Consider the following 121896-nt stretch of genomic DNA (forward strand, 5'->3'; position numbering starts at 1 on the left):
GAGACGTGTTAAAAAAAAAATATTTAAAAAGAGAGTGGAATATGAAAAGATATGCCTGTCTTACATCTCATTCAAGATTCAAAGGTTGATTGTCGTAACATATACAAAACTACGGTGTAATAATATAATGTGTGAAAAACTTAAACATAAAAAATAAAAATAAAATAAATATTTTTAAAAAACACAATAAAAATAAAAATATTGCAAGCTCAGGTGTTTAATAGTCTTGTGGGATAAAACCGTCCCTGAGTCTGGTGGTTTTTGTCCTGATGCTGCGGTACCGCCGGCCAGACGGCAGCAGACTGAACAGTTTGTGGCTGGGGTGATGGGGGTCTTTGATAATCCTGTGGGCTTTCTTCCTGAGCCGCTGGGAGGTCCTCCATGGATGGCAGCTCCGTCCTGGTGATGTTCTGTACAGTTTTCACCACCCTCTCAGAGTCTTACGGTTTAGGGCGGTGCCGGTGCAGCTGCCGTACCAGGCCGTGAAGATGCCAGTCAGGATCTTCTCTATGGTGTACCTGTAGAAGGTCAGGATACTCTCTATGGTGCACCTGTAGAAGGTCAGGATGCTCTCTATGTTGCACCTGTAGTAGGTCAGGATGCTCTCTATGGTGCACCTGTAGAAGGTCAGGATGCTCTCTATGGTGCACCTGTAGAAGGTCAGGACACTCTCTATGGTGCACCTGTAGAAGGTCAGGACACTCTCTATGGTGCACCTGTAGAAGGTCAGGATACTCTCTATGGTGCACCTGTAGAAGGTCAGGACACTCTCTATGGTCCACCTGTAGAAGGTCAGGACACTTTCTATGGTGCACCTGTAGAAGGTCAGGATACTCTCTATTGTGCACCTGTAGAAGGTCAGGATGCTCTCTATGGTGCACCTGTAGAAGTTCAGGATCCTCTCTATGGTGCACCTGTAGAAGGTCAGGATGCTCTCTATGGTGCACCTGTAGAAGGTCAGGATACTCTCTTTGGTCCACCTGTAGAAGGTCAGGATGCTCTCTATGGTGCACCTGTAGAAGGTCAGGATCCTCTCTATGGAGCACCTGTAGAAGGTCAGGATCCTCTCTATGGTGCACCTGTAGAAGGTCAGGATGCTCTCTATGGTGCACCTGTAGAAGGTCAGGATGCTCTCTATGGTGCACCTGTAGAAGGTCAGGATACTCTCTATGGTGCACCTGTAGAAGGTCAGGATGATCTCTATTGTGCACCTGTAGAAGGTCAGGATGCTCTCTATGGTCCACCTGTAGAAGGTCAGGATGCTCTCTATTGTGCACCTGTAGAAGGTCAGGATGCTCTCTATGGTGCACCTGTAGAAGGTCAGGATGCTCTCTATGGTGCACCTGTAGAGGGTCAGTATGCTCTCTATGGTGCACCTGTAGAAGATCAGGATGCTCTCTATGGTGCACCTGTAGAAGGTCAGGACACTCTCTATGGTGCACCTGTAGAAGGTCAGGACACTCTCTATGGTGCACCTGTAGAAGGTCAGGATACTCTCTATTGTGCACCTGTAGAAGGTCAGGACACTCTCTATGGTCCACCTGTAGAAGGTCAGGACACTCTCTATGGTGCACCTGTAGAAGGTCAGGATACTCTCTATTGTGCACCTGTAGAAGGTCAGGACACTCTCTATGGTCCACCTGTAGAAGGTCAGGACACTCTCTATGGTGCACCTGTAGAAGGTCAGGATACTCTCTATGGTGCACCTGTAGAAGGTCAGGATGCTCTCTATGGTGCACCTGTAGAAGTTCAGGATCCTCTCTATGGAGCACCTGTAGAAGGTCAGGATGCTCTCTATGGTGCACCTGTAGAAGGTCAGGATACTCTCTTTGGTCCACCTGTAGAAGGTCAGGATGCTCTCTATGGTGCACCTGTAGAAGGTCAGGATACTCTCTATGGTGCACCTGTAGAAGGTCAGGATGCTCTCTATGGTCCACCTGTAGAAGGTCAGCATGCTCTCTATGGTGCACCTGTAGAAGGCCAGGATACTCTCTATGGTACACCTGTAGAAGGTCAGGATGCTCTCTATGGTGCACCTGTAGAAGGTCAGGATACTCTCTATGGTGCACCTGTAGAAGGTCAGGATACTCTGTATGGTGCACCTGTAGAAGGTCAGGATACTCTCTATGGTGCACCTGTAGAAGGTCAGGATACTCTCTATGGTGCACCTGTAGAAGGTCAGGATACTCTGTATGGTGCACCTGTAGAAGGTCAGGATACTCTCTATGGTACACCTGTAGAAGGTCAGGATGCTCTCTATGGTGCACCTGTAGAAGGTCAGGATGCTCTCTATTGTGCACCTGTAGAAGGTCAGGATACTCTCTATGGTGCACCTGTAGAAGGTCAGGATACTCTGTATGGTGCACCTGTAGAAGGTCAGGATGCTCTCTATGGTGCACCTGTAGAAGGTCAGGATGCTCTCTATGGTGCACCTGTAGAGGGTCAGTATGCTCTCTATGGTCCACCTGTAGAAGGTCAGGATGCTCTCTATGGTGCACCTGTAGAAGGTCAGGATACTCTCTATGGTCCACCTGTAGAAGGTCAGGATACTCTCTATGGTGCACCTGTAGAAGGTCAGGATGCTCTCTTTGGTCCACCTGTAGAAGGTCAGGATACTCTCTATGGTGCACCTGTTGAAGAGTATCCTGGAGTCCATGTTTGACATCCGAAGCCTGCGGATTAAAGTAACTTGGTAGCTGGAGCTAGCAGGATGAAAGCAAGAGTCATTGCTGTTGAGTTTTTTTATTTCTTTTTTTGGGCAATTTAAGCAACAAAACAGCATGCCATCTAGCTCTATTATATGAAGTTTCTACCAAAAATAGAGGAATTATTCCTTTACAGAAATCAGCAACACAACATCTCTTATTTTGATTGTCATCAACTATTCAGTGACCTCTTGTGCCCTGTATGAAAACATCTGGAGATAAAGGGCTAAAGGGCACATGTGGTTCAAGGGGTAAATGGGCATCTACTAATCAGAGTGTCAATAGTTTGATCCCAGACAACTGCAGTAACCATTTCATAGTGTCCTAGGGCAGGATACTTTACCCCATATTTCTGCCGTAAGCTTGTGTACTACTGTATTTTGAGTCGCTTTGGATCAAAGCTAATTCACAAAACAATCTAGATGAATATAAAGGGAAAACATTTATATTATATGTATTATGGGTTGAACTGTCCCTTTAATGACAACGTTTTTCCTATACAAACCGAGCTTGCTCACATTTTGTAGAAATCCCTAAAGTCAGCTCCACCTAAGCCTTAGGAAAATAATAACATCTTCAAGTTGACTTCGATAATAACCTGCAGTCTGACTTTGGAGACGGTGTCTGCGCAGATTTCTGATCCTCGAGGGAAAAACATGTTTGCTGTTGAGGGCCGCAGCCCAGACATAAACAGTGGTGTGTCCGGGTGGAGGAAGCTGCCAGGCTGGTGTGGCAGGTGGCAGCTGGCAGGGAAACACGTCTGCAGTGACACCCAGGTGTAAATACTACCAGGTCTAGCTCCATAGGAAAAAATAGAAACCGGTTTGAGATCCAGCATTTCACAAAACAGAATTCAAGGAATTATTCCACACTGCGTGAAGGGGGATTTCACATCAAAGACTCTTCACTTCCACCCCCAGCTCACCCCTGCCAAAAAATATATATCCCCCATTAGACCATGAACCATTTTAATTAGATTATAAAAATGATCCTTTGGAAGCACATCTGAGAAGGCTGTTGCTGTTTAATATAACTTGGTTCCAAATTATATAACTGTAAGCTAATGCCAGCAGAGTGAAGATCAAAACCTACACACAGAATACATTTAAAGTACATATTGTGCTGATAATTAGGGAGCAAACACGATCGATGACATTCAAACCCTGAGCAAGAGTGTACGAGAGTTTTTGCAAATCCAGGATTACAATTTTTGTAGTATGACACAAATAAGTAACTTTGTGGCAGTCCCGGTTTGCAGATTTTTTTATAGGAGCACTATTATACACATTTTCAGGTTCATATTTGTATTTAGTGCATTTACTGTGTCTACATGAGGCTCTGTTGTGATTGGTCATCCGCTTAGAGATGTCCTGCACCTTAGCCTATCACGTACAAAGTGTTTGCCAATGCAGGTCTCCCTTGAAAAAGAGATCTATGATCTCAATGGGACCAATCTGGTTAAATAAAGGTTTGAAATTAAATTAAATAGAAATATGAGTGTAACCAAGTGATGTCATTATGTTACAGAAGTAAAAAGGAGACCAACGGAGGCGTTTCAGGAAGGAGGGACATTTGGGATTTTAGTCTTTGCAGACCAAAAACAACCCTAAACATAATAGTGCCCCTTTAACATTTTGGCAGAGCCAGGCAAGCTGTTTCATTGAATCCAGCTTTTATGCTATGCTAAGCAAACCAGCTGCTCTCATGCAAACAGGAGAGTGGTATTGTTATCGAATACTGAGGGTTTTCCCCAAAATGATGAACTTCCTGTAGATAAACAGGAAAAATGACAAATCTTATCTATTGGGTGCTTTAAACACACCGTGATAATCTAAGACACACACACAGACACATCACACACACACACACACACACACACACACACACACACACACACACACACACACACACACACACACACACACACACACACACACACACACACACACACACACACACACACACTTAACACTTAACTAGCCCTCACAAACAAGTCTTTCTTTGCTTCCATCCATCTTGATAACATTACTATGTCAGACAGACCATTAACAAACAGCTGATTCATTCTGGGTCAGTCAATGCTGATAAAGTGGTCTTGTTTGAATAAAGTGTGTACAGCACACAGCCAAAAAGATACTATGTGTGTGTGTGACTGAGATAGAGACCCAGTGACCCAGCTTGTTACCAACAAGGCGATAGACAGAGACACACAGACACACGGAGAACCAGACAGACAGGTCCTTGTGCACAGAGAGTCCTTTTCCATGTCGCAGGGTGTGTAAGACAGGGAGTGCCTGACACACACACACACACACACACACACACACACACACACGCACACACACACACACACACACACACACACACACACACACACACACACACCAGACAAAAACAAATGTGAAAGTACAGGCTTAGAGTTAGTACAATAAACACTGAGTGAAGTCACAAGTGTGTTTACTCACTTATAAGAGCATGTTGGATCATATTATTGCCTTGTTGTTAACAGTGTGTCTGAGTGTGTATTTCACTCAACCATCACATGTTAATAAATATTGTTGCGGTCATATTAATGATTTATTTGATATGGGGGAGTGTATGAATGTGACTACTGATTTAACTGTGTGTAAGTTATTCTTTTTTGTTGCTAAGTGACATTTCTTTACTTGCAGCCATGTTTTATTTTTGTATTTAATGGAGCTGTATTGTATTTTTAAAATGTTCTCGGGACTATATCTGTTAGTTGGTACACATTTTAGTGTAGTTTGGCCACCCAGTGATTGTTTCTAATACATATTTGTATCTTTCTAGTGACCAACCTCTACATCATAAACATCTCAGAAAAACAGTGTATGGCTATTTTCTTGTATTTTATCCAGGAAGCTTGACATTGAGATTATGTATAACACGTAGACTTTTTTAATTGGGTCATTGAGCCTACAAAATGTCTATTTAAATTATTGTTTCATACAACAATGTTGTATTTCCAAATATTGGTTCTCAATGGTAATGAGACTTTTTTTGAAAAAAGTCAACAATTTTCACCTGACAAACTGCCAGATGACCAGACATTATTTAAAACAAACCCCTCAGGTTAGTGACCTAGACAAAGACAAGTAGTAAAATGTAATGCCCACACCTGTCTGTTGTAATCCACCTCAGTTTAAAGTCCAACTTCCCTGATTAACTCTGACGTGGTGTATTTACTGTAAACCATGTGACTTTTTCAAGAAAAGGATCCCTTACCTGAAAGACGGGCCCACAGCCTACTAAAATGTTGGTTCATACAAAACTGGGCCTAAAATAACATGAAATGCATCATGTACATTCATTGTCATGTATTAAAAAAACATTTTATACAATACTAAGTAATTTAAATAATGATACGTAGCCAGGGAGTTCACTGTTGCGGATAGGTACTCTATGGGGTTAATCTTAGATAAGCTAGCTATGATTATTGCAAGGATTCATGAAACAGTGACAGGATACACACTATGAATGATATCTGTGTTGTGTAAATTCAATTAGTTGGATTTTTATTTGACAAAATAGTAAGATTAAAAAACTTTAATTTGGGGGGCCCCCTGTAGTAATTCCGAAGAGCCCCTAAGGGTCACGGACTAATGTTGAAAACTGTAGCAGTTGAGAGTTTTACGGTACAATAGAGGTTTATTACGGACATTTCAGCTGAACCAACTGTCACTTTAACCATCATGAAACGTTTGCTTCATAAAACAAGTCACAACCTGTCTGCTTGTTGTAGCGAGGTTGCCATGTTCCTAGATATTTATTTTTGTGAGAACAATGTTACCATAACTGATAAAAATGATGGTCATAAATTAAAAGAACAAGATAAGGTGAAATGTTCCTTTTGTTTTGCCAGATTTATACATATGAGCTGATTATTTTCAAATCTACCTTGCAGCAAGCTTGATTCATGTGATGAGCTGATGCAGGGAAACTGATTGTGATGAGGCAGAAATCTTTAGGAAACTACATCTGCGGCACTGCAGCTCAGAAGGAGTAGGAGGAAGCTTTCACAACAGATGTTCAGGCCCTGCAAGCTAACAGGAATCTGCAGTGCGTTGTAGGTCTCCTGTGGCCTTGTGATATGCTTCTCTTTCATAACAGAGTGAACATTCATATGTGAGGCAGATTCCACGAAACTTGTCTGTGAAAGTTTCTTATCTTCCCTCTTTTTTTGTTTTGTGTTTTTTTTCTTGTTGTATGTATTTTCCGTTTCAGGAGCTCATTTCTTTTCCACAGAATCCCACAAACTGATAGCACACTCAGCAGAAAAGCAGAAAAGGTGTTTGATATGTGCAAACACACGTTCCTGTGTGGTAAATATGGTGAGATTGTTTGTTCATTGGTGATGAGCGGCAGAGACGAAGTTCAGTCTTAAATTAGACAGTTTCAGTAAGCCTGCCTGCTCCTGGTTCCAGAGAAACTGACACACACAAACACAGTTCTTTGAAAACCCTCCCCCACACTTGTGTTTTCACACTTAATGACAAAAACATAAACCACATTTCCCCTGAAGCCAACACAAAGACAGGAATGGGTTGACCTTTTTTTTTTTCAAACTGACTTTGGGAGACATGAAATAGAGACACACTCGTACTCGCCACCAGTAGCCAGACATGTTTTCTGTGGCTTGATCTCTCCTGATATGCTGAAACTGCTTGTCTTTGATGCTGGTCAAGTAATAATTAGGGGAACTACAGCATTTCTGGGTTACTGAAACAAGTTATGACGCAGTTAAACAGACAGACAAACATGCCCACTAACTCATGGATCGGTGTGAAAACAGTTAAGTGTGAAATGACGCAAGAATACAAAATAATCTTTTGTAATCTCTTGTAAATCAGGTTATGATTTATAATATGATTCCGAGATTCAAAACGTAACATGTTAAATTTCAACATATTGTCTAGTTAATTGCATATTGTTATGGTGATCATTTACTAATCTCCAGCCTGCTGAACGACTGTCTGAAAGCGAATGTGCGCGGGTCAGCAGGATGGCGTCTTTGACTGTGGCGAGGAGCCAGAGCGTTTAAGCCTGCAGCACCTCTCCATATTGTTCTGTCAGCCACACAACAAAACCAGGGCCTCCGCTGCAAAATACAGCCAAGAGCAGCACCGAGCAGCAGACAAACTGAGCAGGTCAGGGGGCCGTTGGTGTACCAGTCGGTCAGTCATACACGCATTTCTCTGTTTGAATTCGGGTTGGTGTTTGGTGATATGTCTCAAAGAATGGCCAGCAACAAGGAGGCCGGACCTTTGGATATCACGACAGCAGCCCCAGAGGTGAGTTTTGGTCCATCCAGATTTCTAATAACTACTTTTTTGTGATGTTAGGCATCTTAATATATTTTGTTAACTATTCAAATGTGAATGCTACAGGACACTTAGGGTGATGGTATAAAGTCCAGACAGGACCAGGAGGAGAAACGGATCCTGACCGCCTGGCAAAGCATGGTGAGTACACAAGGAAAGACATTGCTTGTAAATGTATACATTTCAATCTGACCTACATGAACATTTATAACATTTACATGGAGTGTAGCGATATGTGTGTTCAATGAAACGCACGTGCTAAAGAACAGTGAATCTAACAGTTGGAGCTGAATGAAACAATATTTTTTATTTTATCTTTTTAACTTGATCTTTCGCATGCCTTTTTTTCTTTTGGTAAGTAGACTTGGTAAATGCACTTTTGCCCTTTTATCTATGGGTAGGACTTGGACAGCCAAGTGCTTTCTCTGATATAAGAAGTACCATTATACATCAATGGCTTCCCACAAGTCAGACACTCGACGCTGCCTGACTTTCTGTAATGTAGCTGTTTGCAGCTTTTGATGTTTGTAGTGTGACCATAGCCTTAAAAGGATTGAGTCATGGCCTTGATTTATGCATGCAGTCGAGTCATATATAGAAAAATGCCAATATGGCTCCAAGGCATGTGTAAGTAATATTCTACACATTCATTGGTATAGTAGTAGATGTAGCAGCAGCATTCATCATTAATGAAAGCATGTGTCAGTCCTGACTAGCTGACAGGTGTTTGGCCTCTTGCAGTCCTCAGCTCTGCAGCAGAACAGTGTGTTTAAGGACTACAAAGCTCCAGGGCCAGCTCAGTCTTTCCTGGCCAAACAGAGACAGTCCACCCAGGCCAGGAGGGCGCTCTCCCTCCGGCTGCAGCCCATCCACCTGGGAGGAGAAACGGAGGCATGCAGCCCACAACTGGGCATGATGGAAAGCAAGATTGTGGAATGAGGGTGAATTTGTTTTATTAAAGGTCCCACGTCATGGCCATTTCTACTGATCATAATTCCATTGTTGAGGTATACTAAAATAGATTTATATTGTGCAATTTTTCAAACTCACATTGGTTTCTCATATCATCTCTGTATAGTATGTGTATTCACTCTCTGTCCTAAACGGCTTGTTGGAGCTCCTTGGAACTTCCTTTATAACCTCCTTTAGCTTAGGAACCACTGGACCTCCCTTTACTAAAGGAGAGGATAACATGCTGCCCCACAATGCCTTGCGGCCGCAGCATTTTCCATCACACAACAGCCGGCCGTTCACGGAAACCACCGATTATGACCGAGAAATGATATCATGAAAGTTACGGTGCTTATTAAGCATTTTAAAACGGTAACTTGCCAAAGTGCTTTGTTTTGATCAGTATTCATCAGTATTATAATCAAAAAGAGAAATATGAACATTAGTTTTTACTGAAATTATCAAATAAAGTCAACATTTCACAGTCTTTACTGAGCTGTGTGGGGTTTGTTAAACTTTTAAAAGATGTTTGAATGGTGATATACACTGACGTTTATAATAAATACATCTGTATTGATTTTAAGATCTTTTCATAGTTCATACAATCATACATATTGGGATCATTTGTATTAATGTGGACCGGAGGGAGAGGGTGACGAGCATAAGTTTCACTTTCCTTTTTTATTTCGATTCCAACTTTGGTCATGAAGAATATGTTTCTCTGTTGTCCACGTTCATAAAGCATAAAACCACATCCATTTGGACGTAACGGCTCCGCGGGCGTAACGTAACAGTACGTCACTATACCCAAATACGTCACTGTACCCAGAAAGAAAAAGAGAAATCTCCAACGAGGCGTTCTGGGGCAGCATAGACAGGTCTTTTCTGTGTTAGAGTTTTACAGGGTGTACTTTGAGGGTTTGTGACTCTGCAGACCGTTTACATGCATAAAAAGCTACATAACACACAAGGGGACCGGTAATAACCATTGACTGTATATAACCAGAAAAGCATGACATGGGACCTTTAAGTCACTGCTGTGCTCTATTTGGCTTGCTGCTATCACCCTCTGCTGGTCAATGTTGGAACTGGAGTGATATTTGGCACTTATTAGAATGTGTCATAATAAAGTATTGTTTTTGTCTGTTTTATACATAAATGTGTGTTAATAATCACCACATTGTCTGCTCCATTCAGTGTTGTATAGTTTTTTACATTTATTTTTGCAGGTAGGATACATTTTAATTTAGAAATTATGCAAAACCTTAATTATAACTTTTCATGTGGTCATTAGTGTAAAAAAGTCAGGTAATCTCATTCTCTTCATTCAATATTTGTTTAAATTAAGTAACAGACATGCATTAGTAATCATTCTATTTACAGTCAAACAATCCAAAAAAGTAAGCAAAGAAAACTGTAACCCATTTGTCATTTCAGCAGCATTTTTTCAGTCCAAATTTTGATTAATGCTAAATATAACAACAGACTTCTGATGTTACAGGCAATAAATTGTTATACTACAATATTATGTGCAGATAACCAGAATATTTTACTTTACACACACATAAGACTTGTATTTGAAGCCCGTTTTTCTCCTATTTATCTTCTTTTTACACATGTAGCTTCAACCTGTTTAGCACAAATGTTCCTTACAGCAACTCCAACAATCACATGTTGTTGTTATTTTCTGTATCTGACAACAGATATAAGGAGCAACTAGGTAAATTAGCCTACTATAAGCTAGCTTTTTGAACAAACTATCTTAATTATTAAGCTATCATGATTATCAGGCTAGCTTATTACATCTCTAAAGTCCTGTCTCACAGTGAGGTTGTTGACTCTCGCAGCTAAACCTAGGTGACAATTGAATGCATTGGTGTGTAACATGCTAGCTGCTTAGACACCGAGTAAAATTGTAAGGGATTGCTTCCTCCTTTTTTGATGGAGTCCAATCAGAAAACCCCTGTCTCTAGTTTAAGTTCTAAGCTAGGCTAAACTAGAATACAACTCGTCTAGCCTAGCTTAACACAAACTTGTAATGTCTGTATTGAATGAACAGAAATGTTTGTTTTCATACAGACTCAGTAAGACATGATTCCTCCTATGTCAACGTTTTCCTATGAAATTGGAAAAACTGATAACTCTGGTCCAAACGTTTATAGATTCAAAGTAAACGTGCAAGCTCATTTTTGTATATATTACACATTTTATCCATAAAAACGTGCAATGGATCGATCATTATGGTTTCAAACAGCCAAAAGTTAATGGGAACATCACCACCCCATGTCCATCTAAGACCCAGTGAGCTCTGATCCCATACTCACACTGCGAAACCGCTGAGGTTCGTTGTGAGATGGCACGGTGAGGAAAGACTTTTTGTTTCCACCAAGAGGAGGTTTGGGGATAGTGGGCACAGCTCTATTGTGGTTGATGGCCGGCTGGGAGCTGCTGTGCACCAGACCGGAGTCGGCAGCCGGGTGAAACGTGAAGGCAGAGCGGTGACTTGAAGTGAAGGGAATTGCTGATGCTGAACGAGTGGACGTCTCTCTGGAGGACTGGGGGGGACGTAGAAGCCGTGATGAAGGAGCTTGAATCTCCCCAACTGTACTTTCTACTTCCTCTCTTTCCTCCCTTATGTACAACTCTTCATCGCTCTTCTCCTCGACTTCACTCATCTCTTTCTTCTCATTGAAGACAGAATGACGTTGCCTCTCGCTGTTCGCACCAAAATGAACCTCCAGCAGCGGTGTCCTCAGGCCTTTCTCGTCCCTGACACTGCACACGGTGCTCTGGGTTTCCTGCCCCAGACCTGACGGCAGCGACCCACCTTTACCTATTTTAACACTTTCGTCGTCGTCATCATCATCATCGCTGGTGCATTGGTCGATGCTGGGGGAGTGGCGTAGCCTCTGGAGTTGTGCTGAGGTGCGACGAAGAGCCCCTCCCATGAGTCCAGTGGGGGAAGGGGCGGCGTTGAGTAGGCGGTTGAAGAGGGCCATGTTGGGGTGATAACTGCCTGACTCCTCCATGTTCTCAGCGATGTCCTCCAGAGGCTGGAAGTGCATCTCCTCCTTAGGGATCCTGTCAAGAGATGTAGTGACATTTTACCTTTCAATTGCATGGATATACCTTAACAGTTTATTTCTAAGATTGGTTATTTTCACCTTCTCAGCCCGGATAACTTCCAACCACCTCTTGAATTGAGGCTGAATACTTTCACTTTCATCACCCACATTTTCCCAAACATTGGGGAGGATTACAATCAAAAGTATTACTGTCACAAGTCAGGCACACACACGAAAAAGGTAAAACCCAGAGACTTACGCCATGTCGAAAGTGGACCCTTGGAAGGAAGGTTTGCGGAGGACAAAGAGAGTGGCGGCAGTGTAGGGAGGTCTGGGGTTGGAGTCGTTCCAGTATCGATCTCTCTCCATCATCGGCAGATCTCCGTACATCTCGTCCACCGCCATCATGGACACCTGCAGAGAAAATGCAAACAGATAATTGTGTGTGTAACTTACTAACACTAGGGTTATCTCAAAACAGTAACATAAGTTGGAGTTTGGTGGCGGTGTCTTCACCACCACTGGTGTCATTGCAATCAGCTTGTCCCGGTTAGGATTCCTTTATTGATCATTGTGCAGTAGGGTTTTAACGGGCAGCCAAATTCTCCTTTGAGATCTCTCCCTCTTCAAAACTGGTGAGTAAAACCGGTTAAGAACACACAAAAAACGCAGTTTCACGTTAAAAATCCAAATGCCCCAGCAAACATAGGATGGAACATAAGCTAACTGCTAACATCAGCTCAGCCTGTCTCTCTGATAACTTAACATTCAGACATCCAATGACTTCAATCCTTCACCCGGTTTTAAAATCTAAGAGTGCATTGTGAAGATAGGACTTGAAACTGGATAAATAGTCAACTATGAAGCCAATCGACCCCAAAGCAAACACATGGGGACACAAGGTGTGGGCAGAAATCTCCTTTGAAGGCGACCAAATTAAAACAAGATAAATAATAAAAAAGATATGGATTCCTCTTGAAAACTCTAGTGTATTGTATAAAATATATAACATAGGGCAAGTTATTCTTTGGAAATTTGAATCTGGAAATGTTATATAATGTATTTAATATATTTTTAAGTAAAGGCATGATTGAGCCGGTGAGGACACTACCTACTGACTCAGCAATCACTGTAAGTTATATTCTTGTTTAAATAGACTTCTCTGTTTCATTTATTCTACTCTGTATAATTGTTCTGTTGTTATTGTAGCTAAAACGGCGATTTCTGAGAGATTTTAAATCTCAGATCTGCTCAACTCAACCTGTAACACAGAATAATAATAATAATAATAATAATAATAATAACAGAATATATAGGTAAGGTGTAACAATAGAAAAAGAAAGAAAAGGCAGCAGTAACATCAAACAAACCTGGAAATTTCTGTCTATCAACCAGTTGGTCTCAAAGTCATCATCATCTTCTCCAAAAGGGTTGATCAGCTGCTCTGCGACCTACAGGACAAAACATGACGTGTTACAAGCTAACTACATGGATTATTGATGTGATCCTGGTCTTGTGCACAGATAATAAAATATATGACATGTGACCCTCTCTCTGACCTTGAGCCATCCAGCGTAAAAGAAGAACTGCAGCAGGGTGAAGATGGGCACATAGAGGTCGAGGTCATGGCCCGGATAGCCTTGATTTGGGTCCAAGAACTGTCGACCAATCAGACACACCAGGAAAAAACTGTACACCGCTAAAGTCACCACCTGTGGGAGAGACGATAACATGGTATTAGTTTTTAAGTCCACAAAGCAGACACAAACAACAATATGTTATTAGATGTTTTGTAGCCTATTGAAAAAAGTCTGTAAAGAACAGCTTTGTAATAAAGCCCACTGTTTTCAAAGTAAATTATTTTATGGAGATCAGTTTCTGTATCTTACAAAAGCTAAAGCAGTGGAAAGTTTGTCTCAAAACTCTGTGTGTTTAAAAGCCAATCCAAACTGAAAATTGAGATCCACAAATTAGATTAACAAATGCCTGATCAAAAGTTGTGATATCCACAAATGCTTTTTGTTTATTAGCGTACAGACTTCAACAGGTTCCACATATTTTATACATTATTGGTGACGTATGGTTTTAGTCAAAAAGTTTGCAGTCAAAATATTCTGCTGCTTTCCCAAGCCTTTTTACTTTCTTTTCTCTTCTTAATACACATTCATTCACTACTACTTACATCTGATATTTAACTCCTTCAGCCTATTTTCAGCTGCAGAAACCATTCAACTCTTACATTATTCAGCTATTTCAGGACATTGAGGCTATACATGTTGTTGTTTATACCCTTTTTAAACCTTTTCTTTTAAATATTAAGCTTCTTCACTATTTTTCCTACTCTTCCAGTTTAACATTTCACTTTCAAGTTTTCAACAAAGTCTTTGCAATGCATTTGAGCTGTAACAATTTTGATTTAAATCATTTCACTTTTCTGCCTTTCTCTGTTAAGTTCAGCACACACTTGTTTTTTGTAGCTGAAAGCAGCTACAGAGACCATTCAACTAATAACATATTCAGCTTTTTCTGCATTTTCAGCCTAATCCAGCCACAAATGTTCACAGTTTAAAGCATTCACACGCATTTTCTGCAGGAAATGCATTTTCTAGTTTCTTCTTAGTTTGCATATTAGCAGATCATTTTTCAGATTTTTTGTGAGTTCATAAATCTGTTTTTGCCTTGACTACACATTCACACACAGATTATTTACCTTCTCACACGAATAATATTAAGATAAATCAGCCTCCATAAAGAAACCTTTCCAATGTAGTGCTCAAGCTCTCTCACTTTTCGTCCTGCCCAACATAGGTGCAGCTAATAACCTTAATTGGGCGTCCAGGTGTTGTGCATGCTGGCTCTTTACTGGGACAGTTAAACTGAGCGCTCGTCAAAGTTATTAGTTACACCATGGTCTTATCCGGCTAAGTCAAACGCCTGCTGGGATAAAGGCCTATACGAGTGAATTTCAGCTAATATATAGAGTTGATCTGTCAGAGAGGGTTTATATTTATTTTCTTCATAAACACAAAGTGAGTTGGATGGGCATTACATTTTCTTCTCATTAGTATATTAAAATAGCATCTGTTTAAAAAAAAAGAAAGGGAATTTTAAATAGGAAGTCAAAATTACAAGAACATTTAGATTAAAAAAGTTCACCAAGGACCACTGCGCAACAAAACCTCCAAGGGACTTCTTCACTGCAGACATGTTGACTTCTTCTGGCGCCTCAGCTTCTCATTATGGAATAAAGGTAAGATGCTTGAATCATTAAACCTTTGAACTAATTATGTGATTTACTTTTATGGTGGTAGCTTTACTTGAGCAATTGTCACTAAAAGCTGTAGTGTTTAGAACCAGTGAAATTGTCCAAATAATGTTTGAGTCGAGAAATGCCATAAATCTTTCCTGTGGTTTAGTGACCCAGAACCGAAGTAAAGAAGTGATCATGTATCCTCAAATTCAAACCAGCAGCTTCACCCATTTTAAAGTCCAGCAAATATCTCCATTGCCACATTTATTGTATTGTTAACAATTTTACTTAAAAAATATGGTTAAACATAGCAACACACGTAAACTATCGGCCACTTCCACACAGGAAGATTATCGGATAGCATTTTTATTTTGACCGGCTTCAACCTTTTGGTAGAATTGTGCGGGTACTAGCCCTCCTGTTTAAAAAAAAAAGATATACATCTGGTGACTGTCAGCTTAGATAGTTTGACCCAGTAGAAGTAAAACGCTGCCCCTTATTCCTGTGCAGGCTAGTACCAGACATTACACATTAGCCCTCGGATAAAACAAATGTCAGTGTAAAAATCATGCACAAAGCCTCCCAAGCAACTCACCTGAGTGTAGACGAGGGGAACGCTGATCATGTCGTAGTGAAACAGCATGCTGCACTTCCCTCTGAACCCATTCAGCTCCTGTTCACACACAAACACAGAGACATCCTTAGGTCACTTTACAGCCTTTATTCAGCTCTTCCGTCTGTGTGGATCTCAAAATCAAAACACAAGGACTGTATCTCCTCATCATCAGTGTGTGTGGGTGTGATTCTGCACCTCCAGCAGTAGTGTGAGTGTGTGATCGTCTTTGATCCGGCCCTCGCAGCGGGCCACTGCTGCCAGGTTGGTGAACCACACGCAGGGGATCCAGAATTTGTTGTAAGGAGAGTGGAGGCTCTCGAACTTCTTCCGTTCCTCTCTTGACATGAATCCTGAACAAAAGGAAGAGGAAAAAACCCCAGATTGATTGTATCCTAATTAAATAATGTGGCTAACAGAGAGGGACGAGTGAGGAATTAATAGTCAGTATGAACATTTCTTGGAGTCTGATTTCCAAATATTTATTGATGTAGTGAGTAAATGTTAAACTTTATAGCGCTTTTACATTTACAAGACAGCATTCACACACATTCATACTGAAGCAGAGGCTACAAAGTGCCAGCTGCTCAGGGAGACTGATGTTCTCACGCGCACACACATACACACACCATGACATGGGGAAATTAAGGTTAACTATTTTATCCAAGGGCACAGCAACATGTTAAATGCTGAGGATAGAAACCCCCACCTTTTTGTATTGGAGGACAACAAGCGAACTCCTGAGCCACTGAAGCTCTAACGACTAGAACAAAATATGTATCAGGAAAACGCATTAAAGCTCTCCCAGCTAAAATATACTTTTAGTGTTCAAGTTGAACCAAAGTTTATTTAGAAAACAGTGAGAAGACGATTGCTTCACCAGTGTTAATGACGTATGATAAGCTTTTTTTATCACCACTGAATTCCAAGATGTGCTTGTCCTTGTGATTTCTCCTGCCCACTGGTGTAGAAAATGTACAGTAGAAGAAACAACACACACTGATGACACACACTGATGCTACAGCGTGAGAAAAGATTATCACACGTGTAAACTCTGTGCAGATACTAACTGATTATAGAGAAGTGTACTGGCTAAAATTGTGCATTGACCGCTACGCTGCTATGGACAGTCATTGTACTACCTTAGATATTTTTACTATTGTAATATATTCATCCATTTTGAAGTGACTGTTATTTTGTATATATTTGTGTGCCTTTTTATTTATGCCTCTTAATGTGTGCATACTGTATGTATGTATGTATGTGTGTGTGTATATATATATATATATATATATGTATATCTTTTTTTATATAGTTTTATTCTTACTCCTTTGGATTGTAAGAAACAGCATTTCGATCTCCCTGTCTGTATCACACAAACAGAAGATTGACAATAAAGTTGAGTTTGACTAATTATTAAGTTGTATCCATTTAAAATGTTTTGGATAGCTGTATGATATGGACCCCAGCACCTCCACCCCCCGGTCCTGGCAGCTACTCACCAGCCTCCACCACATGGTCCATGGTGGGGAACCGTTTGAACACGGCGGTGCTGACGGAGCGGAGGATGAGCAGGGCCGACAGACTGGCATAACGCATCATGGTGCGTCTCAGCAGGCGCCCCCGCTCGTCGCTGCCCTGGAGCCCCCCCGACAGGACGCACATGAGCCGGTCAGGGAGTGGGATGCTGGTGTATTGGCTCCACCAGCGGTTCACCACCAGGGTCACATAGAAACCTGCACACAGCGATGGAGAAGAGACACAGGGGTTTATTCTGAATAATTCTAGAAATACTTTGTTAAGAGGACAGTTCTCCAGGGGCCTCAGGGGCCCCAAGCAATATATAGGAAATGTGTGCTTGACTGTTACATAATTTCTGCTATGGAGCCCAACCGATACATGATACTGATTCTCATTATATACTTTACACTAGGGCTGCAAATAAAGATACTTTCCACAATTTAGTAATCAGCCAATTATTTTCTAGACTAATTCATTGTTGGTCTACAAAATGTCAATACAGTCAACATGTACATCCCTCTCAAAGTCCAAGGTGGGGTTTATCAATGTCTTACTTTGATTTTCACTTTGATATGATATAATATTCCCATTCAGATTATTGCCCATTATGTGGAAATGTGTCTTTCTTACAAAATACAAAGACACTCAGTTTACAGACAACATACAGCTCACACACAATACACAATACACAATAAACATTTTGTATCTACAGTAGTCTAAAAGTGGCTCATTTGCAGTCAGTTAAAGTGCTGAGTGTATTGTTATTCCACTGGCTTGTAGTCCAATACATTTATTCCATGAAAAGTCACTTAATACTATTTGAATAGCTTAATACTAAAGATTAATCTATGAGAAAAATAGTTTTTTTTTAGTAATTTTTTTCTGACAAATTAATCAGTCGACCACTCAACAAAACTCTACTGTATGTAAGCCTTAGGAAGTATTTTAGTATATATATTAAAGAAACGCTTAAAGTACAGAGCAGAAAATCCACTTTCAATTCCGTAAAAGTGGTGGTTGAAATGTTGCAAAGGATATTTTAATAGATTTTCTTTGCTCTCCATAGTTAAACTATTCACAATCCTTTAAAGCTCAAAATGAGTCAGATAATCAATATTTTTGTTATTTGGCTGTATTTATACCTCCATTGCAATAACTCAACATATATTCTGAGGTCTACAGCTGAAAGTCCTTAACATAGAAACCAAAAAAAAGTTGTTGTGTACATTTCTGACCCCATCCTGTTTTATTTAGCAAAAATACTTCTGAGTCAAACATCAAAGACGCGGACAACACACAGAACAAAGGTCTGGGACATCCAGATAAATACTGTCCCATCTATTGTTATCCCAAAGTGGATAAGAACATGACAAGTACTCACCCAGAACAAAGGACATGGGGATGAGGCTGGCGTAGTGGTTGCAATAAATTGCCAGCTTCTCAAAGTACCTCTTCTGATCATCATACAGGACAAATCTAAAAGAGTAACAATGATACAAAGTCATTTTAAATCAAAGCAGTGATGTTCCCTTAAGTTGTTCTCGCTCTGTCTCACCTGTATGTGATGCTGATGGCGGTGTACATGGCAAAGAAAGCCAGGAACTCTTTATACAACACCTTGTAGATGCTGCCCTTCCAGGCCAGCAGCAGCTTGGAGAAGCCACAGAAACGGGCATTTGCAACTCTGGCTGTGTATGTGACAGTCATTGGTGGCAGCAAATGTCAAGGTCTTCAATAAAAGAGCTGCATGGAAGAAAAGACTCCTGCTATGAGGCCAAGGACAGATCAAACCTAAACAACTCTCTTAGTCATTTCACAGATTAAGTGAATTCCAATAGGATACAAAATACCCATATTTCTATTTGGTCTTGGAAGAATATCTCCTTACCTTGTGAAGTGTTATTCTTGATGAATGTGTCCAATTGCTCAGCGCATCTCTGTGCGTAATTGGCACCGGTGGAGAAGTGAATTCACATGTTCACTTAACGGTATAGTGTTCTCTGCGCTCGCCAGTGGAGTTTTTTTCCCCGAAGAGCTCATAACCCTGATGTCCCCTGGCGTCAGCTCGGTTAACTCGCGGCTCGGTCGGCTGCATGGCAGTAATCCCCGAGCCTCCTCGGTGCGCCCAGTGGTCAGTGCGCCCCGGGGTAAATCCCCCAAACCAGGAGGAGGAGGAGCTCGTTAGCACGGCCCCCGACCGGGACGCGCGGCTCGGTGATGGACCGCAAGCGACAGGCCGCAGCGCCGGGGCCACGGAGCGGACAGCACCGGGGAGTTATGAAACAGCAGCCAGTGGACCGCATAACTGTCGTGTGAAGTGATATGAAAACAACAAGCAATTTCAATGGCTACAGGTTTATCATTATGGTTGAATATCCAGACAAAGTGTATACATTTCTTACAGTAAACAAGTTGTGTAAAAAAAAAGAAGTCTTCCTGCCTTTAAACTTCTTTGTTTTCATGCTGGAAAAATAATCCACGTGGGGTTTAATAATCCCACTTGTTAGCAATCCAATTTCCCACCAGGACATGTTTTTCAAAAGGAAATCATTTATTATGACTCCTAATGACTTTGGGTGTTTGGAACAGAGCTGTGCCTGTGGTGCTCGTTGCCTTATGTGTGTGACATATTGGACTCTATTGTTTGTTTATTTGGATTTATTTTATGTAAAGTGACTTTGAACCCCTCAGGCGCCATTCAAATATGTATAGTTAATGCTTATAAGGGATATTTTGTATCCTTCTCATAGAAGGAGGTCTCTCCTGATTTGCTGTGTTATCTGAGGCGTCATGCTGCCATTAAATAAGCACTGTGCAGGTCTAAATGAATGACAAAAGGCTCTCGTCTGATGCAAGTTAGTTTTAATTAACACTCGCAGTATAATTTAAAGAAAAGAATCTTTAGAAAACAGATTGACTCAAAAGCATTCAGTGACAGAAAGAGGGCCATTTCCTTTAGGAACTTGTTGGAAGTATCGGGCGAGCCAATCACAGTCCAGGAGCCAATCACAGGGCAGAGGTGCTTTGATTCTTCTTAAACTACTCGCCATTCATCTGTTCCACAACTGATCAAGCAACATTCAATATATTTATATTAACAATGCACTAATAAGGCTACTAATGTAATAGTGTTCCCATAAAGTCCATGGACACAAAATGTTTGATGAGCATTGTATGGGGTGATGCTGTGACACACTTTTTGGCTTCCAGTCAAATAAACATCAAGAGTCTTTTCACATTTAGAATTTAAATCTCATAAGATCTGGTGCTGCTCCAACAACAGAGGCCTCAAATATGTAACATTAAGACTGTCGAGTTCAAACAATGTCATGGCCATATATGGATACTGATCTCCAAACTTGACTTGATTAAAAATCCCATCAACATTAGGTTACAGCAAGGTCTAATGATTTGACACATGGTAAAATAAACACTTCGGATTGCTCTGCCTTTCTTTATTACAATAACATTTTTTTTAAGGAGATAGAATATTTTTTCATTATAGAGTGGTGCAGAAATTAGTCCTAAATCCCAGAAATTTGTTTGCATATTAGAATTACCGGTTCTCTCGTCTCTAAGTCAAGTGGGTTAGATGTCTACATCGGTTAGAGGTCTGTGGTTAATACCAGCCAAAGAAATGTTTACTTTTTTTAAGACGTTAAATACGTCAGTAGAAACCCCACTTGTGGATGTTTAAATCTTCTATTTGTCATGAAAAAGTGACAGTGACCACATAAGACTACTAAATGTCATCACGCTGAACATTAGCCCCCCCTTGGCGTAGCATTTGTGAGAGGAAATCATGTGAACTAAATGCAGTTCATTCATAGCAACATTAGCTTTTTACTTCTGCTGATTGCACTTCCACTTCAAAAACCATAAAGTAGTGTTAATATGGGGTGATTATCCTGCTTAACAAAACGTGTTAAGTACCAAAAACTTGTGTTTGTCAAAGATCTCATTTCTAGAATATTCCGAAAAAGAAAATATAAAAACCCCTTTGCTTTTTGTCGAGGGACCACCTTTAATTCTTACTTCTGGGTTGTCCTAAACAAAGACGTCATCACTGAACCACTCTACTGTCCTGCTACACACCCTGAATCTTTAGATATTTTGATGTAAATTCCAGAAGAATTTGCATGAAATTTGAGTCCAAAGTCAAACTGGGGAACACACACAGCCACCGAAACCACACAGAATAAACAAGGCATAAACATTGAGCGCCTGAAAGCTGTTTTATCCTGGAACAAAGGGCACCATCACTGGGAACACTCAAGGTGATGGAGGAGGAAGGGAAGTTTTAGAGAGAAAGTTAAATGCTTTAAGTAAGAATGCCACAAGGCAGATATGAAGGAAGGAGAAGTGAGAGGTAAGGCAGCACAAAGGCCGTCTTACCTCTCCAACAATATTTCAGGTTATGTGTGTTTGTGATTTTGTGAGCGCGAGTGTCCTGCTGTAGCAGTGATTTGCTTTTGGTTGACAGACTTTGAGGGGATCAATTGGTGGCTGTTGCTGCAGGGTTTGAGGCTGGATAGGTGTGGTCTTTAAAGGTGTGGTCTGTGGGTGGGGTGGGGTGGGGGTGGGGGGGGGGGCAGCAGAGAGGAGGTCCTGCAGAGAAGGAGATCACTTGTTCGGGGGTTTGTAGGGATCCAGAAGTTGTTGAGAGAACGTGTTGACCTTCTCGGCTCCTCTGACTTCGTGTGGCAGCAGCGGTAACTTGATTATGTGGAAATCTTCGTAAAGATCCTCCATCTGTAGGGGGAGGGAACACCGTTAACAAACCTTTAAGCCGTAGAGTCACAACCCCCAAAATCATTCTGCTTACACGTACCTGGTCTAAATACTTGGACTGTATTTTATGACGGGCTTCACACATTTTGCACGGCCTCTCTGCTTCGGGGAAAACAAGTTGGTTGACGATGATGTTGTGCGTGTCGATGCGGCATTTGGCCAGCTCCTGGATCAGCCGCTCCGTCTCATACAGGGAGAGGAATTCAGCGATACACACACAGATGAAGGTGGTCTGTTCCTGATGGATGTGGGGAAGAAAAAAAGGGTGACGAAACATACACAGAATGCTTAAACTAACCCTAGTTCTATTTTTTTTTCATAATTAGGATGTTTGTATAACGCCTAAAGCAGACACCACTTCTGGTTCTCTTGTCTAACTGTTTTCGGTTAGATGCCTGGAATAGAGTGGTGCAGGAACGAGTCCTAAAACCCGGAACTGAGTTAGCATTTTACCACTACCGGTTCCCTCGTCTCAGAGTCGATGGGATTTCTCCATAGGATTCTGGAAAATAGCTCGAAATAAGGTCTGCGGTTGACACAAATTCTACGACAAAATGTTCTACGACATTAAATACATCAGCAGTGACCCCACTGGTGATTTTTGAAGAGTTTACGTGTCTGAAAAACGATGGTTGTTAACAAGTGGCTGAATAGGACTACAGAAGTTGTCAAGGACGTTGTACGTCATTACACCGAACACGTAAACACTCCCGCTAAGTTTGTTTGCGGCTGTTCTGCTTGAAAGCAAATACCTGTGCTCTTGCACAGTTTGTACCTTATTTTATATAGTCTAAAATCCTATGGAGAAATCCCATTGCTTTTTTGTCGAGGGAACCCATGCGCAGCTTACTTCCGGGTCGGCCTACAAAAATACGTCATCCCTGCACCACTCTATAGGAACACACCATTTCCACTTTATGTTTTACGACAGTGACTAAATGAGACTACTAAATGTCATCACACGCGTTACTAGCCACCTTTAGCTTAGGTGTGGTGGTATCGTAGCGTTAGCTTTTTACTTCTGGCAATTCCATTTTCGTGAAAATTATAAAACTGGTTTTACTGGTGGTGATTATTCTGCTCAACAAAATGTGTAAGTACCATGTGTGTGCCAAAGATCTTATTTTATGAGTTTTTCAAAATCCAATAAATAAATTCTCATTGGCTTTTTGCCCACGGCCCCTAAGAATGCTAACTTCCGGGTCAGTCAATAAAAAACATACAGCCTTGTTAGAAATTAAGAGACCACAGCAGAATTATCAGTTTATCTGGTTTTACTATTTATAGGTGTTTTTATTTTTATTCTTTAACCCGTTAAGACCCAAAGACCCCGCCGGCAGGGTCTTAACAGGTTTTTTACACGCCACTGTGTCTCAGGGCTTCTTAATATTTCTAAAACTATGAATGTGTCATACCCTCCTAACGGAAAGAAACTCAGCTAACTGATGATACGAACCATTTTTACCGAAACAAAACACAAGTCTCACAAGAAGGGTCTAAATGAGCCCTGAGCGAAAACATGCTAACGCACTTAGCACAAAACTCTAGGTATAAATCGATCGATATACTTATCGGATCTGCACAAACAAGCTTAGCTAACATGCTGAGATTCCACATATTGGAGAAATATAAGTATCATCACTGAGCGATCAGAATTCGAGACAGGACAGGGGAAGCAAATACAGACAACACGTAGCTTTAGGTAGCAAAACACGGAGATATGCTCACCTTTAGCTGTTATTCTGATCAAAAGTTGTGTTCAATGGCATTAAAACGAGAAAAACGCGGCTTTTTTTCCTAAATCTCTCTAAAAAAGGTCAAATTTCACTTGTTTTGCATCAATCTTGATACAGGGTACTTATAAGGGATGGGAATTTGAAAGCAAATGTATATTCGAATATTCGACCCCCCAAAAAATGGTTAACCGAAATGTACATATCCTATAAAGAAAAAATTGGGTAAAAAAAAAGATGATTTTTTTTTTCAATAACTTTTGGAAATAAATAAATACATGTCCAAATAAGTATAGAAAGAAACCAAGTCGAATTTGTCAAATGTATTGAACAGGTTATCACAGTTTGACAGCTATAGGCCTACAGCTTTAATGTGCGGAGGCGATTCACAAGCAGGCCAGCTGCAGAGAAGACCCTCTCAGCTGGAACGGAGGTTGCGGGTATAGCAAGGTATAGCATGTACAGTGGGGCAAAAAAGTATTTAGTCAGCCACAAATTGTGCAAGTTCTCCCACTTAAAAAGATGAGAGGCCTGTAATTTACATCCTAGGTATACCTCAACTATGAGAGACAGAATGAGAAAGAAAAAAAAATCCAGAAAATCACATTGTCTGATTTTTAAAGAATTTATTTGCAAATTATGGTGGAAAATAAGTATTTGTCACCTACAAACAAACAAGATTTCTGGCTCTCACAGACCTGTAACTTCTTCTTTAAGAGCCTCTTCTGTCTTCCACTTGTTAACTGTATTAATGGCACTTGTTTGAACTCGTTATCAGTATAAAAGACACCTTTCCACAACCTCAAACAGTCACACTCCAAACTCCACTATGGCCAAGACCAAAGAGCTGTCAAAGGATACCAGAAACAAAACTGTAGACCTGCACCAGGCTGGGAAGACTGAATCTGCAATAGGTAAGCAGCTTGGTGTGAAGAAATCAACTGTGGGAGCAATTATTAGAAAATGGAAGACATACAAGACCACTGATAATCTCCCTCGATCTGGGGCTCCACGCAAGATCTCACCCCGTGGGGTCAAAATGATCACAAGAACGGTGAGCAAAAATCCTAGAACCACACGGGGGGACCTAATCAATGACCTGCAGAGAGCTGGGACCAAAGTAACAAAGGCTACCATCAGTAACACACTACGTCGCCAGGAACTCAATTCCTGCAGTGCCAGACGTGTCCGCCTGCTTAAGCCAGTACATGTCCAGGCCCGTCTGAAGTTTGCTAGAGAGCATTTAGATGATCCAGAAGAGGATTGGGAGAATGTCATATGGTCAGATGAAACCAAAATATAACTTTTTGGTAAAAACTCAACTAGACGTGTTTGGAGGAGAAAGAATGCTGAGTTGCATCCAAAGAACACCATACCTACTGTGAAACATGGGGGTGGAAACTTCATGCTTTGGGGCTGTTTTTCTGCAAAGGGACCAGGACGACTGATCCGTGTAAAGGAAAGAATTAATGGGGCCATGTATCGTGAGATTTTGAGTGACAACCTCCTTCCATCAGCAAGGGCATTGAAGATGAAACGTGGCTGGGTCTTTCAGCATGACCATGATCCCAAACACACCGCCCGGGCAACGAAGGAGTTGCTTCGTAAGAAGCATTTCAAGGTCCTGGAGTGGCCTAGCCAGTCTCCAGATCTCAACCCCATAGAAAATCTTTGGAGGGAGTTGAAAGTCTGTGTTGCCCAGCGACAGCCCCAAAACATCACTGCTCTAGAGGAGATCTGCATGGAGGAATGGGCCAAAATACCATCAACAGTGTGTGAAAACCTTGTGAAGACTTACAGAAAACGTTTGACCTCTGTCATTGCCAACAAAGGGTATATAACAAAGTATTGAGATTAACTTTTGTTATTGACCAAATACTTATTTTCCACCATAATTTGCAAATAAATTCTTTAAAAATCAGGCAATGTGATTTTCTGGATTTTTTTTCTCATTCTGTCTCTCATAGTTGAGGTATACCTAGGATGAAAATTACAGGCCTCTCATCTTTTTAAGTGGGAGAACTTGCACAATTGGTGGCTGACTAAATACTTTTTTGCCCCACTGTATATATATGTTTAATTTGGCATAGTTTGCACCCTGCACCGCACTCACTAACCTGGTCGAAATATTTCCACATTACTCCTTTTTGACGCCATGTCAGTTGTGTAGGACTCTTCTTAGAGAGCAAATAGTTACCGGACTATGACTGGTAAAATATGTTGAATACCGGCAAAACTAAATCTCTCCTGTCAAAATGTCTATGTACTTTGCCGCCACACACGGTTGCCAAGCAGCGCTTATTGTCGTTTAGGCTGGCCACTCATGTGTCGCGAGTGTTGACAGGGGGCGGGGGAGCATGCTCATGAACTGTTAGCGCCGGAACCTTTGGGCATAAGATGAGTTTTGAGTCTGCGTGATCTGCGTGTAGGGAGGGGCAGCAGCCATATCATTAGCTAGAACTAGCTAGATCTTATGGATTTGGATATAAATGCGAGTGAAGTATAACTTGACGCGAGAGAGAGAGATCAGCACCTGCAGCTCTGTCCGCTGTGAGGGACCGGTGAGCGGAGCAAAACACACCTTAGACGTCACCTAACACATTTAGCTATGGCACTGTCGTATACATTGAATTATTCAATTTGATAATATTTGATCAACTAAAGGCATCACTCCCAAAAAATAAAAGAAGATTAATAAAAATATGAATAACTCATTCGAATACTTGAAGAATTATTCAAAAACCTGAATAATTTCGAATATTCGATTAATCGTTCCCATCCCTAGTATTTATATCTTATAATTTGGATTCCTAAAGCTTTTAGTCTACCATCATCATTCAAGGGTGGTTTTCACTATAAGTAATGTTTTTTTTGGGACGGACACAATCATTTAACATTTTTTACTATGTTCAATCTGAATTTACCGTAATTTTCGGACTATAAGCCGCGCCTTTTCCCCTATTTTTCGACGCTGCGGCTTATATAACGGTGCGGCTAATCTATGGATTTTTACAGCTAACGGCCAACACCTTTAACTCTATGGGCTCTATGGCCGGCCCGCGGACCCCCACCTTTAAGCGGCGGGCTCCAGCAGGAAAAGCTGGAGGTCAGAAAAGAGTGAGACAGGTAGCGCGCAAAAGTAAAAGTGGAACCGAGAGTTGTATGCCGCTGCTGCGGCTTATATTCAGGTGCGGCTTATAGTCCGAAAATTACGGTACTTTAAAATAAAAAAAAATCTCTATTGATTCTGACTTTTCTACATCCAACTGAGAGGTGTAACCTTGCTTTGAGAAAAAAGATTATTAATTTACCCCTTTTAGAAGTGTAGTTATGGTCATTTGGTCTGGGAGTGTCATTTTCGAGCCTGAGACCTGGAAAACAGGCTCTGGGCTTAACAGGTTAAACTATTCACAACATTTCTCTGTGTTGGAATTCAATGGCTGCTATACATGTGGAGATTGAAGAAAGATAAGGGGTGGTCTCCTAAGTTTTTCCAGAGCTGTGCATCAATATTGCACCGCTATATTGGGTTCAGTAGGATTAGAGTTTAGTTTCTTTTTTGAATGGTATATCGAAGTTTTAATCTGTGTTGTTAACCTGTTAAGCCCTGAGCCTGTTTTTCAAGTCTCAGGCTCGAAAATGACATTCCCAGAACAAATGACCATATCTTCCCTTCTAAAAAGGGTTAAATTAATAATCTTTTTTCTCTAAGTAATGGAAAACCTTTGAGTTGGATATAGAAAAGTCAGAATCAATATAGATGTTTTTTATTTTAAAGAAAATTCAGATTGAACATAGTAAAACTGTAAATTATAGTGTCCGTCCAAAAATTACTTTTTACTTACAGTGAAAACTACCCTTAGATGATGGTAAGGTAGACTAAAAGCTTTATAAATCCAAAGTACAACATATAATAAGTACCCTGTATCAAGATTGATGCAAAACAAGTGACATTTGAGCTTTTTAGAGCAGTTTAGCAAAAAAAACTCCACCTCTGAGGTGATTTTGGTGGAAACGGGGGTTTTACCGTTTCTCTGGAACCCATTGGTCGATTTTGGTGATTGACATCTCTTTCTGACCGTTAGAGCCAATAGAATCGAAGGGGAATCTCCCCAAACACACACATAGTAAAAGAAAAGGTGGGGGCTTCGCGCACGCAGTTTTGCTCCAGATTGAAGCTGTCTCTAGGTCTGACATCACAAAACCGAAAAGCAGGTTTATTGCTCATGGATTATCAGAAATCATTCAAAGTGACACAGACACATTGGATTAACCTATGGATTAACTTCAGCAGCGTTTTTATCTTTTTAATGCCATTGAAGACCACTTTTGACCAGGTTACCACACAGGTGAGCCATTTTGCAGTTTTTAGCGAACTATCTCCATATGTTTTGATGTGTGTTCTTGTTATTATCTCAGATAATTCGTATAATTGAGTGATAATGAGGGCAACCCTCGATTCTGTGTTTCCTCACGATGTGAAACGATGGGTTGGATGTGCAGCAAAGATAAATAATAATGTTTTGTGAGTGAATTTCGGTGCAGTCATCTGTTAGCATTTTTCGCTCGTTGCTAATTCAGAGGTTCAGCGTTAGCATTGTGGGTTTTAAAAAAAAAAAAAATGCAAATGATCAGTTTGATGAGTTTCTTTCCGTTACATGGATATCAAACATTCATAGTTTATTAAATGAACATGCCCTCAGACACCGTTTCCTGCAAGATGTTGCAGGAGGCCCCCGTTACCGGGGTCTCTCGGGCTTAACAGGTTAATACTCCTACTGGTGTCTTGTAATCCCGTGTGAGATGGGACAAATGTTTGGCATGACATAGAAATAAAAAATAAATGAAAGTAACATATAGGGATGTGCTTATGTTAAAACGGCAAGACACTTACAGGGTCTTTGAACTGCTCACTGACTGAGCGGATGACGGGCAGGGTCTCCTCCAGCTTAGAGGCCAGCTGATCAGCGTTCATGTCACCCAGACCGAGCATGGTACACATCTACAACACGGAGAGAGAAACAGAGAAGATGTATATCAATGGGATTGAATCATAGGTCATATTTCATGTATATAACAAATAAACCATTCTGCATTACTTTAAATATTTGCTCTAACGGCCCGTCTACACTACAGGCATCAAAAAATCTTGAAGCTGGGCATGTCTGAAGCTTGGCGATTTTTTGCGAGCAACGCGACCAACAACCAATCACATGAATCTCCCGCCCCCGACATACAAAGCAATAGCAATGTTAAAACGACGTAAACTGGATATAAACTCTCCAAACAGGCGAAGAACCTACCAGTTTCACCCACTGTCTCTGCCACCTCCCTCCATGCTTGGTTCCTCCGGTTTGTATCCCGGTAAATAGTTCTGGTCGTAAAGAACCGGGTGATTTGCTATCGTAATATCTCGTTTGGAATATGAGGAAATGAACTGCGGTCTGGCTCTCCCAGCTTGCACGCGGTTTGATTGGCTAGCGCTTGCACTGACGGGATTTGCATAAAGAAGTTTGCATAAACGGGATTTGATTGGCTGATGCCAAGCATCGAGCCTCAAAAGTTGAACATTGTCATGGCATGGCATTGTTCAACTTTTGATGCCGATAGATGCTCGTGATGCTTGCAAAGCCATGCCATGCTCTCCACAATGCAGTTCGGCGAAGATTAAAAATCTTCTACGTCACCCCATTCAAGTGAATGGGCAAAGCGTTGAAAGCATTTTTCGATGCCTGTAGTGTAGACAGGCCGTAAGGCCCGGAAGGCAAAAACGTCACCATTTCAATACTGCCGTAAATGCAAATGAAAAGCGTTCTTAAATGTTACTTGATAAAAGTTCAGTACTGTTCCCAACCTGATTATGTATAATTTGGAAACAGGTGGTAGTGGGATTAGCACAACGGAGAGGGCACATGTTTTTTTACCAGGGGAAAGACACAAGGTGGCCACAAAAAAGACACAATAGTAAAAAACTGTTGTCATTGTACCGTATGATATTGGAAAATTGGGATTAACTGCACATAAACAGCCGTCTTGCTTGAACTTTGGACATTTTCCCCTACATAAGATTCGCTAGCTGGTGCCTCAGAGACAGTTGTATTTTTGAGAGAATTTTCAGTTTCATTTCTTTATAATTTTGCAGCTACGGCATTTAAACTTAAAAAAAAGAATCTGTAAATAACCACAACCAATGACCGACTCACCTGGGAGATGAAGGGGCTGATCTGGTTCTTTATCTGCATGAGGCGGCCCAGACCACGCTCCACAATGGTGGGGAAGTTTAGCAGCCGCAGTGTGTGACCGGTGGGTGCCGTGTCGAACACAACCACTGAGAAGTTCATTCCTTTCACTAACCTGGGAGACAGGAAGACGTGAGTTAGTTAAACATTTTTCGACCAGTTTTTTTATTAGCTCACTGTGAAAAGTTATTCCAGAAAACTACTAACAAAAAGAGAACAGGCTTTCCAGTGAGCATGTGACTTACCTCATGACCTCAGCATAGCTCATGGCCTCGTCGATGCCGGGGAAGGCGCTCATGGCCTCCTGCATCATTTTCTTACCCATGCTGAGCATGTTGTCCTCCTCAAAGAACTCGTCTGGCAGCTCTGCAACACCCAGGCTCGGGTCAATCTCCTACACTCACACAAAACAAATGAAAAAAATAAATCAGCATATTACACACCGAGGGGCTGGGAAACTGCAAATTATTTCAGGGCTTCAGGGCAATTCTGTTTTTTTACACAATCAGGGTTTGTTTCCCAGATGTGGAATAAGCCTTGTGACACTATAAAAATAGTTAAGTCATGCTCTTGTTTTTATTTTTACATAAACAGCCTAAATTGAGTTTTGATCCTTTATACTTGTCAAACTTTTGTTGAGAGTTTTGAGATTATGCACAAAAAAAGAAAGAAGAACTATACATTTTCACATGTCATGGCAATTAAACCACAGGTGTAAATAATACAATTAATGATGGCTAAATTGAATTTAGCTGCTTTAGACCCCGTTTACACAAGAATAAAACGGGTTGGATCCGCATAGTTTCTCTTGCGTATAGCCCTTTTCATTCACAAGGCCGTAACAAAACGATCGAAACGGACCCCACAAACGATAACGGGTCCCAAGGTGGATAGATTTGCAAACAAAACGCTCTGGGGGGTCAAACGGCTCCGTGTAATCGCCTCTATAAGATCATTTCCCGATAGATGAAGCCATAGCCCCGCCTCTCCCCACCTCTGCTGCTCACTGCTGTAGCATGGTCAGTAGCTACTGCTAGTGCTACAGCTACTGACCATGCTACAGATGTTAGTACAACATCTACAGCTCGACCATGCATGCTACAGATGTTAGTGCAAAATCTACAGCTCCTCTACCACAACCATCAGCAACATGTGGACATGGAGAATTACATGAACTACTACATGTTGCTAAATCATCTGCAGGGCATAAACAGAAGGGCAACCATGGCAACCTTGCTTGGGATCTTCTTCGCTGCTTTTGGTGTATTTTGTGGCGGAAGTTACAGCGGCAGTTACAGGCCCGGCATATGTACTACAGTGTGTCCAGCGCTTTCGAGCGGTCTCGTGTGGAAGTAATAATAATAAATGGGATTTATATAGCGCTTTTCTAGACCCAAAGACGCTTTACATTACGAGTAAGGTCGACAAACAAAACAAGAACAAAAACACAAACAAAAACAAAACCAAAACAGAAAAGCAGTCAGGAGGATGTTGGTTCAGAGGGGGGAGGGGCGGGTTTAAGGATAAGCAGAGTTGAAGAGGTGGGTTTTGAGACTGGACTGGAACAGGGTGAGGGAATCAGACTCACGGAGGTCTTGGGGGAGGGAGTTCCAGAGCTTCGGGGCTGCCACAGAGAAGGCTCTGTCCCCGAAGCTCCGGAGTTTGGCCTTGGGGATTGAAAGCAAACCGCCTGAGGTGGATCTGAGGGACAGGGGTGGTTGGTAGAGGATGAGGAGGTCAGTGAGGTAGGGGGGGGCCAGATGGTGGAGTGCTTTAATCGGTGAGGACCAGGAGTTTGTAGTGAATGCGGTGTGAGACGGGGAGCCAGTGGAGTTCTTTGAGGACCGGGGTGATGTGATGCCATGATTTGGTGTGGGTGAGGAGTCTGGCGGCTGCGTTCTGGACACGCTGGAGTCTGTTGAGGGATGTTGTGCTGATGCCGAAGAGGAGTGAGTTGCAATAGTCAAGGCGGGAGGAGATGAAGGCGTGAATGAGTCGCTCAGTTGCGGGGCGGGTGAGAGAGGGACGGAGTTTGGCGATATTGCGGAGGTGGAAAAATGAGGTTTTTACAACTTGTGGGGGTCGGGGGAGAGGGTGGGGTCGAATATCACCCCAAGGTTGCGTGCCTGGGTGGAGGGGGGAACAGGGGTACTATCGATGGTGAGTGTCAGGTTGGGGGTTTTGCTGAGGGTGGATTTGGAGCCGATGAGGAGGAGTTCAGTTTTATTGCTGTTGAGTTTGAGGAAGTTGTGTTGCATCCAGGATTTTATTGCAGTCAGACAGGATTTCATGTGTGTGAGAGGGGGGTTGTGGGGGGATTTGGTGCTGAGGTAGATCTGTGTGTCGTCAGCATAGCAGTGAAAGTCCAGGTTGTGATGGCGGAGAATCTGACCAAGGGGGAGGATATAGATGATGAAGAGGAGGGGGCCGAGCACTGAACCTTGGGTGACTGAAGCTGTGGTAGAGGAGTGATTGTTGAGGGAGATGAAGTGGGATCTGTCGGAGAGGTAGGACTGGAGCCACCTGAGTGCAGTACCTTCGATACCGATATCCCGGAGTCGGGTAAGCAGGATGGTGTGGCTCACGGTATCGAAGGCTGCACTCAGGTCAAGGAGGATGAGGATGTTGAGGGAACCGGTGTCAGCAGAGGTGAGGAGGGAATTGAGGACTTTGATGAGTGCCGTTTCTGTGCTGTGGTGAGGAAGAAAACCAGACTGAAGGGGTTCAAAAAGGTCATTTGTTTGGAGATGGCGGTGGAGTTGTTTGGAGATGATGCGTTCTATTGTTTTAGAGAGAAAGGGGAGGTTGGAGATGGGGCGGTAATTACTGAGGGAGGAGGGATCCAGATCGGGTTTCTTGAGGATGGGAGTGACAGCAGCAGTTTTGAAGGCAGAGGGAACGGTTCCTTGGGACAGGGAGGAGTTGAAAAGGCTGACAAGGTAGGGGCAGAGGACGGGGAGGCAGGACTTCAGAAGAGGGGTGGGTAGAGAGTCAAGCGAGCAGGTTGTGGGTTTGGAGGAGCTGATCAGTTGGAGTATTTCAGGGGGGGTAACCAGAGTGAACTGGGAGAGAATGCCGTGGGAGGAGGGCTCGGGAGGTCAAGGGAGATGGAGGGAGGAATTGTGGCGGTGGATGTTGGGGGAGATGTTTGTGTGTCAGATGCAGCGGATAGGGAGTGATTAATGGCAGTGATTTTGTCAGAGAAAAACTGGAGGAATTAATTGCATGGAGTGGAAGTGGAGGAAGAGAGGGTGTCAGCACGGGGTTTGAGTAGCTTGTTGACGGTGGAGAAGAGGGTCCTGGGGTTACGGGAGGGGTCGATGAAGATGGTGGAGAGGTAAGCAGATTTTGCGGCAGTGAGGGCGTCTCTGTAGGTAGTGAAATGGAGTTTGTAGGATTCATGGTGAACTGTGAGGGATGATTTCATGGTTAGGCGTTCGAGCTGGCGGCCGGTTTGCTTCAGTTTACGGAGTGCAGGGGTGAACCAGGGTGAGGAGGTTTTAAAAGTGACATTTTTCCTTTTGAGGGGGGCCAAGCTATTGAGGGAGGCGAGTAGGGTTGAATTAAGGTGGTTGAGTTGATCATCGGGTGAGCTGAGGTTTGAGTCCAGGGGGAAAGTAGAGGATAGCAGGTCGGAGAGGTGCTGGGGATCGACAGAGCGTAAATTACGGAAAGTGATTACAGAAAGTTACAGCGGCAGTTACAGGCCCGGCATATGTACTACAGCGTGTCCAGCGCTTTTGAGCGGTCTCGTGTGGAAGTACAGCGCCACTTACAGTCCCGGCATATGTACTACAGCGTTTGAATACGTGTGAACGGAAGACTTTTTTGAAAACGCAGACTGTGCATAAATGCAAACGCTCCCGTGTGAGCAGTACCTTAGACACTGGTGCTGTGTTTTCATGCCCTTGTTAATGTTATTACTAACACCTGTGCCATTTGAGTGACTCCAATATGATGTTTTCAGCTTTAAAATGTATTATGTTGGCATCCTGTTGTATTATTAAAACGCAATGTTAAGAGTTTTCTCACATTAACTAGCATCCGACAGGTGAATGTTCACGAACATGCATGTTGTTAAGCTTACAGACAATTAAAATGTAACAACTACTAATTAATGTAATTAGTTACACCTGTGCTTTTTCGTCTTTGATAAATTAAACTGCCTCGTGCTTTTGGAACAGGTGAAACCAATTTAAGCTTGTCTGTAGCGTGTTCATGTGCCACTTACCATTGCAAAGAGGTTTTCATAGCCCATGACCTTAGTGGGCACCTTTGAAAACTTCTGGTCAAAAGCATCAGAGATGTTATGAGCAGGATCGGTGGAGATGATGAGGACACTTTCCCTGACAGCAGCGAGCTGGACCGCCAAGCTGCAGCTGAAAAAACGACCCAGGAGAGAGGTAAGTATGCTGTTTGTTCCCATATCTGAAAAGATGCAGTGAACATGTAACAACAAAATATTGATATGTTTGTATTCGAGGCCATAACCGAACACTTGCGTCTTGTATTTATTTTTTGTAATGCTACACCATTTTTAAAGCCTCACCCAATGACTCCAATGTTAAAAATATGCGTAATGGTGGAGCTGCCCTGACGGCTAACGCCAGATAGCCAGTGTAAGCATTAGCTAAGTTGCACCATAACCAAGGTAAACCGTTGAAAAAACACCAGGCAGAAGATATCAAACAGGCTGTAGGTGTCATCTTACGAATCCAAAGGTAAACGATGTAAAGAAGTGATGAGTAAATGTGTCAGTTGGCTAATGTTAGCTGGTGACAGTGCTAGACAGCGTTCCACTAACGTCACCCGGCTAATTGACAACTAGCTTGGCCTAACCGTCTTAATGTTACGGCAATGACATATGCTATTACATCTATATCCGGTATTGTATCTATTATTAAAGTGGTGTTGTTATAAAAAGCTTCTTAATCATTCACTAAGAGTTAGCCACGTCAAATTATGGTTGCGGCTAATCTCAGCTAGCTAGCTATGTTAGCATACGACGTAGCGTGAGTTAATATCAGCAGGCGGAATTAGCATTTTCCTTCAACTGACCTGCATGTCGTTTTACCCACACCACCCTTTCCACCCACAAATATCCATTTTAAAGACTTCTGCTCGATGATGTTCTTCAGTGTCGGCTCCAACGGCTCGACATCAGGCGCATCTTCAAACTCGTCTTCCAATGAAGCTGCCATCTTGTCTGTGTACACTGTAGCGAACAGTGACATCGAGGGGGGATGTACCACACTGCTGCCTTCGCGGCTCCTCGGACAAACGCCGTGCAACAAAAGGTCTACAATGGAGAGCTAGTAGGTTACAATTAGTAACCTACTAGCAACTGTGGAACATATTTTCTTCCAGTCGGACCTGTTCAACAAATGTGGCTTCCAAAAGGGTTGGCATCAATTCACCCTATTCATTTAATATCAATAAAAGCTGGAGTATTCTTTTTAAAGAAATACAAATGCGGAATTTCTGTTTCATGTTTTGATCTGGTTAAGCCCCACTTCACTGGATGGAGAACGAACTAACATGTTTTGCTCTCTCTCTCTCGCTATCAAATTAGTAGGACTGTACTATTTTAGTTATTTGTTTTTGTTCAAAGCTTCTGTTTTCCAAATGATGTCTCTCATATTTGATAATGTCAGAACCCTAATAATAAAAAATGTCATCAAAGTGATTCATCAGAATAAATGAATTGGTCTTTTTTATTTTATTTATTCAAATCAATTGGAGTAGTGAATCTTTAATCGAATCTTTAGCCACAACTACTGTGCCTAAATATGGGTTTTAAAAAAGATATATTGTTGTGATGCATATTAATATTTTAAATGATGCTGTAAAACCCTACACAACAGAAATGTGTTACAGCTTTTCATATCCTAAATAGCCTGGTGTTAATTGTGGGGGTTTTTTCTCGCCTAGGTGACGCTGGACCTTCACAATAGTCAACAGAAGTTTGGACGATTTCTGCGTTCAGCTCTAGATGTTCTCTCTCAGCTGAGGGATGTCTAAAAAGCATGATCTGTTTGTTATTTTGAGCAAAACACATCACAGAGGTTTTTTATATATCTGACACCCATAAATATGCCTAAAAATAGCATGATAGGAGATATTCAATGACATCAGCAAGGTAAAGATATTTTAAAACAGCTCTGTTGCAAATCAGACGTTGTTAGTGTTCATTAGAAGAAGCAATAAGGATATGCATTTGTTTTATCCATAAAAGCCAATGTTTCAACACTGTTGTTGTTAATAAAATGGTGTGTGTGTGTGTGTGTGTCAACATTGAGCAGTGTGCTGCGACCGCTACGACTCCACACCTGCTCCACACAGAGGCCCTGTCTCAGGTCGACTATTTTCATTTCCTCGGTCCTCGGTCTCACCGGAAGTTGATTTGTCTGCGCCATCTTGAGTACCGTCCCATGGCTCTTATTTCTGCTGGAGGAGCGAGGAGCGATAATCGAGGAACCACCAGTCCATCCTCCGATTAAATCCTCAGATACTCGCCCCGCCCCCTTACTGTGTATCGCTCACTGATTGGACGATGCAGTGCATGCACTGATCTCATGCTTCTTGTTCTTGACATGAGAGCAGTACCCCAGCGGAGTGAAGAAAATAAATGAAACTCACGAGAGTAACTCCTCAGTTTAAAATGTGTTTTGTTTCAATCCATGTATCATTTAGTTACAAATATGTGATATATCTGAACAACAAAGTGCTCAAAAATCATTGTATTCATTTATTGGAAACATGTTGATGACCGCTTTTTTCGTTTTATATTTTCATTTACTGTCATTTCCATTCAGTCAGTCATTAAGTGCTATTAAAATGTTAATGTGCTATCCACACAAACAAAGTGTGCAATCCAATGAATGTTAATCTAACTGGGTTTTGATAGATAATATATATATTTTTCTTCTCTCAATTATTTTATTTCTATTGTGCACTCTAATCAATATTAATCAAACTATTGTTCGTTTATACATTTTAAGAATGGCGTTTATCTTTTTTGAGAATGAGTTCTTATTTGATTTTATTTATTGGGGTCTACAACAGATGATACACATGTTTGTGTCAGTAAATGTGTGGCAGGGGTGTTTGTGAAAATAACGGGGACAGAGCTGCTGTCAGACGAACAGCTGTGCGGCGTAATCACAAACGGACGTCGCTTCACGTGACGCTCCGGAGGAAAGGACGTCCCATTGCTCTTAAAATTCATTTCCCTGCTTCTCGTGGTTTCCTTGCGTCCCTCGATGCTTCCCTGGAGGGAGGGACTAAACACAGGGAAACGACGCAAGTGAGGGAAGCAAGGATTTAATTTAACCGACCTGAGACGGGGCCAGAGTGAAGTGGTACTTTACGACAGGGCCCGTAAAGGAGCTGGTTTCCCTGAGCGATGGTTCCATACATCTTTTATACACACAGACACTCACTACCAGCTGGATGTTGCCTGCACCTTTTATTGACACAAAACTGTTAGAAATACAAGATAAAGGATGATGTAATTGTGAATACATTTGGAAAACAACGAACAGGGTATACAATTTCCCAAAAGTGCTGTATAAACCTAAGGAAATAAACCAGTAAACACAAGACATTTACTAAAATACTTCAAGTTTTAGCCACTAACATGAAAGATATGTTGTGCTTATTTAGAGGAATGTAAGCTATACCTTTATCTCTTTTTAGACGTTTTTATGCATACCCTTCATTATATTCTGTCTAAACACACTTTTCTTCCCTCCTTGTACTCCTTGGTGGCGTGGCGTCTGCTCCAGAACCAGCTGCCCCTCAGTGTGGACCTGCCCGCAGTGGGCTCTGTCCTGCCTGTGCCTGGCCCTGCAGCAGCCCTGAGTCTGGAACAAACTCTCAACCGCGGAGTACGCCACGCACACTTGCTCCCTCATCTACTTCCTACGCCTTACCATCATTGCAGGTGAGGGGGGTTTCAAGAAAATGTTCAAGTCAAATGTCCCTTGTAGCGGACTGACATAAGTGGGGTGCCAGTCAGGTCGGGGACTGATCATTTTAATAGTCAGCGTCTGGTCAAACTATACAAATATACATGCGTATACATATGACATGAACCCTTTAAAAAATGCTATATTTCACACAAACCTAGTTAATTTCCAGACTCATAAAGAACTCATAAACCACTTCTCTTTAAATTCAACACAACATTTATATAAAATGATATGATAATCCCTAGTGTGTGAATGTGTAAATGAATTCAGGTTTCCCAACAGTAACAGTAAAGAGTCTAATCACGAACAAAAAACAATGATTCACATTTCTTTCAGTTCAACCCAAAGCATCTTCATTCAGACATGTGTGTGTTTCTAAAATAGAGAAACAGACATCAGCATTAAGTAACATTAAATCTACAACTCTCTATAATTAAAAGTACAATTACTTATACACACACAAAAGGTTACCACACAATTATAAACTTACTTTTAAACTGATAAAAAGCTGGTAAACCTATAATTTAACTGTACAAATTACTAATAGAAAACTACCAAACACATTACTTGTTGTCAAGGATGCCCACAAAATAAAACTTAATTGAGAAGCTGAACTGCCACCTGAGGGGGAACTACGAAGCCAGATTAGTGGTTATAGCGAGGTGTGTGGAGCGTAAAGGCAGAGTTTTCGGTTAAGGTGGCTAATACAAATCGGATTATGAAATCGATTATTCTATTGGTATGTGTCTCAGACTAAATTAAATCCATTCATTTCATTATACTTTGATTTAATTTGGACAAAATGTAATAGTTTTTCTCCGTATCCTAATCTAACGGGGAAAGGGGTCGACCTAAATGCAGTTTAAAAAAAATAAATAAAAAATAGAATAATCAAGTCAGGAAACTTATTTTGTGATTTAAGCTATCCTCTGCATAGCAGTGGAATGCAATGGTGTGCTTTCCAAGTATGTACTGTAGCAAGTAAAGGGAGAATAACAGGGGGCCTAAAACTGAGCCCTGTGGGAACCCACACTGGAGTGGAGAAGAGTATATTGTGCTCCTCCAGTAGGCAACAATAGTTATGTTATGTATAATTATTTTTGATGTTCTACTAATTAAATCTTCTATATTTATTTCTTCATACTGTCAGAAAATGGCAAAACCATAACCTTAACCCTCATTTATCCTTTACGATACAATCTCACCTTTATTTTTTAAATAGAATTGTGTTTAAATATTTTAGTAGCTCTGAGAGCTTTTGACCATATCACTTGGTCCTCATCGACAGATTGATTTTGCTTAGTTCTCATTGGACCACACTTGTTCAAACCTCGAAGACTTTGATCCTCAATTATAAATCATGATTTTGTTTGTTCACTTTATGTTTTGATGTTCAAACAATACAAAGAACAATGGTGTTACGTCCTCTTTTTCCCCGGTAAAAAAACATAAGCCTCAAACTAACTAAAATAATGGCACTAATATAAGAATCCCATTTCTTAGTACGAAACAGCAATACAATACCTATAACAATATACAGTATATGTATACTTATAAATAACAATAAATAGGACCAGAAGTATTTCTCTTCTATAAGTTCACCACACATCACACAAGCTTTTTTAAAAGTTGAAGTCAATATATTTACTGAGAAATAAACCAAAAACATTTTAAAACAATAGAATAAATGAAGACCAGGCAATTGGGTGGTTCAGTTGCTGTCACAGCGGACACAGGAGAAGAGAGCGTTTCTGATGCTCTTCAAGAATCTCCTGACTCTGCTTTTTCTTTCGCCGCTGGTCACTTTGATAACCCCTGAACAACCACAAAGAAGTTAGTGCGATCAAAACACACATGAGACTGTGAGGGCTTTAGACATGTGACTTACCAGGTTCCATGTGAGCAGCTTCGTCTTCAAGCTTAAAATAAACTGTTTCTGGATGAGCAGAGACTATTTGCTCGGGAAGAGTCACAGCCTTGAACGCAACACTTTGGACGTTCTTTGATAGCTGCAGAGTGACACTTGTTTCAGAGTCTCTGCTATCAAAGATTACGTTTTCAATGCTTTGGAAGCTCTTAGTCAGTGAAGGCTGTGGTGTGAGACTCTGTTGACATGAGAGAGGCTGAGCAATCACGGTTTCAATGCTTTGGCTGACTTCAGGGTCTTGCTCCACAGCGAAGAACGGATGCTCCAGGACTGCGAGGGGAATAATCCGTCCGCACTTGTCCGGCACTAGCATCTTTTTCAAGAGGTCCACAAAGTTCAGCAACTCCTCTCTCTTGGCAATGTGTCTGTAAGGTATTACCTGCAAGAAATTGAAGGTAAAACATGTCTAAGTAATCCTTTTGAAACACAGCAATGCAGTCAATAAATACAGTGGGGCAAAAACGAATTTAGTCAGCCACCAATTGTGCAAGTTCTCCCACTTAAAAAGATGCGAGAGGCCTGTAATTGTCACCCTAGGTATACCTCAACTATGAGAGACAAAATGAGAAAAAGAAATCCAGAAAATCACTGTCTGATTTTTAAAGAATTTATTTGCAAATTATGGTGTAAAATAAGTATTTGGTCACCTACAAACAAACAAGATTTCTGGCTCTCACAGAACTGTAACTTCTTCTTTAAGAGCCTCCTCTGTCCTCCACTTGTTAACTGTATTAATGGCACCTGTTTGAACTCGTTATCAGTATAAAAGACATCTGTCCACAACCTCAAACAGTCACACTCCAAACTCCACTATGGCCAAGACCAAAGAGCTGTCAAAGGACACCAGAAACAAAATTGTAGACCTGCACCAGGCTGGGAAAACTGAATCTGCAATAGGTAAGCAGCTTGGTGTGAAGAAATCAACTGTGGGCGCAATTATTAGAAAATGGAAGACATACAAGACCACTGATAATCTCCCTCGATCTGGGGCTCCACGCAAGATCTCACCCGTGGGGTCAAAATGATCACAAGAACGGTGAGCAAAAATCCCAGAACCACACGGGGGGACCTAATCAATGACCTGCAGAGAGCTGGGACCAAAGTAACAAAGGCTACCATCAGTAACAAACTACGCCACCAGGGACTCAAATCCTGCAGTGCCAGACGTGTCCCCCTGCTTAAGCCAGTACATGTCCAGGCCCGTCTGAAGTTTGCTTGAGAGCATTTAGATGATCCAGAAGAGGATTGGGAGAATGTCATATGGTCAGATGAAACCAAAATAGAACTTTTTGGTAAAAACTCAACTAAACGTGTTTGGAGGAGAAAGAATGATGATTTGCATCCAAAGAACACCATACCTACTGTGAAACATGGGGGTGGAAACATCATGCTTTGGGGCTGTTTCTCTGCAAAGGGACCAGGACGACTGATCCGTGTAAAGGAAAGAATGAATGGGGCCATGTATCGTGAGATTTTGAGTGACAACCTCCTTCCATCAGCAAGGGCATTGAAGATGAAACGTGGCTGGGTCTTTCAGCATGACAATGATCCCAAACACACCGCCCGGGCAACGAAGGAGTTGCTTCGTAAGAAGCATTTCAAGGTCCTGGAGTGGCCTAGCCAGTCTCCAGATCTCAACCCCATAGAAAATCTTTGGAGGGAGTTGAAAGTCCGTGTTGCCCAGCAACAGCCCCAAAACATCACTGCTCTAGAGGAGATCTGCATGGAGGAATGGGCCAAAATACCAGCAACAGTGTGTGAAAACCTTTTGAAGACTTACAGAAAACGTTTGACCTCTGTCATTGCCAACAAAGGGTATATAACAAAGTATTGAGATTAACTTTTGTTATTGACCAAATACTTATTTTCCACCTTAATTTGCAAATAAATTCTTTAAAAATCTCACAATGTGATTTTCTGGATTTTCTTTTTTTCTCATTTTGTCTCTCATAGTTGAGGTATACATAGGATGAAAATTACAGGCCTCTCTCATCTTTTTAAGTGGGAGAACTTGCACAATTGGTGGCTGACTAAATACTTTTTTGCCCCACTGTACATTGTAGAAATACTTGTAATGACATTATTATCTAAAAAAAGACAACCTACCTCAACCAGGTCATCAAGAGACCTCAGGTGGAAACATTGGTTTCCTCTGAAGTGATGCCCAGTCTGTAATGCAAACTTCCATGGAGTCTACAGAGAGACAACCTTTTGGTTACTTGTTTATCCTGAGAGACGGACGGACGGACACACACACCTACCTTAAGTGTCCAGATTTGCTGGTTGTAGCTCCCCTCGATGTTAAAGTAGAAGCTGCTTTTTTGTCCACAGTTCAATAGAACATCTGGAGGCTGACCCACCAAGTCCACAATTTTTTTCAGTGTGTCATATTCGTGGTCCGCGGGGAACAGTCCAAAGCCTGCTGCTATTTCCGCAATCACAGCACCGAGAGACCACATGTCAATCTGTTCACTGAAGTCCATGCCCAGGAGGACCTCTGGTGCCCTGAAAGGAGAGGAAAACTTATTTTTAAGCTCACTTTTGTTTATTTTCCTTTACAGAAACAGACTTTTAATGTTTGCATCAAAGCCGCAGCCTCTGTGCCACATGTTTTATTATTCCTACCTGTACCACAGACTCTGAACAGTGGTCCCTGGAACGGCCTCGGACACGTGGCGAGCCAGGCCGAAGTCAATGAGTTTGACCTGAAGCGGATGCTGCCAGCGGTTCACCACCATAATATTCTCAGGCTTTATATCAGCGTGGATTATTTCCAGGGCCTCAAGGTGGAGCAGTGCTGTTGTCAGCTGAAGAAACACAAAGATTGAGATGCTTTAGGATCACAACAATGTACATTTTTAGGTCTGATTTCTCATTAAATCTCAAGTAATTAAATGATGCTCCTAAAGAAAGGAATGATTCCACATACTTGATGTAAAACTGGATGGATCTCAGCTATGGGCAGAGCGTTGTGTTTCCTCTGCAGCATGTACTCATAGAGACTCAGGTCCAGCAGCTCAAACTCCAAACAAATTAACTTTTCATGGTAGAACGAGCCATACCATTTCACCAGACTGCATTTATCGGAATCGAGAGTCTGCAGCTTCTGGAGAATTTTAATCTGTGGAAGAAATACAAAATGTGATTATTGCCATTTTTTTTTCACCTTCAATACGAGGTTGTAGGTTTCTAATTTCAAAATATCTCATAATGCAGCTTCAGATTTTATAATAAGAGTTTGTAACCTACCTCTTCCATAGCTCGCTCAGAGAAAAGGGGCCTATCCTTGGATATTTTAACGGCCTTCTTTGTGTTGGTTACATTGTCCATACACATGGCCACCTTACCAAAGCTGCCCTCCCCGAGAAAGGCCTGCACCTCGTAGCCGGAGGACAGCAGGGTCCCCTCGTGGATCGGGAAATCGTCTGTGGAGGAGAGTATGGACACAAAATGAAGTTACATTTCACAGTCCACAGAACAGCACATCACATTCAGTCAGTGCTGTCACTGATTTCTAATGCAAGATCAAATATCCTATTTGTTCTTTCTTTTGTGCCTGCACATATAAACGTGTTCAAGAAACAACGCCCTCAACATAGGTTTTGTCAATTCCAGATGTATAGTACATGTTTCTGGAAAAATTGAAAAAACTATTCATGTAATGGCTGAGAAATAAATAGGCAAAATACAAATACTGAAAAACATTGCTTATGAGAAATGTTAGGATATTTCTGTAGTGGTTGAGAAATGAACTAGTCAAAGTATTAAACATTACGTAATTACATTATTAAACTTGTTTGAGCACACTGTTCCCCCTAAATAAAGTACACATTTTGTACTATCAGGAAATACAATTGCTACGGATATTATTGCAGCATTTTATCTACAGAGATATACCCAATTACAAGATTTAAGATTCAAAAAATGATATTTCTAACATGTTACATGTTACTATCATTAGTTTATTTAAATGAGAAACATGTATTTGATCACTTAGTACTAAGCCTGTTCCTTATTTTGTAACCACAAACTAAAACAACTGTGTATTTATACATAAACTTAAGTCTGTTTTTCCGGACTTGACTTTACTGACTGTTGTTTACTACTCTCTGCTTACCTGTGACTGACATGTCACTTATTGTCTCTGATAGTTCTGAATCAAATCGTACTTGTGTTGAAAAGGCGGTGAGGAGCAACAGATGTGTGTGTGTGTGTCTCAATTTCAGGTGAATAACTGAACAGTTGGCCTGGAAGCCGGTCCATATGTTTCTAAAACCTTCCAGTGTTCCATTCTGGAGTTCCATCCACTCTGATGGAACATTCCAAAATGGAAGGCATGCAATTGAGGAAACATGTAAAATGTATTTTAAGAAAACATGGAAGTCACATAAATGTAAGTCCTTTAATGGGCTGAGATGTTAAAAAGTGAAAAGAGAAGCTTTTTTACACACTCTGATCTACATGTGAATACAAATCACAGATCCATTTAGATTTTTTCGTCATTTTGTCAATAAAACTGCTAGTTGAGTGCATGCATGAGCATCAACCTACTAACAGCAGCAGAAACCAGTCAGCTGCAGGCTGTTTATAAGAGCCACTCAGTAGGTCACTACTGCTATAGTGGTGATACAGAATATGCATGACCATATGATATATACAATTCTCAGCATCTTATTTATTTAGAAAAGTTGGCTTTAATTAACTTTAATTTTTAGGAAGCTATATTTTAAGCACATGGCAGGTTATAAATTGTTTAACCTGCATCTTTTGAAAAATGTGGTTAAAATCCAGAAGTACTGTAGCATTACTACAGTGTAAAAATACTCAGTTGCAAGTGAAAGTCCTACATTTAAAATTTTACTTTAGAAAAAGTATAAGCATTAAAAAATACTTTAAGTACCAAAGGTCCTCATTATGCAAAATGCCTATTTTAAACACCAGATATTGTTTTATTATTTATTCAAATGATTGATCAATTCACGTGTTCATCACTTCAGCGTTGCTCTTGGTAAAGGTGGGGTTTATTTTAGTTACTTTTTACACTTATGGGTAGCTTAAACTAGAATATTATATTATGTGTGTTGATTTATATTTGTTATTAATAACCCAGATCTGCAAAGTTTCTAACTAAATATATAAAATAAATGTAGTGGAGTCAATGGTACAATGTTGGCTAACAAACTAGTTGAGTAAAAGTACAAAGAGCACAATGTGAAAATACTCAAAAAGAAATTGAGGTTGTTGTACTTTACTTAAGTAAAGTACTTGAAAGTAATACATTATGTTGTCGACAAGGGCTGTCAGATTTAAATACTTTAAATGTATGGTTAAAGATTTCACAGCCTCCCACAAATATTCTTCATATCCTTAAACGTGCTGCTTATTAGTGAATCTGATATGTCTACAGAACCCCATCAATCCTATAACTCAATCGAGTGGTGCAGGAATGAGTCTTAAATCCAGGAATTAGTTTTATCATTTGAGGCAAAGTTTTTCTTTGGAAACTTATTTTTACTTTTTCTTTAAAAACATAGCAACTTTGAAATACATTCAGTATCAAAAACATAATTCAGGAGTGTTTATGTTGTCCATTTATTTATTTGTATTTTCTTTAATACATGAAATTAAGTGCTGGAAAAAGAAACTGACAGAAAAACAACTCAATAACTGATCAGGAGGAAGACATTTCTTAATCAATTCTGCTTAAATCCACTAAAACGCAATCAATGTCTTATTGAATGCTTTGGGAAATGACTTACAACTCAATGACATTTAAAATAAACGCATGCACATAGAAGCCCAGTTGGAATGACAATTAGAAATCATTGGCCCTGAAGAGATAAACAATTTCATTTACATGAACATGAACATGCTGAGACCACAGGATAGGGCATTTGCCTCCATAAACACCTTTTCCTGGCCTGGCCTGTCCTCATCTCAGTGCCGCCGTCAGACCCGTGTGCTTCAAGCCTTCTCCACCCATCGTCTCCCTTTTTGTTTTCCAAGCAGTGCCAAGCCAGAATCTTAATGAGAGCGGTTTCAGCTCGCACACACTCCATCCCAGCCGGAAAGGAGCAACTTGGCTCTCCACCTGATTTTTGGCAGTCTGTCTGCCTCATCCAGCGTGGCCAGAAGGCCGGACCCAGATCCACCCATTGGTAAGTTAATCCACAAGTGGCAGAGCGCACCAACCAGTCTCTAACTGAGCTGGCAACATGCTTTGGGAGAGAACCAAGGTCCAGATCTGCTGCATACTTCACCAGCTTCTGCCGACTGTTTGCTGCAGCCTCGCTCAGCTCTGGAGAAGCACCCGGGTTCAACTTCTTCCTGGTAGTAGTGGGGAATTCCCCAGGAAGTGAGAAATTGCCCAAAAGCTGACTCCTAGATGCTTCAGACGGCTGCTCTATGGACATCCAAATCAGGTCAAAGGAGGATCCCAGAAGACGCAGGAGGCGAGAAGGCCGGAGATGTCTGGGTCTGGGCATGTGGTGGTAGTCTTCAGCGTTTGTCAGCAGGGTGTACGGGCGGATCGGCTGCGAGTAGGACTGCAGACGTTCTCTCAGATTAAGAAATGGAGCATCCCAAATTGTGTCCTCCTTGATTTTAACAACAGTCAAATTCTGGTTTTGTGTTGAAACGTTAGAAGCTCCATGTAGAAGGACAGAAATCCAGCAGAAACAGACTCCACAGTCGAACAGCTCAGGCATGGTTATTAAGGTTCGGATGGGACAACAAACTGATGAGAAATTGCTCCTAGTTCTCCTTACTACCCGTTTAGTTATGGGTGCTTCAGGGACTCTGTGTACCTACACCAGAAAATCCTTGAGCTTGAGAACAATAACATGGTGAAATCAGTGTATCATACCACAAAGGGCAGACATAATATTGAGTATGGCCAAAGCACAGCTAAGCTCCTGCTTCTTCTTCTTCTTCACGGCTCTGATGTTTTGGCTTGTTTCAAAGCAAACAAATCCGAGAAGCTATAGATTAGTCTAACAATTTACCAGAATTCATTACCAGATGTCACAGATATTTCTATGAGATATAAAAATAGGTCCACATATTTCACAGCTAGCATCAAACAAGAAAGAAGAGTAATCATTTGACCTTGATTTGGCAGAGCAAGACAAACAACAGCTCTCTCACGCAAAGACTTGATGAGTTATGCAGACAAGCTTCAGGGTAAATTCCCTTCATGGAAGCTTGGATAATGACATATCACTCAGGGTTTTTAAAGAAAGAGGACAGATGCTAAAGGTTAGTAGGACAATAACCCCATTTATTCTCATCTAAGGAAAATCAGCTGTCAAAGGCACGTCATGGCGTAATATCAAATACATTCAACATATACTGTAAACACTTCTAATTTAAGTTTTCTTTACATCAACATCACAATAATACACCTTATAAATACAGTTGCATATAGTTACATTAAGACGCAAACAGCAGGCATGAACTAAGAAATATTGCATTTTTAGTTGATTAGGCGTCAGGTCTGAAATATGTGTGTGTGCGCGCTTTTTTAAGAAAACCAGACTTAACGCAGCATGTGTGTGATTATATTTCAATAAAATGTTGCGTTTAGGTTGACCTTCACATCCACCCGTCTCTTTTTTTGTCCTCGCACTCAAAGTGAGAAAAGCTGGTCTGATTTTTCCTGTTGCCGGGCAGATTGTGGAGGAGGTCTCGATGTGGAGGCGGGTACGCTGCGAATCGTCGGGGCGCTGTGGTCTGATTCCTTGGCTCGATCTTCCAGGAACTTATCAAACTCTGGTAAGGACAGTTAAGTTAAGGGTAAGTTTGTGCACGTTCAATTAAGCAAGAATTATTATACATAATTTTTACACTAAAATTCAAAACATACCTTCACTGGACACCCCCTCGCTAACTGAAGAGTGTTCTTCCTGCATTACAAACACAATAAAACATTAAGAGTAAAGATCATATATATATATATATATATATATATATATATATATATATATATACAGTGAGGCAAAAAAGTATTTAGTCAGCCACCAATTGTGCAAGTTCTCCCACTTAAAAAGATGAGAGGCCTGTAATTTTCATCCTATGTATGCCTCAACTATGAGAGACAGAATGAGAAAAAAAAATCCAGAAAATCACTCTCTGATTTTTAAAGATTATTTGCAAATTATGGTGGAAAATAAGTATTTGGTCACCTACAAACAAACAAGATTTCTGGCTCTCACAGACCTGTAACTTCTTCTTTAAGAGCCTCCTCTGTCCTCCACTTGTTAACTGTATTAATGGCACCTGTTTGAACTCGTTATCAGTATAAAAGACACCTGTCCACAACCTCAAACAGTCACACTCCAAACTCCACTATGGCCAAGAAAGAGCTGTCAAAGGACACCAGAAAGAAAATTGTAGACCTGCACCAGGCTGGGAAGACTGAATCTGCAATAGGTAAGCAGCTTGGTGTGAAGAAATCAACTGTGTGAGCAATTATTAGAAAATGGAAGACATACAAGACCACTGATAATCTCCCTCGATCTGGGGCTCCACGCAAGATCTCACCCCGTGGGGTCAAAATGATCACAAGAACGGTGAGCAAAAATCCCAGAACCACACGGGGGGACCTAGTCGATGACCTGCAGAGAGCTGGGACCAAAGTAACAAAGGCTACCATCGGTAACACACTACGCCGCCAGGGACTCAAATCCTGCAGTGCCAGACGTGTCCCCCTGCTTAAGCCAGTACATGTCCAGGCCCGTCTGAAGTTTGCTAGAGAGCATTTAGATGATCCAGAAGAGGATTGGGAGAATGTCATATGGTCAGATGAAACCAACATTTTGGTAAAAACTCAACTAGACGTGTTTGGAGGAGAAAGAATGCTGAGTTGCATCCAAAGAACACCATACCTACTGTGAAAGATGGGGGTGGAAACATCATGCTTTGGGGCTGTTTTTCTGCAAAGGGACCAGGACGACTGATCCGTGTAAAGGAAAGAATGAATGGGGCCATGTATCGTGAGATTTTGAGTGACAACCTCCTTCCATCAGCAAGGGCATTGAAGATGAAACGTGGCTGGGTCTTTCAGCATGACAATGATCCCAAACACACCGCCCGGGCAACGAAGGAGTGGCTTTGTAAGAAGCATTTCAAGGTCCTGGAGTGGCCTAGCCAGTTTCCAGATTGAGACCCCATAGAAAATCTTTGGAGGGAGTTGAAAGTCTGTGTTGCCCAGCGACAGCCCCAAAACATCACTGCTCTAGAGGAGATCTGCATGGAGGAATGGGCCAAAATACCAGCAACAGTGTGTGAAAACCTTGTGAAGACTTACAGAAAACGTTTGACCTCTGTCATTGCCAACAAAGGGTATATAACCAAGTATTGAGATGAACTTTTGTTATTGACCAAATACTTATTTTCCACCATAATTTGCAAATAAATTCTTTAAAAATCTCACAATGTGATTTTCTGGAATTTTTTTTTACTCATTTTGTCTCTCATAGTTGAGGTATACCTAGGATGAAAATTACAGGCCTCTCATCTTTTTAAGTGGGAGAACTTGCACAATTGGTGGCTGACTAAATACTTTTTTGCCTCACTGTATATATATATACCACATCACATTGACCCTCAATTACCATGTGTTCTTTAGTAAAGTCGAGAACAGATTAAAAATGTGATTTGGCTAAATTATATTTGTACCAGTGTTGCTCTAATTCCTGGTACATTAAAGTGTGTGCCTGTTGATCCTCATTGAAAAAAGCTAACTAAGTTGAGAGAATTTGGACAATAATTCCCAAATGAAAGCCTGAAGAAAGTTGAACAACGGAATCCAAATGTTAAAATAGTGAAAATAAATTAATAAATTCACAATTATATTATCATTTGTAAATCTTTTGTTACACAACAGTAGAAGTGAATACGTATATCTTAGTCCTGTTTGTGAACCAACCACTCTCTTGCAAAAGGCTTTAATCTAACTCTAAATGTGTTTTTTTCTTTTTTTTAAATATATATTTGTCTTGTTTTATTTATACTGTATGCAAAAACATGGGTTTGTATTTTTCTAAAGTACATGTATTGACAAACTCGGTCAATTCCTAAACATTTTTTTTAAAAGTACTAACGAGACAAAGAAAAAATCCCAAATAAAGCAGGAATATCTTCTGACATTCTTCTGACTGTGACATGTTTCCTCTTACCATATCATTAGATCTGTCAACATCGCTCTGCATGGAGTTTTTTGCTGGCACCACCTACAAGGAAAATAATCAAGAGAGGGATAAAGTGACACTGTTTTAGCCATATCTACACAATTAGCAATATACTTTTATTTCAATTGAGATATTTTGTTCAGATCCATGTCTGTGTAGCTTGGTATATATACACACCCCTCCTGTAACCTGCAACCTGGTGTCCAGAGCTCCAGCGAGGCCCTCCACAGCACCTGGGTCCTCATACCTGACACTGGGAAGAGGATGTGTTGTAATGCAGGCTGTCGAGTGGAGCAGTGATGATGTGTTTTTGTGGGCCAACCCGGAGGCTAGCATCGCAACGGCTCTATCTCAATAATATTTGTGGCAAACACACGTTTTGTTCGGCAGGATGATCTCTACATATTTAATGAATTATTAAGGGTTGAAAAGTAAAAAGCTAACATTAGGCTAGTGTTCGGTGTTATGACGTTTAGTAGTCTCATTCAGCCACTTGTTGGCAACCATGTGGAGATTATCCTGCTAAACATAATCGGTGTGTATAATTAACGCTTGTTTTAGAGCCTTTTTTATAGTGTTGTTGAGGGAGCCCTTGAGAAGCTTGATTCCAGTTTGGCGTACAAATAGTCCTGTCAACTCACAACAACTCATATTGATAGATAGCCCTACGTAAGTAATAGGGAGAATGTGTATTGATTTGTTTTGTGGTGAACCGTCCTTTTTAAAGTCACAACAAGTGAAAAGGCACTTGATTCCGTAGTTTTAGTCACGGTTGCACGCAAATAAAAATCTGTAGTGAGAGCAAGTGTACTCTGTCGTCAGAGAGCTCCACTCACCTTTTCCTCTGGTCAGCCAGGGAGCTTCCTCTTGTATGTGCAAACATGTCAAACTCCTCCTCCTCTTCTACAACACACATGGATAAATCATTAGGTCACAAAAAAACAAACAATGTTGTCCATCTTGGTAACTAAACATTTAAAATAATAAAACCAAAACATTTGTGAAATACTTATGTTTGCTTTTTTTTTATCAAAATGTCATTGTTTGTTATTCATGGTAAGAGCATTAGTCCATCATAATTCTGATAATGAATCAGAAATCCTTTATTGGTCCCACAGCCAGAGCGTTGATATCAGTAAGTTACAGCAAAGAACACAATACAGATTTAAAAAACAAACAAACATATATTATAAATAAAACGGGCACATAAAATACAAATCAAAATAGTACATAAAACAAGTAGCAGCATAATACAATTAAAGAAGCAAAGGTTTTTAAATAAGTATAAAAGTATTCAAGCAGCAGCCAGTAGTAAGAATATTAAATTGTAAAAAGTAATAATTTATTGCATATAATTGGTGTTGGAGAACATGATGTGTCCATAGACATAGTATCCTGCAACCTTTCAGAACATCATATTCTCCAGCAGCGTATCTTTTCATGTTGTCATTTTCATAAGTAATCCTGTTTTCTAACAGAAATATGCCAACCCAAGAAGGATGACCTGATCCATACCAGAGCATATGTATGCCATTTGGGTTACAAAAGAGGGCACATGTGAATTTTACTCACTTTGGTTGGCTGATTGATGTTGATTGTCAGGAGCGCTGTCTGCTGATTGGCTGGTTGTTGTGATGACATCAGGTTGGCTGAGAGAGGGGGATTCAGGGCTGAGGTCCAGGAGGTTAGTGGTGGTGCTAGAGCTCTGCTACGAGAGAGGATACGACTTAGTGTGTGTATTGTTATAGAGGCAAACAAAAGAGGAGGAGTGAGACATCTTCTTACCTGTGGGGTATTTGACACTTGAACCTTGTTCAGTCTGTCAAACCTAACAATACAAATAGAAAATAATTACAATCCAGTGAATATAAATTAAAGGTCCCATGTCATGGCCATTTCCACTGATCGTAATTCCATTGTTGAGGTCTACTAGAATAGATGTATATTGTGCAATTTTTCAAACTCACATTGGTTTCTCATACAGCATCTCTGTAAACTACGTGTATTCACTGAATTTCACTCTCTGCCTTTAACGGCTCGTTGTAGCTCCAGTAGCTCCAGCCCCCACCCTCCCTGTGAGCACAGTGTGCTCTAATTGGTCGGGACGTTGTGAATCGCGCTAAGCTCCGTGGAGGTGTTGTTCCCTTGTTTTGCGATACACAGCAAAACACAGTCAAACTCACCCTGAGCACACACAAAGTCACAGCCGAAGTAAAAACAATAAGTGTGGCTTGATATTGAGTAAGAAAAAGGTTGATAAACACTGAGAATTGGTCTGCAGAGAGAATTTCGCCACAATCCCAACTGTCTGTTATCAACCTGCAGCCAGGGAGGAGAGATCAGCAGAGCTGCCTGCACTAGTGTGTGTGTGAGGAAGTCTGTGGATTGGTCAATTTGGACCAATCAGCGGGGGCTTAACGTAACGGCTCCGCGGATGTAACGTAACGGCTCCACGGATTGGTCCATTTCGTTCTGGGTACGGTTGACATCATGCGTACCCGGAAGAATCAATGGACAATGACGTATCTCCAACGAGGCGTTTTGGGGAGGTATTTTCTGTGTTAGAGTTTTACTCGCTACAAGGTGTACTTTGAGGGTTTGTGACTCTGCAGACCGTTTACATGCATACAAACCTTCATAACACAGAAGGGGACGGGTAATAACCAGAAAAGCATGACATGGGACCTTTAAGTACAGAAGCCCTCAGAAAACATTTCTGGTGATTTTGATTTTCTTATTTTGATTTAAATTGATTCTCTGCTTGATTTTCAGACTTGAGAATGCTGAAAGAAAAGGTTTTGCTTGAAGCAATTTAAAGGTGGGGTAGGTAAGTTTGAGAAACCGGCTCAAGATACATTTTTTGTTATATTCCATGGCATGCTCTTAACATCCCAATGCCAATGAATATCTTAAGTGCTTTGACAAAAAATCCATAAAAAAGTCATCTGTGGAAGCCGTAGTACTGTAAAAAACACGACCAATAATTTTAGCCGGCGCGGCTAAAATAACTGGATGGCCTACCTGCCTGTAAGCCTTCCATCTGTGCACAAACTTATCTCATGCCCTCATTGGTCATGTGCCCGTTTGTGTGTGTTGGAGGAGGGGCTCTGTAAGGAACTGGCAGATTTTCTCCGTTTGTGTATTTTCAAATTCTAGCGCACTCGAGCTGGTTTCTCCCAAATGACCTACCCCACCTTTAAGTTCTTTAAAAAAAAATGTTTTAATATCTTGTTATTCTCCTCTACCCACAAGAGCCTAAGATTTACCAGCATTCAGGGTTTACTTCAGCCTTGTTTATAACAAAAAATTGTTTAAAAAAATAAAAAAACTCCTGTGGATCCTGAGAAAAAGAAATCGCCTGCTAAAATGCAAGGAACTTAGAAAGACTATCCTGTCAAAATCTGTTCCTATTAAGTGATTAACACAGAGAGAGACATCTTCCAAATGGATCACCAACTTTTTGTTTCCTCATCGTGTTGTAATTGATCTTTAATACATCCTTAAAACATATAAATATAATCCAAGGCTAACACAAACCTCTCGTAGCGGATGAAGGCGTTGTTGAGGTCATCGTTGATCACTAGCAGCTCTCCAATGAACCCTTCATCCAGCAGCTGGGGGATGAGCTCCACCACTCGACTCTGCATGTTCTTACACACCGAGTACAGCTGCTGCTCAGGGGGAGGGGAGGGGGGATCATACAATGATTCAACTACTTTTACAAGTATCACTAGGTAACTACATTTCACACACACACACACACACACACACACACACACACACACACACACACACACACACACACACACACACACACACACACACACACACACACACACACACACACACACACACACACACACACACACACACACACACACACCTGTAGCAGCTCTCTGTCATCTTGCTTGCACTGCCCAGGCGAGATCTCATTCAGCATCTCTGACATCACAGTGAGGTTCCCCTTCACCAGCGCCAGCTCACTTCGTAGCTTCTGTTCCTGGATTACAATATATACAAATAATAAACATCAGTCAAAAGCCACAACACTGTTACATTTATTCTATTGTAATTGTGTTTCTGCTTAAATATGAAGAAGGCTGTATTACTCATAGATCTTCTATAATGCATGGAAATGCTAGTTATATTTTCACATGACAAAAGCACAGGTTAAGTTAACATCATTAACAATGGCCCTGCTCTACGGAGTCACAGTAGTGCCATACGTCAAGAGATATATATATACATATATAAAGATGAACACATCAGTAAGAAGATGTAGAACTATAAAGAGCTATAAATAAAATAATATAAAGGTGGAAATATAAAGATATATTCAGATATAAAATAATAATAAGCATTTTCCTTCATTTATTGGTTTATTTCTGCATATGTATTTGTTTGTATACATTTCAAATATATATATTTAATGATTTCCTTTTGGCATTTTTATCTTCCATTTATTCATTATTTGTAATCTTTTTCAGGTTGCTTTTTTTCCTCCACATTCTGACCAAGTGTTCAAAGTACTTGCGGGACACATATCGTGATGTTTCTTCCCCCGATACAAGTGAAAGTATGCTGAATATAAGCATTAAGCACAACATATCATACCTACAAAGATATATCAGTGATTACAAAAACTACTAAATGACCTTTTTTCTTTTATGCATACAGAAAAGTTGAACATAAAGAATGGAGCAAACATAGATGTAATAAGAGGAGAATTGACAATAGTGCCTCCAAATGAATCATTAACTTCTTTATCATAAAGCAGGGATAACTGCACTGTACAAAGGGAACCAAGGTTTCAAAATAGAATTGCCCCTTGGACCTTTTCAGGATTTTCGCAACACTAAATCACATTGCATCTTCCAAGGATTTTAGACACTGAAAATAAATCGATTCTTCAATGTCAAAGTGAAAGCAAATTAATCTGGATCAGATATCCCTTCATTGAATGAGTCTGTCATCAATCAGTCATTGTGTTATTAGCCGCGTTCACACCGGAGTACTTTTCCCCGTAATTTTCCCCTTTAGTTCCGTTAGTACCCCTAACTGGTACTGGTACGGTAACTGCACGGTCAAGGACAATAAATCACTGCAGAGGGTGGTGAAGATCGCACAACGAAACATCCTCAGAGAATCTTCCCACCCCAACCATACACTGTTTATCCCCCTACGTGGCACCCGCTCTGGGACACGCTACCGCAGCATCCCGGGTAGAACAAACAGGACTACGCACAGCTTCTTCCCTTCAGCAGTCAGACTGCTGACAATGAACCCCACGCTGTCCCATACTGCCTAGTTTTTGTCGTGTGCTGTGCTGAAGCACAATTCTGTATTCACTGTATTTATTATTATCTGTGTATTTATTCTTATTTATACATTTCCCATCTATTTACCTTTATTTTCGTATCATTTATTTTTTACATACTTCTGATAATTGTGTATATAACTGACTGTTTTGCACTCTGGTTAGACCCTCCTTAATTTCGTTACACTGTGCTTGCATTTTTGTAATGACAATAAAGTAATCTAATCTAATCTAATCTAATGTTGCATTCACACCAAAAAGAGTACTTAGTACCAGGAACCTTTACCCCCATTTTTAGTGCCTGCTACAGAGGTGGTACTATCCTGGCGGGAAAAAGTACCCCAGTTCTGATTGGCTGGGCGAATTGCAAACCACGCCCCGTAAAACTCTGAAAGGTTTTTTGAAGCCGCCATTGTATTTGTGGAATTAGCATTATTAGCATCAGCATTAGTCAGCGGCTCATTTGCGTAATCTTCCCTCAGAGAAAAGTACTCCGGTGTGAACGCTATTGGTACTTAGTGCCCTGGGGTAATAAGTGCCGGCACTAAGTACTGCAAAGTACGCGGTGTGAACGCGGCTATTGACCTGTTCCATGCAAACATTGACTGACAGGGTTTTTAAATGTAGTTGTACCTGTTGTGCAGAGAGGGAGCCCGGCTCCTCACCCCTCTGGTCCGGGGGGGAAGTAATCTGAGGGGGGACACTGGAAGCTGTCTGTGGTTCGGACTGAGATGTGGGAACGGCAGCGGGGGCTGTTTCAGGAGTCTCATTTTCTGGGGTACTCTGAAGATAAAGAACCAGTGTAAAGACAGATATCTGTATATTTATTGTGGGTGTTATTTTCACTTTGCCGACCGTCTCACCCTATTGGGAGTATGTATGGGGGACAGAGCATCCAGATCTGTCATGGGGAACTCCAGACCGCGCCTTCTCAGGTCGTCATATACGTACACCACCCCCGCCAGGGAGGGAGAGCTTCGAAACGCATCCGCCCACGACTGAAGAGGGGAGGAAAAACATGAAGAAAGAATGAAAATGTCTGACTGTTGAATCACTGTTCAAAAACACCGTATACTGGCCAAAACAAAGACTATATGGGAAAAGAAGAATAAAAGGACAGAAATGGAATGCTCCTTCAGTATTAACAAGCCCGACTGTATCTAATGTTATCATTCCTGCCGGTCTGTGATTACACAACACAACTGGCCTTGGCGAAGTAAAATAGGAAAGTGTGAAGGTAGTTAAATCACAAAAAACAATAAAAAGATAAAACTATAAGTCTGTAGCCATAATATAGTCAGCGTGTGGGGTTTCAACACATACCACTGAAATATCTCACAGTACAAGTGAGGACAAACATCTTAAAAACGCAAAAGAAAAAATATTTCCAACTAAATAAAATGCTATTGCAGACAAAAGCTAAAATGGTTTGCTGATTTACTAATGTTCTATGATATGAATAGCTTTGAGTTTAGAACAACTGGTCAGACAAAACAGTTATTTTAAGAAAGTGTATTAGGGCCATTGAAGGTAAAAAATGCTACCTGACAAATGACAAAGCTGGGGGAAGTAGATATTATTATTTCTATAACTCCTCGTCCACACAGCAGCTTTGAAAAAATCTTGAAAATCTTGGAGGTGGGTGTGTCTGAAAGCTTGGGGATTTTTTGCGAGCAACGCGACCAACAACCAATCACATGAATCTCCCGCCCCGACATACAAAGCAATAGCAATGTTAAAACGAAGTAAACTGGACATAAACTCCCCAAACAGGCAAAAACCTACCACTTACCTACCACCACTACAACCACTACCACTGTCTCTGCCACCTCCCTCCATGCCTGGTTCCTCCGGTTTGTATCCCGGTAAATAGTTCTGGTCGTAAAGAACCGGGTGATTTGCTACCGTAATTTCTCGTTTGGAATATGAGGAAAAGAACTGCGGTCTGGCTCTCCCAGCTTGGACGCGGTTTGATTGGCTAGCGCTTGTACTGTCAGATTTGCATAAACGGGATTTGATTGGCTGACGCTTCCACCTCAGCTTCAAAAGTTGAACATTGCTCCACTTTTGAATCCTGAAAATCCTGGAAATCCTGGAAATCTTCGCTTTGCTTCCCCACAATGCATTTCGGCGAAAAGCGAGGCAAAGTGACGTCACTCCCATTCAAAGTCAATGGGCAGAGAAGCGTTGGAAGATTTTTTTAAAGCTGCTGTGTTTTTAAAGAGATTTAAGTTCTAATTTAGAAGAAGAAACTCACACATTTACGAACCCTCACCCCCCTTTTTTCAAAGGAACACATTGCTTTACTTGTTCTAATCTGATCACACCATAGACGCCAGCGGTAAACAGGGAATTCCTCATGCAACCGTTAATGAGGAGGTGAAACAGTACTGAACATGATATTGCAATAATACATTTTGCAAGACTTTTTATTCTCAGAATATTGATTTTCTTCTCACAACAACAAAGTACCTGTTTCTCCTTCCATTTACCCCTACAATTTCAGAGAATATAAAAAAATGGTTTTGTATTTTTTTCGTTATATTGCCATTTTATAGACAACAAATAGATGTCAATATATAATCAATATGGGAAATAATCATCAGTTACAGCTCTTGTGCAGACAGTTTATATCCTCTTTCCCTCTATAGAAGCATCTGCATACATACCTGTATGAGGCTCAGCACACGGTCATGCAGGGCAATGGGGGGGTTATATTTGGGCAGAATGGATCGCACCAAAACTCCTTCAATAAACTCCTGTGACGACACAAGAATGTGGAAGCGCTGGCCGCAGTTCTTCACACAGGCCTCGAGAACCTGCAGTGATACAGTTCACAAAATGAAAAAAAAGTCCAGTCCAAAATGAAGCGTTTTCTCACGTTGCCTCAATGTGTACACTAAGACTTCAATATTGATTTAGCAACTTCTTTAAGCAGACACACTTCCTTCTTTTATAATCCTTTCACATTATTTTTGTTTAAAATGATACTCTCGCAACCTATAATCCTTATGAACAAATGATTGCACATGTACATGGAATCCCCTACAGATACTCACAGTGAGGGCCAACATGATCTCTCTGAAATTCTTGTTTCCTACGATTCTCTTCTTGATAGCTTTGACTGCATCTTTGGGCCTGAGAAAAACAACATCAGATATTTATAGATAAGAAAATAAATAAATAAGTCGAAGCAAGTTGCTATTGCAGAAGAAAACTGTGTATTAAGTTGTTTGTGACTCATCTCTATAAGAAGAGAGGGCTGGAAATAAAGTCACTTGAATCGTTTTTATATATACGTCAGCAACAAAACCATAGGAAGTGAAACAGTGATATTCAAAACGAGGACACCTACATACAGTAGAGAAAGGTCGGGCAATATGCACCACATAATGAAACCATGTGACTTGTGTGAGCACCCTACCCCTCGTCCGTCTCGTTGATGATGTCACAGATCTCCATGTTGATCCCCCAGTCCTCCGACTGCAGACAGACGCTGGTCGCTCGCTCTGTCAACACACAGGGAATAGGCATTAGTACAGTCATATTGTTAAAGGATTAGAAAAATATCATAATAATCAGAAGACTTTCCTCTGATATTAAGATGTTTGCCAGAACATAAGAAGTCACACAGGTCATTACAATCGGTTCTGTATGTATTTCAGATATCAGCCTGGGGGAAATGTTTCAATTGGTGTGAAAAGTTGTTGCTTTATTAGCATGGAAGAAAAACAACATCAACAAATCAAAATGTCATACAATATTTAAGATATGCTGCCTTTAATTGTTACATTCATACAGGAAAGAAGATCACCATATGATCATCTCTATGTCTACCTCTTAAAGTAAGGAGTCGAAAGAGGAGCTCTGAAAGCCTTAGTGAGATAAAATGCAGATCTTTCTTAAATCGAAAATGAAATCTATGTGACTACACACACGACAATAAACATTACAATCTTAAAAAACATCCACACTCAAATCAACTGGAACTTTTTGGTGTGTTTTTGGCACTACAAGCTGTAAACAAAATCAATCTTTTAAAGTTGTTGAGTTAACATTTTAGAAAACACTTTCCTGTTGAATCATCCAACAGATATGGAGTGCAGTCCTTAACTCCTTTTTTGGAGTTGTTTTTCTAGCGATCAAACCAATGTTAATACAATACTCAAGGATCAAGGTTTAAGATGTTTTATTCTCATTCTACAACACAGCGTTGCACAACCAAATGTAGCCCTTTAATGAAGTTCAGGGTGGTCCAAAACCCCACAAATAAACTGTTTAGCTGTTAAATGCTTTATCATGTTGATTTGTATATTTGCCGTCTGTATGTGTCTGCCGTTTGTTGCTGAGCAGCTACAACTTTAAAGCTTTTTCGCTCCAAACAGCAGCCTGCTGTGGTGAAAAACAAGGCTCTGGAAGCAGTGCGTGTGAACCAAAATTGTAAAGTTTTGCACCAGAAAAAACAAATAATGAGCTGAAAGATGCTAAAACGGTGTGTAGAGCTAAAGGGAACTGAAGAGTCTGGTGATAATTCTCTTTCTGTCATCACAACAAGAGAAACCTTTCATATTACACATAGTTGTTGGATCCATTATTCATAGGCTACAAAGCAGGCTGTTGTAAGGAAATCATCATGTCCTCTGACGTTATAGAGCTCACTCCAGAGCCACATAAGACATTACACAACAGTTTTCTGAGGAAGGCTGAGTAACACTGTGTGTAACCACAATCTTCAAGTGTAAAATGGCAATTTAATCAAATCAGCTTTTGGGAACTGTGTTGACATTTTGTTTTTACCGACAGTATGATCAAACAAGCCACATTTCCTCATATAACAATTCTTAGTAATTGGTGAAAATATTTGTCATCAGCTATCCAACAGGCACTTTAAACCATTATGAGCATAGGCAAACAAAGAAAATATATCTCATGAGAAGACAGCAAAGGTTATTGTGTTTTTTTTAAAATTGTAACTCTATAGATCAGCTACGTTTTTTAGCTTTCATATTATTTCCGTCCATACTATTTGGCAATCAAAGCCGGCTTTCTTTGCACTCCTCCACCCCTCACTTGTTCCTCATAAGTCTCTAAATCTCCTTCATTCCTTTCCACCAACACCCCCCTATATTTCCAAACCCTCACTGCCTTTCTCAATCCCTTTCTCAATCCCATTCTACTCCCTCCCTCCTCTCTCCTTCCTCGCTCGCTCCACTTCATGTGACTGTCAGCTGCTTCTGTTCTCATCCGCCTCAGAAGTAGCTGGAGCCTCTCTGACATTCATGTTTGGGGAAAGTGAGTGGATTAGATAAGAGGAAGAGAGGCTTGAGATGGGTGTGTAAGCTTTTCTGACCACTCATAACTGTCTTGATTACTCATCTCTGCAGGCTGTTTGTGGATGTGTTGGCTTTACATTTTCAAGCAAAACAAGCAACATGTTGCATTAAAAGATGTGTAACATGACATAATACGCTTGCTGAGAGTATAAGTGAAACTTGTACACAAGGTGTGAAACTGTATTTTTGTAGAACACATCAGGGATTGAGGAAGTGAGAGAAAACACATTTGGTGTCATTGATTCGCTAAATGTGTTGTCACTTAACTTCAGCAACAAATCATATGAAAGATCGAGGCAAGTAAGTACCGCCTCTGACGCGTCATTGGCTTTAAAGACATCGATTGATGTTTCTGTCAAATTCGGACTTCATTTTGAACATTTTATAAAAGTAAACAAGCATTAAAAGTGTTATAAAGTTGTTTTCCATGCCTATGAGCGTGGCAAATCTAACTGGTTGTATACATTAAATAATCCAAAATTGAATGCAAAGGTGAACAACTCCTAGCATAAAGTTCAAAAGCAGCAGCTACTTACCGATTCTCTGACCAACAGGCGTCGAAAAGGGGTTTCCTATGAAAAACTCAATTTTCTCCCCGAGTGAAAACATCTTTGGAACAATGAGCAGCGACCACTCCACCAAAGTGAAAGTTATTCAGCAGTTACTGAGCTCAAACTGCTGTGTTTCCTTTGCTTCCAGAGTCGGCTGCTGCTTCAGAGGCGTACGGGCTCTCTGAGTGGTCACGTGAAAACACACACACACACACACACACACACACACACACACACACACACACACACACACACACACACACACACACGCACACACACACGCACACACACACGCACACGCACACGCACACGCACACACACACGCACGGTCAGGAAGCAGCAGACAACAACACAGAACACAGCCGCTGATTTCATCACATTATTGACAATGGACGTAACTTAATTATATTAAAAATAAAGACGCTTTATTTGCAGTTACAAGTCACTACAGTATAAAATGCAACACAGCAGCCTGTGATATAGCTGTTTGATATCAGTGCAAGTAGCCCTTTTCAACCTGTCAGTATTGGTAGAACTAAAGGAGTGTCCAAGTATTATACACAAGTATTACAAATAATACATTTTAGAATAACTAAAATAATCGACATACTGTTAATGCAGACACATTACATCTTTACTATTGGGAGTGGTGGAATACTTTTGAGATATTTTACATTATTTATAGTATTAAAATATACTAAATACTAAAGTCGTGCATACAAAATGTAGTGTGAGCCTACCTTTCCAAAACCAACATCTGAGACCATAAGTCAACTAGAAACTGTTATGTCAGCAGCACCACCTATACTATGTACAGTGAAAGACCTGAATGAACATTTGATTCAGATTTTTTTTGACAGTAGTTTATTTTATTGTCTAGTTTAAAAAAAAATCTTGCATCATATATTGAACAGGTGCTTACAGAAAAAAAGTTATTGTATGTCACAAACTACTGACTTATGGTTTGTGACTCCTATTGACTGAGCAGTTTGTTTCTCTAATGTACTCCACACATACTGGCCTATACAATGTTTAGGTTCATCTGGTCTGGTGTATCTGAGTCTACAAGGACATGCCAAGAAGAAACAGTTTCTAATCATTACTTGTGATAAAAAACAGAGCTGTTTATCTGCAACAATATTCTGCAAGTGATTGTTCAAGGAAACAGGACTCACATCAACATTTATTATAATTTTTTGGGGAAAATGTTATGCCTTTAGCTATATGAAGACAATAGAGAGGTGACAGGAAAGAGAGGACAGAAGGATGGAGATTGACATGAAACAAACCATGTGTGTGTTTTAAAGTTATACAAGTAAAAGTGCTTAATTTTCTTTTTAAATGGACACTGCATGTAGATGGTTTATCTAATTATGTATGGTATTATATGATGACTTTAAATGTTGTAAGTCATGCATGCAATAATGTGTGTGTAGCATTTTAAATGCACTATAACAGTATACTGATTTTGGTAATAATAGAACATGCTTTAGCCTATTTTTAAAGTAGGCCTACTTTAATTCTTAACAATACTAGAATATATCTTAGTAACTCTCCACACTGAACCATTTTTTCCCCTCCAGTGTGGTTATGCCACTGATAGCACAACACTGAATTTGATATATTTTTTATTATTTGTGCAGAAAACCAAGAAAGTAGCATGTTTTTGCGCAATAAGGGAAACATGGGAAAATTGATAAATCTGTTTAAAAATGTGTAAAACTTCAATTGTTAAACCAGAAATTAACATTAAAAGCCTTATACACTAGAATTCCTGATTTTTTTTTCTGTCATGGCTATTGGATAAAAAATAAAATAGCATCACTTTCTGCGAACCTGCATTTTAGCAAGTTATTATTAGGAACATGTGAGAAACAAAAACAGCAAAAAAATCACACCCTTGCTAAATACATTCTATGCGTTCACGCAGTGCTAAAACATTAAAAGCCAAATATTTCCCTAAAGAGGGTTAAGATAAGGGCCTTCTGCAGGCATTGCATGTCCGTTCTGTAGTTATGCTTTATCACCACTAGGTGGCAGCATTGAATCTACATGGACTATGTGATAACAACTGTCTAGTGGTGTAGGTTAATCTTATTCTACACAAGTAAACATGTACTCATACAACATAGACAATCAGGTTTAATTTTTTTCATCAGGTTTATATACAGTCTCTCTCTTTCAATGGGAGATTCCACTGATATTATCCTGACAGAATGGTCATAGTTAGATTAAAAGCATCTTTGTCTAAGATGAATCCATGACTTGTGCTTCTGATGAGGAAAATACCTGAGCTAAAAATAAATTTGTCATAGACACATGATATCATGGCTTCTAAGGCATTCAATTAAATATCCAGCCTATGATAAGGTCTCCTTGCGCATCCCATATAATCTAATAAATTGTTATGTTTAGGCCCTTAGTTTTTGTATCGGTCCCACAACCAGCATCCTTTTATTATTATAGGAACTGATTATAGTGATAATATCTGCGAGAACAATCATACTCATTTCAAGTGTGAGCAGACACCTCAGTTCACAAACAGCTCTTTGTATTTAAAGCATTTCTTAAAAGTAATTCTTCCTGCTTTAAATACCTATTTCTAAAAAAAGTGTGATGGTCGATCCAGTAACTTGATACATTCTGTGTTAATAAAATCAGTGAGGGTGTTAAGACGAAAGTCTGTGATCTTACACCTTTTAATTATTTTATTCCCTGCTCCACAGATACCCTCGGGCCTTGCTGTTATGTCTTCAGGACCCTAGTATTCAAATGAAAAGTGAAACTACTTATTCTGTTTTTATTCTCAAGGATCACATGTATGCATTGCTAAACCTTTTCGAAAACAAATCTCATCATTAGGTTACACACCGTATTCTCTTTTTGAGACACACAGCTTTTTGCAGAGCATTGCGGGTAGAGATGATCCCAATGTCAGATAAGAAAGCCCAGAGGGATGCTGGGTCAGAAAACCGGTGTGTTATCTCTTTTCTCCAGACCTAGCATTATGTCACAACTTAAAACCCTCACACCATTGTTCACACAATAAGAGGTCTGTATCAGGTCAAAGGCGTTCATGTTTCCTAACAATACAATAGCCAGCAGCACATGAAACAGCTGTAAATCAAGTAAATGACAATTTAACTTTATAAACATATTCAATCATTTTAAGATTCATCATTTATTATTTAAAGGAAGCTTCTCTTTTTCAAGATGTTTCCAGTAGACTCCTGTGGTCTGGATCTGGATCTGGATTAATACTGAGCAAAACCCAGAGGTATCATGCTCAGTGGGGGATGAATATTCCCTGCTAAATGTCTATTAAAATGTGCCAGAAGCACTCCACAGACACTGCGATGACAGCTTCTTCTTGTAGCATGTTCCACTCTCTGATTGTTCTGGGAAAGAATGAATATTTCAGAGTGTCACTAGTAGCGGATATTCTAACACCTGAGGGAACTTGCAACAAAAAACATGCTTATGTAAGAAAACGTGTATTATTAATAAGTCCAATTACTGTGTTCAATAAGTGTGTTTTGATATATTTAAAAAAATAATTATTTAAAGGAAAACTTCAAATGTTTTACTTTTTTCCAGTAGGCTCCTGTGTTTGAGTAGACTATTATCCCTGAGAAAAACTTCTAGAACATTATTTTATCTAAAACTGCCAAGCAATAAATGGCACAAGCATCGATAATAAGGCAAACAAAATAGCATGTGTGTATGAATGTATGATCTTGTCAAAGGTATTCATGTTTCCTAACCATAGCCAGCATCAAATGAAACAATAGCAGGACATTATGGAAACGAAACGTTTCCTTATTAGTTTGTGCAATCATGTTTAAAAAATGTTATTTTGGTGATTATTAATTGGAAACTTTTCTATGTTTCATGCAGGCTCCTGAGAATGAGGATACTATTGAATTGTAAGCGAAACAGCACACGTAACACTTTGTAATCCAAAACTGCCAAACAATAAATGCCATAACCATCGACAATTTCAGGAGCCTAGGAAATGGCATGCATATATGTATGCACTATCAAAGGTCTTAATGTTCCCTTACATAACAAAAGCTAGAAGCTCATGAAATAGCTGTATAGCAGGAAATCAAGGAAAGGAAAAGTTTCCTTATTAGTTTGTTCTGTCAAGTTTGGATAAAAAGTCATTTAAAAATGATTATTTAAAGGAAACATCTCCTTTTTTTCTAGATGTTTCCAGTAGTGGTTGGGACTATTATACCCGAGGGGAAATTGTAAAAACGTTTTAATCTAAAACTGCGACACAATAAATGACATAACCATCCATAATTTCACGAGCCTAGGAAATTGCATGCATGTATGTATGAATCATATGAATGTGTGTGTGGTTGCACTGGTTGTAAATTGATCCCTCCTACTCTCGCTGGTCCGTTGTGCAGAGGAGGGGCGAGGAGGAGGAGGGAGCCAAAGCAGGAAGGAAGGCAGGCAGAGAGGGAAGGGAGGCAGGCTGTGAATGCTAACAAGCCCCGTCGTAATCATACAGTTCCGTAGGTAGGGTTTGATTACAAACGTCTTGCAATGGAGAGGAACGACGACAAATATTAAACACCTACTATGCACCAGTGCCACCTTCGTCCTGTGCGTGTGCAGCAGTCTCACCGTCGTCGGCACGTCTGATCTGAATAACCGTCTTTTTCCGCTGAGTGAAATGTATCGCGACTGCTTGGGACTCACATTCTGACAATGGAGATTGAAAATATCGTGGCCAACACGGTTCTCCTGAAGGCGAGGGAAGGTAAGCACCGCTGAATTTCAAAAATAAATAATGAAAATGTACCCCCCACACACACACATACACACCACCACCTCAAAGATAGGACCATGAACGCATCCCGAGCTTTTCGGCTGTCCTACTAGGGGTTTTATGCTTTCTCTGTTTCTGCGCAGCGCTTTGTCTCCGGCAACCATATACCGTTGAAATCAGCTGTTTGTACGCTGACAACACACACAGTTCCCGGGCAGGTTAAGAGAAGGCCCAGCAGCGAGCAGGCTCGGGATGAACAACGCAGGGAGTGTTTGCAGCATCGCGCTTACGGCGGCGGTGCACTAGGCTGTCGAGCAATTTGTTTCACACTAGCACAACCGCTGGTTTTGTGGGTTTTTATACCATTTACGATGACGTAGCGGGCATTTAATGGTATTTATGTATGATATTGAGTGTGGACTGATAGCTGCGCAGTGGGGCTCCGTGCCCCCAGGACAGCCTCTTCTTACCTGTCATTTTAGGTTTAAAGCCCAATTAGGGACTTTACAATTATGGTTTTATTTGACGCAGAAATATTTAAATGCATTGTCGTTTGGTTGTTGATAGGAACTACGGGGAGGAATATATAACGTCAAAAAGGAGGTTTTAGTTGTTAGAGAATGAAAGAAGGCCCACCATGTACCCTGGCGGCCCAGGCGCTTTAGCCCCGGGTGTTGACGCTGCTCAGTGGGCCGGTGATCCCACAGCAGCCGCTCACCCGGAGGTGGGAAAGAGGCGAATATCCCTCTGTTTTCCGTGAGATGGCTGAGAAGAGAGGCTGCGTGTGGGCGCAGGGTGGGTGTACGACACTCTATCAGCTGCCAGAGGAGGGTAACAAATGTGTTATTACTGCTCAAAGGTTTCCACTACTGGACACCAGCATAAGGCTATCGCGTCCTATATGATATATCCAAGTTGATGCATTTCGTTCGACAGCAAAATTGCCATGCACGGCTCTGGATGCAGAGAGGCCTCCCTTGCTTCTGGTTTGCATTATATTCGGACTGCGTTTCAGATCAGGACTAAACGCCAACACTGCTGTGAAATGGATTGTTCACAGCAGCAGTGAATGCATTTCATAGCAGCAGCTGCTCCTGACGAGGCATCAGGCTTTCCTTTACCTGCCGTTAAATAGTGCTTGGCATTGTCGTGAGGTGTACCCCGGGAGGGTATTGTAGACTGATCGGATCTACAGGCTCAGTATGTCAGTGTCCTCAGCCAAGGGCCCCCGAAAGGCCCTCAGGGATCAGTGTGAGAAGCGAGTAGAAGGTGCCTGGCACTTCTCCATTTGCCAACCAGCTACTTGTTCTTAAAACTATGAAAACTTTAGGATGGCCCACTCTTAGTCGATTAATTGTCAATTGTCAATGTTTATGACTAAGATTTCTAGGTACGCACATCTATGGCAAACACAAGATAAAAAGTCGTTCTTTGTGTAGAAACCCAGTTTAACAGGTGTTTCACATTTTTATCCAATGCAGACACACACTACAATACCGTAGACGTGCATCTAATACATTAGTCGAAAAAATCAAGAGTGTTAGTTTACTAAGTATTTCTTTAGTCGAAGGTTACCCTTGCAAACGGTCTGTACTTGCAGTTTCAATAATGATGTTGTTTGTATAGCATGGACACTTCTCCGCCACATCAAACATGTTGATTATACAGCCTGTGTTGTTTTTTATATTTTCCTCTGCTATACCTTTCAGTGTGTTAATTAGCACTAAGATTAAAACAGCTAATGGCTCCCAATGTAACCCTTTAAGGTGCACGGGAGACTAATTTGATTTTAATTATGCTTTCCAGAGGTGGTTGTTTGCAGCTGTCAAAGTGTTTCAGTGTGTCACAGTGACAGGTGTCAACACTGGCACTGTCACGAGTTGTATAGCCTATTACTCGCCTTTTGAACACACCAATCCAGACAGAAAGCGGCTCCTGTGTATTCAGAGGTCAGCGCCTTCTTTAATTCCCTCCTCGATCATCTATATGCCACACAGCATCAAGGCCTAGCGACTAGCAGAGAGTTGCAGACGGGCCGTCTTCCAGCTGCAGGGTCCAAGCTGTTGTTGAGTCAGCAACAGTTTGCCCTGCTGATGTGTCCTTGAGGAAGACGTTAAATCAGTTGTTCTGTAACTCTGTGACCTCATTGTGGAGCCGGAAAGTGACAAACAGTTTCTCAGCGTACTAAGTATGCATAAACAATCATTTGTTTGCAGATATGCAGCTTTTTCCAAAATAAACTCCTGATTAGTGCCGTCTTATTTGTCTTTTTGTGCCTGGAAAACCTTCGATCACAAGATTCTCACAAGTCAACTTTTACACACCTGTTGATGTGAAACTGGGTGGCGAGAGTAAGAAGTGTTACGACAGGGTGTGTCCAGTCTGCCACTGCTGAAATGACACGTCAAGGGAAGTGGTTTTGGTGTTGAAGAGATGACACCGCTCCCATCACTCCCCACCCCAGCCTCTCGGAAACTTATACATGCATTTGCCTCAGGAAATCCCAACACATTTTCAGGATCTTTCTTTTGCCTTAGGGCCTCTCAGACTGCAGGAGGTGACAGTACATGAAGTCAGAGGAAAACATTGCTATAGCTCCTCAGAGAATTTGTTAGAAAGTTTTGGCAAATGTTGTTTTGCTGGAAATACCAAGATGAACACTTTTGGCTTAGATTCAGTAGTGAATGTAAAACCTCAGCCAAGTTATTAGAGATTCATTGCAACAGTAGGATTCCACATACTTACTGTTTACCATCAGAAATACAAGTGTGTTGACAGTCTGAACCCTTTTGTTAAGGATCCAAATTCAATATTTACCTAACATTTGTTAAATCTGGAGGATATAGGGTCTGTTTTGGTGGCTAACACTGTTTCAACACAAACTGTATTGGTGCATATATTGGCTTATTTCATTACACTAAACGTATACTACATATTGCAGTTTAAAGCACTTGAGATAATTTACAAACAGTGTACTCGTAGTTTCTCCCGCAGACTCCACTGTTTACAATACTTTGCAGCAAGCACCTGAGTACCCTATCATAGCGGAGCAGATGGCGGTGTGAAGTCAGCTGATGAAATTCTGTTTACTCTTCAGCTGCAAAATATCCTGCCTCATTACATTTATTTGCCAGAGCTCTTTAACAACCACACCGGAGGTTCCTTTTGATACATTTCACATAAAATGCTGTTTTTAAACAAATGTTGATGTTAGTTGATAGGTTTTTTGCCTGAGAGCTTCTGAAAACTCACATTTTTTACTTATTCAGACCTAAAAGGTTAACTGATGCCCACCCGAAATGTATATGATTAAAACATCAAGTCGGCCATTTCTTTAAAGGGGCCCTATTATGCAAATGTTCACATTTCATTATTGTAATTTGTAGGGATGCGCCAATCGCCAATTTTGGGGCTTGTCGCCGGTTGCCGGAATCAGTATCGGCCGATCCGATGGAGTGGGCGGGGCCTATGGGGATCTTCCATTTAAAGTGATGTTTAAAACTCAGTTAATGGGGCTCATTCACTGGCGCTTCCACAAACAACAACCAACATAATTATTACATCCAAATGAAGACATTATTCAAGTTTACATTAACTTTGGATAATAACACGGGAGAAATGAGCGGAAGCACTCTCTTTTCCTCTCTCCCTCTCTCTTTTCCTCTCTCCTGACAGCCCGTCATTATCTCATGCAGCTCACTGATCCAGTAATGAGTGACCCGACATTGAAGAATAAATATATTTATAACTAGCTTGTTCCAGAGGTAGATAAAATAGCTAAGTGTGTTAGGTCTAACTCTTAGTGTGTGTGTTGCTCCGCTCACCGGTCCGTCACAGCGGGCGGAGCTGCAGGATTTCTGCTTCACACACGTTGCAAACTGCTATTTTATTGTCTTTTTCGGACACCTCAAAATACTGCCAGACTGGTGGAGCCATTTTGGCGAGCTTGTTTTGCCGCGCACAGAGAAAAGTGTCATGTATTTTACGTCATGAGATTTGCTCTCACGATCGGCCTTTATAGAGAGCACCGATCGATCGGCAGAGAATGAGTATCTGCCGATATCGATCGGAGCATCCCTAGTAATTTGTAACCTCTTTTCACCCTCTGTCTAAAACCAGAGCCCAGTCTACTCTGATTAGTTAGCTGGCCGTCTCTGTTGTGATGGGTCAATCGCTTAGAGTTGTCCCGGCCCTTAGCCTATCACTTACAGTGTGTTGGAGCTCAAACCCAAGCGCGAGTGTTACATAGTGATGTCACTGTGTAACAGAAGTAAACAAACGAGTCCAATGGAGGAGTTTCAGGCAGGGGGGAGTGTGTGGGAGAGAAACTCCCTCTTGAGGGAACTTTGGGAATGTAGCCTTTGCACACCATTTACATGAACAAAACCCCCTGAAGGCAGAAGAGGCCCCTTTAAGACATATCGATCACTATGCATCAGGTCAGTTGCTGAGCCCTAAATATTGATAAATGTGAATTTGTTTGTTGAAGGGCTTTAACTTCAGTATACTGCATTTCCCATAGTGTCGATGTTGACTTGTTGCATTCAGCTGTGAATTATAAATATTGTTGGTGTAGAGAGAATTGGATGTTGCATGGTTAGTTGTAACACTTATTCAAATAAAATGTGTTAGATGTCAGCATATTTGTCTATAGACTCTCCAGAAAAACGCGATTCTGCGATCGCAGAATTTACCGCATAATCAGCAAAATGGCGCAGATTTTTAAAAGGCCGCATATTTATCAAAAGGCCGCATAATCCCCGCATTTTTCCACACAAAGTTGAGAAAAGAAAAAGTTAACTTGTCTTGACGTGAGGTAGTGATGATGATGATGACGCGACGTCATCAGCTCGCGCATCACAGAAGGTAAACAACACCGTAGAGTGAACGTGTGGAACTCACACGAGAGATAAATGACCAGGATGTGGGGGGAAACTATTCTGCACCCTGTGCAACTGTCTGTTGGAGCATAAGTTAGAGAAAATCGACGGTGACGACCCACTTTGACTCATTCAAACATTCAAAAATGCTTTCTGCTACTGCGGACAAGAAAGCCAAACAACTCACATTCACCGAAGCATCAACCTCCAAAACCCTGTCGAGGGCTACAAGAAACGAAGTGAGTAGCCTACAAGATTGAAGCTGGTCAGATAGTGTGTGTGTGTGTGTGTGTGTGTGTGTGTGTGTGTGTGTGTGTGTGTGTGTGTGTGTGTGTGTGTGTGTGTGTGTGTGTGTGTGTGTGTGTGTGTGTGTGTGTGTGTGTGTGTGTGTGTGTGTGTGTGTGTGTGTGTGTGTGTGTGTGTGTGTGTGTGTGTGTGTGTGTGTGTGTGTGTGTGTGTGTGTGTGTGTGTGTGTGTGTGTGTGTGTGTGTGTGTGTGTGTGTGTGTGTGTGTGTGTTTTCTGTCTGTGTGTGTGTGGCAGCAGGTTGTGTGTGAGAGAGAATAAGTAAGACAGCACAATATTTAAAAAAAAAAATCTATTCTTTTTCGCAACTTTCCGCATATTTTGCAATTTCACCGCATAAAATTACATGAAAACCCTGCATGTTTAATCGCATAATCAAGGATTTCAGCCTGCATAATCAAGGATTTTTGCCCGCGTTTTTCTGGAGGGTCTAATAGACGTCTGTAATTCAAGTACCTGATTTTTTTGCAGTTTGTAATGGCAAACTTTATTTTAGATATTCTATCTTACTTGTCTGTCACCTAAAGAATAAGCAAAAATTATATTTAGTTCAAATACAGCTGCACTGGGGCATGTCTTAAAGTGAATGTATGTTTTATTTTACAGGCAGACATTTTTCTAAGAAGTAAGACATATATCCAAGGGGCAGAGCGGAACAGGTTTACGTTGTGGTACTTTTTCATTCAAACCTGTTGGCAACATGGACCTGAAAATATGTTTAACACATCTTACACTTCCACACATATTTTCATATTCGAATGTAAAGATTGACTGGACATGAACACCTCTTCCTGGAATCAAATTTCATTTGATCTTTTTCTGCTGTTTCTTTCATCTTCATAAAAAGGAAGGAAAGTGGACAGTCCAGTGCTCACATTCCAGTTGAAACTAATCCAGTTTATATAACTCATTTCCACCTTACAAGTTGTAAGCTTTGATTTCTTTTTTTTTGCCGTAGAACATCACAGCTGTAAGAGGATACACCTCCCTCTCTAAGCTCTCTCTGCCCCCTCTCCACCACCCTTTTTCAAATTGTAGGCTAGCAGGACCACTTGTGTTGGTTTTTCTGTGACGTTAGCCGGCGTAGCTTTATTAGTTTGGCGGTCATAGCTGGGCTAACACTTGTTGTCATCACTCTGGGGTGTTTCCTCCAGCTGAGGCTCATAAAACACATTGCTTTGTGACTGTCCCTTGATGTGGCACTCATTTTACAGTTATTACACCCACAAATGGGCTGTGCAGAGAGCGAGACGCAGTATGTTGCGTACGCACCGCTATGCTGCATGACACCATGCTTAGCTGGGTGGCTACTGGGATGTTCATTTAGCATGATTTCTTAGCAAGCTGACTAAGCATGAAGAGGCACTTTTTGAGGCACTATGTGAACATCATAGGGACGCTGTTTCTGGCTGCCTTATAAATGTTAAATGGCTATTTTTACTATGGGAACCCAGCTGTTTGCCTGATGTTTACTATGTGTACGGTTTAGTGTATTACATTTTATTTAGCTGACACTTTTCTACATACACTTCAAACTGGTAGAAATTACTACGGGAGAAATGTTTTCTTTTAGGGTTAGGTGTCTTGCGCAAGAACATTTAAAAAATATGGACTATGCTGTTATCAAATCATAATTGGTAGATTAAACCCCTGAGCCATAGCCCAACAACTTCTTATAGTTCAAAAAAGATTTGGTTTCTCTAAAAATAGTTTTTATGTCCATATACTGGGGTTCAGTCCCTGGTGCAAAAGATCCTGGTTTGAATCCATCTAGCGAACCTTTATTTCCCTCCGTATCCCCCTTTCAAACTTCCAAAAAAGGCCCTTGTGTTTCAACTGTTTTTACATGTCTGTCAGGGTTTAGTAGCAAGTGTGTTTAAATCAAAGGTCCTTCATGCTTTGAAGGTTTACTGAAACAGTCCTAGATGCAAAATGTAGCTGTCTGCCCTTGGCTAATTTTACGTCAGTCCTGCCTTTTTAAATATGTCTTGAAGATGTTTTCTTATCACCGATCATCCTCAAATACCTCATTCACACCAACGGTGTTTCAGGGCCTGTTCGGAGCTGGAACTTTCGTGTTCACACAGCAGCCGAGCAGCCTCTTAGCTCCGGAATCCGGTTTGTTTCAAGCACCAAAAAATTGTCCGACCAGAGCAAAAGCACCGCATACGTCACGCTTACGTCAAGGCGGGGGCGGGATCAACTCCTGAACAACAACAAAAAGCCAGCGTTTTATCCAGTTTGTACACAACGATGGAGAAACTTAACAAGAGTTTCAGTGTTTCTGCTGTAGACTGTATATATAAAGGTTTCTGCTGATGGTGAAGCAACGTGTCTGCGTGTTAAGGTGGAACCTGAGCATTCACGTTGATCACCTCTCATTATAACTCATTATAAATATATTAAACTTTACTTCACGTTTTCATTTGAGAACAGCTGTTGCATAACTGGGTGAAGGTTACAGTTCATTTAAATGAAAGATACAACTTTGCTCCACACTCATGGTTCAGTCCACCTTAAGAAATAAGACCGACCTCGGAAGCAGTTGTGTTTTTAAAAAAACCTTTATTGACACGAGTACACTTTTTTATAAGAATATAGTCTAAACCAGTGGTTCTCAACTGGTCAGGCCTCGGGACCCACTTTTGACTTGGTCAATATATCGCTACCCAACATTTTGAAGCACTCAAATCTATTCAACAAAAAAACGTGCTGTAATATATATATATACGCTTTTCAGCATACAATATTAATAAAATGGAAGTACAGTGCATATATCCCTTATATCCCTTCACAGAACTAAAGTATGCTTTTAAAAAAGGTTTAATGAGATGATGGAATCAAAGTTGAAATATATAAAAAGGCACACCTGCTGAAAACCCAACCCCAGCAGGGGGGTCTGGGGGGATTCTCCCCCAGGAGATTTTTAGAAATACTAACATAAACTATGCATTCTGGTACACTCTGAGAAGAAAATAAATAAATCTATTACTACCCGACATATTAATAATATTTTATGCCATTGTTTGTTTTTCACTTTGTTCTGACATCTTGCATCTTGACATCTTGAAGATTAAAGAGGAGATAGTCTGTGTGACTTACTTTAAATTGTGGGTAAGGGTAGATAGCTCCCATTGTTCTGTGACCTGTCAATCATCAAACCGGGGGTCATATTTCATTATGTGTTCATTTTTATCTGAAGTTGTACCCATGGATATATAAAGAAGAGTTCTACCGCAAAGTTATTCTCCGTGGGGACTTCCGGCAAAAATCTTGATTCTGATTGGCCAGAAGACTCGAAAAACCATCAGCAAAGATATTTTATTGAGAAGATGATCACTACGTGACAGAAGTTTTCAAAACAGTTTATGGTCTCCGGTACTTCCAGTCCAACGCCGACTGCATGCACAGCGTTAGAAAATCGGGCCTTCAAAATAAAAGTTTGACTTTTCCCCCCCCCAAAAAAATCCAATTTTTTCTTTCTTCACTCACACATCCGCGACCCACTCGAAACGGGTCCGCGACCCACTTTTGGGTCGCAACCCACCAGTTGAGAACCACTGTTCTAAACCACAGAAATGACTCCGGAAAAGCTGCGGATAGAGCCATAAGAAATGAATGCAACTGATTTCATCCGCCCGGTTTAGCTTTATGAAGCAGGAATGCAAACGGTTACGTCATGGTCATGACGCAAACGATGACGCAATGACGCATTACCAGTCGGACTGTGGGTGGTGTGAAAAGAGCCAGAGCTAAACTGAAGAACCGGTTCTGAACCTGAAAATCTCTAACATGGAGCTTGAACCGGAGTTGCGTTGGTGTGAATGAGGTAAAAGTGTAATAGGTGCTACGCTATCCGCACACAAGGGCTCAGTCGAAGCTGGAGAGGCTGCTTTTGTGCGCTCATGCTCCCCCGGCACGGCCATGAAATTAGCCAGCGGGCCATTCGTCTGAGAGATGGCTGCAGATAACATACAGATTATGAACCTTTCAGTCCGTCCTCTCCCTGCGAATCGGCGCGTCTCGCTCAAGTTTAGTCTTGCTCAAGTTGAGTCTCGCCATGTTCCCTTCCCTCCCCCTTCTCCCTCAAGACGCTGTGAAAACACGGGTCAGTTTTCAAGCACGTCTCGGCTCCATTTAATGGAATATCTTGAGGGACGGGGCAGAGGAAGAAAAGGTCTTGCAAAACACGACCACAGCTGGAACGAGCAAGAGGGCATGTGCAGCATGTGCTTTCTGCTCATCTGAAAAACTGCATGTCCTACCTCGTGTAAGATCGCCTGCCTTTTTGTTGATGTTGTCATGTCCTGGAATTCACTCGGGTGTTGTAGTGTTGTTCACATGTTATGCTTGTGACCCTCGCATTCTTGCAGCGCCATATAGACAGAGTGGGGAAATCTGGCCATAAAGAATGAACTAAGGCATAACAAGAGGAGAACACTGTTTATATGGGGGGGGGAGGGGAACCAGAAATCAGTGAGGGAGGAGAAAATGGGGAAGGGGGCATGTGAGAGACGTGAGGATTTAGAGGATGGCAGTGCTGCCTGATATGCACATGTTTCTCTTGTCCTCTCTCTCTCTCAGCTGATGTGTGTCTTGCAGTGCGGGTATACAGATGGATTACCTTATGCAAACACCGGGCCGTTGCTTTGAATAGGCAACACAGATACTAGCAGCTAATGTTTTCCTTATCAGAGGATACTCCAGCCAATCATACACTGTAAGGGGAAGCAACATGCCATTCATTTATCATGGCCAGGCTCCATTGTGCCTGTGTGCATGCTCTTATTACAATGGGGCCTAACTATGCGTGATGTTTCCTACCATGATTTTAGGAGAGGACCATAGCCCTATGATCTGAAACCTCTACCACAAACTTCATTAATCCCAAAGGAATCGTTCAACTTTTTCCTTCTGATGTTGTACATTACATCACATACATCTGCCCGGAATAAAAACAAACGGGACCGAAAAATGAAGAAGTAGCTAGTAGTGTGCGCCATGGAGCATTTGGGGGTTTGGTGCTTAGCTAAGAGAAACCTTGTCAGTGTCCAGGAGGCCAACTTGCACCAGGCATACCAGTGAACTCTCTGTAATTTGTTCCAATTGGGTCTTGAACCAGCAACCATGCGCTTCCAAAGCCTGGTCCCTACATTCAGATTTCCTGCTGCTCTAAATCCGTTCTGCTCGGTTACTGCTTTAACCGCTTTAATGAACAGCTAAGCGATATGAACAAAATCAAACATCACAATATTTTGGACCAGCTTAATTGATATTGTGACAATATTGTAGGTGTGACCATTGAAGCTTTCAAAAAAACATCTAAACCAAGGAGAATTTGAATAAGTAATCATCAGTAATGTATAGACCAAGTATTATAGAAAGGTTACAAGCCTGTTGAATTCAGAAACTGATATCACTTTAGTGTGACGCAGCTTTAAAACCAGATTAACAAAACACTTATGATATCAGAATATTTACATTTTAAGCTTATATGTAGTGTCACATAATATTATTATATTTCCCAGCCTTACTGCAGGGTGGGGGTCAGATCTGAAGAGGCATAGGCTGGTACCAAGTATTCAGGATATGATAAGGCTGGACCAAAATATCTTTGTAAACAGTCTTATCAGCGCATGGAGAAAAGCTAGTGGTGCCAAATTGAGTGGAGTTATTTAACTGTGAGTTCATGTTGGACATTTGTGTTCCATGCTACCTCTAAAAGAGAAAAATAATGTCTCTTCACTTTACACTCAGATTTATCAAAGCTCACACCGATCCTGAGTTTCACATTCATGCTTTTTTTTGTACGTCAGGCTTAAAGGAATGAAAAACGTCATGCGTTCATCATAAGTGGCTGAAGTGGCGAGGCAGGTTGAGTGAAGATGTAAATACTGGCTGCTCTCTGCCGCGGTCGTCTGTCGCTGTCAGAGGCGTGCTGGATTCTATGGCCTTGTGGCTGTTATTCCCATGTCAGCATGTGACATGTGTTCATCAGATGGGTGAGCCGCTTCTCCCATGTGGTGATGCGAAATGAAGACGGGTTGTGAAGCAACGCTAACATCTGAAAAAGCTGGGAATCACAGAAGCAGAAGTTGCCAGTGATGCTGATTTCCACTTCAGAGTATTTATATGTCGCTTTCTTTTTACCGAAGGACTATTTGTTATCGGATTATGGAAGCAAATACTCGCTTTGTGTATTCATATACACTATGTGCCACATAAAAGTGAGTGATTATTATTATTTTTGGATAAAAAAACAAAATAATAGGATGTGACTAATGACTATTCAATTGATTAATCTGTTAATTACTTGGCTTTTCAAATGCCGAACAATTGTGAAAGATGTCCTTCACATGTGCCCAGAGCTTATTGAGGCTTTATTAAAAAGTCTTGTTTGGTCGGATGGTCCAAAACCGGAATTTATTTAGTTTATTTTTGTAGTATTATACAAAACATTTTTTTTTTACTAGACAAAGATCTTATTGAGAGAGCATGAATCATACTTTATTTTTATGCTGGTACTGATTTGGAAATGGGATATTACCACAAATCGGCTAATATATTTTAAGAAACGTAAAATATATATATTTTATAAATAAAACGTTTTTTACAGGGACACTTAAATTATTTTATTTCTTTTGAATAATGACCTATATAAACACAAATATTTTGCAGTTAGAAATCACATTTGTAATGTCAAAGCTGTTCTATAATATGACTTCCAACAAACATATTTCTGGCATTACCTTCTGTCATTTGTGTGACTTACTGGCAAATATATATTATATATCTTCATTGGGCTAACAATCATTGGTTGACACGTCTTATTTTTTGGCCTAGGTGTAAATTGGCCTGTTTTTCCACATACAGTAAAGCTTTTAAATGCTCTTAAGGCATTTTAACAATTGTTCCCAAACCCATTGCAGACACAGAAATGTCCTGATTTTCAAAGTACTTTTTCCCCTTTTAACTTTTGGATGTTAAATAAGTTGTAAACTATGTGAACTGGCTTAAAAAAGAATAACAAACTCAAGTCTGTATTAGAGAAAGCCTGGAGGTGGAAGGTGGCCTCGCTGTGCCGTCTCAGGGTGTCCGCGCGGTCTTAAAAAGTATTAAAAGTAGATAAATCAATTTAGCGAAAATTAAGGCTATTAAAAAGTATTAAACGGCATTTTCCAAGGTATTAAATGTTGTAGCTTGTTTTCAATATAATAAGTATATAAATTGTCCAAAGAGGTTGTATTCTACAGTGTGCCTGAATGTAATCATTGTATAGGTGTGTAGTGTGATTCTGTGTAGTTTATTTATGGCATCCCGTTGGATCTGACGTCATCTGAACAGGACATCGCACGCTCACTGCTTGATAGCTCGCGAAGGTCCGTTTACGCCGGTTGTTAAACAACATCGTTACGGAGAAATGCAAGTTTGCGTCCAAATGGTTGGAAGATAAGGAAGAAGGACAATCAATACTGTATATAGTCAATGTGAGGTAAAGTGTGTCGCCAATGTAACCGGTTAAAACTCAAAGTGGCGATGAGGTCTTAAAATGTATTGAAAGGGTCTTAAAAAAGGTCTTAAAAGGGATTACATTTGACTTCAGGATTCCTGCATATACCCTGTGTCTACTATGTGACCTCCAGTCTGTTCCTTGTCCCACTTGAGATGAAAGAGAGGAAAGGGAGGACGGTGAAAGGAGCACATTTGGGATGCTGTTAGCCTGTATTTGGCCTGTACTCCAGACACACACAAAGAAAAGCTCAGCTTCCCATACTCTCATCCTATGTATATATACATAGAACCAGACTTGGAAATGGAGGAAACGCACCAAAGTCCACCTCAGGCTAAAGGAACTGACGCTCATATGCATGAATGCCACAAGCAATAACAGCCTGTTGGGTTTTATTAACAGAATAGAACTCTGGTTAAACAAGCTGAGTTGCGTCATCAATTAATCTGTGGTCGAAGCTGTCGAGCAGTTTACTGCATTTTTGTATAGCTTTTGTTGGATAGTTGACAGTAGAGAGTGAAAGGAAATATGTGTGAACATGGAGAGGGATGATGTGAGGTCAGTTACACGTTTTGGACTGCTGCTCAACCAAGATAACCCTCCTCTACAAATCTTCAACGGAAAGGAATGTGCATCCTAGTTGTGAGGCACGTCTGATGGGTTTGACATCTTTCTCGACATGTCCCGACTTTTTGAACCTCGCACATGCGCAGACCTGTGCCCGAGATCCAGGGTGGTGATCTCAGCGCTGGCTGCAGCTCGGCCATGAATGAGTGAAGCGGCTCTGAAGTCGTGTTTATGGAGGGCCCCGTTCTCTTGGAGGGGAGAACCAAAGTTAAATAAATACTCGCTCCATCCTGTCTGCATTAAGGGCCTGCACACATGGCTTTGACGTCAGAGTGACATTAAACAGGGTGGGGTGGCCCAGCCAGCTCCGACAGGCACGCGCAACAGCGTGCACACAAACACACACTCCTACTCAGCTGGCTATTAAATCCCTGTCTTTCTTTCTTTGTATTTTGTCTTGTTTTTATAGCTTTCCTTCCCTTATTTTTTTCCCTTCTGACCCCAAGTTGAGGTGACATTTCTCACGCTTATGTCCTTTAGTAAATCATATGAGTCACTTCTTTTGCCACTACTTGTCTCAACACTTGAAACTACATCACCTGGTAAGAAGTTAGTCTCTGATAACTTGAGTTGGTTCGACTGTTATCATCAGTTATCCTGTGTTTTAGGCTCAAACGTTCGCAAGGATTTCTCCTGCACTATAACCAGCCGGTTTCAACTGGCTATCATCTTCATTTCAACATTTATCTTTGCCATCCTTCCTTATGCTGCAACGGAAATGTTTGTGCATGTGCCCGTACGTCTATATCTAAGTGTTCTGTGAGCGTGTGTGTGTATGCCCTGCAGCCCCACAACTTGTCTGTCAACATGTCTATCCACATCTACAACCTGAGACCAGTGGGATCTTAAAAGCTTTGTTAGCAAAACATTGACGAGTGACGCAGTTAAAAAATTAATAATAATTTGACTAATGACAGTTTAGAGCTGATATCCGGCTTGTTTGCATGATTGTAGTACGCTTTTTCCCCTGTGAACGTAGTACAAGACTAAGGTGGTGTTTTGCTTGTGTTTGACCACCGTGGCCCCTGTATGTATTTGCGTTGAAGCTGTCGCATGCCTCTGCCGGACCAGCTGGTGTCTGGTGAACTTTGGGGCAGAGGATTTCCCTCTCAGTCATCCTCAAACCGTCACAGTTGACACGGTTTACTCAAGCTCGGGGCTTCTTTGTTTGTTCAGTGTTTTTAAAACATGCATATCAATTGGTGAGAAGAATCAGAAATGTGGGCTGGAAGATAGTTCAGAGTTTAAATCTGTAAATATCTGAAATCAGATACGAGTCTCTAATCTGACTTTTCTTTGTCTAACAACTAAAAAAATGCTGAAAACGTTGACTGCCTTTTTATTCTTCAAATTATAGAAGTAAGAGATGCCTTGATTTATGTTAGGGCTGCTCGATTCTGAGAAAAATCATAATCTCGATGATGTTGGTCAATAATTGATATCACGATTATTAAAAACGATTATCCATTTACTTTGAAAACATCCATTTATTTAAAAAAAAAAGTGAACTGTATGTTTTTAACAGTTAATTAGCCTGAACTTTAAGTAAATTCAACGGAAAAACAAAGAAAGAAAATAAATAATGATAATAATAAAAAAATAATCGTTTTATTTCGATTACGTTGTCGTTGCAAGCCAAAATCGTAATTGTGATTTAAAATACGATTGATTGAGCTGCCCTAATTTATGTTGAACTCATTGTTGAAAAGTGTTAAAATAGTATTATGTTCTTTTGATTGCTTAGTATTCTACTTAACCTATTAATTTGAAAAATGCATCACTGTTGAAGCTATAAGATCACACAATTCTGTTATGCATTCTTAAGTTTTACTAAGTTAAATCATAGTTTTGCCAACTCTAAACTGCACTTTAAATCCAGGCAACGTTTTTGCAAAGGTGATTCACAATTCCAGTGAAGTATTTGGTTTCTGTAAGCTGTTTTATATAAACATTTAGAAGATGTAATTTTTCAAGTTTTTTGTTTTTCTCAAGGCTGTGATTACCTGGATTTATGTCATTCTGTGTGATCTTTTCAAAATAATAAATAAATAGTTTCCATAGTACACATTAAACACAAAATAGGCCTTTAGGAAGGTCAAAATGTAGTTGATAACCATTAAAGAATTTAACATTTTAGGACTGTCTCATTGGCGTACAGTTAATTATGAATATTATTATTATTCATATAAATATTTGTTTTCCTTATTTTTTACAAAACAAACTGGCTAAAACATATGTTGTTATAAAAAGTTGTTTTGGTATAATTTGTTGGTACTTATTATAACATCAGAAAGAAAATGATTGTTCTTGTTGTTTCCATGCCTATTGTCAATAGTGCAGAAAATTAGATTAAATTGATGGAAAAGGAAAGCAGTATGAAAACCATTATATATATATTTTTTAACGGTAAAACTACCAAATTATATATTATCTTCAAACCATTAATCAATATTCAATTTAAGCTTTCATCTCGTCTGTTTTAACATCTTCTGGTTTTGTAAAGCTGGACATATTGTATTTGTCCCAATCGTGTCACCTCCCTGTTTTTTGTCAAGCTTTTTTATTCCATGGTTATACAGTGAGAAGATGGCTTTTATGGTTGATAGTCAGGCTTTTGACAAGGAAGTGATTCAATACGAAGTATGACAATGTGACATTGTGAACGTCATCAGATAACAATATTTAAACCTTCTATTTTTAAGATAGAAGGACTCAACTTATTCCGTTACAGAAAGAAAGGATTCATTAAGCTGGTCAGCGGCCTTGCTAGTTGTTCTGGCAGATATATGAATGACGGTTTCATCTGCATGGGTTTGGCTGCTAACACCGAGATACTTTGATTTGTACCCCGGTGTATACTTGTATACTTATGTGTGCTTTGATATACATGCTAAATAACAATGGCCCAAGAACTGAGCCCTGGGGTATCCCCAATGCTTTTGGATGGATAGTTTTTCTTACATTAAATCTTAAACCTTGAACATTTCACCTAGTACCATTCAACAATTCAAACCATTGTTCGGCATGTTTAGATCATTGGAATTTGTTCAGTTTTGATAACATCATGCTGTTGTTACCAGTATTGAAGTCTTTTTAAAAGTCTAATAATCCAGCTCTTGTTGCTCGGCCTTTATCCAAAATACCTTTTTATTCTTTCAATTACATGGCAGTTTGCAGTCTCCATAGAATGTTTGTTTGGGTCTGAATCCAAATGATGTTGATGCAGTAAATCATTGCACTGTGTTCTGAGTTGCTCTGCTACAATCTTTCAGCTAGGGGCTGTGAGTGCATGCAAAGGCTTTCTCACCAGATATAAAGATTGGACTGATAAAAGCTGCTGTTCAGGTTCTCTGGGAAAGTTTTTGTTTTTATTTAACATGTTGGGTCCTGTGTTTTTTTATCAGTGCAGATTCTGTGAGGTCTGCAGTCTTTAGTCTAAGGCAACTCATAATCTTGCTTACTTTTTCAAGATGAAGCTCTTTGATGTAAACCTGTCTTTGAGACTAAATGTGTGCGTGCCCCATGATCTTTGGAGCTGTCAAACATTCTTCACCACATGCTCCGTCATGCTGCATAGAGGCGACTGGTGAGATGAACCAGCTGTCCTTGCCTCTGGTCGCTGCAAGGTCAACACACACACACACACACACACACACACACACACACACACACACACACACACACACACACACACACACACACACACACACACACACACACACACACACACACACACACACACAGATGGATGCCCTTTGTTCTTGGGTCGAAATTCAATCATCGGATCTGGTTAAAGACTCAAAGTGCAATGTCGAAAAAGTGACTTGATTGATGTGCTGATTTGTATGTCTTTTTGTGTGTCTTAGGTGGAGGAGGGAAGAGGAATGGTCGCAGCAAGAAATGGAAAGAGATGCTGAAACTCCCCCACATCAGCCAGTGTGAGGAGCTACGCCGCACTATCGGTAAGAAACCTGGAGTGTGGGTGTGTGTGGTTGTGAGGCAGAAAGATAACGTGCCATGCTGTGTCGTTGGGGTGGGTCCGACTGCGGGAGGAAGTTCAGATTGGACTTCCTTCCTGCTTCTACCCGTCTCCACCCGTAGTTACAGGCAGGGGACAGGAAACACTTTGTGAGTGTGTTTGTTTCTGAAATCGGTTTGCACACAGCCGTTTCTTAATCCCCATGTCTCTCCTGATATGACTATCTGTCTGCTCACACACACACCAAATCAAAACGTCTTCACTGCCGCTTCCTTCATGTTCTCCACATCCAGATTTATTTTAAAGTAGGGGCAGGATTCTCTCTTTGTGGCCCATGCAAGTGCTCTACTTCTGGGCTACATTATCTCCCCCCACCAACCCCGGACCTCTGAATGCCACAGCACTTTGTGTGTGTGTAGGTGCCTGTATGTGTGTAATAGTGCGTCACAGCTATCTCTGCCAGAGATTGCAGTGCTACCCTCCCCCACATACTCTCCCTCCCTCTTTTCTGTCTCCATGCCTCCCCCTCCCACTATCTGCATCTCTCCCTCCCTCTTTCCACTACTTCAGAGGAACACAAGAGTGGCAGAACAGGAGAGTTATGGAGAGAGAGAGGGAGAAGCTTTTACAACAGGGGAGAAAGATCTCTTAAGGACAGGAGAGAGTGAGAGAAACAAGGGGAAAAGGAGAGAGTGAAAGAGATGAAGCTGCACATACTCCCAATGGTGATATCTCTTACTCGGCAACGGTTGTGTTCCTCGCCGTTTTGTCTTCATGTCACAAATCGCAGATCTCATTATCATAAACCTGAATGCATCAGTCGTCGGCAGCTGCTTAAAAAACAGCACATAAATGTCACCTTAAGTATGAAGAAGCATTGTGCTTGTCATTTCTTGCATATTTAATGTCATTTGGATTATAACCCTGTAGAGGATTCTTGAAACGGTGTGTGTGTGTGTGTGTGTGTGTGTGTGTGTGTGTGTGTGTGTGTGTGTGTGTGTGTGTGTGTGTGTGTGTGTGTGTGTGTGTGTGTGTGTGTGTGTGTGTGTGTGTGTGTGTGTGTGTGTGTGTGTGTGTGTGTGTGTGTGTGTGTGTGTGTGTGTGTGTGTGTGTGTGTGTGTGTGTGTGTGTGTGTGTGTGTGTGTGTGTGTGTGTGTGTGCGCGCATCTGCACGCTGCAGCTGTTGAGGGCTACATAAGTCACTATTACATAGACGCTATTGCATACTTTCCCTATCACACTGAGGGCAGGATCAAAAATAATCCCTTTTGCCTACTTAAACGCACAGACGTGAAGGCATGTGTGTGTACGCATGCCCGTACACAGTGTAGGCGCAGCAGATGGAAGGGTACAGTAAAGCGGCTGATCGCAGTGTCTTTGTTTTGTCTTAAAAATGTCAGCCATTTGACCGTAGCCTTCACAAGTGTGCAGTACTTCTAGGAAGCCTAGTTTACATTATGTGGGCTGCAGCCAATTTTTTCTTGTCTCTTCCTCTTGTTCCATCTCCATGTCTCTCTTATGGTATCCATCCAGTGCATACAGTAAACCTGCACCTACTACTATTGATCTCTAAAGCCATCGCACATGCCTACACTTGTGCACCTTTGGCTGGCCGTTCGGGAAAAAAGTCACTCGCTCTTGGCCCCAAAAAAAGTGGTGCAGTGATGACATATTTTTTGCATGCTGACACGTAATTTAGAAATTCAAGGGCTCCCACTACCAAAAGCCAATGGGACTTTTTAATTGTTTTTTGGAATATTGCAGTAAATAAGATCCGTGGCAAACACATGTTTGCGATACTTACATGTTTTTTTTCAGCCGTATAATCTCCACACCAACTGAATTTTGAAGCGTAAGTGCAATCTACGCAAGTAAAAAGCTAACGTTAGGCTACAAACGAACTAATTCACATGTGCATGACTTCACGTCACCACCGCTAAGCTAAATGCGGCTAATATTTGGCATTATGCAGTTTCGGAATTTAATTAAGGCACTTGTTAGCTAGCAACTGCTGTTATTATGACACATAGAAGTGTCCTACATTCACCAATGCGGTGTTTACTGATGTATTGTATGAAGTAGAATCATTTATGAAAACCGTTGCTTTATAGACGGAACCAGAAATGGAGAAATGCCAACTCATTGCTTTTATTTTGGATTCCTGCACCACTCTATTGGAATTTTAATTAAGTTGTAATTGCAGCTTACTTCACAGCTCAGACAGCTACAAGTCCTTACTGGTTCGAGCTTTACACCTCTCCCTGCATTCCTTTCTATCTTTTCATTTTACGGTCCCTTTTTTTTCCTGAAACCTGGTAGTCTTGTATTTTCTTGTTTTCTCTCTCTATTTATTTTCACAGTTGTCTTTTGTTTAGAACAAAGAAGAGGGAACATTTTGGACACAAATGCCAATGTTTTCACACACAAACCCAAATCCGGGCCCAAGAAAATGTTTATTATTTTCAGGCCTTTGTTTTCTTATGTCCAGCATCTACATTTTGCTATGTTTTTGAAAGACAATAATGTGATTTGGCATTGTTTCTGTAGCAAAATTCACAATTGCACATTGACATAGCAAATGGCCAACCTGTAAAGCTGCAAAAACTACAATCGTCGCAACAAATATTTATAGAATGTATCTATCCCTTTCTTTTAATACAGTAGGTTGACATGAATTACTTTTTTGTGGTAATCGTTGCTTTTCCAGGTATATGCTAAATTGTCGTCTACCATTATGAAAACATAGCTACTAAAATCATTCATGTGTCCCTGGGTATTAATCGTTGCCAAGTCCCGGTGTTCTGTGTACCGTTAAAATGTAAACAAGTTATTACAGGAAAATAACACAGTATATTCACTAGGCTGTCCAGCTGAGGCTACTCCCCTCTTTTTAAATGTCGAGTAGAAGTGGTGTGTGATAGAAGAGCCTTTACACTATCTGTATGTTGGGTGGGTGTTTTTTTTAGAAGGCCCAAAATGTCCTACCAACATGATTTATAATGTAATTATCTCTGGAGTACTGACACATTCCTCTATCCATTCATATACACATGTGGTATGATGAAAACATGTGGAATTATTCAGAAAGTATTGCTAATAAGTAACAGGAATTAGGCCTCTAAATAAATGTAGAGAAACTGAGTTAGTGTTTAAAAGGTTGAATCATATTAACTTATATCAATTTTCTGCTTTTGCACAACTTAATTTGGCATCACATAGGTTGCTCAATAAGCCTGTTAGTTAAAAACATGGACATCCTTTAAAGAACAATGCACAATAGACAGTTTCTGCCTTTTTTTATTACGCAAATTGGAGTGTGTCACCTAAAAGGGGGGGCCGGTTGTGCTGTGATTCAGCCGGAAACACTCGCAATTAAACTGAAACCGCCCTGACATCCTCACAGCAAAAACCTGTTCTGGAGCATGACTGACACCTTATCAGGAGGCTCATTGTAAAGCAGAGATAATTATATGCAGTAAACTAAATTCCCTTGCAAAAATAAATTAACCATAATCTCTAGCTTAGCAAAGGCCAACGATACAAACCAGGATAGTTTGTTTCTTCTGAACCCGAATGGAAAAGTTGACTTTGCTGTATTTGGTTTGTTTAGGTTCACACTGCCCATTTGCAAATAAACTAGCTGATAAACAGAAGCCACATGTACTCTCTAGAAACTTCTTTATCATTACAGTTTTTATTACATGTTATTTTTGTAGACTCTATTATCGAAAGCGACAATTCAATACCATATTCCTACGGGAGCAGTTTAGGGATAAGTATCTTGCCTAAAGACACTTTGACAAGTTGACTGCAGTGGTTGGGATTGAACCTCTGACCCTCTGAATGGTAGATGCCCATTTCCCCCCTGAGCCACAACCGCTTCTATCATTATTTGACAGTGTGTTGACAACCTGTCCAATGATTGTACAGTATTAAATGGGGGTCAATGCATTTGTTTTTATGGAGATATAGAGATACACATTTTCATGTATTCCTCACGTTCAAATAAACAGCTCCTAGCATTTTTCACACTAAAATGTATGTTATGAGTGTGAGGGGATTTCCCAGCTCCAGCTGATAGGGAAACACCAAAGCGTGCATCAAAAAGAAAAACTTCCAGATCGGAGATGAAAGGCAACGTCTGAGCGCGACGCAATCCAGTTAGAGATCTCTCAGTGAGTTTTTCTGAAAGAGCTTTTGTTCTCTAGATTTTAAAAACACAGCGGTTGCACAGTGGAACGGGAAGCAATGCAAATATCATATCTCTACACTCCACTGTTTGTTCACCAAAGCGATAACTTTGTTTTGCGGTCGTATAAGTGGCGAGTTTGAATGAGGAGCTGCAGAGGGAATGCTGGGTAATAAACAGTGCTGCTGGGAGGGCTGTTGTGAAGATTTGATTTACTGCTGGAGCTTGTTCTGGAGCTATCACCACTCAGAAATATTCATCCCATGCATGTTTGTGTGTCCTCACTGTCAGCCAGTGATGGAAAACGTCCTGGGTCTTCTTCCTCATTTGGTGCCAGAGGAAATATGACTCAAATGGACGCCATTAGTCCTAATAGGCCGGGGCCAGCTGCACATGAGACACACACACACACACACACACACACACACACACACACACACACACACACACACACACACACACACACACACACACACACACACACACACACACACACACACACACACACAGGGAACACACACACACACACACACACACACACACACACACACACACACACACACACACACACACACACAGGGAACACACACAGGGAACACACACACACACACACACACAGGGAACACACACAGGGAACACACACATACAAGAAACACACACATACAAGAAACACATGTTGTGTTCTAGCATAATCAAATGTACTTATTAAGGGATAACTTAATTTTGGGGGGATTTCTATTTTATTTTTCGTTCTCACCATTGGAGAGTAGGCTATCTGCAGTGTCAGTGTTTTTATCAAGTTACTCGACGTGCATGATACAATATATACTTTCAAAAGTCCTCCCTAACTGAAAAACACTGTTATATCCTTGACATGTTCACAAATTGCTAATTTTGGCCATTATTTAGGATAAGGTTCTAAAAGTTGAACCCCTGTCTTAGTTAGCATCCATTCCACTTATGTTAGCTTTCTTGATAGTTTTGTTTTTTTACTGAGATTTTTTTCTGTCTTTCTGGAAAGCGTATTTTTGAGGTTTTTTATATACAAAAATGTTCGATGTCCTGTGCTGTAAAAGTTGAGCCCTCTGTTTTGCTAAGTAAAGAAAGCATTAGCAATCAATATCTCTCATCCATAATTTAGCTGAAATCGGCTAACTTTTAGGACATGTACATTTGAATGCTTAAAACTGTTTGTCTCAAAAAGAAGGGGAACATTTAGAAAATAAAAATAAAGATTATTTTGTGTATAATGTAGTTTCTTTCATTGTGTCTCTTCCTGTGGCCGTTTTTTTATTGTATATAAAATAATTAAAATAATTCTAAAAATTCCTAATCTGAGTTTCCACACTATTCCCATTCCTGCTTGTATACCATATTTCCGTGTATCTTTCTAGTGTTATAATTACATTTCTCTCCCCCTATCTCTCCCTGTCCTCCCCTCAGAGAGGGACTACACCAGTCTATGTGAGAAGCAGCCCATTGGCTGGCTGTTATTCCGGCAGTACTGTGATACCAGGCCAGAGCTGAAGCGCTGCATTGAGTTTATGGACGCTGTGGTAAGACTTTCACTAAACCTTACACCATGAATTATTATCTGATGATCGTTTAGCTATTCTTCTTTCCCACATTCTCTTTCTTTGTGATTTAACCAATGAGACCCCCTTGAATCAGAGCAGCAACTAGGAAAGGAAAGTCAGAGTTGGTCCTCTGCCTGCTCTTGGCAGTAGCACTGATTGGGTGGGTAGGATGGGCGTTGTGGGGGTGATTAGCAACCTGGGCTGACCCCTCCCCTTCCTCCATGCACTCCTCCATGAGGTCAAGCCCACGTCAGAGGCAGGTCCCCTGGGTGAGCAGGCAAACACAGGCCCAAGCTTGTGTCTCGGCCCCTGGAGGTATGCGTGAGAGGAAAAATATGCTCATTTAATAAGGACCTACATTAGTGTTTTCCAAGGTAGGTAGGCAGGCATATAGGTACAAACTCACACCAAGGATGTCATGCCGTGGCAGCGATGCTCAGTCCAATTCAGCTCTGCCCACCGTGTTTTCAAACAAAACAGTCGGTACAAAGCAGTCCTACTTCAGACCGTCTCCCTGCCTGCAGCCATATTTGACCAAAAACACAATCTGTCGCTTAGTGTATATTTAGGATCTGTCCTCGTTGAAGAGGACTAGGGTTCAAATCCGACCCGGGACCCATTTATGCGTGTCACCTACTGTCTCCACTTTTTCAAATCTGTCTCTCCAATAAAAGCACCGGTGGCCAAAAAAATGGTCAAAAAAACCCCACACAATCTGTCTCACAATCTTTGATGTGCTTTCGCGTGTTCGAATCTGGCCTGCATACCTATATCTCCATCTTTCAAAACTTAAGGCTAAACTAGCGGGGAAAAAACCCATACACCCTAACCCTAGAAGGTGACACATGAGATGGGCCAAGTGTGAAAATGAACACTGTTTCCAGTTTGCCCCTGACTAGGGTGTGATGTTTTGTCATCTGTAGCATCTCTTTGTTTGTCTTCGGCTCCACACGCTCTTGTTCCTCATTAACCCTGCCACCCTTCTCTCTCTTAATCTCTTCTACCCCGTCTCATCCTTCCTCTCTTCCTCCCGGTTCACATCCCTCTCCCTCTGACCTTATTTGGAGACATATTAAAGATGGCTGAATGTGTATGGTTGTTGTGGTTGCTCACATGTCTGTTTGTTCTCCGACAGGCAATGTACCAGCTCGCTCCGGACGAGAAGAGGAGGGACTGTGGACTGAATCTTTTAGACACATACTTTAATAATGGGGTATGCACCACACACACACACTTGCTGAATAATAAGGTCATGGACACAGACAAAATAAAATATTTGCTTACATTTAAACACAAATGCGCATATAAAACTCTTTTCATTCGCTGATGTCAGTTTGTATTTGCCTATGATTTTATTGCTTCATTACTTTTATTCCTGACTATTTGCCAATGGTGTTTGACATACAGTTGACTGTATCAACTTTGGACCTAGGCCCCGTCCACACGGACACGAAACGGGTTGTATCTACTACAGTTCTCTATCGTATGGACGGTTCGTCCACACGAAGCCGTAACGGAACCAGGGAAACAGAGCCCTCAAACGGTAACGGGTCCCAAGGTGGGTAGATCTGCGGACGGAGCGCTCTGGGGGGGCAAACGGCTCTGTGTGTACGCCCTATACGCCATAGCCCCGCCTCTCCTCACCCCCCGTATCACCCGCGTCATTGCTGATGTGTTTCGCCAACAACAACAACAGTGTTCCGAGTGTTTCGAGCCAGGTCCCGGTATGTCACAGGACAGTGCACCCAGCAGGAGCCTCCAGCAGACCCCCCTGCACGGTTCCCTCATCCCTTGGAAGAGGTGGAGAGGTGGGTGTTTTTCATCTGCTGTTGGACTACCGGGGAGAACGTCCTGCTCGGGAGCCAGGCTCAGAGTTAGTGGCAGTGGGTGCGGTGCACCTGCCTTTTACAGCAGGAGCACACACTCGCCTCGGGGAGGGAGAAAAAGAGAAACGGAGGCTGCCGAAACAGCCAGAGCCCTGCCTCTCCCCGCCTCTGCTGCTCATCCCCGCGTCACTGTTGAATCCACTGAGGAGAATGAACAGAAGGGCAACTAGGCAACCATGCTCGGGAGGTCTTATTCGCTGCTTTTGGTGTATTTTGTGGCGGAAGTACAGCGCCACTTACAGGCCCGGCATATGTACTACAGCGTTTCCAGCCGGTCGAGCGGTCTTGTGTGCATGGACACGTTTCATGAGGCGTTACCGTGTGGACGGAAGACTTTTTTGATATCAAATTTGGTTCTTTCTCTGTTTCGTCTCCGTGTAGATGCAGCCTCAATCTTGTGTGATGCCAAAGATGTGTAATAACCCTTTTTAAGGAAGTGTATTACTGATACTCGTGAACTACTGACACCTCTCTCTAGGTTGTGTTTACACCTCTATTTTGGTTCGCTTCGATGGTTAATTAGCATTATTGGTTGGGACTCTATTTAGACTTAATTTCGCACACTTATAGCAATAGAATGCAGGAAACAAGCTGTCCTGTAGCACAAGTCAAAATAAATGGGTTAAAAATCGGAATACTTTATTTACCCCGGAGGAAATTGGGGTTGATTTTGTAACGGTTGCTCTTTTTTCAAATAACATTTTAAACATAAATACATTTAAAAATAAAAAAAACTAGATTTGTATTTATCTATACATAAGACGTTAATGTAAAGTCAAATGAGTGTTATTACTGTTATTTTATTCTAGTATTGAACTTTTTGTGAGATCACCCCTACATTGTGCTCATATTTGTGTCTCCTGCCTGTTCTAAATAAATTATAAAATAAGAAAAATATAAAAAGATTAAAGCCATGTGCCATGAAAAAATACATTAAAATAAAGATATTTATATGAAATTTCAAGTTAACATCTTTTATTAGGTAAAAGATAAAATAAATGAGATGAACAAATATGTATATACATATTGGTATATTGTTAATTTTCACACATTTGTAATTGTTTTGTTCGCACCAAAACCACACCAGCTTTTTTATTTCTAAAGGGCATTGAATATTGGTAGAGTTTACAGGAATATCAATTCCAACAAACGAAACCCAAGAGATGTGACCACAGCTTAAATGACCTGGCTTTATAGGATCACAAACAGAAATAGACAAACTGACTGATAATGATCTGTTGTCTAGAACAGTCTGCAATCACATTACAGCATCATGTCGCTTTATGTCTGTCCCTCCCTGTCCTTCTGCACGCCTCACCCTCCTGTCTCTCTCTTTGTATCCCTCAAAGTCTGCAGCCCATCTGCCAGACGTTCCCCAGGAAGTGGTGGCTGGGTGTCGGGAGAGGCTGGAGCAGAGTCCATGTAAGGAGCTCTTCAATGACTGCACCAAGTAAGTCTTGATTTATTTTAATTTGTGATAACAGCGTCACCTAAAGAGTGGTGCAGCGTATGTTTGTTGGCCGACGCAGAGGTTAGCATCACAAGGCCTACCCTCGACAAAAAGCAATGGAATTTTTCCTTTAGAATTTTGAATATTAAAGAAAATAAGCTCTTGATAGATGCGCAGATTTTAAATCATGCATCCAACCAAAAACACATTCAGAAAACAATTGACTTTGTCCAGGAAAGGCTAAAATGCAAATTCCTTTCCAGGTTTAAGGACTCATTCCTGCACCACTCTATATACAGTCATGTTCCTTCAGAAAGTGCATGTGTGTTTGTAGACTGTCTGGAGTGACTAGTGCACCCTGTCACTAGTGATGATGAATCAGCTGGCACCTGGAGTGCAGTATTATACACACACTCACGCACACACACACACGCACAGTGGAGGCAAATGAAAAAGAGCAGTGGGCACAGCTAGCATCCGGACGGCTGGCACCAAAACAACAGCTACCTCAGTGTTCCCCCGCAGACACACTTTCACACACAAACACAGATTTACAAACACACACACATGTACACGCACACACTCTTGCAGGTGTTTCTGCTTCCTGCTCTGAGAGCCAGGCGAAGCAAACAGACCCGGGATTATTACCCAGAATGTACTTCTCATCACACAGAGTCGCACACATCCACATATCCCAACGTAACTGTGACTCAGCCCGACAATTTCACTCTGTGTCACACAAAGGTTCTGTTGACGTCAACTTTATGGTGTATTGTGACATGTATAGCATGATACGTTATCACATTTAACCTGGCAACGATAGATATAGTAATTACAATATAATACGTTGTTCAATTATATGGCCTTTTCTGCTTTCTTTTGTTTTAGCTTACCCCTAACAGTTTTGGAGAGATAAAGTTATAAAATAAATATTTTAACAGCTGTCGCTTGATGTGTTTGTATTCATTAATTACAGGATGAGCAATTCAAGAGGGTAAACATTGGTAATGTTCTGTTTGCTTATTGGTTTGTTGAACTTCAGCTTGGATGTCATTGGTTGTTGTTAGGGATGTCCCGATCACCTTTTTTTGCTCCCGATCTGATTCCGATCATTTGATTTTGACAATTTGCCGATACCGATTTTTCCCGATCCGATCTTTATGCAATGCATTAAGAGAAAAAAAAGCATTCAAGTTGTCCCTTAAGGTTATTTTTTTTATTTAAATTGGATATTCTATCCAACATGGATATAGCTTCTTTCTTTCACAGCAGCATTGGATCAGTTCAGTTGTGCAGCATTGGATCAAAACAAAATAAAGCTTTCAGTACTCGTTAGCTTACTGCTACAATTAGACACTGCGCCCTGCCCACTCTGTTGCCAGATTTGAGAGAAATAAGCAACCAGGTCTATGAAAACAAGCCCCAAAGAAGCAACACATACATGATGTTCTGTAATTTGAAACCAAAACTAAGGCCTCAGGATGACTTTAAGACTTGAACATGGTCATTTTTGTTTTGTAACATTGAATACAACATTTAAAAAGAAGTATTTATAAAAAAAAAAAAAAAAAAAAACCCGATCCCCGATTTTTTCCCTCCCGATTCCGATCTTTTCAAAATCACGTGATCGGCTCCGATCACGTGATTGGATCGGGACATCTCTAGTTGTTGTTGCCTTTCCAAGTTTAATAAAAGTTGATCTGAGTAATATAGAAGATTGTCGAGAGATTCAAAATTCTGGTAACGCAATACATTTTATCACAGAAAGAAATAGAGCAAAAACGATGCTGGATTGTGAAGATAAACTGGCATTGACTAGGTAGAAAATGACTGAGGTCTTCAGCCATACAACATATTTACTTTAGTCAGCAAACCATGTACAAAAACATTAATGCATGTATCACATCAATATGACGCTTTGAGAAAAAACAGACCACTGTTTCCTCATTCCTCCCAACTTTGAGCCACACAGGCAGACAGACTCGGGTTGGAAATGTTGCGTCCAGCCTCCGATTCACTCGAGCTCCCCCGGGGAATACTGGAATCTGCTAGAAGGAGTTTAGGAGAAGTGGGAAACACGGTTGGGAAAACACTCAGTCATGATCTCAGCCTGCTCTCCTGTTCTGGCAAAACACATGAAGAGGGCTGCTGGATTTCTAAAATCAATAACCCTCTATGTTCACAAGCTTTCCAGGCTGATAGTGAAGGATATGTGCATTTCAATTTATTTTTAAATTAATTTGTTCTCCAATGTTGCTTGTGTGTGGCTCAATCTGTGAACATCAGTTTGAGGTTCAGATGAACACAACACACCTGCCTTCTCTCTTTTCCATAATTTTAGCTCATGGTCCCTTTTTCCCTTCCCCTTAGCATTGATTTGAACACCTCTGAGTAATCTACAGGGCACTTGGGACGGCAGAGAAATGGCGTGAGAAAGAGACAGTTCTCGGAAGTCAATTCAAACTTCGAATTGAAAACTGAGCAGAGAGAAAAGTGATATGCCCGGCAGAAAGCCCAGCACGAGGGGCCGAATTAGAAAGACCCACAGGGAGCAATGAAAGCAGAGTAAATAGGTGAAATTTGGAAAATGAGCAGAGAAATGGAAAGAAAGCGTTGAGGAGAGTTGAGTGTTTGTGTTACTGAAAGCAGCAGTTAAGATGTTTTTGAATGGGATTCCTGTTCAAGTTTGGTCATCACTTCTTCCACTATCATTAGTAGTTGTACTCCGATGTGGAATTTTAATTTCCTAAAAATGTTCTTGTTCCTATATGTAATTCTGACCGGGGGCTTTTTTTCCCCTCAGCCTAAAGGAAAGCATGGTGCTGCACGTGGAAATGTGACTTTTTGGCCACACACCCATTAGCAGAAACGTATTAGCTCACTCACATTCTTCTGCTGCAGTGGAACATACGGTTATGTCATAACCAAGAGTAAAGCGCGGCCCTTCAGTACGCCAGGGTACGCATACTGTTACGCGAATCGTCCGATCTTGTCGAAGGTCCATTTCCTGATTTTGCTCCTTTTTTAATTTCCTCTCCCTGCTCCCTTGGACTAACAAAAGCCATATTGTAGCTGTGTTTATTTCTACTCCCAGTGGTGTCTGTCTGAGGCTGGACTCCAAGCCAGGCACCGCTTGTCTCCTGATTTTCTGGAGTTCCTTTCTTTTAGTGTCCGGGGCCGCTTTTGTCTCGTAACACTGAGTCGGCATGATAAGTGAACATTGATGAGCAGCTGAGGGCTGAGGACCTTTTAGTTATTTAGGCCGTGGGTTGAGATTTTAGACCGATTTAAGACTTGGAATTGAAAACATGTTATGGTACAGGTCAGACATCTTTCTTTTTGATCAATTTTAACTGAGCTTTGATGTTCATGCTTTCAGTACAAACCCATGTGAGCTCAGGAGCAGCAGAAGAGATACAATCTGACACTACTCCTTCGAAAATTCTACATCTACTCCGGATAGATTGAATCTCGTGTACAAAGCCACTGGGTCCCATGATGACATAATTCAGTTTGCGTTTACACGGCACAGTGTGCTCCCCTTGTGGAAACTCTCCACTCTCCAGCATTTCTTTTTGCCAAGAACAGCCACCCCACCAGCGCTGTTGTTAACCACAGGCAGCTTTCCTCTTCCTCCATAGTGATGAAGTCATTTCAAAATACGGTCAAGGAAAATCTCTGTGCCGCAAAATATGAGCATCTCTTCAACTTTTGTGAGGCCAAGGTCAAATATCAGCTGTAACTTTCAAAGTTGTTTTTTTGCACACTACAGTAACTGTCTCTTAAGGGAACGAATGAAAGACATGTCGTCCCATATAAGCTTAACAAACATACTTAAGTAATGACAGATTAATATATGATTCATACATATAAACAATAAAAGATACGTTTACCAATCCATGATTATATCAACAATAAAGATTACTTCTTTTTCTCAAACTAATAATAATATTCATTTCAGGTGGAAATTATAATTCCAGATACTTTGAATTGCCTTTTAACTAGGTGTTTAAAAAAAAAAATCTAATTAGTCTGCTTTTATTCTGAAATTACAACTGGACAGTTCGTTAAGATTCCTTAACAGCTCTTTTTTAAAAGGGATGCATCAATTAGATTTTCTTTAATCCAGTACCGTTATATGAAATTGTCACCCATATATAGTATAGACAGAAATAAATGATCAAGATTAAGATGCATTATGACAAAACTGTTCAATAAAAAATAAAAAAAACATGTGAATGTATGACTTTTGCCTTTCCTTTTTTACCGTTTTGTAAATGATATTTATAAAAATTGTTTCTTACAACACATTTTGATATGTTCATTGTTTTCACAGTTATTTATCTTCATTTTTACATATCATATTTACTGTTTCTTGATTTACTGTTTAGCAAACCAAGATTTTGAAATGACGAAAACATTTGTTATTTTTGAAGCAACAGTTTAACCATGTTGAAATATGTTGAAGTAGTTTTGCATTTAGCAAGTTATGGTATATGAAAAAAAGATATATCTGGGAATCTAATTGGATTTTCTTGTACACAGTGATTTGATAAAAGTCATTCATTTTTACCTTGAAAACGTGTTGACTGAGAAGAAAGTTATCTATCAACAGCGTGGACAGAAACCATTTAAGTTACTGTGAAGCTCTTTCATACATTTCATCTCTGTTTTGTACGGCTGTGTCAAATAGGACATGGTGTTTTAAGTCAAACAGTTTTAAGTGTAGTCAAAGCAGAGAAAAAAGGGACACTAAGACCCCATTTACACGCAAACGCAATGCAAACGAACCGAATACGATATCAAAAAAGTATTCCGTTCACACGAGACCGCTCGGGAGCGCTGGAGACACTGTAGTACATATGCCGGGCCTGTAAGTGGCGCTGTACTTTCGCCACAAAATATACCAAAAGCAGCGAAGAAGAACCCAGAGCATGGTTGCCCTTCTGTTTATGCCCCGTGGTGGATTTAGCAACATGTAGTTAATGTAATTCTCCATGTCCACTTGTTGCTGATGGTTGTGGTAGAGGAGCTGTAGATTTTGCACTAAAATCTGTAGCATGGTCAGTAGCAGTAGCAGTAGCTACTGACAGTAGCTACTGAACATGCTACAGCAGTGAGCAGCAGAGGTGGAGAGAGGTGGTGCTATGGCTTCATCGTTATCAGGAAATTATCGTATAGCAGGGGCGGACTCTGGGGAAAAAGTGGCCCGGGGATTAATTGACAGACAGGCCCACTTAATGCACGGCATGTATCAGCCGGCCGACGACGAAAGTATGTTACTTAACAAAAAACCCTATGCATTTTATGTTATTTTTGACCATTATTCATATAGTAATCACATTACCTCAGCCCTTGAGTTGCCTAGAGCAAAATAGTTACAGCATATATTTAGTGATTTTAATGTTAACAGATCATTGATGCAATAACATTTTGACCCAATTTGCCTGACTTGACTCATGGAATAAAGCATGGGCGTAGGAAACATCCTCGATGTGGGTGAGACAATTTTACAGTGGGTGTGGGCAGGAGGTGGACCTCTTCTCCTCTAGGGGGGTCCGGGGGCATGCTCCCCCGGGAAGAGATTTTTAAATGTTGAAGTTAAATGCGTCAATCTGGTGCACTTTGAGAGCAAAATTAGGGACTAAATCTATGGATACATCTCTCAACACCCATATGAAGCAGAACTGTAAACAGATTTACTTTTACTTTCAACATTTATTTGAACAGCAAGTGGAGGCAAAAGTGACTGCACCCAAAACAATAAACCTGCTAGCTAACTAGCCTAAACTCACTAACAGAATGTGGGCAACACGTTCTTCTCCACAGCCGCGCAACCTCTGAGTCAGACGTCACTTCCCCCTTTTCTATCCTACGGGTACAGCCACTCCCCCTGAACCCCGTTTCCCTGCCAACCCCCACCCCCCCTCCCCTATGCAAGCCCCTCCCTCTGAACCCAGGGCTCGCTACAATACTGTATACACAAACTATACAAAAACGCCTTTACGCTTTGGAGCTTGTTTATCCATCTGTAAGCAACTGCCAGCTAGGTCTCTCAGTCACTCACTCCTGATCGTTCACTGCGCAGTGACAGCTGCTATGGGCCTGATGTGTGAAAGTGAAACTATCTGATAGATAGAACATAGGTAGCCTATCAAAACGGCACAGCCCAGCCCAGCCCAGTGGGGTGTGGACCACACCCCTCCAGGAAGTGGCCGGAACACTTACAAATGTGGGCCAGTAGGATTTAGGCAAAAAATAAAAGTATATGTGACCCGCTCTATCGAAATCAGTCGGAAGTCGCAACGGCTCATTTCTAAATAAACGTGGATTTGCGTAAAAAACTATTTTTTCGGGGTTCGGTGTTTTGTTTGATTTTAAACAAACAAAGTCTTGGCTTTCAGAATATGAAACTTTTATTTCCAAACTCACGATAAATACATTCTTTAAGCTTGTAAAGGGAAGATGACAGGCAATCTGCTCTTCCGCAGCCCCGCCCCCCCTCCATCCGGCTGACATTATGAATGTAAGCGTAGAGTAATTTAAAATAACACGGCAGGGTCCATTACAGTTTGTTTTCATCCGATTTCAATTAAACAAAGTATTGGCTTTCAGAATATTAAACTTGTTTCGGCAAATTCAGATGATAAATACAACTTTGAAGCTTGTAACGGCATAATTACAAGCGGAGAACGGAGTAATTTAACGTCACAGCAGGCATAACAACAGCCGGGGTTTCTCGTGAGGGTTTTCCCCGGGAAACAAACGCAATACACACAAACGCAAAAATACACAAACACACACACACACACACGTATACACACACACACATACTCGCGAGCTTCCCCCAGACCAGTAATCCAAACAAAAATATCTTCCCTCCGTAGTATTTTGATAATTTGTTCCGCTAATAATCAATCAGATCGATGGATTCCAGAGAAGAGAAAACTTTGAAGGCCTTTTTCTGAAAATGATGACTCGATGACAGTCATTATATAATTTGACATATTTCGCCAAATATTTGGAGTACAAAAACAATCCTGATATCATTAGAAAGCTAGGAATATCCTCTTTCCAGCAGTGTATACAACTCAAAATGTGTCTTCGGGTCAATGCGACTGATTTCGATAGAGCAGGTCACATATTTTATTTTTGGCACTCCGGCCCACGCACAGCACCGGCCCACCGGGAAAACTCCCGTTATTCCCAATGGCCAGTCCGCCCCTGTCGTATAGGGCGTACACACGGAGTCGTTTGGCCCCCCAGAGCGTTCCGTTTGCAGATCTATCCACCTTGGGACCCGTTATCGTTTGCGGGGTCCGTTTCCGCCTTTCCGTTACGGCCTTGTGTGAACGAATGGGCTATACGAAAGAGAAAAGTAGCGGATACAACCGTTTGGGTTCTCGTGTAAACAGCACCCAATATTAAAGGCTGGCTGGATCAGGTCAAAGAGTCATGTCCTTACAGCTCTCAGTGGAGTGATGATGAGGCTGTGACCTTTCATGACCCATGCTTTCCTCAAAGAACTTAGTTTTTATCTCTGTTAACTTCACTTTTTAGTGGTGATTACATTTGAATAAATGACAATGGCATAAGTTCATGCAGACTCACATTCACGGGTGTGAGGTAAAGTAACATTAGATGTTGCCATGAGTGTATAAAGAGAAACGGATACAGCGTTGGAGGCCAGGGACCTCATTTATAAAGGGATATACGCTCAAAAAAATGGCGTACGCCAGTTTCTACACAATGTTTGCGATTTATAAAATACTAACTTGAGGGGAAAACTTGCGATCCTCCACGCAAACTCTAACCCATGCGTACGCACTAAGCACAAAAACGGGAGAGACGAGAAACTGCGACACCGTTGGCAGAAGGAAGAATGGAGAGAAATATGTGGGAATAATACCATAAATAAAATGTTACCTCTCATTTATCATATATGAAGAATTCATTTTCAAACATTGATTAAAGCCAATCTTAAAATGATTTAACAAACGCCTGTTTGAGACTCCTCAGTGCACACAAAAACATAACTTGGAGAAATAAATAAATACGGATATGTTATTTAAAACCACCTCGAATATGTTGTGTTAATGTTATGAAATGTTTTCTCATAAATTATGCAGTAAGCAGGAGGACAGAATTACGTCTAAACTGACGCCATTTTGCATTTCTGTAGATACGAGCATGGATTTATTTTGTCATTAGACTTTTTCGGACCACTTATTTATTTATTTTGGTGAGCCCTGGGTTGGCCATGCTGCTACTCTGTTCAAACTTCATCCACCAAACAATATGATTTATCTCGACCTCCCCAAAATAACCAAAATCTGACACAGTGTGAAATGTCTTTTTTAGCTGTTCAGTCATCATTTCCTGCGATCTTCTTCATGCAGTCAGTCAAAATGAATGAATGAATGGAAGTTTCTTTGACTATTTATAGGCAAATATGGGCGTTACGTGAAGCGTGCAAAAGCTGCACCGCATTTCGAGTCGGTTGTGATTTATAAAGGGAAACCGGCGTAGGAAGTGCCGTACGCACTTTCCTCGCCGGTACGCAATGTTCGGTGAATCGGAAAATGTCGGAAAATGTATGGACCTATTTTTCGGATTTCTACTACGTAAGCAACCTTCCCACATGAATCCTACGCACGGCGTTATACATGAGGCCCCAGGCCATGTTTCTTCCTGTGAAAGTCGCTCTGTGGAGCATGAGGCCAAAATGGCCTGACTCTCAAGAACAAAAACACCCATATGTTCCCTGGAACTTCTGTTGATCTTCTCTTGATCTTTTCTGGACCTTCCCTGGATATTCTCTGGCCCATCTCTGGATCTTTCATGGATATGGTCCACAGCATCCATTGGACACAAAGAGCATGTGTTTTTGCGGTCAACTGAATAGATTTACAACTTGTAGGGCCTGTAGGAATAATTTAAACAAGGGCTATTCAAGTGTTTATCCTGGCAAGTTCATTTACAAAAAAAACAACCTTAACTTATTTGGGCCCAATTACGTGACTTAACAAAAAGCTGTAGTACCACCGTTTTGCCACAGCGAAATAATTGCTTAAACGCCCAGCTCAACCTTTTTGCTCTTTGAAAACCAGTTTCCTATAAATCCCTTTTCCCGGTATGGATCAGTGGAATGTCCCTGTTCAAACACATTTTATATTTCTGACCTCTTTCCACTGACAATGGCTTTGACCCTTATCACTGCCAGTGATGTCTGAACACACAAAAACCAATAGACATACACAAGCACATTTAAGATTCAGAGGGTAGATTATGCGTGTGTTTGTAGTCATGGTAAAGGAACGCAGGTGTCTGTTCATGTCTGTTCATCTGGACAGAAATTGTACATGTGCTTGCGTTTTTTCATTTTTTTCTGATGACATGTACATCTATATTTTTCCTTGTTATTAAATGATTTTCTCTCCCCCTCCCCAACAGAGTAGTTCGTGATTATCTGAGTGGAGCTCCGTTTTCCTCCTACCACGAGTCCATGTACTTCTCTCGCTTCCTGCAGTGGAAATGGTTGGAGAGGTGGGTAGTCACTGCAGATTACACGCCCTGTAAAGCACACATGCAAACCATTTCTGTATTAAATTACGCCTGTGATCTTACACACATACAGAAATTCTCTGTAAAAGGGTGCTGTCCAGTTCTTTGTTTGCAAACCAGAGAACACATTCAAACTTTTAATTTGAAGGCATCATTAGATGGAAAAGTACAGACAATCAAGTAAATGATTATTGAATGTAATAAAAGATAATAGCAAACTAAGATTACAGTCTGTAGTTTATAGAGAGTAGTTGCAGGAAAGATGCTCACACTAAAACACAAAGGTGGTTTAGCCAATCACTGTTTTTTCTGTGCGAGGGGTAAATAATTGATGATGCTTTACATAATGGCTGGGTAACTGTAGCAGGGTGGGACCCACAGCCATCAGGGTGCATTAATAATGTATTCGAGCATTACTCTGTCTGCGACATCACATGGTCTGAGAGAATGACGTAACCTGTTATTTTACGTCTCTTTTCGTCTCCTTTTCTTTTTCTTTCCATCCCTGCAGGCAACCAGTAACCAAAAATACCTTCAGACATTACAGAGTACTAGGAAAAGGTGGATTTGGCGAGGTGAGTGTCAATGAATTCACAAGTGATAACTTTGTATTTTGTGTCTCTATTGTGACATGTCTACATGCTTTAGGTCTTTCTCATACTGCCTGTGCTGCAGCACCTCTTTTCAACCTCTGTCTGAAACCAGAGCCCAGTCTGCTCTGATTGGTTAGCTGGCCAGCTCTGTTGTGATTGGTCAGTTGCTTAGACATGTCACGCTCCTTAGCCAATCACCAACAATGTGTCGGATCACTAGCTAATACAAGCTTGAGTGTTACATAGTGATGTCACTTTGTTACAGAAATAAACTAAGGAGTCCAATGGAGGCGTCTCAGGCAGGGGGGGGAGGAGTGTGTGGAAGAGAAACTCTGGAGGGAACCTTTTAGATTTTAGCCTTTGCAGACCATTTACATGCACAAAAACCTACATAACACACTACAGGGGAAAAAAGCACAATAGGGCCCCTTTAATGATTTAAGTTACTACAAGGAACATTAGCAGTTTGTTAACGCAGCACTGTTAATGTCTCCACTCCTGTGAGGCTGGGTGGATAAATATGTAGTCTGACATATTAACTTCCATTCTATTTTTTCCCGTTTTTTTAATAAAAATAATTTGTGTGTGATGGAGTTTCCTCGCTGCCTGTTTTTCAGGTTTGTGCCTGCCAAGTACGTGCCACCGGTAAGATGTACGCATGTAAAAAGCTGGAAAAGAAACGAGTGAAGAAAAGAAAAGGTGAAGCAATGGCACTAAACGAAAAACGCATTTTAGAAAAAGTTAACAGTAGTTTTGTAGTAAGTACTACCTTTTTCTTATTCAACCTTTCAACAGAATTGTACCTGTTTTTGTCTGTCTGTCTGTCTGTCTGTCTGTCTGTCTGTCTGTCTGTCTGTCTGTCTGTCTTTCTGTGTGTCTGTGTGTGTTTGTGTTTGTGAGTTTGTGTGTTTGTGATTACGTGTCTGTGAGATCATTGTTGTTTGTTAAGGCACCAGGATCCTGCAAATGAAATTGAAAGGCGTGTTTACAAAGGCTGTTGATCAGCTGTTAAAGGCAGTCTCTGGGACTCCAGCTCTGTTTGTTTAAAGATGTCCACGCCTGGTGGAAAGAAACGGGAAGTGATAAAACTAAAAACAATTGTAACCAAAGAAGTTGCCAGTGACGGCTAGCAGGAATTTGCATAAAAGGCAGACAAGTCCAGGTAAACAGCTTGCATTAAAAGCCATAGCAATTTATTTATTCTACCTGTGCAAACATGCCTTATTAGATTTCATTTGGAGCATAGTGGCAACCCTAATTCATCTGTGAATGTATCCTGTATTTGAATTTAAATCTGTTTTGCTGCCATATGTTTAAAAAAAACAGATTAATATGTTTTTGATGCACTGGTGGGTGATTCAAATACTACTCATATGCACAGTAGCTACAGCATAGTATGGCAATACAAATCTGTCTCCTCCAACAAAGCAAAATGCGTTATACCTAACATAAAAGTAAAATATATAAAATAGTGCAGTAGACAAATGGTTCAAGTAGGTTGCAGAAAAAGACCGTGGAGTAAAAAAAGAAAGAATGTCAGATTAAATGACATGTATGGTAGAAAGTATACTGTATACTTTACAATATATAAATATGTGGATATGAGAGCAGATGTACAAATGACCAGTGCATTATTAACATACAGTATTTGAATTGACTTTTACCGATTCATAATTTTAAATGTAGGTACTTTTGTGACGGGTGTGTGTCGTAATGTCAGGGACGATACTTTAGTTAACTGTCTGATTTAAGTAAGTAATAACCTGAAAACACTTATGGAAGTCACTCTATTCTAAACCAGGGACACAATATGGATATCTACCTCATTAATCCTACTTGCATTGACTCTCAAAAACTGAGTCACAGTTCTTCCTGCAGCCCTTACAACTTAAGGTAATTTGAGACCAAATCAATAATTGAACATGATTTGGAATAAAAAAAAAATGTGTAAAAACTCAGTCAGGACCGTAACTGAGCTTCAAAATAAAGGAAGAATTGAAGGAACAACCATTCCCAAATAACTCTATCAAAGCACTGCAGCTCTGATAATCAGGAAATAAACCAAACTAAACAACTTGTACAAAAACCCTTAGGTGCGTTGTGATCGTCGAGGGGGCAAGAAAGTAGTAGCGTTTCCAGCTCAAAGTTGGTGTGCCATCCAAAGAAGACAAATCTCTCTGTACCACCAGGCCTGGAGCTCTTAATGGGGGCAAAGCTCTTGGCTGTTTTTCCTATGGGGGATTTGTTATAAATCGAGCCATAGTCATGAGTAAGAGGTGGTTTTTGGCTGTCGTTGTAATGCCAAGCCTAAACGCTTTTTTCAGGGAGTCACCTAGCTTTTTCCTTTCTTCCATTCTGCAGCAGAGAAATGAACTGCAGAAATGTACAATTGAAGTGCATTTACATGACGTGTGAGCTAATGCATAATAGGAACAGCTCAGGACTCCTAAAGGAGATGGCGGCACTGTCAATATATGACATACAAAGAAAGGAAACAAATTAAAATAACAAACAGTACTGATATTAAAACTAAAAAGAATAAATAAATAAATTGAGATATCTTAAAATATGTACATATCAGCAGTAATAATATATATATATATATATATATATATATATATATATATATATATATATATATATATATATATTATCAATAAACAAAAAATAACTTGATAGCTAACTATAAAAATAAACTGTTAATAATATAAAAATAAATACAAAATATATACATATACAGCAGTAATAAGATATATATCAATAGACTAATATAGAATATTAGAATAAGTTATAATAACCGTGTGCGCATACATAGTAGTTAAAGTGTTCAATTAACATTTAAATGCAGTGTGGTAGTGAATCAAAACAAAATTTGAAATGCAGTAATAAGTTATTCTCATTTGATTTATATGATGACAGTGCTTAAAATAAACCAGATACAAGAAAGATGGACTTTATTAGCTCTTATTTCTTAAATAAAATACAAATAAGAAGTTTACAAACTCTAAACCATTGCCCACCTTCACTCCTCTCACTGTGTGCATGTGTTGCAGTGTGTGCCTGTGATATTTGTCTGTTTTTATCCTGCCATGGATGTACACGTTGTATATGAAAATGCCTGAATTTTAATCCTGCTTGACTACCCATGTTGACATCAGGAGCTGGAAAACTATTAACGTGTGCTTCTCTTTCCATTCCGTCCTAATGTACGCACGAAAAGGTGCTCCGGCAGGGGAAAAAAAACGTAGATTTGGCTCGGTGTTGTGTTCCTCTAGAAAAAACCAGATTGTTCCGAAGACCAGAAAATTACAGCTCGATTAACATTCTTAGAGCATGGTGCGGAGCGGCTAGAGGGATGAGCATGATCATTTCTGGTCTGTGGGTCCGCGTGTATACTTTGTATATGTGTACATACTGTACAGGCTGTTCTACTGTTTAATTGTACAGCTCAGAGATATTGATATGTGGTACAGAAAGCTGACTCTCCATCTTAAGCTAACAGTCGTGTTTGAGTTGTACTACGTTTCGGAATAGTCTGTTTCTAATGTAGCATGAGCTATGTTGCGCGTCCTTGTTTTAAGTGAGTCATGGTAGAAACATGTGTATGGGCACACACACACACACACACACACACACACACACACACACACACACACACATACACATACACATACACATACACATACACATACACATACACATACACACACACACACACACACACACACACACACACGAAGAGGCTGGAGTGGGCTTGATACAGGACCTCAGACTTGCAGCTCTTGTCATCTGGGATTGGCACATGATTGTCTGTGTGTGCGCGCTTGGGTATGTGTGTGGTTCTCTGTGCTGCAGGCAGAACTGATGACTCTTCATGTGCCTCTCTACCTACGAGAGCAGCTCTGTTGCCTAGCAACACTGACCAAACAGCAGTAGCAAGGAGAAGAGTCAAGTGCTCTCTCAAACCCCTCATTTCTCTCTCTCTTTCTGTTTCTGTCTTTTTCTCTCCCTCCCTCCCTCTCACACCCATCATTTCTCTCCCTTTCTTTATTCGCCTTTTCCTTTTTTTTTTATCAGTGCATCACACTATTAGACAATACATACTGCTAGCTTTCTGTAGGTTTTATCTAAACACTAATCCACATATTCTGTGTGTGTGTGTGTGTGTTTGTGTGTGTGTGTGTGTGTGTGTGGATGCAGGGCAGGGTGACCTTGTTCTAAAGTCTTCGGCAGGTAGCGCTCTGACGCTGATTCCTCCGGCTATCATCGCTAAATGTTGTGAAAACGGTGCCAATATGGTAAAATAGTTCCTACACAACAATGTCTGATGTTTTAATTGAACTCTTTTTGGGAGAAACCTTTCCAGTAAGCCTTTATGTTTTCATCGGTCCTGTGGTTTCATCGCGTTAGCATACATGTCAGGCATTGCGAGATTGGAAATAATTGAAGCTTCTTTTAGCATTGGGAGGCTTTGTGGATATGTCGGTGTGAGAGCCATGTTCAATACATGTGTCCATTACTAATGCATAAATATGACTTTCGGGAGGGTGCGTTAGACTGTTTGCCTTGGCTTGTGGTTCACATTTGTGTGTTTGGTTAAGTACAATTTGTATATTTTTGAACATATTGTCCATTCGGCCCATGAGAACTTTTTCCTATCCCCTCTCATCGTCCGTCTCTGACTGCGTAGTCCGGAGCAGATGGGATTCATCCCGATGGCAGCAACATCCTGCTTGAACAGAACAGAGCATGCACACACACTGTACCCTTGGTGTCACTGACCCACAGGGGAGGATGGGAGAGGCGAAAAGGGGAGGCTGGTGGGAATGAAGGGAGAGAAGAGAGATAAATGATGGGCTAAGAGGGAAAGGACTCGAGTAAGAAAGGGAGAAAAAGCTTTTGGTTTTCCATGGAGCTATGGTTAGGGTTCTTTGTGTACATTCCTCCTGGGATAATGGATGATTATTTGAAGTAAAACTGTTCCTCTAGCTACTGCCTCTCACGTCTTCTCCTCCTCTTCCCCCCTTTTCTCTGCCCTATTCTACACTTTCTCTTTGACTGGTCCCTTACCTTCCTTCGTTGCTACTTCCTCCCCAAAATGTGCCTCCCTCTCCAGGTTAGTCTAGCATATGCGTATGAGACCAAGGATGCGCTGTGCCTGGTGTTGACCATAATGAATGGCGGCGACCTAAAGTTCCACATCTACAACATGGGCAACTCGGGCTTCGACGAACAGAGAGCCATCTTCTACGCTGCTGAGATCTGCTGTGGCCTTGAGGACCTGCACCGTGAGAGGATAGTCTACAGGTTAGCAAATCAAGTCAACACAAATATGAACATAGACATATTTTTGTAATACTATAGAGTGGTGCAGGAATGAGTCCTACAACCCAGAAATGAGTTGCTACTTCTGGTCAGTTATTACATCACATGTTAATGTCCGAAGTTTTAATTACTTCTTATTTTCTGCATTGCGCCGAAATGTATTGGAAAATCTCATTGCTTTAAGTCGATGGAGCCCTTGCGGCCTACAAAAAATATGTCATCACTGCACCACTCTATCGCTTCAATCATATCAGGAAAGCAGTAGACCCTGAGGCTTTAGGAACAATATTCAGGGGTATTTTGAGGATCTCTGCCCCTGAGGAGGATGTTGGGTGGTTTACAGCCCCAGAAGGACTGTTGTACAATAGATTTAGAGAATTACAAGTGGTTACATTTCCTGGCACTGCACTGACTTGTAACAGGAAGTTCAGTTTACTTGTCATGAGAAGCCCTACCAACCAGTAAATAAAAATGATGATGTGGTTTGTGATTCCTATGGGATCTTTCTAAAGAATAAGGAACAACCCAGATGATGTCAAAGTGATTAAATCAGATTAGCTCGAAAAAGTCTTAATAAGTCTTTAAATGATAATTACATAAAAACTATGTGTAGAATAACTAGTCTTTCCCCCTCATGAAATGAATATCCCCAGGGGCGTCAGAGAGAGACACTATACACCCCACAACAAATATCAATATCTAAATAACCCAAATAACCTTAAATGTATTTAAAATATGAAAACATACAAATATTCCTTTTTATATACAGTACAAATTCAATTTGATCAACTTTCATCAACATTATTTTGTTACAGTATTTTTAACCTGTTAAGCCCCGGGGACCCTGTTTTTTTTTTTCAGGACACTGTGTCTCAGGGGATCTTAATATTTAAGAAAACCTATTAATGTGTTATACCAGATTAACGGAAATAATCTCAGCTAACTGACGATATAAACCATTTTTACCAAAACAAAACAAAAGTCTCATAAGAAGCATCTAAATGACCCCATAGCGAAAAATGCTAACGGACATTGGCACAGAACTCAAGATAAAAGTACCCTTATTACTTATCGTAGCTGCACATACAAGATATCCGATTAAAGCTGAGGTTCCACAGATTATTTAGGTATATAGTGTCATCACTGAGTGATCCGAACTTGCGACAGGCGAAGCAAAGGCAGACATCACAACACGTACCTTTACGTAGCTTCTAGGGCGATCGTCTCACTTTAGCTGTTAATCTGATCAAAAGACGTGTTCAATGGCATTAAAACGAGAGAAAACGCGGCTAAATCGGTTAATCCATAGGTTGATAAAGTTTCTTGGCAATAATTTGAATTATTTAAAATCCATAATTCCATTTTTATGTAAAAATCGCAGAGGAAAAGTTAGCTGCTAATGGTAGCCACCAGAGTGGCTGCTGCTTACGGTCTTGGCGATGCAGCAGCCTAACACACACACATGACCAAATAAGGACTATGTGGGAGTTCCCCTCGATTCCATTGGCTCTGACGGTTAGAAAGACATGTCACATGTCAAAATCCAGCAGGGGGAGCCAGAGACATGAAAAATCCACCCAAATGGCCCCAGAAGAGGGTTTTTTTGCTAAATCTGTCTAAAAAGGTCAAATATCACTTGTTTTGCATCAATCTTGATACAGGGTACTTATTATATGTTGTACTTTGGATTCCTAAAGCTTTTAGTCTACTAACCCATCATCCAAGGTTAGTTTTCACTGTAAGTACAAAATATATTTTGGACGGACACTATCATTTACAGTTTTTTACCATGTTCAATCTGAATTTTCTTTAAAATAAAAAACATCTATATTGAATCTGACTTTTCTACATCCAACTGACAGGTTTATCATTACTTTGAGAAAAAAGATTATTAATTTAACCCTTTTAGAAGGGAAGATATGGTCATTTGTTCTGGGAATGTCATTTTCGAGCCTGAAACCTGAAAAACAGGCTAAGACATTGCACATGAGTTAAAAATAAAATAAATTAAAAATTGTAAATATAAGTATAGCAGGAGAAAAACCTATCGATAGAGTATCTATAGAATACACGGAAATCAAATGTAACAAACAAGGTATAACATACTTATAAGTTATAAATGATAACACACTTAAAATCACACCTACTTGTATAAACAGTGGATACTATAGGAATTATATTAGAGTGCAAATGGTTGACGTTTTTAAATTCAAATGCAATGAGGTTAATGTTAAATGAAAATGCTGTAAAAATATTATTAAAAATGAGTCTTTACGTACGACAGTGAGCGTCTAATAAAAGGCGCTACTCGGTTGCATCATGGGAAATGTATGAACTGAGACTTTAAAGCTTGACTGTCAAGGTGTAGATTGTTCCTTTTTTCAATGTGTCTCTCCCAAACTTTATGGAAGTGCAGTAGTACATTAGTGGAATACCCCTTTAACCCAAAGACGACTGACAACAATGAACTTAAGGTCAAAAACACTGAATGCTGGTCTTAGCTCTGGTGTTATGAAGAGATATATTCCGATAGAGTTATTGCAGTCGTGTAAGATAAACAAATGGAAAGTCTTGGATGATGAATGTCCCAGGATTCATGTTGTGAGAGTGCTGATTTCATTTAGGTGTCATGCACCTGTCCCACTCAGTGGAGCCCTCAGAGTAGTGCTAACATAAACACTGATGTTCTCAGTGGAAACATGCACCCACATACACATGGCCCACAGAGTCATATAAACACACCGTGTTCCTTCATCTCTGCATGTGTTACTGTAAACTTCACAGTTGGCATTGAAGTTGGGCTTGGCATTGGTTAGTAGAGTGTCCTAGTTTTTCATTTCTTATAGCTATTTTAATTTAAAAAATGCTTTATTGCTCTTTAGAATAAGTTTGATAAATCAAGCTTAAAAGATGTTTCAAATAAATTCAAATTAAATTGAGGCAAGTTAATTAAAAAAGGCTCAGAAAGAACATGCAAATTAGGTTTTGGGATGACAGGATATTCTGTTCAAACAATGTTGAAAATAGCTGAGTACAATAGTACGCATGAAAGTAAATAAAGCATATAAAGATATATGTGTGCACAAGCCATCTATGAATCCACATGAGAGTGTAATAGCACACAGGCAATAAAAGACAATGAAATGTTAACAAAGTAATAAAGCATTCAAATATGTATCCAGGATTTTATTGTTACACCCTCAAATGGAAGTTCTATTTTTATATAACAGATAACAACACAATGAAATCCTAATGTGTTCTCTCTTTTTATTTTTCACCCGCAGGGATTTGAAACCTGAAAACATCCTTCTGGATGATCGTGGTATGTTTTGTTTTCCTTGTCCTTTGATGTAGCCCATTCCTCTTAAGCAGTCATTTCCTACATTTCTGTCTTACTTTTGTTATTGAATTTCTTTCACACTCCAGTCATAAAATAAAGACCATGGCTATTATTATAGGATGTAATTTGTTCCTCTGTAGCGTCCATGTTATACTAGTATGTACATTTAGCATGATCTCAGTTACATTATTAATCTGTGGTGTGTTATTCATTTTCAGGACACATCCGAATTTCAGACCTGGGCCTTGCTGTTCAAATCCCTGAAGGAGAGACGATACGAGGGAGAGTGGGAACTGTTGGATACATGGGTAAGATTCGGCTACTTTAAATGTGTGTATATATATATATATATATATATACACAATAATAATAATAATAGTAAAAGTAAAGTTTTATTTATCTAGCACTTTTCATACACTTGGTGAAGCTCAAAGTGCTTTAACAACATGCCACACATCACAAATTAAAAAAGAAAACAAGATATTCAGGTCATACTTTTGCAAGTATGTAGAATAAAAACACAATATAACAATTCAAGTAGCACAAGGAAGTCATAAGTCACAAAATTAATAAATACAGTAAAATATTAAAAACTCTTAAAATGAATACAAATTAATAAGAATGATAATGAATGAAAGTCTAATTAAAGCAGGATGTTGCAAATAAAAAAAACATCTCTTCAGCTGTCGTTTAGAAAAGTCCACTGACCTTGCCGCTATAATAATCCCTGGTAGGGTGTTCCACCGTTCGGGAAAAGCTGCCTCAACCGTTTTTTTGGCGGGACTTCAGGAATTTTTAAAATGCCTACGAGGGTGCCAAACCATTAAGAACTTTATAAACCAGTCATAGGATTTACAAATCAATTGCAGTTACAAAAACAGGAGTAGTGTGCTCTCTTTTCCTCCTTCTGTAGTCAATTCTTTAAGCCCTCCTCACTCAAATCTCTTCCACCATTACTGCTTTGTCTTTGTTTGACTGGAGATGACTTCCCCTCAAACTGACTCCTCTTTTCTCGCTCCTTGTCCCTCCCTCAGCTCCCGAGGTGATCCAGAACGAGAGCTACTCCGTCAGCCCCGACTGGTGGGGGCTGGGCTGCCTGATCTTCGAGATGATTCAGGGCCAGTCGCCCTTCCGCAAGCGCAAGGAGCGCGTCAAGCGGGAGGAGGTGGACAGGAGAGTGCGCGAGGACCAGGAGGAGTATTCTGATAAATTTGTAGAGGAGGCGAAGGACATCTGCAGACAGGTGAGGGTTAGGAGGTGGAGGTGACGGATGGGAAAAAGCTGGAGGACGGGGAAAGGGAACATTGCCGCATTTCTTAAAAGGGGCACTGTAAGGCTCATTTTAAGGTTCATATTTGTATTTAGTGTCTCTACTGCGACATGTCTCCATGCTTTAATGTTCAAAAAGCTCTTTATTTTCCTCATACTGTCTGTGCTGCAGCACCTCTTTTCACCCTCTGTCTGAAACCAGAGTCCAGTCTGCTCTGATTGGTTAGCTAGTAACAAAAACAAGTTTTTTAAACTAGTGGCAAATGAGGACATGGATAGGGAATTTGAGGAACATGCAGAAAAAAACATTGTCTAACCACTTAATGGTGAATTTCAGATTAGGACAGGAAGGACATTTCGAGTTCACATTTTGATAAATGACATGCACATGGTTATATTACTGCAATAAATAACTGCCTTTATTAATATAATAAGTAGCAGTGGCCTCAATTGGTGAGCACCTTTTATGTTCTGCCACTCACTTAGTGAAACAGTGACGCATGGAAAGCAGAAGTTGCTCAGGAAGGATCAGAAACCACACTACCTAACAGTAATGCAAAGCAAAGAACATGGTCTGATTTTCGGCTTTTGGAAACATATATTTCAATTGGTAGTCTAGTAGCTTCTGGCTAAACATTTTCTCTCAAAGTTAATCCCAACATAGTATGCATTTTGTGCAACAACACCTGTAGTTTCCGGTTTGGACTAGGAGTTTAAACTCTGACATATTAGTTTTGTTTAAGATCACATGTAACTGATCAAATATAGTTCATTATGTATTTTTTTGCCATTCACAGACATTGAAACAAACTGCCATCACATCACTGACAAATTATCACAATTGCTAGCAACAATGTACATATTTACACATCCTGCTGATACAGAGCAACAATAGCATTCATTTGTATTTGCGATGCAAGCCATTAATAACTTTCATTGCTTTGTTTTACTCTAGTTATTAGGGGTGCACCGAATGGGAAATTCTTGGCCGAAACCGATACCGAAAATAGGAAACAGTTGGCCGAAAACCGAATGTTGAAAGGCCGAAAATGATTAATAGAAATATATATATATATATATATATATATATATAATGTATACATTTTTTACCAATGTTGTTCAGCTCCCTGATTATGGAAAAATAAATGATTATGGCAAAACTTAACTTAAATAATAATCACTATTATGGGTCCATAAAACATTTATTCAGCACTTTTGAATGCATACAGTACATTAATTCCAAGTGAAGTGCATTTTCTTTTCTCTGTAGGATAACTACAACAAAGTGCATTCAGAACAAAGCCAAGGTGCTTTAAAACTGCATAAACATCTAGGCCAGTAGGCCTACAACAAAATAGTGTAAATAAAGACTGTAACAGCCAGGCCTTCAACAACAACAAATGCACCTATAAGTGCATGCATACAAATGTGCAAACTGGATAAATCCACATGAATGTAACTATTTACAAATGAAATTACAATTCAATTTCAAGAATCTGTAAATAAGGCTGTCTGTCCTCATAAGCAAAGTAGTAAACATTGTATAAAGATACATAAAGTGAAAACTGGATACAAAATCCACAATCAATTACAAATTAAATCACAATTTCAAGAATCTGCAAATAAGGTGGTCTGTCCTCATGAGCAATGTAAACAACATTGTATCATTTAGATACCGAAAGTACAATATATTGAACACTGTGCTGATGTCATTTCCCCCTAATGATAACCTGAGATGGTGAATTATAACTCACAATGAAAATTGTTCAGGAAAGTGGGTATAGAGTAGACATGTAGAACTAGATAAGCTTATGATAAGCCAGCCTTGTCTACTTATTAAGGAAAAGTGGGAGGTTCTTTTTAATGAACATTAGCTTCTCTGCTTTATCAGCCATAAGTCTGCTCCTCTTCTCATCAAGCACATGAGAGGCAGCGCTGAACAGTCTCTCGCTGTCAGTGCTTTTGATTTGATCTTACTCCGTATATTTGTCCGGGTGTTTGCCGAAAGCCGAAAGGGCCTTTTTAACCATTTTCGGCCGATAATTTTCGGCGGCCGAATATTCGGTGCATCCCTACTAGTTATGTTCTAGTCTCCACCAACTCCTGAGATAAATCTCTGGCTCTTTCGCTGCTAAATCCTCTATGTTCATCAGATTTTTGACATTGTGTGTCTCTGGTTTGGTGCTCGACAGATCACAAAGAAAATGCGTTAAAAGTGGGGATGAGAGCAATGGGACTAAATCCAAACGGAACACTTACAGTTGCTGAAAGACACTACATTTGCTGAGCTGAGGGGAGCTGCAGTGTCGATAATTCTGTGACTTTGTTACTATAAGTAACCCCTTTTGACCCCCTTTTTAATACACAAAGAAATTCCACCGAGTGTTTACATGAAAATACAAAACGTTTGCAAGTTTAAGAAGACATGTTTCTCTTTCACAACCTCCCTGCTACACAGGGCGGCTCCCCCTCTGATCAGGAGGGGACGTTTGTTTGTGTGACGCTTGGAACATTCTGACCCGAGGTTCAGCAGAATCACAGACTCCCTGGGGAGAGGGGGATCGGGAAGGGTGGAGAGAAAAGAGGTTTCAAGAAGGAATGGTAGCGAGATAATAAGGAAGGGCAGAGGAAGGAGAAGGGGGGAGAGACTATGCCCTTCCACAGAGATGGCTATTACCACGGCTTAAAATAGACAAGTGATCCAAGTTGTCAAGAGCAGAAAGTGAGTCTGCTTTGAACCCTGAGTGTAAATTGCACAAAGAGAAAGAATAAGGAACTAAAGTGAGAGAAACTGGGTGATGTGGTAGAAAGGGAAAAGCTTTAGGTGTGTTGAAAAACGGCTGCTTTTTGGTGACAACAGGCCCAGTGAGAGTGTCCACTAATAGCCAAACCATTAAACAGCACTCATCCACTTCATAAGCCTGCTGCACTGTAGGTGGTGCGCTGGTAATATTACCCAGAAGCCCTCATAGAAACAGCAGTCTGATTTGTATCCATCATGGTGCTGCATTAACCCCCCGAGTGCATTGATTTGTATCCGCTTCAGATACATAAAGAAAAGAGGATAATCTACCACCATGTTTTGTATACATTGCACGGTAACGATTAATATAACTGTCAGGAGTTATCCAGCATCACAGAACCCCCCCTCTCTCTCTTTGTGATTTAAGATTAAGGCCCAGCTTTGTATATATACAGTATATGCTTCTGCTTAGGCATTTTAAATACATGTATAGAGGCCCTATCGTGCTTTTTGGGGGTTCCCTTCCCTGTAGTGTGTAATATAGGTTTTTGTGCATGTAAATGGTCTGCAAAGGCTAAAATCCCAAAGTTCCCTTCAGATGGAGTTTCTCTCCCACACACTCCCCCCCCCCCCCCCCCCCCCCTGCCTGAATAATGACATCATTATGTAAAATGTTAATGCGCACCAACACATTGTACGCAATAGGCTTAGTGGTAGGGCATCTCTAAGCCATTGACCAATCACAGAGCCAGCCATCTAACCAATCAGAGCAGCCTGGGCTCTGGCTTTAGACAGTGGGTGAAAAGAGGTGCTGCAGAACAGGCGGTATGAAAAAAATAGAGCTTTTTGAGCATGCAACAAGCATGGAAACATGTCACAGTAGAGGCACACAATACCAATATAAACCTGAAAATTAGCATAATAGGGCCCCTTTAAGTGTAGGATCTGAGTACTTCTAACACGCACATCTCTATAGGGTTGTAATGTTTTCACATGTTTTTCTTCTTTTTCCTTATCCTCCCGCTGCGTGACAGCTCCTGTCCAAGGACCCCAAGCAGCGGCTCGGGTGTCAGGGTCGAGGAGCCGTAGAGGTCAAGCAGCACCCCATCTTCAGAAACATCAACTTCAAACGGCTGGAGGCCAACATGCTGGACCCTCCCTTCAGCCCCGATGTAAGCACAGTGCTCACACACACACATAAACATACACACACACTCTCACAGGGCATACAGGCTCGATTCACAGCTTCTTGCCTGAGATCCTTGGCGTGCTGGAAATCAGCATACAGGAAATACCATTGTCACAAGTAAACCAACACTTTCAGTATAAGCTAGTTATCATGGCAGCTAGTGAGGGCGATGAGAAGCAGGCATGTGATTTCAGTGTCGTCCTTAGCAATCCTAAACTTGCGGACATGGATAAAACATGCTTATAAAACAATGGTATGTTTATCATCACTAATACCTCCAGTTGAGCTGGTAAACAGTCAATGGTAGTGGGTATGATAGTAGTGTGAAACAGTAGAGTGTAATGCAGAACTTCCATAGCTTTTATTGTGTGCTGGGTTCATAGATTTGAGCCTGTTCAAAGAGAATCGTTACTGTTCAAAGTCATAACAATGCTGAGTGAGACAGCAACTGGCCTCAGAGGTTAAATCAATAGTTGAAAGTAGATAGTGCTATCTGTGTTTCTATTTTTGGTTATTCAGGTCAGTTGGGTCTCGCTGAAGAAAACAGAGCTGTCCTCAGGCGTGTGAAAACTCCCATGTTGTTATAATAACCATCTGACTTGGAAGTATTCAAGGATTTGTATTCCCCCTCTTTAATCTGAAATAAAGACACTTTTCACAGTTGTCTCTTTTCTTTCTTTCATTCTCTGTCTCTTGTAGCCTCGAGCCGTGTACTGTAAAGACGTCCTGGACATCGAGCAGTTCTCCACCGTCAAAGGCGTGAACCTTGACCCCACAGACGATGACTTCTACCACAAGTTTGTCACAGGCAGCGTCTCCATCCCGTGGCAGAACGAGGTACTGCAGGCCACTGAGATTATGTCATTGTTCAGTACCACAACATAGTAAAGCAATGGTGATATAGGAATACCTGTGTATAGTTGTGCAGTGATGATGTATATCTGTAGGCTCACCAGGAAGTTAATATCGCTAGGGCTTCTTAAACAAAAAGCAATGGGATTTTTCCATTGGATTTTGGAATATTCCACATCTTTGGCAAACACACATTTATAGTACTTACACGTTGTGTTCAGCAGGATTATCCCCCAATGTTAACTCAACTGTTATAATAGTTTAAGTTTAAATGCAACCGTCAGAAGCAAAAAGCTAACGTTAAGCTATAAAGCTAAGTTATGGTGGCTAATAGGCGCTTTCACACCGGAGTACTTTTTCCGTACTTTTCCCAGAAATAGTTCCGAGAGTTCCTGGGATGTTGCGTTCGCACCAAAAAGATTTTTTTTTTCGGGAACGTTTTCACCCCTTTTTAGTCCCTGCTTGAGAGCAGGTACTTTCCTGGGGAGAAAAAGGTTCCAATTTCTGATTGGCTGGGCAAATTGCAAACCACGCCCCGTAAAACTCTGAAAGGTTTTTGTGAAGCCGCCATTTTATTTCCTCACATTAGCATTAGCCCAGCGCACCAACGGAGAGAGACTAACTTATGGCAACACAAAATAAAACATGGGATCGGTGGAGTGATGAGGAGGTGTCTGTACTTCGGGCGATTTACCCGGTTCTTCGGGTGGCGATTTACTGCCTCCCGGACTCCGGGGGGCTCCGGGACTTCGGGTGGTAGTATACGCCGTGAAGTTGTTTGCGGCCTGCCAGCAGAAGAAGAAGAAGTGACGTCAGCGGCTTCATTTGCGTAATCCTCCCTCAGGGATTTATTCCGGTGTGAACGCGATTTACTAGATAGTTCCGGGGAAATAAAAGTTCCTGGGAAAAGCGCTTGGTGTGAAAGTGCCTAATGTTTGGCGTAATTACATTTAGTAATTAAATCTAAACCTGAAATACATACAGTTGGGCCTACTTTTCAATCTTAAAGCGATCATCATGATGACATTTGCCACAGTTGTCATTATAGTTGTGGAACAGACTCCCTAACAAAAATGTTATTTATATTATAATTAATTCAATTATATTTATAGCAGTTTGGGGGACACTCCTGTCAGTAAAGAATAGCTTTCTTTAAGAGTCAGCAAGGATAAATGAGATGAGATGAGTTTTCACACATTGAGTGTGAATGTGTCAAGTGACTGAATATGTATGAGGCGAGGTGTGGAGGAGGTGTTCATTTACATTATTAAATCCCTATCCAGATGGATACTTTCACATCTACCAGTAGAGAGGGTTGTGTTATAAATCAAATGGCAGCTGCCCATATGCTGACAGACCTTTTTAAAAAAATAAAATAATTAAAAAAAAAGTATTACTTTATTTTGACATAGAACAGGTGAGGACTGGGATTGGGAATTCAATATAATAAACTAAAAGCACAGGTACAGTTAAGAATGCATAAGAGGCATGAAAAAGACATTCTTGACGTTCATATAAATCCCATTTTCCCCAATATTTGTCCCACATATTCTTTTGGAGTCTAAGAGAGAAATATATAAAGTCATTTTCCTCATTGAACACATAGAGTTGATTATGTTAGTAAGACAAGCAATGTAGGGAGAAGTTCACTGGAGCTATCATTTTGTGAAAGTCTTTTACCTGGGGTTATAATGATCCTCACAAGCTAGGTATCAACATTTTGAGACCATTATGAATTTTTCCAAAGTACAAAAAGTTAAAGAAAAGTCAGATTTCAGGTTTAAAATCAACTCACAGTTAAACTCATGAAAGGTATTAAAAATAATCCACAACTCCACCTCCTGTCTGTTTGTAGATGATTGAGATGGAGTGCTTCAAAGAAATCAACGTCTACGAGACTGACGGGACGCTGTGCTCAGACCTGGACGTGAACCGGCCTAACCCTCCACCAAAGAGAGGCTTCTTCTACCGCCTGTTCAGAAGAGAGGCAAGTGCTAGTGCTCCGGCAACTGTCCGAGGGGGTGGGGGCTAAGGTACTTCTTCTCTTCTTTCCTTCCTTCCTTCCTTCATTACTTCCTTCCTTCCTTTCCTCACACCCTATGCCTTTCCCAAACCCAACATGTGAAAACTCCAGTCCTGAACCTCTGTGAATTGTGTTATCTTCAGTTTAGTCCTTCCTAGTTTAAGTTTGTCTTCTTTCTCTTTCCATATTATATTCTGTATTTGTTGCTAAGCCACTTTGTCAAAGAGGGTCAAACAGAACCTGGTTGGTGGTTGTGAGCAGAGACAAGATCATCAGTAATCAGTATTCATTAACATGTATTTATTTGGTAACAGGAGCTGCTAGGCTAACAGGTTACTTCCACCAACCTTCATCCGTCCTTTAGGACAGAAACGTTTTATTTTACAATAGCGTTCTATTTTACAATTATGCTACAAACATTGCTTTATTATTAGTGTGGGTTATCCAAGCTCAGATTCAGCGTGAGGGAAAGACCTAAGGCATTGCTCACATCTGTATGTGTTGAACATGTTTCAGTAATTAATTATCAAAGATAAGGTATCCCCCTCACAAAAAACAATTCTTTTCAGGTCTCTATGACGGCCCGTCCACATAGCAGCGTTAAAAAATCTTCCAACGCTTCTGCCCATTCACTTTGAATGGGGTGACGTCACGTTGCCTCACTTTTCGCCGAACTGCATTGTGGGAAGCCAAGTGAAGATTTCCAGGATTTCCAGGATTTCCAGGATTCAAAAGTTGAGCAATGTTCAACTTTTGAAGCTGAGGTGGAAGCGTCAGCCAATCAAATCCCGTTTATGCAAATCTGACAGTACAAGCGCTAGCCAATCAAACCGCATGCAAGCTCGGAGTGACATACCGCAATTCATTTTCTATATTCCTAAAACTGGAGGAGAAATTAGTTATTGCGGTAGCAAATCACCCGGTTCTTTATGACCAGTCCCTATTTACTTACCGGGATACAAACCGGAGGAACCAGGCATGGAGGGAGGTGGCAGAGACAGTGGGTGAAACTAGTAGGTTTTCGCCTGTTTGGAGATTTTATATCCAGTTTACTTCGTTTTAACATTGCTATTGCTTTGTATGTCAGGGGCGGGAGATTCATGTGATTGGTTGTTGGTCGCATTGCTCGCAAAAAATCCCCAAGCTTCAGATACGCCCACCTCCAAGATCTTTTTAACGCGGCTGTGTGTACGTACCGTGAAGGAAACGGCATACCTTTTTTAAGTCGGATTACAACAGTAAAAGATTCACATAGAATGTTGTTTTCTTATATGACAATTATTATAGGAAGCACATCTTGAAGTTGCTACTAAACCTACGTCTTTGCTTCAGCTTTTGTCTTCTAACATGCTCATAGTGGTGTGTTTGAGTGCCAGACACCATCTTGGGCACTACAGAAATACTTCTTCTTGTGATGTGGTTACGTCAAGGTCGCGGAGATGGCGCGGTGATGTACGTTTTTAATGTTGTAATGTAATGATATATCCTCACTTCTGGTTCTCCCCAGGTCTGTTTTAAGAGCGGTTACAGTGATGACGAGATCGAAGAGCCCTCACGACTTTAAACCACTCCCTCCTCCACCTGCCTCCTCTTTCACCTCCTCCTCCCACCCCCCCACCCCTCGCCGCTGAACTTCACCACAAACTCCAACAGAGCGCAAATCTTAGGAACTCAGTGAATGTTGACCTGTATTTATGAGCTGTATTAAAAGTGTATTATAATTAAAGAAAAAAGTATGAGTTTAAAGATTTTGTACATTTGTACTTGAATTTATGTCTAGATGTATATTTTCACTAAAGGTTGTATTGTACAAAAAGCCATAAAAGTACCACTTGAATGCATACATTACGTTTTTGTTTTCTTTTTACTTTCTTTTGGAATGGATAACGTGTATTGGGGAGTTTTTCTTTTTAAAGAAGTACAGTACCAGTATGTTTTTTTTTTTCTTTCAATGTAGCATAAGGCCTTTTTGTTTTTATACGTGCTGTAAGTTTGTCTTTGATTTGTTAGCACATCGGTTCCTAAACTAACCCCTCAGCCTCGGCACCCTTCAAGGTTCAGGTAGATCTGAACAAAGCGCATAAATCCTAATGATTTGAGGGGGAAAGGAATCCAGTCTAGCATTGTTTTGATGCCCAGCTTCTTACACCTTCCCATGTGTTTCCCCATCTCCAGCTGCCACTTAGATTTAAATCGGTTCGGATATGATGACCCTGATCTTCCCCTCTGGACTGTATGGCATGTGAAATTAAACATCCTCTACATGCCTATTTAATTCAGGCAGTGATGAATTTATTTCTGACCATCTTTTT

The 121896-nt window shown here is 40.7% G+C and overlaps 6 protein-coding genes and 2 long non-coding RNA genes across 10 annotated transcripts; 3 read left to right on the forward strand and 5 right to left on the reverse strand.

Annotated features, from left to right (window-relative positions):
* The first annotated feature begins 7777 nt into the window (after nt 1–7777).
* Nucleotides 7778–10084, forward strand: LOC307024841. The gene is made up of 3 exons (XR_013804003.1): nt 7778–8017; nt 8114–8188; nt 8789–10084. It is a non-coding gene; the product is annotated as an uncharacterized lncRNA (long non-coding RNA).
* A 118-nt stretch (nt 10085–10202) lies between these two features.
* On the reverse strand, nt 10203–19174 carry LOC307035717 (bestrophin-2a-like). Its single transcript, XM_079675369.1, has 9 exons — nt 19003–19174; nt 18829–18923; nt 17429–17662; nt 16125–16279; nt 15909–15986; nt 13623–13775; nt 13434–13514; nt 12323–12477; nt 10203–12079 (listed from the first exon to the last, which is right to left on the reverse strand). Exons 1-9 carry the CDS (start codon nt 19152–19154, stop codon nt 11290–11292), a joined length of 1893 nt encoding a protein of 630 aa, XP_079531495.1. The 5' UTR covers nt 19155–19174; the 3' UTR covers nt 10203–11289.
* A 1118-nt stretch (nt 19175–20292) lies between these two features.
* get3 (guided entry of tail-anchored proteins factor 3, ATPase) lies at nt 20293–35444 on the reverse strand (the record flags this gene model as incomplete). The annotated part of the gene is made up of 7 exons (XM_079653577.1): nt 20293–22199; nt 22279–22476; nt 28866–28973; nt 30175–30325; nt 30456–30604; nt 34442–34589; nt 35269–35444. 7 exons carry the CDS (start codon nt 35442–35444, stop codon nt 22071–22073), a joined length of 1059 nt encoding a protein of 352 aa, XP_079509703.1. The 3' UTR covers nt 20293–22070.
* A 2343-nt stretch (nt 35445–37787) lies between these two features.
* On the forward strand, nt 37788–42877 carry LOC307021458. The gene is made up of 3 exons (XR_013803154.1): nt 37788–37881; nt 37998–38155; nt 42747–42877. It is a non-coding gene; the product is annotated as an uncharacterized lncRNA (long non-coding RNA).
* On the reverse strand, nt 38149–44638 carry LOC307021440 (homeodomain-interacting protein kinase 1-like). The gene is made up of 6 exons (XM_079653565.1): nt 43040–44638; nt 42736–42917; nt 42372–42615; nt 42217–42303; nt 40072–40489; nt 38149–39998 (listed from the first exon to the last, which is right to left on the reverse strand). The coding sequence occupies exons 1-6, from the start codon at nt 43097–43099 to the stop codon at nt 39895–39897; spliced, it is 1095 nt and encodes a 364-aa protein (XP_079509691.1). The 5' UTR covers nt 43100–44638; the 3' UTR covers nt 38149–39894.
* Nucleotides 44639–45686: 1048 nt separating this feature from the next.
* Nucleotides 45687–47230, reverse strand: LOC307027991 (noggin-2-like). Its single transcript, XM_079662684.1, has one exon. The coding sequence runs from the start codon at nt 46815–46817 to the stop codon at nt 45960–45962; it is 858 nt and encodes a 285-aa protein (XP_079518810.1). The 5' UTR covers nt 46818–47230; the 3' UTR covers nt 45687–45959.
* A 132-nt stretch (nt 47231–47362) lies between these two features.
* Nucleotides 47363–61698, reverse strand: LOC307027973 (target of Myb1 membrane trafficking protein). Of its 2 annotated transcripts, none has more exons than XM_079662666.1 (15): nt 61487–61698; nt 59042–59126; nt 58677–58755; nt 58287–58436; nt 56481–56615; nt 56251–56400; nt 54184–54300; nt 53838–53971; nt 52086–52128; nt 51873–52005; nt 51137–51203; nt 50478–50553; nt 50289–50342; nt 47975–48014; nt 47363–47880 (listed from the first exon to the last, which is right to left on the reverse strand). In XM_079662666.1, the coding sequence occupies exons 1-15, from the start codon at nt 61557–61559 to the stop codon at nt 47738–47740; spliced, it is 1479 nt and encodes a 492-aa protein (XP_079518792.1). In that variant the 5' UTR covers nt 61560–61698; the 3' UTR covers nt 47363–47737. The 2 variants fall into 2 exon arrangements, with proteins under 2 accessions (XP_079518792.1, XP_079518791.1); XM_079662665.1 differs by having other exon boundaries at nt 51873–52008.
* Nucleotides 61699–65907: 4209 nt separating this feature from the next.
* Nucleotides 65908–121427, forward strand: grk4 (G protein-coupled receptor kinase 4). 2 transcript variants are annotated; one of them, XM_079681867.1, is made up of 16 exons: nt 65908–66275; nt 83472–83567; nt 89217–89329; nt 90486–90563; nt 92586–92686; nt 102140–102232; nt 102762–102825; nt 103461–103601; nt 107960–108150; nt 111453–111490; nt 111727–111816; nt 112543–112751; nt 116555–116692; nt 117409–117546; nt 119417–119594; nt 121092–121427. In XM_079681867.1, exons 1-15 carry the CDS (start codon nt 66224–66226, stop codon nt 119591–119593), a joined length of 1719 nt encoding a protein of 572 aa, XP_079537993.1. In that variant the 5' UTR covers nt 65908–66223; the 3' UTR covers nt 119594; nt 121092–121427. The 2 variants fall into 2 exon arrangements, with proteins under 2 accessions (XP_079537993.1, XP_079537992.1); XM_079681866.1 differs by having other exon boundaries at nt 119417–119548.
* Nucleotides 121428–121896: the final 469 nt, after the last annotated feature.

This window comes from Notothenia rossii (assembly GCF_949606895.1).
Source record: "Notothenia rossii genome assembly, chromosome: 1".
In the NCBI taxonomy this organism is placed as follows: domain Eukaryota; kingdom Metazoa; phylum Chordata; class Actinopteri; order Perciformes; family Nototheniidae; genus Notothenia; species Notothenia rossii.

Excerpts from the sequence above, each read along its gene's own strand:
- LOC307035717 (XM_079675369.1), bottom strand. The coding sequence starts at position 19,154 with ATGACTGTCACATACACAGCCAGAGTTGCAAATGCCCGTTTCTGTGGC. Across the intron at positions 16,280-17,428 it reads GGACCATGTGGTGGAGGCTG|GATTCATGTCAAGAGAGGAA; the intron begins GTGAGTAGCTGC and ends CCTTTTGTTCAG. Across the intron at positions 13,776-15,908 it reads TTCCCCTCGTCTACACTCAG|GTGGTGACTTTAGCGGTGTA; the intron begins GTGAGTTGCTTG and ends TCTCTCCCACAG.
- LOC307021440 (XM_079653565.1), bottom strand. The coding sequence starts at position 43,099 with ATGCTGCAGAGGAAACACAACGCTCTGCCCATAGCTGAGATCCATCCA. Across the intron at positions 42,918-43,039 it reads TCCATCCAGTTTTACATCAA|CTGACAACAGCACTGCTCCA; the intron begins GTATGTGGAATC and ends GTGTTTCTTCAG. Across the intron at positions 42,304-42,371 it reads AGCAAATCTGGACACTTAAG|ACTCCATGGAAGTTTGCATT; the intron begins GTAGGTGTGTGT and ends GTCTCTCTGTAG.
- LOC307027991 (XM_079662684.1), bottom strand. The coding sequence starts at position 46,817 with ATGCCTGAGCTGTTCGACTGTGGAGTCTGTTTCTGCTGGATTTCTGTC.
- LOC307027973 (XM_079662665.1), bottom strand. The coding sequence starts at position 61,559 with ATGTTTTCACTCGGGGAGAAAATTGAGTTTTTCATAGGAAACCCCTTT. Across the intron at positions 56,616-58,286 it reads GTGTGCTGAGCCTCATACAG|TCGTGGGCGGATGCGTTTCG; the intron begins GTATGTATGCAG and ends TCCCCTCTTCAG. Across the intron at positions 54,301-56,250 it reads GCTCCCTCTCTGCACAACAG|GAACAGAAGCTACGAAGTGA; the intron begins GTACAACTACAT and ends ATTGTAATCCAG.
- grk4 (XM_079681866.1), top strand. The coding sequence starts at position 66,224 with ATGGAGATTGAAAATATCGTGGCCAACACGGTTCTCCTGAAGGCGAGG. Across the intron at positions 89,330-90,485 it reads TTGAGTTTATGGACGCTGTG|GCAATGTACCAGCTCGCTCC; the intron begins GTAAGACTTTCA and ends GTTCTCCGACAG. Across the intron at positions 117,547-119,416 it reads CCATCCCGTGGCAGAACGAG|ATGATTGAGATGGAGTGCTT; the intron begins GTACTGCAGGCC and ends GTCTGTTTGTAG.